General features: G+C 39.5%; 5 protein-coding genes and 2 long non-coding RNA genes across 8 annotated transcripts; 2 read left to right on the top strand and 5 right to left on the bottom strand.

The window, feature by feature from the left end:
- Positions 1 to 10,644: 10,644 nt before the first annotated feature.
- Positions 10,645 to 59,610, bottom strand: LOC129718868 (microsomal glutathione S-transferase 1-like). The gene is made up of 4 exons (XM_055670048.1): positions 59,490 to 59,610; positions 38,695 to 39,059; positions 11,388 to 11,470; positions 10,645 to 11,331 (listed from the first exon to the last, which is right to left on the bottom strand). The coding sequence occupies exons 2-4, from the start codon at positions 38,827 to 38,829 to the stop codon at positions 11,088 to 11,090; spliced, it is 462 nt and encodes a 153-aa protein (XP_055526023.1). The 5' UTR covers positions 38,830 to 39,059; positions 59,490 to 59,610; the 3' UTR covers positions 10,645 to 11,087.
- On the bottom strand, positions 19,021 to 20,122 carry LOC129718872 (uncharacterized). Its single transcript, XR_008727071.1, has 2 exons — positions 19,508 to 20,122; positions 19,021 to 19,449 (listed from the first exon to the last, which is right to left on the bottom strand). It is a non-coding gene; the product is annotated as an uncharacterized LOC129718872 (long non-coding RNA).
- On the top strand, positions 51,998 to 52,991 carry LOC129718871 (uncharacterized). The gene is made up of 3 exons (XR_008727070.1): positions 51,998 to 52,385; positions 52,451 to 52,545; positions 52,698 to 52,991. It is a non-coding gene; the product is annotated as an uncharacterized LOC129718871 (long non-coding RNA).
- A 618-nt stretch (positions 59,611 to 60,228) lies between the features above and the next one.
- LOC129718870 (microsomal glutathione S-transferase 1-like) lies at positions 60,229 to 61,067 on the bottom strand. Its single transcript, XM_055670050.1, has 4 exons — positions 60,933 to 61,067; positions 60,688 to 60,856; positions 60,548 to 60,630; positions 60,229 to 60,480 (listed from the first exon to the last, which is right to left on the bottom strand). The coding sequence occupies exons 2-4, from the start codon at positions 60,811 to 60,813 to the stop codon at positions 60,237 to 60,239; spliced, it is 453 nt and encodes a 150-aa protein (XP_055526025.1). The 5' UTR covers positions 60,814 to 60,856; positions 60,933 to 61,067; the 3' UTR covers positions 60,229 to 60,236.
- Positions 60,990 to 62,062, bottom strand: LOC129718869 (microsomal glutathione S-transferase 1-like). The gene is made up of 3 exons (XM_055670049.1): positions 61,830 to 62,062; positions 61,482 to 61,564; positions 60,990 to 61,425 (listed from the first exon to the last, which is right to left on the bottom strand). Exons 1-3 carry the CDS (start codon positions 61,953 to 61,955, stop codon positions 61,182 to 61,184), a joined length of 453 nt encoding a protein of 150 aa, XP_055526024.1. The 5' UTR covers positions 61,956 to 62,062; the 3' UTR covers positions 60,990 to 61,181.
- A 202-nt stretch (positions 62,063 to 62,264) lies between these two features.
- Positions 62,265 to 102,531, bottom strand: LOC129718867 (uncharacterized). 2 transcript variants are annotated; one of them, XM_055670046.1, is made up of 5 exons: positions 101,653 to 102,531; positions 80,062 to 80,134; positions 79,182 to 79,674; positions 78,960 to 79,106; positions 62,265 to 62,528 (listed from the first exon to the last, which is right to left on the bottom strand). In XM_055670046.1, the coding sequence occupies exons 1-5, from the start codon at positions 102,052 to 102,054 to the stop codon at positions 62,447 to 62,449; spliced, it is 1,197 nt and encodes a 398-aa protein (XP_055526021.1). In that variant the 5' UTR covers positions 102,055 to 102,531; the 3' UTR covers positions 62,265 to 62,446. The 2 variants fall into 2 exon arrangements, with proteins under 2 accessions (XP_055526021.1, XP_055526022.1); XM_055670047.1 differs by having other exon boundaries at positions 79,182 to 79,620.
- A 7,122-nt stretch (positions 102,532 to 109,653) lies between these two features.
- LOC129717911 (uncharacterized) lies at positions 109,654 to 110,985 on the top strand. Its single transcript, XM_055668198.1, has one exon. The coding sequence runs from the start codon at positions 109,654 to 109,656 to the stop codon at positions 110,983 to 110,985; it is 1,332 nt and encodes a 443-aa protein (XP_055524173.1).
- The last annotated feature ends 10,911 nt before the right edge of the window (positions 110,986 to 121,896 follow it).

Genomic DNA, 121,896 nt, shown 5'->3' with positions numbered 1-121,896 from the left:
ATGTTTAATTGGCCATTTTCCAGTAGTTTGTACAAATCGGAACTACTAAAAGTTCCTCCATCACTCTGTTTTCCGTATCCTCCCACTTCTATCACCAAAAATTTCGCATTGGCATCTGTTACTGCTTGTAGAACTATTGAATGGAAACCTTTGTAGTTATAACATAATGATCCAGTTCCTTTGGGCAACAACTGCCGCATCTACAACGGCTGAAACTAAACTGTTTTGATTGTTTGCGTAGTTTTCAACCAGGTGAGTGAATTTTCAAATAATTAATTACATATTTGAATCTTTTACCCACCAACTTACAGTAAAAATGGCTACAAAATGCGCGCTGGAATCGATTTCTGCTTGTGGTAAGCATCTGCCTAAATCTGATGAAAGTTATTATAACGTCCAACAGTTGGATTCTAAAATACTGACCGAAATATTCCCGAAACTTGCAAACGATGCCCATTTTGCCAACTATTCGTTAAAGTGGTTGATTGAACAGCGTTCTAGAGTTCAATTAAAAGATACTGACTCTGTATGCGCGAAACATAGATACAGTTTCGGGGAAAACTGGATGCCTTTGAAAAGGTGCTACCATCTGGAGCATGTGCAAAATTCGGTACCAGCGAAGAAAATAAAAATAAAAGGACTACGACAAGCTTCATTAGATCAGTTCAAATTTATACATAAGGTTGATCCTAGTTTTCCCCTTTTTGCAACACTTTGTCGGCATCATGGATCAACACGAATTTCCGAAGTAATCGAAGTAGCGAACGAAAACAATGATCCTGATTATTCTACCTGCGAAACCAAATCTCAGTTTGAACAATTGAATGCTGTGTTAAATTTACTGAACGTTCCGAATATTCGGACAACTGTTGATTGCCCTGTGGAAGAAATTACGAATATGTTTTTAGATGCCAAACGACAAAAATATATACTTGCCAAAACAAGATTGAAGGAGCTTTTTACATCAATTGCACCTGGACAGGAAGATAAAAAATAAAGATTCGTTTCTTCTCTAATAAAGGCGAAAACCTTGCCAGGAAGAATGAGCTTCAGATTTTTCACAAAATTTATGAATCGGAAGAATCTAATCGTGGAAAAACAAGAATATTATCACTAATCGATGCAGAACGCTTTTCGCGTCGAGAAATTGTAGAGAATATTGGTTGTTCTCAATCAAGAATTACAAAAGCACGAACTTTTGGATTGGAAAATACTTCATGTAGTACACCTACCAAAAGTGGTTCACGGAGAAGCTTGGACGTTGATAAATGCAAACATTTTCTAACATGGTTGTACGAAAGTGGCTCGTTGGGCGATTTGGCGTATGGAACAACAATAGTGCGTTATAGTTCAGGGGCAAAATCCTACACACCTAAACCGATGCTCACGGGACTGAAAAGTCATGCAATTACCAACTATCTTGAATATTGCTTCCAATCAAAAATTGAAACTTTGAGTCGCACCAGCTTGTTCAAAGTTTTGAATCTTTTGAAACCATCTCAAAGACACTGTCTTGCCGGCCTTGATAATCACTTGGTAGCTGGAACTGAGGGCTTAGAAGTTCTAAATCAATTGTGTGTTAAGAAGTCGAAAAAAGATAAGGACATTTCACTGGATATTAAAACCGTTCAAAGATACCTGAAAAGTTGCTTTGTAACAAATTGCAATCAAAGCTCTAAAATTACAAGCCACTGTACAACACTCGGTTTGTCAGATCCAAAAAATGACCATTTTTCAGGAACCTGCGACCATGACCATACCGAAATATGTGGCTCTTGCGCAAAGATATTCCAATTGTTCCAAACAATATGGGCTGAAATAAGCAACGAAGAAGACCCCAATACACAGTCAGAAATGTTATATGATTACGATCATTCGAAAAAGGCTGTATTGAAATGGCAACAACACACACTCAAACACGCTCAGCAAAACCAAGCCAAACTAGATGCATTTTCTGCTATTCAAAGCGATCACAGCAAAGCTGTATGGATTCGAGATTGGGGGCAAAAAATATTGCCGATGAAATACCGTGAGGAGCAATCATCGTATTTTGGAAAAAAAGGGATGAGTATCCATTTCGATGTATTCATTTTCGTCGATGCGGAAATGGAAAAACTCAGCAAGGCAGTTTTTGTAACAGCTCTTGATAATTGCAAACAAAACGCTGTTGAAACATTGGCATTAGTTCCCGGAGTTTTGACAAAATTTCGAAATCTTTACCCTCAAATTCATTCATTATATCTTCGAATGGACAATGCAGGTTGTTATTCAGGTAAACCATTCCAGGTGGTGTTCGTGCTTTTTTCATATTTTTATCAGTTCTCTTATCTATTAGCCAAGGGGATTGCAGAATCAATCTATCAGCTATGTGAAAAATCTAGAATGACTTTGTTGAGAATAGATCACAATGAACCTCAACCTCTGTTTGTTCAACAGAGGATGCGATTTACGATTTTGCCTCGAGTTTGATTGCATCGTATGACATAAATGTTGAGCAGAATATTTTTTTAGAATCTGCAAACGATACGACCATTACGACAGACGAGTTTCGTGAATATTTCAAAAAAGGATGGGCAGTTGGCACAAGAGAATGCATTCGCTTTGATCCTCACTTTAAACAGTTTATGCTAGAACTGTTTTCCTTGGGTGAGAAAACAGGAAAAAAAGCGTTAGTCACCTTTTCGACCGCTAGGTGCGCCACTTCTGATTTTGTTCTACACGACATGCGAAATAGAGTAACTTTTGACAATAATATTACCCTAATGGGTACACTGAAAAAAATGCTCATTTTATTGTGAAGTGGACTCGGCCGAATATTTTATAATAGTAAACTTCGTCAATGTATGAGGCAATCCGTGGGTGGTGTTCCACGGTTTGTACGTTTGTTGACCTCCGACAATATTTTGAGTTGTAAAATAGCGACTTCCGGTGACTGGAAAACTGCCGAAAATGACCAGATACCACCTAATATGGGTATTTTTTTTTTAACCGGAATGACGCACAGAGGCCAGAAATTGTCGCCAAATGCCAGTTTGAAACCCAAGATGGCGACTTCCGGTTTCTGAAAAACAGCGGCGAATGACCAAATATGGGTATTTCCGCGATTGTTATGGTGCACTGAAGCCACAAATCGATGTCAGACAACATTTTGAGTTGTAAAATGGCGACTTTTGGTGACTGGAAAACTGCCGAAAATGACCCAAAAACAATCAAATATGGGTGTTTCTTTAACCAGAATGATGCTCAGAGGCCAGAAATTGTCTCCAAATGCCGTTTTGAAATCCAATATGGCGACTTCCGGTTCCTAAACAACAGTGGCAAAAGACCAAATAACACTCATTATGGGTATTTCCGGGATTGTTATGATGCACTAAAGCTACAAATCGACCTCAGACAACATTATGAATTGTAAAATGATGACTTCCGGTGAATGGGAAACTGCCGATTAAACGATGATTGCATCATATTCGTTTCGTTTCCATCACTGCTTGGGATTAGTTTACATTTACACGTCGTGGCCTGATTATTTGAATATTTCTTCTTCGTGCCTCGATAAGCTACATCTATTATATTATCAATATTTAACTCCCGGAATGGCGTTAGTTTTACACACAAACAATATACGCACGAAATCTACAACATATTTTTTTCTGTGAAAGTATGAAATTGAGTCAACTAAATCTAAAATTGAGTAAACTCAGTTTCGTGTGTGAGAATGTCACACGCTCACAGAAATTCAACAACAATGCACAGTGGTACAGTAAGGCAATGTAGGCGGATATGAGTTTTTCGATGCGATTTTGTGGTTTTAGAGTAAAATTTTTTTTCTAAGAACTTGTTTCTTATATTTAGTCTATTTTTTATGTGCAAATGAAAATTAGGGTGTTCCTGAAATAGACTAAATAAAAAAACTAACTTTTTTATTTGCAGAAATAAATGTATACATTCATCGGCACAGTTGTTGATCAACTAATTTTAAGCAACTTTCGGTGTTTCTTCACAATATTTATACAATATTTGTTCTTTCAAATGATACCAAAATATATTAATAATGTTTGCCCTAAATGGAGACATTAATATTTTAAAAGGGCCTATTTTTAAAATAGAAATAGTGAAAACTCTTCATCTGTACAATATATCGACAATGTTTTTTCGTCAAAATTGGCGTATTTTTGATTAAAGTTACCGAAGAATTTGAATTGAAAAAATAGAGCGAAAAGACTGTTTTTGGAAACCAAAATTAATGTCTACAAAAAAGTTACTTAGAATTAGTTGATCTACAAGTTTGCCAAAGAATGTTTACAATTATTTATGCAAATAAAAACAAGCTAGTTTGTTTTAATTTCGTTGATTTTAGGACCACCCTAATTTTCATTTGCACATAAATAGAGGACTATGTATAAAAAACAGCTTTTTACAAAAACTATGGCTTTAAACCGCAAACCAAAATCGCAACGAAAAGCTTATGTCCGCCTAAAATGCCTTACTGTACCACTGTGCAATGAGTTTAGATACCTTTTTCACCACAAGAGGGGGTGTTCCCTGTCTGTCTTCACGGAAATATATGGAAAATTCGAGAGTGAACTATATTGTTATTTTAAGATATTTGTAAAATCGCTATTCGCCCGATTCTCTACGTTGTATAGGCAAAATAAGCTTGAGCTTATTTACGTAAGTGAAGATGAAGTATTGATGAATGTACAAGAACATCATGAATATAAGTTAGTAATAATAAATTCACCAATTCTAGAACATTAATTTTTATAACGTTATTCATTTGCAGATACAAGATCAACAGGAAAAAAATGCGTTCTTGGGAACTGCATTGAGTGCAATAACTAATGAGCTCGATGAATGGTCAGATGACGATAAATCAAAATAAAAATTAGGATGATGAAATACAGAGTTTATTTGGTTTTAAACTACATCAATTTTTTTGGAAATTTTATTCTTTAAAGAAAGCAAAAAGTATTGCGTGACTTTGTTGGCATTCGTTTATTCTCTTGTTGGCTCCAAAAAAACCTTTCGTTTTATCGTGTTACTTCGAGAGTGAGCCGAAAGTAATTACATATTTTACGATGTGAGCAGTTTTTGAACACCAGATTTTTGAGAGCCTGTTTACCCCACTTACCCCTTTTTCTAAAAACCTCAAATTTCGAAATAACATTGCATAAACAAACATAACCTGAAAATTACAGCCCAATTGAAGAACACTGACACAAAACGGAGTAACGATTCTCGCACAATGGGTACAAAATAATGGTCAAAAACATGTTATAGAAAAATTGGATTCTCTCACGCATCTTTATAACGGCGCATTTTCTTTATGTATCAAATGAAAGCTCTTGAGTTGCACTACAAAACGTATTATTTGGATTTAAATCCTAGATGTGTTGGTGAGAGAAAAAGAGCTCTGAAAATCACCATTTTTTTTAGTAAAATGCGAATTTCTCAGCATGTATTCTCGACAGCAACTTCCAATAGCCTTCTATTTGTTCCTTTTATAGAGTAAAACAAACATGCCAATTTTCATGAAAATCGGTTCAGCTAACTCAAAGTTATAGCAATTTTACGTTTTTAGCAGTTTTTTGACATTAATTTTGGCGGCTTTTTTTACCCCACTTACCCCTTTCCTAAAAATCTGAGAATATGCAAAACATTACTCTACTATATAGATGAACAAACCCTGAAACTTTCAGCTAAATCGGAGAACCTCGATACAACCTCCCTTGTAAAGGTGGTTGCGGTTCTCGCGAACTGGCTCTTAAGTATTTATGATAAATATTAGTAAATAATGAGTATGTGTGTCCAATCACAAATGGTGACTTCTCAACACTGTTAGAAATTTGTAATTTTCATTATTAGGATTTGTTTGCTTTCGCAATTAGGACTTATCGTTCGTAGGGATTTAAACCCACTTGTCATAAAAAGGGAAGTAAACTTACAACTAACTTAATTGGTAACTTTTTGGCTATAAAGAGAGCTTATCGTAGCAATTGAGGATTGCAACGATTTTTGTCGAAAATTGTTAATAATTTTATTTGACATAGCTTCTAATGGTTCAACACCAGTAAGTCTATGTAATTCGAGTGTACTAAACCAAGGAGGACACTTCAAAATCATTTCCAGAATTTTATTCTGAATCCTTTGGAGCGTTTTCTTCCTTGTTGAACAGCAACTTGACCAGATCGGTACAGCATAAAGCATTGCTGGTCTAAAAATTTGTTTGTAGATCAAAAGTTTGTTCTTTAAACAAAGTTTAGAATTCCTGTTAATGAGAGGATATAAACATCTCGTATATTTGATGCACTTGGCTTGTATACTCTCAATGTGCTCTTTGAAAATAAGCTTTTTATCATAAATTAGTCCCAAGTACTTAACCTTGTCAGACCAACTTAAAATAACCCCATTCATCTTGACAACGTGATTATTGTTTGGCTTGAGGAAAAAAGCCCTAGGCTTATGCGGAAAAATGATCATTTGAGTTTTAGAAGCATTGGGAGAGATTTTCCACTTTTGCAAGTAGGAAGAAAAAATATCTAAACTTTTCTGCAATCGACTGCATATGACACGAAGACTTTTTCCTTTTACGGAAATGCTTGTGTCATCGCAGAACAATGACTTTGTGCATCCTGGAGGCAAATCAGGAAGATCTGAAGTGAATATGTTGTACAGGACTGGACCCAAGACTGAACCTTGAGGTACACCTGCTCTGACAGGAAATCTATCAGATTTTGAATTCTGATAGACAACCTGCAGAGTTCGATCAGTAAAATAATTTTTTAAAATTTTGATTAGGAAAATTGGAAAATTTCTATTCTATTCTATTATTCTATATATTCTATTCTTTTTCTATGTCTAAAAGAGCAGCTCCAGTGGAATAACCTTCAGATTTGTTAGCTCGTATCATATTAGTAACTCGGAGCAATTGATGAGTTGCGGAATGCCTATGGCGAAATCCAAACTGTTCATTTGCAAAAATTGAATTTTCGTTGATGTGTGACATCATTCTGTTAAGAATAATTCTCTCAAACAGTTTGCTTATTGAAGAAAGCAAACTGATTGGTCGATAACTTGAAACTTCAGCTGGGTTCTTATCCGGTTTTAAAATTGGAGTAATTTTTGCATTTTTCCATAATTTGGGAAAATATGCAATTTTGAAGCAGCAATTGAAAATTTTCACTAAAAATTCCATTGTGCTCTCAGGGAGATGTTTGATTAGTATATTAAAGATTCCATCGTCAACAGGTGCTTTCATATTTTTGAAATTTTTAATAATTGATTTAATCTCATTCAAGTTAGTTTCAATTATTTCTGCAGGTAAAAATTCTGGGAAGAAATTAAATCAAATTGACGTGTGACTTCATTTTCAATTGGACTCACAAAATTCAAATTTGAGTTATGAACACTTTCAATCTGCTGAGCAAGTCTTTGAGCCTTTTGTTCATTGGATACAAGAAAACGTTCACCATCTTTTAAAACTGGAATAGGCTTTGAAGGTTTCTTAAGAATCTTCGACAGCTTCCAAAATGGTTTTGAATATGGCTTCAATTTTTCAACTTTAGTCTCAAAATTTTGATTTCTCAGAAGAGTAAATCTATGTTCAATCTCTTTCTGTAAATCTTTATAAATAGTTTTAAAAACAGGGTCACGAGAACGTTGATATTGACGTCTGCGGACATTTTTCAAACGAATTAGAAGTTGAAGATTTTCGTCAATTATTGATGAATCAAATTTCACTTGAGCCTTTGGAACAGAATAATTCCTGGCATCAACAATTGCACATTTTAATGCTTCCAAAGCGGAATCAATATTCACTTCGTTTTGCAAATCAAGCTCATTATAGAAATTTCTCTCAATATGAGTTTTGTATCTTTCCCAATTAGCCTTGATATAATTAAAAACAGAGCTCATAGGGTTTAAAACTGATTCATGGGATAAAGAAAAAGTTATTGGAAGATGGTCAGAATCAAAGTCAGCATGTGTGATCAAATCACTACATACATGACTTTGATCTGTTAGCACCAAATCAATTGTTGAAGGGTTTCTTACAGAAGAAAAGCATGTAGGACTATTCGGAGACAAAATAGAATAGTATCATGAAGAACAATCATTGAATAAAATTTTGCCATTGGAATTACTTTGAGAATTATTCCATGAACGATGTTTAGCGTTGAAATCGCCGATTATGAAAAATTTCGAACGATTTCTGGTGAGTTTTTGTAAATCACCTTTAAAATAATTTTTGAGCTCGCGTGTGCATTGAAATGGTAAATATGCTGCGGCAATAAATAAAATCCCAAGTTTAGTTTGAACTTCAATTCCCAAAGTTTCAATAACTTTCGTCTCAAGATGGGGAAGAGCACGATGTTTGATTCGGCGATGAATAACAATTGCAACTCCACCGCCGGAACCCTGAATCCTATCATATCTATGAACCACGTAATTGGGATCATATTTTAATTTTATGTTAGGTTTCAAAAATGTTTCAGTAATAATTGCAATATGCACATTATTTACTGTTAAAAAATTAAAAAGCTCATTCTCATTGGCCTTCAATGAGTGAGCATTCCAATTTAATATTTTAATTGTTTTATTTAAAATCATTGCTAAATTTTAAATTAGAAACATTTTTAATAGTAAAATTTGTGCCTATTTGAATGGCTTCAAACATTGATTTTGCCTGCAACATGGCGTTCATAAGATCGAACATTGCCTGTTGCAAAAAAGAAAGTTTACCTGCCGTAATAGGCCCCAGGCAGTTGACATTAGAAAAAATATTTTCGGCAGCAATATTAGCTGGAGTAATAGGTGTACAATTATTTTCTAGCGTGTTTTGCTTACCCATATTAACGGTCATTTTCGAACTACCAACACTAGGCGGTATAATGTTCGAACTACCTGTAACCTGTATGCAAAGGAGTAGGTAAACTATGCGTCACTGGTACGCTTGGAGAATTTTGTTTCGAAGTTGGTTTTAATTGAGAAATTGAATTTTGTTTACCTTGCCTTGCCTTAACAATTGCTAAACGGGCTAAACGTTTGATCGTTGGTGAGACCTTTCAAGACAACCTTGAACGGCTTGGCGTTCTTGGTGTCATATGTAAAAAATTTGTACATCTTGTCAGTTAAATACTGAACAAGACGATCACGACCCTTTACTGAGTCGGCTAATAAGCGACATTCACCTCTACGGCCAATTTGATAGGTAACTTTAACGTCAGAAACAAACGTTGAAAGTTCCTTTTTGAATATATTAAATTCAGAAGAAATAGTTACCACAATAGGTGGAACTTTCTCCTTTTTTAAAGATTTTAAATTTTGTATAGTTTCATTATTGGTAACTTCCATTTCACCAGCTTCATGCTCAAGCAAAATATCAAAAGGATTGTCACTACAGACACTCGAAGTGTCAGAAAGAGATGCCTCTCTTTTCCTCCCTGCAGCGATGCGAGGTTTCTTTTTCCGTCCAGCCATTTCAGGTGATACGAAAAAAGTTAAAACAAATGTTAAATTCAAAGTAGGTTGTCTTGAGAAAGACTGATGGGAAATAACTTTCAGGTAGTCTTTAAAAGACACACTGACAAAACACAAACTTTGAAGCTATAGGCAGTCAAAGACCAGTCCACAAGCAACCGAAAAAACGTCTGATCTGTAGGACAGTTCAAGACGCACTCGTATGCCGAACCGTTTTTAACAACTGTTGAAGGCCAAAAGGGAGGACACATCAACTACTGAACATTCAACAGGCTCTACACCCTATGTTTAAATAAAATAGATAATAAATCTGACGGTGACTGTAAATAATTTTCTTTGAGATACGAATTCTAGAATAATTCGAGTGTCTACGCAACCCAAAATATAGTTGAGTCGCGTCCAAAAAGGTTATTAGGTAGTTAACTGTTTGAAAACCTGCGAGAACTGCGTTACAAATGTAGCAATTGAGAGAATCTTTTGACAGAAATTTTGGTTTCACTCCGTACAAATGATAGATTGTGATCAACTGAGATTTATAAAAGTAACATTCTCTTCATGTGCGTCAAAAAAGTTGTTTACACCTCTGGCGAGTTTATCAGCAGCCTTTGAAACTCTTGAATTAACCAACCAACGCCGGAGAGGATCTTGTTTGTCAAATTCATCCCGTCGTGGCGGTTTTTTGCCGTTACTGCACGGGTGCATACAGGATTGTATCGCATGCAGTCACGAGACAAGCATGCCACGACCGGTTGAATCTTGTTTGGTTTGCCCAACTGATTCCTCAGCTCGGTCTTTGGTTTCATCACACACACATACAAACTAGCGTACCTTTTCACATCTTATTACGATGTTCTTTTTTTTGTAAGATTCATTCCTTCATTCATTTTCGACCCTCCGCCTCATTCCAAATCGGATCGTGGATGACGTGTTTTGGTGAATGTGTCCGGATTTCCACTTAAGGGGAAAATTGCGTGAATTCTCTTGCATAGCAATAGCGGACGTTAAAAAAGCGGTGACGGGTTGTGGGTAGTGCAGCAGCCGTAGGACTGTTGGCGACACATCAATGGAATGGACGTGAATGAATGAACCCTCAGTGGCAAAGCGCGGAAAGCCGGCTGAGTCGAACGAACTTGTTAGGTCATGAATGAGTAATCGGTTGTTTTGGAGGAATGTGCTCTGGTTTCGAATTTCAGTACAAATCAATTCTTTGTTATGATTGAAGTTTCACTTTTACTTCCACCACGTGTTAGTATTTTGTTTGAAAGACTGGAAGTTATGATGAATTCTCAATTTTCTCGAAGCTCCGTGAGACGACGACAATCGATGGCTAATAACTGCCTGAGTCACCTTTTCTCCCCCGGCAACTGGAATCTGCGATGTGATTCATAGAAAAAAGTATACAAGGCCTGGTGTGTGGGTAGTTCAATTAGTATTATGCTCTGTCGTAGACCGCCGGAAGTGCATTGTTATCTGCTGTAGTTCACGTAATCTTTATGTTCCGAGAAATTCAATCAATCATATAAAAATGTGCTAACTTTATTACCCACTCTGCTGAACGAATTTATACAAACAAACTTTCTTTGGAGGTGTGATTCATAATTCTTTTCGCATCACGAAAAGAACATAAGACACCTGTAGGACATGTACGCCATTACCAGCTGAGTTACCGCATAACTCAGTAGGCGTGCTGGCTGGGGAACCGGGAAACACCCGTAGACGATGCTGTGGATGATACGGCTAATCGATGCCCACCGGATGAGTCTGGTAGCAATTGCCGGTTCTGGTCCGGTTAGGAGATACAGGAATGCTAACAGGAAGAACGGCAGCAGGTTTTCCAGGTCGTTTCGGTGGGCTCTGCCAAAAAAAGGTTATTTATTGATGGCATTTTTGTGACAAAAAAGGAAACAAACCTGCGCACTCGTTCCACGTGGGGATCGAATTGACGTTTCCATTTTGCGTTCATAAACGTTGCATCTTCACGGCTCACATAAACCTGTGAAATAGAAACTTTATCGATTACAATGGTCCATAAAAGCGGAAAAAAGTTGGGTTCGTCGCTTCTACGTTTGCTTACGAGGCAAATCGTCTAAGTCTCTGAAAAAATTATCTTCGCTACACGCTGCTTTATTTTAACTCTAATCTGATTAGGATCTACTCAGTTTGGTATTCTTATGCAAAATGTCAAAAAGTGAGTAATCGAGTACTGGACAATTGAGTAACATTAACCCAAATTTTCATAATTACCATGTTTACTCAGTTTTGAGTTATTATCCATGATGTTTACTCACCCTGAGTATATGTATATGTCAAAAGTTTTCAACAGCAATATTATCGGTTTCCGAAGAACAATTGGTGTCGCTTTTTATTCGTTGGCTAGCAGTAAGTATCTGTTCTGTCATCAAATCAATAATTTCTTAATCAATTAATAATTTCAGTCCAACATCAGTATTGCAGAGGATTTGAAAACACCTAAAAGATCTCTTCAAAATGAACAACCGCATGTTGTATGTTCTACGATGCCGTTTAAAGCCGGACTTTTATTCGTGATAACAAACGGAAACATTTGTATAGATGTACAGTGCTCAACAATCGATGCAATTTAAATCCTTCGCAGTATTAGGTGACGAATGATGACGGATTATCTGGCACAGAAATGTAAGTCACAGTTCACGGGCAACTGTCAACCGGTTGGGTGCCGCATTCAATGAAGACACGGAAATGATTTAGTAAATTTTCTAATGTTTCGATGAAAAATAAATCTGTGTTTTTGATTGTCCTGAATTTATTTTATTTATTGGGTCAGATTTACAAAAACCAGAAATCAATAAATTTCCGTATTTAGGCAAACTGGGTAACTTGTACTCATTTTCGTTAATTTCTGGTTTGCATGAACAGAGTAGATTCTACTCAGTTTTTGACGTATGACGCCCTTACTCAGAAGTGAGTAACCGTGAAAGTACCCTAATTAGGGTACCTCCACTTTTTTCAAAAGTGGGTGATATCTAACTCACTTGAGAGTAACAAAAAATGAGCGTGTAGGGGCACCAAAGTTCACAGGAATGGTAAAAAAGCAGCAATCTACCTTTTTTTCTAATTTGAGCTCCCATCCCCCCATATAAGGGAATTTCGAAGCAGTAGTTCCGACCAAGCGGTGTGGCATTAACTAGGAAATGTACCAGGAAGAGTGTTTGGGTATCACTCTGGTTCTGGACCAGGGCCGGATTTACGTACTAGGGGGCCCGGGACAGATTTTTCGTGGGGCCCTCTTTTTTTAAATTTAGAGGTAAGAAAACTTAAAATTTGACGTGATGAGCAAAAAAAGGTCTCCACTCTGTCTCCACGTCTAGCCCAGGACTAGGGGGTCCCTCTAGTCGGAAGACCCGGGGCATTTGCCCCTCCTCAAACCCGAGTCTGTTCTGGACATATTCAAATTTGATGGTATTTGTCCATTTTTGCCCGAAAACCAAAAGTCAGCATCTTGGAATTCAGAAAGGCATCTGGGATAAATTTCGGGCCTCTGGATATCATCCTTGTTATCAATTATTATCTTAAAAAAATACATCTTTCCGCATTTTGGTGGTTGCTTTCCTAATTTTTTAATCGATTACTGAAATATTAAAGGAAATCCGTTGATAACTGACTGAGTTATAATCATAGGAAATTGGACAATTTTCGTGACGCTTACGATGTTCTCGTTTGTTTTATGTGCATCCCTATTCCAGTATTTTGCCGTAAGACGTGTTCTAGGTCAAAATTCCAAATTAGGATAAGCCAGAATAAAAAACCATCTCAAGTTAAGAAGACAAAATTTGATTTCAAATTAAGCTCAGATATCATTTAAAGAACATTGGCCGGGTTCAGGATGATATCTGTCGCTTTTGTAATACGGAACGCGAGACATCGGAACATCTGCTTTGCAGTTGTGGTGCATTATTTAACCGCAAATCAAGGCTTTTTGGCAGTGGCTTCTTACAGCCCAAAGAGATTTGGTCTTTGAATCCTGGAAAGGTGATTGGCTTATATTACAAAAGTTCACATCAATGGACAACGTAATCCTAATTCCCTAACAAAAAAAAAGCTCAGAATGACGAGAAGCGCTTCCAAAAGCAAGAAATGGAAGAACAAATTTCTGGACTGAGCTCAGAGTGGCTAGAGGATCACATCAGACAAAAAAAGATCACGAAAACATTTTTCTCCAAATCAAGTTTAGCACGGTGAAACCCCATTTCTCAATGCTAGAGAAATAAAAAAGAGTTGAATTCATATTAAGCACAGAATAGCGAAAAGATCTTACCTTGTGCTCAGAACCACGTCTAAAGGCCAGCAAAGGCCAAAGAGCAAATGATTCCGAATTGAACTCAGAATTCTTAATGCAGTTAAAAGCCGAAAAAAATGATCCCGAATAGAAAACACTGCAATAAACTAGAAACTCGCTCCTGAAGGCCTGAAAACGTATAAAATCATTCCCAAGTTTGAGAAGAATATAATCCCTGATTAAACTTAGAATGGCGAAAGAGTGCCTTTGAATGGCAGAAAAGGTAAAAAAGAGCAAAAAACTCTTAACAAATGTTACACGCAAAACTTTTCCTTATTACTTTAGAAGCAATAGCGCAAAATTACTTTTTAGGTAACAAATCCATTACTAAAAAAGCAATAAAATTTTTCCCCAGTCAAGTAACAACACATACTGTCATATATTTAGCACGTGTTATGAGAGTACGACTATCTAATAATGGTCGTTTCAACCACATGCAACGTTTTTTTCTGCCGAAAAATGCTCCCTTTCCACCTCAAGTCAAAAAAAATCACACACCGTCGCATAAATTGCACATGTTACAAGTTTTTTCAATCTCCAATTCATCCTGTGGGCGTGTATTAGTTCGCTCGTTGTATGCATACGGAGTAGCGAAAAAATATGACAAGAGCTGCCAAGCAACATTTTCCCCGTCATAGAGTATGCAAACGTTGATGATTTCAAAGACTTGAAATGCGCCTTAAAATGACATCACGATCTGTAAACTGCGTCAGAGAAAAATAAAAACATTCGCTTTCTTGTAAGCTATTTACAGCACATAACCATTGGTTCATGGAAACTCATTTGCACCTGTTTGAATATACAAAACTCGTGCCCATCCAGAACAATATTCGCAACTTCGGCAACTCTGTTCAGACAGTATAACGTATTTTCATTTCAAGTAAACACTGGGGGACGAAACGAAAGTGTTTCTAATTGGACATTTGAGGTTGACGGTTGAGATTCTGATTATGTGTGGATGAAGGGAGACAAAAATGAACCAGATCGTTGCATCAATACAAATGCAGCGAGTGAAGTCTTGCCAACACATGCATTGCGGTGCTTGGCTGTATGTTCTCCTGCAGAAACACATACAAGCGTCTGGCCGTCATAATTCTTATTACTTTTTGTTTGTTACTTTTTGTGTATAATGCACAGTCATAAGACACAAAAAGTAATAAAAAATTTCCCAAAAGTAATAAAATATTCCCCGTTTGCGTTGGGTGTAGAATAGGTGGAAAGCGAGTCCAAAGTGACTTAGAATAGCACCTTTGAAAGCCAGAGAAAAAACAGAAATTCTATCTCGTGCTGGAAAAATGGTGCGTTGAAAGACCAGCAAGGGCCAATAAAGTTAATGATTCCGAGTTGAACTCAGAATGGGGAAAACACTTCCAAATGCTAGAAAGAAATTGACAACGTCTCTTAAACAATAAACGGGACCTCAAAGAGACCTTAGAAAGGAGGAAAATAGAAATAGAAAATACAGGAATACAATAAAATGTTATATTCACCACAGAATATAACATTTTATTGTATTCATATATTTTATATCATTTTTCTTTCTGTATTTTTTCATTCCATTTAACTCTTATTTATCCCGCATAGTTTCAATTATTTATTTACTAGCTGCCTCGGGAAACTTCGTCCCTTGATATTTAGCTTTTATACATCAACTCGATTCTAGAAATACCCATGATATTTGGTCATTTTTAGCTGATTTCCAGAAATAAGTAGTCATCCACTTGGATTTCAAAATGGTGTAAATTTCTCAATATTGGGTGGTATCCAGTTGTTTTTGGCAGTTCTCCAGAAAACCAGAAGCCTCCACCTTGGACTTCAAAATAACGTGTGGAGTCGATTTCTAGCCCTTCCGGAACATTTCTGGTTCTGGTTCCGGAAATACCCATGTTGGGTTGTAATATCGGTCATTATGGGCTGTTTTCCAAAAACCGGAGGTTGCCATATTAGAATTCAAAATGATATCTGAGGTCTATTTTTGGTTTCAGTGCATGCATCATCACGTTCACGGAAATACCGATATTGAGTTTTGTATTCGCGTCGAGTACCTTAGAGTGCTTTCTGGATCTCGCCAAGGGGACTTTCATGGCTGGCATCAAGTCGCCCCCTCCTGTTTCAGTGACTCCGCGGAGCAGTCGACTGATGGTTTCAACCAAAGGAAGAAGAAGAAGACGATGGACAGCCAAAATTCATCTACTACAGCAACATTCGCCGGTATGAAATATGAACGAAAGTAGGCCTTGCCCTCCGCCTTGCCCTCCGCCTTGTCGAACCCAGTATCAAATCGGCTGCTGCAAAATAACCAGTTGGCACTGCTGCCGGTTGAAAAAGGTAACAACGAGCACATCCCTAAGAAAGAGCAAGTCCTCCCGCTCAGGGCTGCAAAGTATACAGATTTTTCTGTATTATACAGATTTTTTGATCCCGATACAGAAATGATACAGAATACAGAATTTTGATTTTTAATACAGATTTGTACAGAATTTCAGCAATCTATCCGATTGATTTAAGTTTCGGTTTGAATTTGTGATGTTTCACAAAGTGTTCGAACTAAAGAACTGGTAGCTCTACCTCACAAACAATTCATCCGAACAGATCCGAGCATCAGTTTTCAGTTTCTCAAATGCGTTTAGCACATAAACGCCAAATTGTCCAACGACCAATTTTTGTTTTTCACGCTTCTCGATCCGGATTGGCAAGTTGCGATCTCTCGAACATACCTGAGGCTGTCAAAAGTTGAAAACAAACTGAAAACAGTTGATTGATCGCAACTGTCTGGTGGATAGCCTTGTTCAAAGTATGCGGATCATCGTTGCGGATAATTTTGTGTGAGAGAAAAAGAGAGTAATATTTTTGTTTCTCGGTTTTCACAAGCAGTCTGTGTCTGACTGTTCCAAATGGGAATTTGTATAAGTGCGAGCAGGCTTTAAAATCTGATTGTATTTATATTGTATTTGCGTTGACGCAACCAACGCTCTTCTTATGCCCTGTTATTACTTCTAGACTGTGCGTCCGGCATTTAACTAAGCTTGAAATTGCTTTTTTTTTACTTCTGGACATTCGACATTTGGCTAAGTGGGAAAATTTGGAACAAAAATACCTGATTCAATTGCTTTCATAGAAACAAAACACGGTTATAGACCTAAGTTCTCATTCAGGAATTTTACCCAATCTTTTTACGATTTCAGGCGAGGGTTAAGGTCGGATTACAAGCCCAGCTACCCCAAACTTTTGTAGGCACATGAAAAAAATACAGAAAAATACAGATTTTTTTGTGGGTACATACAGATTCTTCAAAATAAAAACCGGCAACTCTGCTCCGCCATTCACCCCGTCCTGCTAAAGCTCCAGGCGGAGCTTTCTAAATTATCACTTAGAGTTTTCCACAAAAAATGTGGCACTAAAATCCTGTGATCCAACATGGAAGAGTACAAAAGTGTGAACGACCTACACGCAACGCATCAGGTGCCCTACTACACACACGACAACCCATCTACGAAGCCTCTAAAAGTGGAACTGTGAGGTTTTTTCGATGAATCTCCGAGCCTAAACCGTCAAGCATGACCACAATCGAGATGAGCTGTTATTAGTACATCTCACTAAGAGAAGCACAACTATCAGTGCACTGCGTAACATCAAGCATCTGTTCCAGACCATCATCCAGTGTGAACCGTATCGTCCTCAACATCGTCACATAACCCAGTGTACCATCTGTTTGTGGTTCGGCCATGGTACGCGATACTGCAAAATGGTACTGCGCTGTGACAAGTGTGCTGAGGAGCATCTCTTATCGGCCTCCCTTCAATTTGCTGATAGGGGAGAATTGTACAAAACGCACCAGTTAAGCATTTACGCAATTTACAGTGCTTCTAATGTTTTTTAAGCACCGTTGAACGTGTAGGATGCTCGAAGGATCTTTATAATTTATGTTTAGGACTAAATTTCATTCTAAAATACTCGATATCAATGTTATTTTTGATAAAAAGTACCATTGCTTCAAAACCTACCATTGGGCAAAATGCCCAAAATCGTTGCCAATACGCACCACAACAAAAGGGTAGAACGAATCAAAACAAATGGGTAAAATGCACCCAATCATAAACAACAACCTTCAAATAAACATTAAGTCTGTTTATGTAAACAATTTTAGGACAAATCGAAGCAAACAGCATTTTTTATGCTAATAGAGACAAAGCAATCCACGCAACCACAGAACTTCAACCATATTTTCCTGAACATCATTATTCCCTAATAAAGATAGTTGGATCAAAATCCAATTCATAATTAATTTTCTCTGGTGACGAGTCAATTTAAAGTGTAAGAATTCATTGGCAATCAAAGATAATGAATCATTATTCGTTATTGAGTTGTACCAAGAGTTAATCCATGTGAGAGTAAAGGCCCGACTACTCAACGCCTTCCTGACGAAAATTGTCAGTACCTTCTTAAAACCTCCCAATGTGCCTTCTAGCTACTGCCTACTTCCACTCGTCTACTCAGAAAGGCACAATCGCACTTTCTTGAGCTCCGCTGTGTGCACACTTTCTTGTTGGCGTGCTTCCTAAATTATGTTTATTCATGTTTATTGGAGGAAAAATCAAAACAACAAACAATATCGCACGCTTAGCCTGGGGGCTAATAGCGGTCTCGATCAACTAGATTAGTTGAGAGAATTCGTTATCAATATTGCTTTCGGCACATTTTGCATGTGTAAGATAAGTACAACGATACACCGTGCCCCAATGCTGAGTCGAGAAAATTTCCAGCTCGAAAAGATCCTAGACTCGATCGGTAATCGAACCCGACGTCACAACCATGCGGGAGGGCTAGCCGACCGACATCGCTAACCACAGAGCCACGGGGACCATTCCAAAATTATACAACATACTTCTTAAAACACCAGCAGGCGGAAAATGATACAACACGGCGTTGCTATCGCCTTCGCCAATTGAAAGCAGAGCAAGGCCGTGTGAAAGCACGTCGCGTTTGCACGGAAGGCAATCAAGTGCGCAGTAGAAGACGGCGGGCAACCATCCAGGCAAGCAAAGCATCCCAACGGAAGCCACGATTACGCTTTCTAATTCGTATGGAGAAGGTGTCATTACGCCGTGTGTCTACTCGGACCTTAAGTGTCTGAATTGAACTTATAGTTTCATCAATTTTTTTTTTTTCAATTTTAGCAAGATGTCTATGATTACGATCAAATTTCAAAACTAAACAAGTATCGAGAGTTATGTCATATCAAAATCAATTTATTCCATGAAAAAAAAAACAATATTTTATTTCTTAGCGAAGTAACATTTCATATTTCAGTAACATGTACTGTGTTTCAAGGTAACCTGATAGAACCAAGAATAGCAACGGAGGCATCTATTCCATCCATTGCCATTTCCAGATGAACTGAACAAATCTCCACAAGTGGAACAAAAAATATCATTAACAGCATCAGCTGTTTGTTTTACCAGAAAGTGCTCAAACTACAAACTACGGGTATTGGAGTTGCTCCAGCCGATGGGATGGCACATAAACAAGGAGTTCTCGGGGGCTCCAATTTAGAAGTATTTGTTCATTCTGGCTCGAGCAAACACAAAACACAGATGAAATTCCCGCTATCTGATGCTTTTGTTCTTTGCGAACACTCTGACGGATTTGTTTTGAACCTAAAAATACAAATTTGATTATGATTTATTTTTCATTTTTTTTTTGTATTAAACATACTGTGCTAAAGCCAGTTTCTTTTATATTACAAATTTTCTCCTAGGAATAATTATATTCCGTATACATCTTTCGTAGGAGCTGATTGAACGAGTCGACCGCTTTTTTATTACACCCTTTAATGCGAGCTAGCGATGTATTTTCCGCCTTTCGTAGGCTGAGACCCGAATGCCTTCCAAGGAAAGGGTGAAAGTATGTGCAATGTGGTGTTTCTCGGCCTTTTGGTATGTTCTTCTTCGGATGTCTATGTGTTAGTCCAAATCCACAATTTGACATATGAACGATGTGAATCACAAAATCCTTTTCCTGGTTTTCGGTAAATACGGTTTTAAACCGGTCCATCTGACAGAGTTCCAGTCTCCCAATTTCGTTTTGTTTGTCCAAATAGCGGAGCAACGTTCTTCTAGGTATAGCATGCAGCTTAGCTGAAGCAGGGATTGATGCACCCAATTTGACTGCATTAATATCCGCTCTTAAGCTTGTTTTTGTCCACGACTGCCACGTAGTCTTCCGCACGTATCTCATTTTCAATTTTAATTAACTTCTTCTCAAACGAAAATAAATATATCACTGAGAAAAACAAAACCAACAGCTAGATGAAAAGAATGGGCAGTACTCGTATCGATACTGATGGTCTCGATACTTTCGTTTGCAGCATCGATATTCGTTACGAGAGACTACCCAACAAACAATTTTGTTGATTTGCAGCTTAGTAAGCGCCTATTTAGTGAATTTCGGTGAACTATAGCCTAACAAGCCGATATCTAACAAAATTTATTTGTTGGGATGCCGTCAACCACCTCATATATTTAATCTAGGAAATAGAAAATTTTATTTCCATGAAAAATATTTCGGTTATATACGATATTTGTTGATATATATTGATCACATTGACATCACATCGACGGAAATGTGATGTCAAGAAGTTTTGATATAGATAGAGAGGTGCCAAAAATGTAACGATATTTATCGTAATATTGAATATTGGAAATATTTCAATTTATACCATCAGTGTCCTGCCCCTAGTATTAAATACTATTTTGCTGCATTTACTCAGTTTTCATGCTATTGTTTTGTACATTATTTACATCTTGAAATGAATATGCACATGAATGCGCATTATTCCGTGTTGAGTTCGTTTTGGCTTTGAATGTTGGTCACGCAATATTGAACATGTCGAATCTCACATCGCGTGGCATTGCACCAGGAACGAGAGCTGCTTTGTTATTTTTTACTAAAATTTGAAAAAAGTGCAAACCGAGTACCAATAGTATAACAAGTATCGAAACTCCATCAGTCGATACTTGGAATCGCTCATCCCTACCAGAGCAAGCTTTTTGGTTTCTGACATTTGCGTTTCTCGATTGTTTTTGTGTCTCGACTATATGACGAAGAGGGCGGAGGCATGAAAATTGAATATATTTTATATTGTATTTTATATTGGTTTATGTCATATTAGGGACCGGTTCATTAATTTGAGTTTAAGTTTTTGATAAACTTGTAATACAATAATTGTATCGTATTCTGACATGGAGATTTACGCGCAATATTGTTTCAAATATCAGATGTGTAGAATTATGAATGCGCCTTTTTGAGTAAGTTGTCAAGCAATCGTTACAGCGCATCATAGTGCATTCTACCCCATTTTTAATTTTGACTAGTTTTAGGTAAATTTTATAAAAAATTAGTGAAATAGATTGAAACATTTATAGTTTTATAAACTCCATAATTGTTAGAGTTAGAGGAACCTCAGTTTCATTATATATTGCAGGTCAGTTAGTGGTAAAAGCTTAAATAAAAATCATGAATAATTACAGGTTAGGCAGTGCCCCACACGTTTCTACAATTTTTCCAGTATTTTAGTCATTATGGTGTACTTTTTCATATGAGAACTTTAGGAGAGCGGGGTTTATATGAAATAAACGAATAAATTCACCTTCTAAAGCCACATTTGTAAGTATGTTAGGGTTTCAATAGCATGGGCCATTTTACCCAACTGGTGCGTTTTGTACAGTTCTCCCCTACCTAGCCTTAATGCGCGAACTGTGGCCAAAATCATTATACCACCACGACTCTCCGAAGCGTGCATTCGCAAGGTAGCGTCAACAGGCAACCATAACGGACGTCATCGAAAGCCTCCCACCGATCCGGACCAGGCATTTGGTCCCCGTGCTGGAAACGCTTCCGCTCCCGAAAGGCAGTCATCTGAATCGCAGCACCCCTGCTGCGATGCTTCGCCACCGCTGCTGCTTAACCAAACCGAGGAACCACCCCAACCCCCGGATGTGGTCTCGATCAACTAGATTAGATCAGAGAATTCGAAAACCACAACAATGGACAATAGGACCTTCGTTATTGCGAATTGGATCGCTTGTTCTCTAAGGAACAAACACATTGAGCTTCTCGATTTCCTTGGCGAGAAGGAGGTCGATATTGCCGTCATTATGGAGACTCAGGTGGTACGACTAGACAGGCAGCGTCATCTGCTGCCGAGTTTTCAGCTTAAGACTATCGAAACCATCGGGGTTGAAGTCGGAACCGGCGCTCGGCCCAATCATCATCATCGCAGCGTACTGTTTCAAGCAATCCACCACCTGTGACGGTACCGCTGCTCTACTACGAAACAATCTGGCCAAGCTAACTCGACGGCGTAAAAATACATAACTGCGGGCGACCTGAACGCTCGGCACGAGGTGTGGAGCAACTGAAGATTAAACCGGAATGGCATCATGCTGCCGGAAGACCTTGTGATCGGACACTACAACATCTTGGCACCAGAGTATCCTACCTGAATGTAAACTCTGTCCTGGACATCTGTCATCATGTCCAATATGGCCATCTCCGAGGTTCCAGTGATGTTCGAGGAGTTATCGTTGTGCTGACCTTGGGTGCCAATGTAGAGACGGTGGCCAATCATCCTAGGCGAGACTACCATCGTATTGTTGACGAAAACACCAATATCGACGATCCCTTGAAAACTCCAGCGCCCAGGCATTGGACACCCTCCAGCAATCTCAAGTGAGTACCGCTCTCCACTGAACACATTATAAGTACCAACGAACTGGTGACCGATCCAGAAAGACCTCGAGCAAACGGCTGACCAAGGTTATCCAGGAACGAAGCCAAGATCTGAGAAAACAAATCCTTCTTGGTCCCTAGCCCAAAATTTTGAAAAAGAGACCCATACCCATCCCTCCGTTTGTTTCGTCTTGGAGGGTAAATTACTCATAGCATCTGTTGAAAAGGCGAACTCGCTGAGACAGCAGTTCGTGTCATCACATCTCACAATTTGGGGTGAAACATCGTCAGCCCTTTTGAGCTGGCTGTTTTTGAGGGAGTTATCATGGTCGACAATTCGAACAGTTTGGTTTCAGAGGAAGCAAGAGTAACGACGAATGAGCATCCGATGAGATTGGTGTCCTCTCTGAGGAACAATTTGGGTTCCGTAAAGACAGGCTTTCGACAATGTCGACAATGTATTTGATTAGGACCATCCAAAACTATCTCTCGGACAGAGCTTTACGGGTTTCCTTGCACAATGTGTGCTCAGAGTAACTCAACATTGATGCTGGAGTGCCCCAAGGTAGTATCTTCAGACCACTCCTGTACAACATCTAGACCTCGGACAGCCATCAAAACTTGTACTGGAGGTGACGGCTAACACAATCCGAAACCGCCCGATTGATTGTAAATCATGTGCTTGTGCTACCAGAGAAAGTTCTTTCGCATCGGAACGAATTCGCAAAACAAAAGACTGGTATTCGCTTAACCTAAAGAATCACAACCACAATAGACCCAGCTATTTCAAAACAGAAGGAATGGAGTGGCGAAACAAAAGTGAATTTACTCTGTGCAGTAAGCTGATATTATATATGACAACTCAGAAATAGCGAAAAGTTTGAGATTCTCCAGATGGTGTTTAGTAGAGATACTTAAAGAAACAGAAATAACCGCTAATTTGGCAACTGGGTTTGTCATGTCCGAGGTGCCAGATCTCTTCCAAAAGCGCAATGTTGACTAACTTTTTATAAAATCCAAGAGAATGATAAAGGGCATTGCAAAAACCTAGTAGGTTAATTTTATGTTTATGTTTAGTTTTATACACTTTCACCACAGTTGATCATTATTTTGCTAACCATACAAAAAGTTTGTGAACCACCGGTTAAAAATCACTGTGACAATGCAATTTTGGAACGCACCTGATTGCAATGTGGTGTTACCTTTTTTGTTCGCATATCTCTCCCTCTGAGTATTGCTACTAGCATTGGGCGATACGACGGAGAGTATCGATACTTCAGTATCGATACCCGAAGAACCAAAAGTATCGAGACACTCAAAATATCGGTCAAAAAGTATCGATACGAGAAGTATCGATACTATAGCTGAGATAATTTTTTTAATTTTTGATAAATAAAAAAAAACGGGAAAAGCGGGAAAAAGCCGAGAATTTTAAATCACCGGGAAAAAAATACGGGAAAACCGGGAAATTAGGCTTCATGCCGGGAAAATCATCCTCCTTCATGTCTGCCGCTTTATTTGTTCAACAGTTTCTGAGGAAATGTCAACATGAGACCCTGTTTTTTTATGTTTACCTAACTGGCATGATTCTGCCGGCTAGGGGAAAGCTGGTTGTTGGTTTCAGTTAAAGTCGACAGCGGCTTCGCAGCAAGATCTGCGTCAAATAAAATCAGGCTTGATCAGGTGGATAAATTAACTGTTCCGTAACATATATTGTCAGATTTTAAAGAAGTCAAAAAGTTATCAGCGTCGCGGGAGGCGTATTGAAACTTCTTGTGAATAGTGTTCGACATCGCATCGGGGAGAATCCGGTCAAAAGTCAAATAGGACGGAAACTTCGAGTCTCGATTTTATTTCGAACCGGACCGGAACGGAGCTATCCGGTTTGTACATCCCGATTTTTTGGTATGATTTTAACCACAAGCAGCAAAAAGCAGCAAAAAAAATTTTTCATTCTGTGTTGGACCTTTTGACTGATTGATTTTGTTGGGGAAAGACGCCACCTTGAAGAGCTATTTGTTAAAGATTTCTCAGATTTTTTCTATATCAAAAACAAACAGTAGCTAAATTATTTTTTTTTCAAATTGTTTATTCAGAGTGTCAGTTGAATTTATTTTACGGACCATGAGAAAATTTCTTATACATTACATTGACCCCAGCTCGAAAATTTTAAAGTCCCAGGATCGAAGTTTTTCGAAAAAAAAAAATTGTTTTGAAATAACAGATCTCAACGTTTCATGCATTTTGCAAAATGCATCTTGACAGTTTCATGTGCATTTTTTTCATTGGTCACTCTGAGGCTCTTCTTCCCAAAGTCCGCTTGAAGTTTTGCCTGAGGACATTTTTCTAGAAGACAAAAACTCTATGCCCCAACTCTTGAATTTATCCCACGCATTTCATTGGCATCCTGATACAGAAGCACTGCAAGCTCGAGAGAAGGTTGACAGAGAAAGATGCAGAAGAAAGCAAAAAAGCGCGAGAAGGCAAAGATTGTCAACGATTTGGAGATAAAGAGGGCGAAAATTGTGCAGCAGATCACCATGAAGGTACTTGCTAAAGTCGACAAACAGCTAAACACGATGAACACACCAAATTTTCATTGCTGGAAACCAGCAAAATTTTGCTGATTTTTGGTGTGCTGTGTTTCCAGCAATCTGTTCAGCAAAATGAAATTTGCTGATTATTCAGTAATGCTCAATTGCATAAAAATGACAGATCGTTTGCTGCATGTTCAGTAAAACAAAATACAAATTGCTGATTGTCAGCTATGACAATTCGCTGTACATTCAGCAAAGCATAAATCAATTTACTGGTTAACCAGTTAGTTCAAGGGAACCATGTTTCCCTCAGGCACCAGCTTCCATCCGCTTATCGGATCATAGCCAAATAACTGTTGAACTAGAGATGTATGATTATCATTTCAACCTTTAAGTTCATCTAGCCCAACAGTGACTTAGCTATGGTCCCATATCCGCTATCAGGAGCTTAGAGATGATCCCATACCAGCTGCACAGCGATTTGGCGCGTTTTACTAATGTCAGCTTGACGTAAAATATTTTGACATATCAATTCTTTCGCTGGATTCCAGCAAACATTCATTTACTGTTTTCTGTTCAGCAAATAGATTTGCTGTATTTTTGCGAATCACTGAATCGATTACTGGTTTTCAGTAAATTTATCAATGAAATACTGGTTTACAGCAAAAATAAAATTACTGAACGAAATTCAGTAAACTGTAGAACTGAATTACAGTAAACTTTTGAAAAAAATGCTGTGATTCAGTAAACAAGTGATTTGCTGATAAACTTTCAGCAATGTACTTTGCTGAACCATAAAGAGAATTTTTGGTGTGAAGGATTCCTCCTGTTGTTTTTCATAGTTTTGTAACACTATTTTTGCAAGGCACAAATAAGCATGTGAAAATTGATTTTTTCTCATATGTTTTAAAAATAAAACACCGGGAAATTTCACTAAATATCATCGGGAAAACCGGAAAAAAACCGGGAAATTGAAAATTGATATTGAGTGGCCACCCTGAATTTACTGAAAACCAGTATTCGATTCAGTGATTCGCGAAAATACAGCAAAACTATTTGCTGAACAGAAAACAGCAAATGAATGTTTGCTGGAATCCAGCAAAAGAATTGATATGTCAAAAAATTTACGTCAAGCTGTCATTAGTAAAACGCGCCAAATCGCTGTGCAGCTGGTACGGGATCATCGCTAAGCTCCTGATAGCGAATATGGGACCATAGCTAAGTCCTTGTTGGGCTAGATGAACTTAAAAGTTGAAATGATAATCATACATCTCTAGTTCAACAGTAATTTGCCTATGATCCGATGGGCGGATGGAATCTGGTGCCTGGCGGAAACATGGTTCCCTCGAATTAACTGGTTAACCAGCAAATTGATTTATGCTTTGCTGAATGAACAGCAAATTGACATAGCTGACAACCAGCAAGTTGTATTTTGTTTTACCAAACATGCAGCAAACGTCCTGTCACTTTTATGCAATTGAGCATTACTGAATAATTAGCAAATTTCATTTTGCTGAACAGATTGCTGGAAGCACAGCACACCAAAAAACAGCAAAATTTTGGTGGTTTCCAGCAATGAAAATTTGATGTGCCGACTTTTTGTTGTTTTTCTGGTATCTATCCGCATTCTCTAGAGCAGCATGAATCAAATGACTTCACAAACAAATACATACAGGTAATGCAGAAATTCTGAGCTTTGGCAAACAAATGAATTAAACAACTTATATCTTCAAGATTTGTATTCACTGGCCCAATGGGTTGTGAAGCTCCCGTCTTATTTGTATAAATTATTGACACACTTCCATATTAATTGATGAGGAGGTTGATGACATAAAAAAGTTAGATATGTCAGCGAAAATAAGATAGTGAAGTCTACCGCTGAATTTTTCTAACTAATAAATATTGCAATTTTTTTTTCACTTGTACTCTAACTTGTGTCGACGGAAAGCATGAGTTAGTTTCCGCTTGCAAATATTCGATCTGAACAGTGTAACAAGAAAACTTATATTTGTTTTTAAAATACAGTCAAATTTCGCTCGTTAGGCTATGTTTAGTTGGGCTACGTTTTAGTTGGGCTCCCGCTCGTTGGGTTATAGCCCAACTAAATCGAAGCCAAACATCATTTCTGATAACGTTGAATTTCGTTTGAGGGGTTTGTGGATGCATTTTAACGCAGAAAGTAGAAATAATTGAAATAAAAACAAATGAAGCTGAGTATAAAAGTAAACAAACAATATTTTAATCAATTGTCAGAGAAACAATATAAGTTTTGTGCCTTAATAATGCAACGTAGAGCTATGCCTATTTTTGAAAGTATTTGAGAACACGTTATTATTGAGCACTCCTTTTTGGCTTTAAATGTGTGGCTTAAGTAAAACAAATTTCGAATTTGGCCCTATGCTGCGTTTGGCTCAGATTTTGACATTTCGTTTGGCTCACAACATTCTCTCTATCTATCTCTCCATCTAAAGCCTGTAGTACACTCTTTGTCTAATGGTCAAATTTTTGACCTTCTGACATAATGGTCAAATTTATTTGACATCATGGTTGTTGTTTGCCCGTGTTTGCCTCATGTTAAAATTGGAGAGTGACAAATAATTATCTTCGACCAAATTTTTATCTGTCAAAAAGTGCCAAATATTTGACGCTTGGTCAAAGAGTGTAATACAGGCTTAAGTTTTGCTAGTGCAAATAGACTTGTGCGATACTTATACTGACAGTGGCAGCTTTTCAGTGGTTCCAGCTCGTATCAACTAGCTGGCATCTCCATCCGATTTGCTTTGCTTTATCGCAGCCAACATCGCAGCGGTTCTACGATGTGTGGGCTCCACTGACGCTGACAGACAGCATAACATAGCGTATCAAAAGTGGCGGTGATCTCGTGTACACATTGAGATGTTAGCCCTTGTAACATGTCAGCTAGCTGGTCCGTATGCATCAGGGGCCTATAAACGTCAACATTTTGCCTACCAATCATAAATTCATCACGGCGGTAATATTTTATTTCAAATGCTTACAAAACTTATTTTATTTATTGAAAGTGCACATTGTACTGAAAACAAATGTTGAGCTCTTGTTATTTTCCATCTAAAACGACATTTACTTGAGAATAAGTCTACCGACAAAATGGGACGTTTACTCTTTTACCCTTGTTTTAGGGCAAATCAACCAAAAAGTGGGTACCAGAAACGCTGGTACCAGAATCAATGAGTGGTAGATAGAAAATGTATGGAGTTTGACAGCCACAAGAGCCCCCTGGTATGCATAAAAGAATATCGATACAAATATCGCGGTTTTCAGTATCGATACGGTCGAGTATCGGACGCTTGTGTATCGATCCAAAAAATCGAAATATCGTCTCAAAAGTATCGATATTTCCGATACCGATACAATATCGCGCATTGCTAATTGCTAGTATTTAGCGAAAATCAGTCATTTTTCCTAATCCTTTCCGATGTGGAAGAAGTTTTTCCGGTTAATTTGTATTGTGCCGTGTCAAATAAATGTGTGAAAAAAAAGTTTTTCCGGTAGCACGAGCACGGTATATACAATCAATCAGATGGTTACGGATTGTTTTAGTTGTCACCTCCAGTTTACGTTCCGTTTTGATGGCTATTGATGTGAGGAACGTATCCTTTTCACCAATTTCAGTATCCAGTGGTCACCCCAGAACTGATTTTCCTTTCCCACCCTAATGTTTCTAATTTTTTTCCGGTATTTCAGGGATATTGTCGCCATATTCTGTGAGCTGATGTTTTCTATATTTTTTTTTGACGTTTTACCTTCACATAGCAGGTTTTCATTCTGCCGTTTTTATAATGTTTACCGTGATCCTTTTTTGGACAGTCACGTCACAATATATAGGTTACTGTACACCTTCGAACTATTTCTATTTTTAACAACGGTTTTACCCGTTTACATTCAAGTTCATTAAGGCAGACAATGTGTGCAGCAGGGGGAGCGAAAAATGAGCGAACTGGAAATATGAAACAGATTTGGAAAAATATACCGCGTCCCGACGGGACTTGAACCCGCAATCTCCCTGTCCCGTCGGGATGCGGTATATTTTTCCAAATCTGTATCATATTTCCAGTTCGCTTATTTTTCGCTTCCCCTGTTGTACACATTGTCTGCCTTACTATGCACCTATTGTTTTTTTTCACTAAAATATTGGTCAATGAAGGCAGACAGACAGATCTGCATTTTTGTATGTTTAGATTATTTACGTGTTCATTTTCTTTTTCCCTAACAACTCGTTCGACTCTATCTGTTTTTGATATGTGCTCTTTCGTTCTCTCAATCTGGATACTAATCCATTTGTTTCGTTTATGGTACTCTCCCTTTTATCCTTATTTAATATTTATTCGCTCTTATATTCCAATATTTTTTTTCATTTGTCTTTCAATTTAAATTGTTTGTTTTGCTTTGCTAATGTTTATTTTTTGCTTCAGTTTCTACTACTGTTGTTTTCTTCATCTTTGCTTTTTTTGTATTGTTTTTCTTTCAAGGTCTTGTTCTTATTTCCACACACATTTATTGGTTCTCCTCTTCGTCTTCCTATTTGGTTCTATTTGTTGTCTTCTTTTGTGTTTAATCTATTTCAAAAGATTAAGAAAAAAGGAAAATCTCTGTTTTCATGGAATGATTTTTTAAAAATATTTTAAATTTTTAGTCTTATAATTTTCAACAATACTGTTTTTTATATCTTCGAAAAAGTGTATATTAGAAACACACATTTTGCGTTTTTAACCTTAAACGAAAGGGGAAAAATGGGGTCCTTTTTACTTCGAACTATAAAAACTTGAAAACATAGTTTTTAGTACTTTTTTTGCAGTCATGCACAAATCAGCCGTTTTTCTTTTGTTGTAAAAATTTGTCCGAATGTCCGATTGCTAAAGCTCTTTATGAAAAAGTTACGATTTTTGGGATCACCAAATTAAAAAAGAATAATGTTGATTCAAACATCAGAAGAGAAATCTGATCTGATTAAAACCATTTATAACCGATGCGATGATTACTTTGATTTTATATCTTTCTATACCATTATACCATATTTATTCTGTTGGTGTAGGTATAACTTTTTGTTGTAGCACCTTTTGCATGTAATCAGTAGGCATTGAAAAAAGTGACACAGCTAGTAATTAAAAGTGTTTAGTCGAAAAGCGCTGTTATTTTAACAATCTTAATCAATCAATCAGTGAAATCGGATTCCGATATGTGAGGAAATAATAAAGGTAAGCGTCGCACAACATTCAAAGCGCCTCGGTAAGATAAATTTGGTTGAATTCGAACTCCATAGCGCCATCCAACAATCGCTAAGCGTAATGTAAATCATACTTCAAAACCCAAGTTATTAAGTTTCAGCTAGGAAAAGAACGTAGAGTGTACAATTAGTTCAGAGAAACTCTATTTGCTTATTTTGTCATTAGAGGAACCTCGATTGTAAAATTGTGCAGTGGGCAATAACTGATAATGATTTCAGTTACATGCGGTGGGTGTGCAACGTATTATTGCCGATTTTGATCGGATCTATAGACATTGCATTGTACTTCTGTTGAAGAAAGCAAACTAGATGAACGCTACTATTGTTAAGTGTTATTCAACAGTACTGAATGATAAACTAATTGGTTCGCTTTTGCCACAAATTCAATCTTCTATTCAAGAAACATTCGCTGCTGAGTTCGGAGTTTTGATTGGAACGATTGGGGATTTTTATTTATTAAGTCGGTGGTTAGAAAGAATAATTTAGAGCACAAATAGACAAAATTAGGTATGACTTGTTTCATTCGCGCATTATCACAAATACATTTATTATCCAGTGCCCGCACATTGTGAATTTGTTGGGTAAAACTTCGCTTTGAGTAAATTTATTTCAAAATGTTGAACTACAATCCAAATTTTACAAGATTCAAATGATCATTCCGAGTTGTGCTCTCGTCGTGCTCGGTCGCAATTTCATTTCGATCTCGATAGTGCCGACCAGTTAATCGCCTTCAAGGTCACCGTGCATTGTATTGCGTGTGCACTGCTGCTCGTTGCCGTCGTCTATTGAAGACAAATGAACGCATCATCGCCTATTGCTACCGTACGCCACAGACTGTACGTTGTGTCGCTACTGCGAGAGATCCAGTACCCGGCGTACTGCTGTTTGGCTGTACTGGTGCTGCTGTGTGGCTGGAGCGGCTGCAGCTTTTGCAACCGGACTCTTGTGTGAAGGACTGGAGATTGGCATCGCCCGTGCGCTGATTGCGGTGGAGAGCGGCTGCAGAAGATAAGTAGTTTTTTTTTCTTGGTTTTTTTCTACAATATTTTTTGTTGATTGGCATTTTGCGTGTGTGGCTTACGCGTCCAATATGGACGACGAACGCGGGGATGAAAACCCGCTCGTTCTACCGCCTAGCCCTCCCGGATACAAAGTTCCAAGGGTTAAGAATGGAACACCGCAGGAAGCTACCCATCGGCTTGAGCAGTATCCGGAGGGCAAAGCTGGTATTGGGGCTGTATTTTCCGGCCGAAAGTGAAAGCATTGAACACAATGCAAATATGTAAAGATCTGGCACGGTTTACAGCCGTGACTGAAATTACCAAAGTACGCCCGAATAAGCTGCGTGTTTTGGTGTCCGACCTCAAGCAAGCAAACGAGATTGCTGTTTGTGAGCTCTTCACGCGGGAGTACCACGTGTACATTCCAGCTCGCGTAGTTGAGATTGACGGTGTGGTCAGCGAATCGAGTCTGACTGTCGAGGACCTGTTGAAGGCTGGAAAAGGCCTTTTCAAGGATTCTAGTCTTGAACCTGCCAAGATACTTGAATGTAAGCAATTACATTCAGTATCGCTCGACAAGGGTGTAAAAACTTACACCCCTTCAGACTCTTTTCGTGTGACTTTCGCCGGGTCTGCTCTGCCGAGCTATGTGCTCGTGGACAAGGTGCGTCTGCCCGTGCGCTTGTTTGTACCGCGGGTAATGAATTGCCTCAAGTGCAAACAGTTGGGCCATACGGCAATAAAGCACGTTGTGGCAAGTGCGGAGAGCAACATGCGGATGACGCCTGTAATAAGGGTGCTGAAAAGTGCCTTTATTGTGGGCAGACTCCGCATGAGCTGTCTGCATGTCCCGCGTACAAACAGCGCCAAGACAAGATCAAGCGGTCTCTGAAAGAGCGCTCTAAGCGCACTTTCGCAGAAATGCTCAAAGAGGCCGCTGCCACCAAACTGGTTTCCCCGAATCTCTTCGAGGTCTTGCCATCCGATGAGTCTGATTCTGACGATTCAGTTGGGGAATCTTCTTTTGTTGAACCCGGGAAATCTAGGAAGAGGAAAAACCTTTCTTTTCCTAGGCTTCCTAGGAAAGGACAGAGAAGGTCTCCATCTGAAATGACTGATACTAAGAAACAAAAAAGTGCTGTAGAAAATCCGAAGCAAACTACTCCGGGATATGCAAAATTGAATTCAAGTAAGGAGTTTCCGGCACTTCCAGGAACATCAAAAAACCCAACTGTTCCTTCTTTTTCGTCCAAGATTCAGCCAGAATCTGGACTGCTGAAGTTTTCAGATATTGTGGACTGGATTTTTGAAAATTTCAACATAACTGATCCTCTTAAAAGTCTTCTGCTGGCATTTCTACCAACAGTTAAAACGTTTTTGAAGCAGTTGACTGCTAAATGGCCCCTCCTTGCAGCGATCGTATCCTTCGATGGCTAATTCATCGGCTGAGATGAAGGATTCTATCTCTATTTTACAGTGGAATTGTAGAAGTATCATCCCCAAAATTGATTCATTTAAAGTTTTGATTAATAAGCATAAATGCGATCAATCAAAGAAATAGTTATCGGTTTCCGTTATACTCTACTAAATTTTTTGGAAATAAATATTGAAATTCAGTCCGCAAATATATATTTCGACTGTGACGTACAGTCTTCCTCAGTGCTTATGTGGACTGGTAAAGAGCACATAAGCACTGAGGAAGACTGTACGTCACAGTCGAAATATATATTTGCGGACTGAATTTAAATATTTATTTCCAAAAAATTTAGTAGAGTATAACGGAAACCGATAACTATTTCTTTGATTGATCTCAATCACTCTGCTAAGACGCTCGTTATAGATTTTCTAGATAAATGCGATGCATTTTCCCTCTGTGAAACTTGGCTCACTTCAAATGTAGATCTTAGCTTCCTTGATTTTAATGTAATTCGCCTCGACCGAGACACCCCTTACGGAGGAGTACTTCTAGGGATTAAGAAGTGCTATTCCTTCTATCGTATTAACCTCCCCACGGTCCCAGGCGTCGAAGCTGTCGCATGTCAAATGACAATACAAGGTAAAGAGCTTTGTATTGCCTCAATATATATTCCTCCCAGAGCACAGGTTGGGCAACGGCTGCTCTTTGATTTAATAGAACTTCTTCCCTCGCCACGTTTGATTTTGGGAGATTTTAACTCTCCCGGCGTGGCTTGGGGTTCCCCTTCTAATGATAACCGTTCCTCTTTGATCTATAACCTCTGCGACGACTTCGACATGACAATATTAAACAACGGGGATATGACACGCGTTCCGAAACCTCCAGCGCGCCCCAGTGCTTTAGATTTATCTTTATGTTCAACATCGCTACGGTTGGATTGCATATGGAAGGTAGTCCTTGATCCCCACGGTAGCGACCATTTGCCTATTCAAATTTCAATTAATAATGGTTCAACTTGCACGCGATCAGTTGATATTCCGTATGACCTCACACGGAATATCGATTGGAAATTATACGAGGAAATGATATCAGAAGCTGTCGAGTCGATTCAACATCACCCACCACTTGAAGAATACAACCTCCTCGCGGGCTTGATTCTCGACGCCGCGTTGCAAGCCCAAACGGAGAAATATCCCGGCGTGACGATCAAAGAACGGCCTCCCACTCCGTGGTGGGACAAAGAGTGCTCCGATGTCTACACGGAAAAATCCGACGCGTTGAGGGCCTTCTTCTGGGTGAAAGGTCAACCCGACGACTTTAAGCGGTATTTGGAGCTTAAGTCCAAGTTCAAAAGCTTGGTCCGAGCAAAGAAACGTGGATATTGGCGCCGGTTCGTAAACGAAACGTCGAGGGAGACATCGATGAGCCCTCTTTGGAACACAGCCCGAAGAATGCGAAATCGTATAACGGTCAACGAAAGCGAGGAGTCTTCAAGTCGTTGGATATTTGATTTTGCCAGGAAAGTATGTCCGGACTCTGTTCCTGCGCAAAACTTTGTTCGCGATACGTCTCCGGGCCACGATGCGATAGAATCACCTTTTACGATGGCAGAATTTGCCAGGAAAGTATGTCCGGACTCTGTTCCTGCGCAAAACTTTGTTCGCGATACGTCTCCGGGCCACGATGCGATAGAATCACCTTTTACGATGGCAGAATTTTCAGTTGCCTTTCTGTCCTGTAACAATAACGCGCCTGGGTTAGATAGAATCAAATTCAACTTGTTGAAGAATCTACCCGGCAATGCCAAGAGGCGCTTGTTGAACTTGTTCAATAAGTTCCTGGAGCAAAACATTGTACCGCAGGATTGGAGGCAAGTGAAGGTGCTCGCCATCCAAAAACCGGGAAAACCAGCTTCTGATCACAACTCTTATAGGCCGATTGCAATGCTATCCTGTATCCGGAAATTGATGGAGAAAATGATACTCCGTCGTTTAGACCATTGGGTCGAATCAAACGGTCTACTATCAGATACTCAATTTGGCTTCCGCCGTGCCAAAGGAACGAATGACTGTCTTGCGTTGCTTTCTACAGATATTCAGCTAGCCTATGCTCGCAAAGAACAAATGGCATCTGTGTTCTTGGACATTAAGGGGGCTTTTGATTCCGTTTCTATTGACATTCTTTCGGGCAAACTTCACCGACAAGGATTTTCACCAATTTTGAACAATTTTTTGCATAATTTGTTGTCCGAAAAGCATATGCATTTTACGCATGGCGATTTGGTAACTTCTCGTATTAGCTACATGGGTCTTCCCCAGGGCTCATGCTTAAGCCCCTTTCTTTACAATTTTTATGTGAATGACATTGACGCATGTCTGGCAAATTTATGCACGATAAGACAACTTGCAGACGACAGCGTGGTCTCTGTTACAGGAGCCAAAGCTGCCGATTTGCAAGGACCATTGCAAGATACCTTGGACAATTTGTCTGCTTGGGCTTTACAGCTTTACAGCGAATTCTCTCCGGAGAAGACTGAGATAGTAGTTTTTTCTAGGAAGCGCGAGCCTGCTCAGCTCCACTTACAGTTAATGGGTGAAACGATTTCTCAGGTTTTGGTATCTAAATATCTTGGTGTCTGGTTCGATTCGAAAGGCACCTGGGGATGTCACGTTCGGTATTTGATGAAAAAATGTCAACAAAGAGTGAATTTTCTCCGGACAATTACTGGATCATGATGGGGCGCCCACCCAGGAGACCTCATAAGGCTTTACCAAACAATGATATTGTCGGTGCTTGAGTACGGGTGTTTCTGCTTCCGCTCCGCTGCAAACACCCATTTTATCAAGCTGGAACGATTGCAGTATCGTTGTTTGCGTATTGCCTTAGGTTGCATGCATTCGACCCATACGATGAGTTTGGAAGTTTTGGCGGGCGTTCTCCCATTAAAAGACCGCTTTTGGGATCTGACTACTCGTATTCTCATCAAATGTGAGGTCTTGAACCTCTTGGTAATTGAAAATTTCGATAGGCTAGTTGAACTTAATTCTCAAACCCGTTTCATGACTGTGTATTTCAATCACATGTCTCAAAGTATAAATCCTTCCTCATACACCTCCAATCGTGTCAACTTATTAGATACTTCTGTTTCTACTGTGTTTTTCGATACATCCATGATGGAAGAAACTCGTGGAATCCCGGATCATTTACGCGTGCAGCAGATCCCTAAAATATTTTATAACAAATATAAAAACATCAACTGCGACAATGCGTTTTATACTGATGGATCACTTCTCAACGGGTCCACTGGCTTCGGTATCTTCAACAATAATTTTACCGCCTCCTACAAGCTCGATAATCCTGCTTCTGTTTACGTCGCAGAATTGGCTGCAATTCAGTATACCTTAGGGATTATTGAAACAATGCCCACGGACCATTACTTCATCTTTACGGACAGTCTCAGTTCTATTGAGGCTCTCCGATCGATGAAGGATGTAAGGCACTCTCCGTATTTCCTGGGGAAAATACGGGAACATCTGAGTGCTTTATCCGAAAAATCTTCTCAGATTACCTTAGTGTGGGTCCCTTCTCATTGTTCCATTCCGGGCAATGAGAAAGCGGACACTTTGGCTGAGGTGGGCGCAACAAACGGTGATATTTATAACAGACCAGTTGCCTACAATGAATTTTTAAAATTTTCACGTCAGAGTACACTTGTCAACTTGCAGGCCTCGTGGGATAAAGGAGAACTGGGGAGGTGGCTACACAGCATCATCCCCAAGGTTTCCACCAAACCTTGGTTTCGGGGGTTGGATGTAGGACGAGATTCTATTCGCATGATGTCTCGGATTATGTCCAACCACTACGGGCTAGATGCACATCTCTTGCGTATTGGGCTGGCGAGCAGTAATCATTGCGTTTGTGGATTGGGGTATCAAGATATTGAACACGTGGTTTGGGTGTGTGCTGAACTCTGCGGCGCCAGATCTCTACTTTTGGATACCCTCAGGGCCCGAGGAATACAGCCCTATGTGCCAGTTCGTGATATTCTCGCTCAGCGAAACTTGCCATACATGCTACATGTTTATAGCTACTTGAAGAGCATCAAGGTGCCAATTTAACAGCGAAACAAAAAAAAACATGTTAGTTTTAGTGTTAGATTTAGTTTCAGCTCGTAGTCGGCAGCGAGGGTAAAGAATTTGCCTTTAGATTATAAGATATTCTAGACCATAAGGCATTAGATTTAATTGGCTCCGTAAAACATTAGTTTGTATTGTGCCGTGTCAAATAAATGTTGTGTGAACAAAAAAAAAAAAGATTCAAATGAAATTATTCACACGACAAAACAACTAGGAAATCATATAGGTATGATTTAAGGCACCCGAGTTGTGCTAACAAACAACGGTAATAAGTTGGGATTGGCGAAATTAACCACAAGCAAAGCTTGCTACGATCGAGTAACTTTTGGAGTGTGCAAAAGTTTCGTCACAAAACAGGGCATATTTAGATTAAACAAATATCGGAAAAACACACCCGAATCAATTGGCTTCCCACTGGTATCCGAAAAGAACTGGTCCCAAAATTAGCACGACAATTAGCACTAACCGGTCTTTCGGTTTGTCCGCACTTAAAACATTTGCCTATTTTTCAACTTGGAAACTGGACAATCAACAACAAGCCAGAGGAGCCGGTCCCGATTTCGCGTTGTTGACAGTGGCGATTCACGCGAGCCTATAAAAACATAGGCGATGTCATCGTAGGCATCATCATCGCGATAAACAATCACTTGCAACAACGCCTATTTTTCGTGAAATTCCGCTATCACGAAAACCAAGTAAACGGGTGCGATAACGAAATTACAGCCACCGTCGTTGTTTGTTTGTGTTGACGCTTCACTTCTGCTGATGCGCGACTCGAATGACATAGAGCTTAGATCCTGTGCATATTCGCATGTAACGTGCGCTGACAGCTCTTGAAGCTGTGACGTTTTTTGAGAGCGATTCGTGTGCTTTGATGGAATAAATTAGTTGAAACGGGAGCACGTGAGTAGATCGTTTTTCGCTTCACAAGATCGTCTGTCGTATCAGCTTAATTCGCTAGGGAAACGATGCGCCTAGTCTAGTGATAGACCATAGACATTGGAATGAAGCTTTAAATCCGGGTTTCAGTGCAATAGTAGGGGCTTGCATCTGAGGCACGACCGCATTACGCAAACTGTTATTCATTAAACTCATTATTGATCTTTGTGGGCCCTGTATAGGACCGTCCCTTTTTTTGGAGCGAAAATGGCAACGTTGACAGTGGTTTTCAAAAGCTTTGATTATTTACAAAAAATAATGATACCGAATTAAAGTTAACGCTTTCGAAAAAGAGTTTTGGAGCGAAATTGATAAGTAATTTCATAATTTCATTAGATTAACATGAAACAGTTCAAAGAAGTCAGAATAGAGAAAAAATGGAACATAATGCCTATATAATTATTTGTAATATGATGTACAAAAACTTGTGAAAAACAAGGATCGTCAAAACAATGCATAGAAAGACACAAATTTTTTTCATATCTTGGGCGCATTAAGTTTTTCTTTCTTATTTTCCGTCATCTTTAGTGCGAATTGATATTAAATTTATTCTTTTACACAATGTAGGTATCGATTAATAGAAATATCAACTACTGAGGTTTATACGAGAAATCAAATCGCGATTTGCAATTTATTGCTAATTCATTTCAACAAATAATAAAGTTTATGTTCGACAAAGCCGATGAAGTAAGCTTTCGTGTAACCCAAACATAAAATTACCATCACAGCTGTTAAGTAAGAACTTCGATCGAAACTTGTAAAACACTGCTTGCATGCTAGTCACTTTCAATTTCACTCCCCCAGGGGGGAAGAAACGATGGCACCTGTAGCTATGCAACCCACGTTGATTGATGTAGAACAAGAAAAAAACCTTCCTACCCGTTTCCTGATTCTGGTGATCGACGTTAGCAGACCCAGTCCGAGCATTTTCAGCGCCAGAAGAGAGCACCAAAAAGCGTACACTTCAAAAGAGCTGGGGTCCAGATTCGCCAGAATACTCTCCATTGTTGCCATTGTCGGGGTCACTACTTTTGGTCACTGGATCCTAGCTAGGAACTACTATCGCTTGGGCGGTTGAACGTAAACTGTTTTACCATTATAAACTGCAGCCTTTTTACCAATGGGCGCGCTTAGGCCCGGCTTTGAGCGAGCGAGAAACGAAAATCCTCCGCTGGGTTCGTCGCTTGATTGTTGGGGCCTCGAGCTGCCTTTACTGGTTGTGATGCAACAAACGGTTTCGAACGCTATGTTAGTAGGGGAAAGTTTGGTTACGTTATCAAAAAAAAAAGTTTTAGTTAATATGTTTAGCCTTGGGTGCAGGGTGGAGGGCTGCCAGTCATGGTCGATGTTTTATGTTCAGAACATTGGTTTTGTTTGCGGTTCATTGAGTCAGATATGTGTGACGGAATGCCTACTAAGTTGTTCTCGGTTCGTTCTGAGAAGTCAATGCTCTCTTAAGTCAGTGGGGGTTATTAGTTTGACAGTTTGGTTTTTGTCTGGTCATAATATACACATAATGTTTTTGATATATGTTAGTTGTTTGTATTTTTCCTTACAAGTCTTCAGCATGATATTCAACATGACGGTTCGCAGTCTTTGGTTGTAAAACTCGGTCTTTTTTATCACGTCTGGACGTCTCGAATGATTAAAGTAATACTCCCATTGTCCAACCAAATTTCAACCCTCTCCCGCTCACAAGGTTTATCATTAAAATTTATAGCTTCACGAGAAAATTTAAGCTGAACACTTCGTAGACTAACTAAAATCACTGTCAACTGTAGTATTTTGAAGAAAATGCCCAGTGATGCTCTGAGGCAGCATATAAAAGTTTATGGAACAATCGTAATCACAACAAACTATTTTATGTCAAGATTTGATGATTATAATTCTTGGTGCTCTAGAGTCACCATGAGCGGGAAAGGGTTAATCAGTGTTTACCCCGTTACTAAAGAGCTTGTAGTGTGGAATTTGTCATTGCGGATGAGAGAACAGTTTTGATATAGCTGTTACGCTAATATGTATTATCGTCATTCTTAGAGCAATTTGGTGTTTTCACGGTTCACGAAACACCATCACCAATTAAAAACAAAAATAATAATCGCAGTTATTCGACCAGTAATTTGACAGCCACGAGCTTTGAGATGATATTATTTCGGCATTTGTTACGACCTCATTTCTGCTGATAACAATCTGTTTATTTTAAGCAAATGATTATTGGGTCTGGGTAGCAGTGAAAGGTATAGTGAATATAATTATAGTAAATATCTTTTCTCATTACATACCCCAACTTTAGGGCTAGTGTTGAACAGTTGGTTCGAAAATTAGTCTAGTCTAGTCTATGTTACGACTTAAAACCGAAAACTTTGTCCGAGCAAGTTTTGCTACAACTCGTTGCGCTTGACTTTATCGTATGCTGTCTTGAAGTCTATAAACATCAGCGCGCTCTTTTTATGCGCTTATGCTAAATGAATCGAAAAGTTCAATTAACTTTTACCTTCTGGAGAGTGAACTAATCGTATTCAACTATGTAGTTTTCTTGTATCTTGTATGTTCAATTTTTTACGCTACAGCTCCTAAAGGAATTGGATTATTCGACGTCTTACAGGAAGGCACTGGCGAATGCAGAAAATCTAGAAATGCAACCATGTGAAAAGCGGCTACAGCTCTGTCTTTTTTCATTAGATTTACAATTTTTAAGATTGGTCGATTTGACCGAATGTGCCTCATCCCACACCTCTGAACTTAATATCTGAACGCGCCTCAGCGCGCGTAAGCCAACTCCGTTCGTTCGTTCTAGATCAGCAACATGTTTCACATGAAAACTTGTCTTAATGTTTATAAGACTTCTCGTATCAGATTACTGTGATATTGGATTATGAGCCTTTGGCTTTAAATTCAATCTGCAATAGCGTCGTTGTCAACGCGGTTGTCAATTAAACAAAAACGAGTGTTTCATTCTGAGTTTGTAATGAATTTCTGTTTATCGTATTTTGACAATAGTTAAAGATTATTAAATTTTTAGAAAGAATTTTAAGTGATTATTGTGCCAACCTCAATTAGTACCTCTGACTTTTCACTTGGGACTTAGATGGTTTAGATGATTTTCTCTGTAATCGTAACGTTTTCAGGACTTCAGGTTGAGGACTTTTTAGGTACCATGGAACGGGGTGAAATTGATAAATTTTTATATTAACTAGCTTCATGTACTTTTTCCCGAGATAGTAAATATCTAAAACAAGTAATGGTGTGTGCTCTAAAAAAAACCTTTATGGCTGATGGTGAAATTTCTATCACCTACTTCATAAAATAAATTCGAGAATTCTATAAGGTACTATGAGGTAAATTGTTGTGACATTGATCACCATTGAAATCCATACATCCTTCTGGCAATGTGCTTTTTTTTTCGATATGCTAAAGATAAATAATGATTTCTGTGCTGAAAAATATCATTTACAGCTAGTTTGGAAACGAAAATAACGATATTTCAGGTTAAAATTTATTCATTTTGGTTCACGAGCTGCAGTTTGCTAAATTTGCTCTTATTTGATCATCGTTAGATCGATTTCAATTCGGTTTGTTGCAATAGCTTAAAAACTAACTCTGAAATTTAAATCTTCGTGGTTTCTTGTAAATTAATCAGTGTTGTTTTAATGGTATGTGTAGAGAACAAGAGAAATAGATGAAACAAATAATAACAATTACTTCAGTGCAGTTTGCATTTCCATAGCATCTTGAAAGAATATTCCCTTTTGCAGCTTCGAGACGGTTTTTGAGCAAACGTGTGTGTGTTTCGCCAAACGAATCTGTGTCGAAAAACGTGTGTCCGTGATAGCCGGCAAGTCACGAGAGTAGCGCACAAGTTACGAGAAACTCAGAAAAATCCATGTCATTCGAGAGAGGAAAGAATTGGAAACGAGTAAATGTACCATATTGACTGTTTATGAAGATTCAAAAAAAAAGAGAAAGGGAGAGTTACATTTTATAGGAGAGATCAAAATGTGAGTCAGTTTTTGGACTATCGCGTTGATGAACGGACGTGTGCGAAGATGTCTGCCAAACACGACAATGGCGCAGTCGCTCCCAAAACGTAAGTATAGTTTTGATTATTTGCGAACGCCTTTGAGAGGGCCAGCATTTTCTTGTAATTATGCTCTTGTTATGTTGTGTGACAAGAGCTGAAAATACGCTTGCGTGCGTAATATAAGCGCCCCCGGGAGGGCTAGAGAAAATAGAAAAAAAAGGTCGCTTGCGAGCGTCATACGAGTGCGCCTCAGGGAGGGCCACAAAAAAAATATTAAATAGTACGCTTGTGTGCGTCACTAGAGCGCCTCCGAGAGGGCGAGCATAACCAAGTAAAAATAAAAAAAATCTTTGTGTGTGTGATATGGCCACAGAGTAGATGAGAAAACAACATTCGTTGCGTGGGACAACAATTTTATGAAACACTCGAATGAATATATCACAAGTAAATATATTTGATGATTTTTTTTCGTATGCATAATTATTTCTAGGAAACACAAGCAACCAACAAAAAAAGAACTGCAGAAAGCTTTGGAAAGCGAGTTGAAGAAAAGCTCTTATTGGTCGAAGAAATTAAAAAAGTACGTGCCGACAACAAACAACTTCGTGAATTCCAATCGCAATTGGGCGACGATAGTGTTGTCATGCCCAGACACTCAACACTGCGAGACGATTCTGCGGGAAATCAAAGTAACTCTTCATTGATGACATCGATGAATACGCTTTCGGTGGCTTCGTTGAATTTATCAGAATGCAAACCGATAGAGAATGGAGACGATATCGACCGAAAATCTTTTGAAACTTGGGAGGATTTATTAGAAGCATAAATGGATTTGATTGGCGTAACTGATGAAGTCACAAAAATGAACGTGTTTAAGGTTAAGGCCGGACTCAAACTTCTCGATATCCTAGATGGAACTCCCCCGCAACCCACACCGAACATATTGATTGCACCTTATTCGAACGCGATGAAGCGATTGAAAGAGTTTTTCGGATCTCGTGAATATAGTTTTGTTCAACGACAAAAATTCAGAACAATGATCCAAATTGAAAACGAATCGGATACAAAATACGTCAAGCGCGTAATTGCTGCGGCTAAATCATGTGATTTCGATTATGATAAACTGGCGGAAACCGTAGCTGAGATTTTACAACTGCACGCACTTAACATCAGGGTACGAGAAGCTAGCAGAAAGCTGTTTCGTAAAGGAGGATCATTAACAGAGCTAATTGATAAGGTCCGCGGTTATGAAATGGATAAAATGAACGAGGAAATTTTTAAAAAACGCATTCCCCCATTGAAGAAGCCATGGTAGCCGTTGTTTCGCATAAACAGACCGGCTCAAACTATCAACAGCGTGTACAGTATCAAGGGGGGTCATCGAAAGGATTACGAGGAAGAAACTTCGGCTACTCAGGTAGAGCAGGGATTTGGCAGAACTACAGAGGTAACAGTAGTAACAGTCGCCCGAACGGTAGAACCGTTGTCGAAAATATCCCATGTTGGAGATGCTCCAGCCGTTTCCACTCACCAATTAACTGCCACGCACTGGAGAAAGTATGCCGCAACTGTAAGGTCGTTGGACACATCGAACGTGCCTGTCGTAATATGCCGGCTGAAACAGCACCCAAACGCCGATTAAGTGAAGAAGGAGAGCGTTCTATGAAATCCAAGAAAATTGCTGTTGTAGAAAAAGAAGACGAAGAGAAGGAGGAATCGAACGCCGTAAGCGCTGTAAGTGACTATATATCTTAAACTTGTGTCAGGCAAAAGTCAGTCAATTTTAAACGTTAATTTTCTCGCTGTATTGATTTTTCATGGTTGATGCAAATAAATTTGAATTCATAACAGGATGTTTCCATTGCCTTGTTTTAAATATAGATTCGAATACTTTCTCATATTTACTCAGTAAACTATTCCTTGATCAATCGATGCTAACAGAGACGTTGTCAGTGATTAACACACTGATAATTTTTTTGCAGATTGTGACACAAGTTTCGGTATCTGTTCACAAGTGTGACGAGTTGAAAATTAAGAAAGGAAGCATCGTCGGTTATATTGCAAATGTACCCGTGGTATTTCTAATTGACTCTGGAGCAGAAGTCAATACTGTATGCGAGGATGTTTTCAAAAAACTAATGAATAACGAGCATACCAGAGAGCAACTGTTTTGCGTTTCAAGCGGTACTGATAAACCTCTGCGTGGATACGCTAGTCATGAGGAGATCGTGGTTGTAGGCACTTTTATCGCTGAGCTGTTTGTATCTGAGGATCGACCTTATTTCTTCGAAAAGTTTTACGTTATTAAGAACGCGAAATCACTGCTTAGTAGGGAAACGGCACTTCGATATAGTGTTTTGCAGCTTGGACTTAGCGTACCTATTTGGAACGCAGTGACTGAGACCAACGGTTATAAAGGTTTTCCGGGAGAAATATTCACTATACGGACGAACGATGAGTTTCCTAGATTTAATGTTCCTCCAGTGGGTTTAAGGTACGATACAAGCAAACCGCCATCTCGAAATATTTTCACAAACATCCCTATTCCGTTTCGAGCGGAAGCACAGCGAAGATTACGGGACCTCTTAGCATCTGGAATCATCGAATATGTCACGGATTCTATGGACAGATCCTTCTGTTCATCATTATTAGTCGTGCCCAAAGGCAAAGATGATATTCGGTTGGTGGTGGATCTCAGGGGGCCCAATAAATGTATCATACGAACCCCTTTCAGAATGCCCACGCTTGAAGAAATTGCTTCTAATCTCCATGGTGCAAAATTGTTCTCCACCATAGATCTAACGAGCGCCTTCTTTCATGTGGAGATCGCTGAACAGTCACGTCATTTGACTAATTTTTTTGCGGGCGATGCGACATATCGCTTCAAACGGCTACCATTTGGACTCTGCAATGCACCTGACATCTTTCAGGAGATACTGCAAACGAAAGTATTGTCGGGATGTCTAGTTCAAAAGTGCTTTTTAGATGACATAATAGTACACGGTGCTACAAAAGAGGAACATGACGCGAATTTGAACGCGGTACTCCGCCGACTGCACGAGCATAATGTGCGAATTAATAAAGACAAATGTGTAATTGGTCAGCAGAGAGTAAAGTTTATTGGTTTTTCGATGTCTGATAAAGGCTTGCGTGTGGAGGATGAAAAATTAAAAGCAATTCAGAACTTCCGTCGACCAGAAACATTACACGAAGTCAAGAGCTTTTTGGGATTCATGAACTTCTCAGAGCGGTTACATGCGAGCTGATACAACAAAATGCTTGAGGGAGTTAGCAAAGTCCGACTCGTTTTACTGGAGCGAAGCAGAGGAGAATGAGTTTATGTTCCTGAAGCATGAAGCTCTAAAATCGATTGCTCAACTGGGTTACTTTAATTACGAGGACGAAACTGAGCTTTATGTAGACGCATCTCCTGTTGGACTGGGTGCTGTCCTGGTTCAGTTCAATCACAACGGAAAACCCCGAATAATTTCGTGCGCATCGAAGTCTTTGACGCAGACAGAAAAAAAGTATCCGCAGACTCAAAGAGAAGCGCTAGCAATCGTGTGGGGAGTCGAACGGTTTGCGTTTTACTTGACTGGAAAATCTTTTTCTATACGGACTGACTCTGAAGCCAACGAATATATATTTGGTGGTGGACATAAAACAAGTAAAAGAGCAATTACTCGAGCTGAATCCTGGGCTTTAAGGCTTCAAACTTTTGATCTTGTCATACAGCGTGTTCCAGGCCATCAGAATGTAGCAGACGCATTGTCACGTTTGATCGCTCGGTCCCGTCAAGATGAGCCGTTCGATGACGACGATGATAGGCACCTTCTTTATACTCTAGATAGTGGACTAATGAACGTAACTTGGAAAGATATAGAACAGGCCACTGAAGACGACCCCGAGCTTTTAGCTGTGAAAATGTCGATTGGATCTGAGTACTGGCCAGACAACCTTCGCCGATATGAGGCCGAATCTAAATCTCTGCGTTCGTTAGGAACAATGATCTTCAAAGATGATAAAATCATACCACCAACGAAGCTCCGAACAAAGATAATGTCGACGGCTCATCAAGGACACATCGGATGCTCAGCAATGAAGCGTATCATGCGGGAATATTTTTGGTGGCCTAATATGAGTAAGGACGTAGAGGTGTTTGTAAAAAGTTGTACCACCTGCCTTGTAATCTCCAGCAAGAACCCTCCAGTGCCTCTTGTTAACCGCACCTTGCCAGATGGACCTTGGCAAGTGCTTCAAATTGATTCAAGGTATATCGCCGTGGTTGAAATGAGGAGCACTGATGCAAAAAGTACTAACTTGGCACTCAATCGAATATTTTTCACCTGGGGATTGCCATTGACTCTTCAGAGCGACAATGGACCCCCGTTTCAAAGCAGTGAGTTCGTCGAGCACTGGGAAGAAAAGGGTGTTGAAGTCAATAAGTCGATTCCCCTGAACCCGCAGTCCAACGGAGCCGTTGAGCGTCAAAACCAAGGCATAATTAAAGCCTTAGCCGGTACAAAGCAAGATGGTTGCAACTGGAAGGAGTCCCTTTAATCTTATGTACATGCGCATAATACTATTAAGCCTCACGCACGCCTTGGCATAACCCCTTTCGAGCTATTAGTGGGTTGGCGATATCGAGGGTTCTTTCCAAGTTTATGGGAGTCTAAGCTTACTAAGAGTTTGGATAGATCCGACGTACGAGATCAGGACGCAGTTGCAAAGTTAATTAGTAAGAAATACGCCGATCATCATCGAGGAGCGAAGGACTCTGATATAGCTGTTGGTGAAAAGGTGGTTCTTTCGATTCCTAAGAGAAACAAGACGGATGCAAATTTTTCAACCGAGCAGTTCACAGTATTATCTCGCCAGGGAGCGAAAGTAGTTTTACAAAATGAACAAGGAGTGCAGTATGCTCGAAATGTAGCTGATGTTAAACGAGCTTTCGACCAGAGAGCCTTAGCAGATGTTATGCCACCGGAAGGTGCAGAGGATTCCTCAGAAGACAAAAGTGAAGTACCTGCTTTTCTTCGAGATGAACCAGTTGATATGCCGGGCAAAAGACCTAAGAGAACTATCAGAGAACCAGAAAGACTTAAGAATATGTTCTTATACTGTATTTATGAGTAGAGTAGGAGAGGGGGCGAATGTAGAGAACAAGAGAAATAGATGAAACAAATAATAACAATTACTTCAGTGCAGTTTGCATTTCCATAGCATCTTGAAAGAATATTCCCTTTTGCAGCTTCGAGACTCGTAACTTGTGCGCTACTCTCATGACTTGCCGGCTATCACGGACACACGTTTTTCGACACAGATTCGTTTGGCGGAACACACACACGTTTGCTCAAAAACCGTCTCGAAGCTGCAAAAGGTAATATTCTTTCAAGATGCTATGGAAATGCAAACTGCACTGAAGTAATTGTTATTATTTGTTTCATCTATTTCTCTTGTTCTCTACAAAAGGGAGAGTTACATTTTATAGGAGAGATCAAAATGTGAGTCAGTTTTTGGACTATCGCGTTGATGAACGGACGTGTGCGAAGATGTCTGCCAAACACGACAGTATGGAATAATCATTGTTGAAAATTATATTTTTTGAGCTTCTAGCAAACTTTACCCACTTCTCTCATTTAACGTAATTAACCCTTAATTAAGATTATTTTAAGTAAATTTAATACTTTTTTTGTTAATTGGAAACTTGTTTGATCAAATTTGGTTGAGTTTGGCTGAGTTGGATTTTTTTTTCGAAAATATGTAAGAATGCACCGGGCAACAAAATGACAAATGTAAAATATCAAATGACTCCAAAAATTTCTTGAAAACATCTCAAAGATGTTTTAGAGATACCACTGCACAGTGGTACAGAACGACAATTTAGGCGGAAATGGTGTTTTCGATACATTTTTGTGATTTTGGAGCCATACTTTATATGGCGCAGTTGCTTATTATAATTTAGTCTACATTTAAACTGAGGTGAAAATTAGGGTGGTCCTAGAACCAACGAAATAAACCAACTAAAATTTTTATTTGTGGAAAAATAAAATTTTATTTTCAGTAAAGTTGTAGATCACTTGATTTTAAGCAGCTTTGTTGAAGACTACTTTCTTGTAGCTCTTAAATTGACTGAATTAGAGCAATTTTGCCTAGGGTGGCTCTTAAAAACCGGTTTTTTCGCTCTACTTTGTTTAATTCAATTTTCTCAGTAAAATTATGTTCAGACGACTTTTAGAGCTTTTGGTGGCTATACTTTAACGATATCTTTTATGGGTGAAAAGCTATTAAGCTTTTAATTTTTAAAATACGCCCTTTTCAACTTTTGATATCTCTGAATGGCGCAGATGAAAAAAATATCTTCTGGTTTCATTTGAAAGAGCAACTTTTGTACTTTATCATAAAAAAAATTGGAGATAAGTTATTTCTTAAAATCGAATAAAATAAGTTTGAATATGATCATTTTCAGTCGAAAAAGTAAGGTTCACATCAGTTTAAATGTAGACCAAATTATAATAAGCAACTTCGCCATATAAAGTATGGCTCTAAAACCACAAAAATGTATCGAAAACTCCATTCCCGCCTAAATTGTCGTTCTGTACCACTGTGCACTGTGTCTCAATTGTTTTCAGAGTGTAGGTACCGAAAAAAAAAACGCAAAATCTTCTAGAAAATATAAAAAACGCTTCTAAAATCTTCAAAAATGTCCTAGAAGGAATCTTGAAAGTATCTCAGGAATGGTAGTAAAATGTGCTTAGAGACTCTGTTGCAAAAATTTTATTCTAAAATGTCTCATAAATATATCAAAAACAGTTTTGAAAAGCATTGTCTAGAAGCTGCTTTGGAAAAAATATCTCAGAAATGTCTGAAAAATATTTCCAAAATTGCCAAAACTGACAGAATTAACTTATTTTTGTACGAGTGTCATCTAACTTTCCTTAGAAAATTTCGAAGATTATCCGCGAAACGATGTCAAAATACCAAAAATGTGCCGAGAATGCCCCTAGAATAAACTTTAAAAAGTTGAAAAATATCTTTAAAGGGTATTAAAAATATTTTCAAAGATGTTTATTATTTTATTTATTTATCAACTTTGACTATTAGTCATTCGCCACTTTTTTCAAAGATGTATCAAACAGGTCTCAAAAGCTTTTTAATGTTAATAAAGTCGGAAATATCTTCAAAAATCCAAAAATGTAACAGGATATGGTAGAAAAATGTGCAAAAATTGGAGAAAGTATCCAAAAACTTTCACAGAAAAATCTTGTATATGATATTGGTTTTGAAAAATTTTCGAAAGAAAATCCTATTTTGCTATCAAAATGTTTTAAAAATGTCACTCACACGTTCATAGTTATGGAATGTTTAGAAAACTCACGAAAAAGTATTGAACTAATCTCAAAAAGCTTCTGGTATTTCAAGAGTTGCATGACATTGATAACACGTCCAACAATGTTGAAATATTCATCAATATTCTCAATGTGCCCTGTTACCTTCGGGATGTTTTAGGTCTGTAACTATATTTCGAATCGAAATATTTTTTCCGAAACTATTTTAGTAACAATTGAAGGGTGTACTGATTCAACTCCGCACACACTCAAATTGTTCTAACTTTTGATCCGTTGGGTAGAGTTAATTGCAATTCTGAGCGGCGATAGTTTGGCGTACATTTCAGGTGCGCAACTGTCAACAAAATATTGTCGAAACAGCGTGTTTGCGAAAAAGTTCTGCAAACTGTTCCAAAACTGTACTGAAAATCTTAAAAAGGGAACCAAATAGTTTGAAATCTCCGAAAATGTCTTGAAAATAACAGAAAAAATTATTCTGAAGGGTTAAATAAAACGGACAGTCTCGAATATTGTTTCAAAAATATCTCTAAATAGTTTTGCAGCTTGAAATCTGACTGGTAAAATCTCTCAAGTAGTTCTTCGTCAACCTTGCGGCGTAACCTAAAAATACGTGCTAAAAACACTGCTGATCGCCAAACACTGTTGGGGCTGAGAATACTGCAATTCTACTATCTGCTGCCATTCGACACGAATTTGATCGTCCTTTTTCCAAGCAGCAACACGAAACAACATGTAATTTTTTTGTCAACACTGCATGAGATTTATTTTTCGTTCAATGAAACGTAAAATCCTTTTTCAAATATGCGCATCAAGAAACAATAATGAAAATCAACTTTGTGACAATTAAAAAAAGTTACTCTTTGTTCCATCAAATTATGGTATTCAAAGGTGGGAAAAAATCGTGATATTGATTTTCGATCGGCAGTATTTTGGCAGTGGTGTTGATCATTCATCGACAGTGTTGCAATATTATCTGTTTAGAACCATTCAAAGGACTTTGCTCTGGACAATCTGGCGTTTAAGATGATGGGGTTTGGTGCATCCCTCCCAGACAAAGCGTGCTCTATGGCCGGTAAAATTATTTGCTTATTGACAGCAAGCTTTGGGTCCATGGACCAGACCGAGGTAGACAACCTCACCTGACCATTCGACGGAAGTCGAGTTGATTTTGAATGTGAGAATATAACGGCTTGTGTCTTATCTGCACTGAAGCAAATCTAACAGCTTTTGAAATAGTCAGACAGAATATACAGGCCCTCCTGTAATCTACGCGTCAGAGCATAGATAGGATGTCACAGGATGTGGAAGCATCTGAAGTAAAGATGTTGACCTGCTCTGTGGAACTCCTCCAGCATCTACGTTAAGCGTATCAGAGGGAGTGTTATTGAGGAGAACCTGGAATGATATGCCCGACAGATAATTTTCAATGATCTTCACGAGGAAGATCGAGAAGTTGATGTCTCGACTCAAGTCTTCCAACTCAAGGTTGTGGGCGGCCTTCATGTTCTTGGTGCGCTTGATGGCAGCTATCACCTCATCAGCAAATGTTTCAGATTCATCTGGGATGTTAGATGGAAGATCGGCAACTCTGGTCACTACTTCCTGGAAGGCAAGGTCATGCATGCCCCAGATTGTGAGAGTTGATGAAACGTTGACCAAGTGCATTGGATTTTTCAGATGGCGTTAGAAAGGAATGGGTCTCGGCTTGTTTTTCCAAATTTTGGTGAGTTTCAAGAATGACTTTGCTCGGACTGGGAGGAAGCGAAGATGTAGAGGAAAGTTTTTGTTTCTGATATCCATCAAGCTAGCTGGCTTTGGAAAAAGTCGAAGCAAGCGTGGGCACGAGTAGACGTCTTTCTGTTTTTCGCATTTTTTAAGAAAAATAAAATCTGGAAGACAAAGCGACTAAATATTGACAGTGAACAGATTGATTTGTTTAGTCTTTTGTGCCAAAAGTGATTTTATATCGGAGTGATCCAGATTTATTGTGAAAATGAGCCAGGAAGATTTTGACTGCTCTGACGATGTGAAGGGAATAAGATTGTGGAAAGGAGAGGTTTCGAATTGATGTTCGAGATAAGACCCTAGAGGGCAGATTTGATTTTAAGTGAAAGCTAGGTATTCTTACTTTAATTGTTTTTCTCGCACTGGTTTGCGTCGACAAGTGATGGAGCTGTGTGTGAAATGCCCAGCCGCTCAGTGGGGCTGGAGGGGAGTTTTTTTTTGCAATATTTTTGATGATCTGAGATTTCTTGCACTCTAAACATCCTTCTCGATTTTTAGCTGCACTTTTAATGTTGCTGTGACAGTTTTTTCTTTTTCAATAACAAGAAACATCACCTTCATTCTTGTTTACGTTCGTATCCAACATTCGTACGAAAGTATGGATTCGAATGAGTTCGAAAATGCCATTCTTGTTTACGTACAAAGGCCATTCGAATCCATTCGTATCGCATACGAATGCGATACGTATACGAAAAAGGTGGATGTCTATGCAAAAATGGTTGATGTCTAGACTTAAGGGTTAGAAAAGGTTTAAACATAAGGAGGAAGATGTCAAGTGTGTCGAGTGTGTCAAGCCGATAGAGCGAGGCTCCTGACGGCAAACATTTTTTTTTCTGGAAATATTTTTTTATAATGATTTGCATAATAAAGAGGTCTTATTTTGAAAAACATTGACATAACGTATACGTAAAACACAAGTTAAACGCGGCTATTAAAATTTTTATTTTCGGAATGAAATTCATTTGGCGAAATATGAAATTGGAACCAAGTTTACAAACTCCGTTACAAAAACATAAGCGCGTCACGGGCCTGCATGATGCAATAAAACTTGTATGTTTACATTTTGTAATCATCTCGAACAGTATTTTTTAGCAAGCTTCTTCGCGTTTTTTGAAGATTTGTGATAAGTAAGTAAACGTGTGGTTATGTGCGATTCGGCGGACATGGATTCTGATGCGGCTGGAGTAATTACATGCTATCTAGATGTGACTGTTTTCGTTAATGGTTTCGAGTGCTTGTTGCTGTAGAAAATCATCATCAAAAAGCACGGCAAATTTAAAAAAGAAGATTGATCTGCTTGCCGTACGTGAATTTATTCGATAGGAAAAGTGTCAATTCACCAGAAGAAGCTTGTTTTAGAATCGGTGTCAACTTTGGCCCTGCTTTTTTGGCCACTTCATGTTTGTAGGAATGCGGTAACTGTGCCATCAAACTCAGAAATTGTTCGTGAAAAACTAAATTTGTTGTTTTCTTGTTGCAGAATTGTCGAAATTTGAATTTGTCCTCATTTTAAAAGACGCTCAGTGTTGTTCCGATAAGTCAATCAGCCTGGTCTACAAGCTGTCTAAACAGCAGGTGAGTTCATGTGTTATTTCATCTAATTTTTCATGAGGAAATAGCTAACAGTTACAGGATATTCAACAATTGATTAAATCCTCTAGCCAAAACCAATACCACTTTCGTACTTGCGTGCGGTGGTTTTTTATAGTTTTTTTTTTTTTTTTGAGTGGTCAATTGCAGAACACACCGGTTAAAGTTAAGCTGAATCATTGTACAATAAAGGAGTTGAAGAAGACCATCAAGGGCAAGCGACACAAACGGGACTTCCGTCAGATTACCCTGCGTGGTGCTAGTGATATTAGGCGACCCTAGCGACCGGCCATCGTCGAATTTTTATTATGGGCGCTATTGGAGAATTGGCATCAAACCGACTCGCTTATGTAATACAAATAGGACGTAGCTTCCGTAATAAAGCTCTATAAGTTGGAATGCACTTTGTGAGTAGACTATGAAAAATAAATGGTCGATAAAATCTACTATTGGAAGCTTACTGCTTTTTTGAAGTTAATTCCTGCTATTTATTCGCGAATTTTATTAAGTTTATATGCAACTTTTTAAACAAACAGGTTTTAAATGAATGGAACTTTGCCAGCTTTTTGCCTTTCTCCTAGAAAGGTATAGCAATCACTTACAAAACCGAATATATAAAAGTGCTCCAAATATGATTTTCATGTAAAATTTCCTGATAAAACCAAAAAAAAAATCAAGCGATAGAGTTTCTTGGGTCTGGAACCCTCCTAAACAACAAAATACGGTTTAGATCATGATTTAGGCATAGTTAATTGTTTGAAATTGAAAGACCAAAAAATCGAAACATATAAGAATGGAGTTCTGGCTGTCCATCTGATCCATATAGACTTGGAAACTACTGAATCAATCAAAACGGAAATTTGTATGTAAGGGTTTATGGAACCGAGGAACCGAGGATGGCCTCCATACAAAATGAAACACAAATTTCTGCATGACTCATAAACTTATCAGGTAATGGAACTAAATTTGGCATGTGGAAGTTTTTGGGGGTAAGAAATGTCTATATGGTGGTTTGAGGACCTTTCCTCCTTTGGAAAAGGGGACTTTAATTAATAGAATTAATCAGTGGAACCAAATTTTGGTATGTGAAAATATCTAAGGGCAAAAAAATGTTCATAGTGGTTCGACACCCCTCCCTTTTCTGGAAGGGATGGGTCCCATATGAATAAAACACAAATTTCATGAACTAATCAAGCAAATGGAACCAAATTTGGCATGAGAAGATTTTTGGAGACAAAAAATACTTTCATGATAGATCGAAACCTCTTCCTCTTCTGAAAGGGCGAGTGACCATACATATGAAACACAAATTTCTGCACAACTCGAGAACTAATTGAGCAAATGGAACCAAGTTTGACATGGTGTTTGGGGGTAAAAAATGTTTCTATGATGGTTTGACACCACTCCCAATTTTACACAATATGGCTATTTCCGTAATCGTGATGGTACACAGAAAACCAAAAATCGACCTCAGACATCATTTTGAATTCTAAGATGGTGACTTACAATTTCTGAATAACAGCCCAAAAAGACTACCTAAAATGGTTATTTTCGAAACCAGAATGATGCTCAGAGGCTAGTATTGAACTCCACGTGCTTTTTTGAAATCCAAAATAGCGACTTCCGGATTCTGGAAAACAGCCAAAAATGATTGAATACCAACCTATATGATTTTTTCCGGTGGTTCTCTTCTTAAAGGGAGGGGTCCCATACAAATAAAACACAAATTTAAGCACATCTCGACCAAGCAAATGTAACCCAATTTGGCATGTGGATGTTTTAGGGATAATAAATATATCCATAATGGTTTGACACCCCTCCCTCTTCTGTAAGGGAGGGGTCCCATACAAATGAAACAAAAATTTCGCACAGCTCGAGAACCAATCAACCAAATACAACCAAATTTGGCAGGTGAATGTTTTTAGGTGTAACAAACATGTGCATAATGTTTCGACAACCCTCCTTCTCCTGGCATATCTCCAAATAACATACTGAAATCCAAGATGGCAACTTCCGGTTTCTAAAAAACAGCGGCAAATGACCAAATACCACCCATTATGGGTGTTTCTTTAACCATAATGACGCTCAGAGGCCAGAAATGGTCTCCAAATGCCATTTTAAAATCCAAAATGGCGACTTACGGTTTCTGAAAAATATCCTAAAGTGACCAAATACCACCCAAAATGCATCCAATATATTTCCGGAATACAGGTGATGTTCAAAAGCCAAAGGTCGAGGATGTTGTCATTCCGATAAAACCAATCATTTCAAACGATATAAACAGATCGCAAGGAATCAATGAATTTGAAATGTTTAAAATTATTAAATTAAATATATATATAGTTTTAATTGTTGTATGATGTTATGTTACGTTAGTTATGTTAGTTTTAATTGTTGTATGATGTTATGTTACGTCACTATGGTCCGCAGACACTCTTTTTAAAAGAGGCACGGAGAAACGACTGGAGAAATTTCCTTGTCGGTGATTCCGAAATTTTTTTGCGTGAGTTAGTGTTTTTAAAGTGGTGACAAAAATAAATACACTATTGAAATATATAGATACAAAACAATCCAAATTAGCTTTATTTCTCTACATATCATTACCAAAGTGACGTTTAACGTTACAAAATTCACTTTCAAAATTTTGTGGCTTGTCCTTTGTTTTGTAAAGCCATATTCAATCTTCCGGGTATGTTTACCACCAGGTTGTCACGAGTAGAAGCTGAACTAGCATTTCACGCTGCCTGTCCGACGTTTCATAAGTCTGTTTTATTCTTTGGATGATGCTTTGCAGCCTAGACTTTCCCAATCTTCCATAGAATTTCTAAAGGATTTAAATTGAAAGTCTACGCTGGTCAAACTAATAATTTTATATTTTCGTTTAAAAATCATCTTCGTGTTTTCAATGCTGTATGTTTAGGATCGTTACTCTCCAACAAAGAAGCATGTTTTCTTTGGCAGACGGAAGCATTGCGCTACTTAAAATATCTACACAGTCGTTAGTATTCATAGTCTATGTTATAAAATCAATGGGTTCCATACCAGCATCAGAAAACAGTATTACACCGTTTTGTGGTTAATTGTGCGTTGAAGGCAGTATTCACCGGTCTTCTCACCAGCTGCTGACCGTTTGGAACAAAAAGGTTAAATTTCGACTCATCCGACCAAAACACGATATGCCATTTAGTTGCACCCTAGTCTAAAAACTTTTTAGAAACTTCAGTACTTGCCCAAATGTGTCGCTTTTGAAGTAGAATGAAGTTTCCTGTGTACCATATGCTTCCATATGCCAAAAAAAACATGCCACTTTGCTGGATCTTTATGCAGTATAACGATCCTAAACATACAGTATTGAAAACACGAAGATGATTTTCAAACAAAAATATGAAATTATTAGTTTGACCAGCGCAGACTCCTAATTTAAATCCATTAGAAATTCTATGGAAGATTGGGAAAGTCTAGGTTGCAAAGCATCATCCAAAGAATTAAACAAACTTATGGAACGTCGGACAGTCGCTTGTTCAGCTTCTACTCGTGAAAACCTGTGGGTAAACATTCCACGAAGATTGAATATGGTTTTACAAAACAAAAAACAGGCCACAAAATTTTGAAAGTGAGGTTTGTAACGTAAAAAATCACTTTGCTAACAATATGTAGAGAAATAAAGCTAATTTGGATTGTTTTGTATATATATTTCAATAGTGTATTTATTTTTGTCGCCACTTTAAAAACACTAACTCACGCAAAAAATTTTCGGGATCACCGACAAAGAAATTTCTCGAGTTATTTCTCCGTTCTTCTTTCAAAAAGAGTGTCTGCAGATCTTAATGACATAACATAACATCATACAACAATTAAAATCACTGCGCAAATACGAAAAATCATCCAACACTATATATATATATATATATATATATATATATATATATATATATATATATATATATATATATATATATATATATATATATATATATATATATATATATATATATATATATAACTTACTTTATTAACTTACTTTATGCTACGGATACGTTTTTAAAAAATTACTACACGACTTCACTGCTAAAACTGACTGACTTTATTGAGGATGATTCTAATTGTTCTGGCCCTACACACTTGGCTAATCTGCTGACCTCGCATTCCTGGTAGTGTCTCCATGTGGCGATGGTTCGGTGGTCGAAGTCTGACACCTTTGCTGATGAAACCAGTACAGGTGCCGGCCACGTTATCGGGTTGTTGCCAATCGACATTATATTTATATGGATATATATATATATATATATATATATATATATATATATATATATATATATATATATATATATATATATATATATATATATATATATATATATATATATATATATATATATATATATATATATATATATATATATATATATATGCTCCAAATTAAAAATTACTTATCTATAAAAGCTCATTTTTTAAAATCTAACTTGTTTTTTATAAAAACTACAAAAAATTACCTAAACATTAAGAACTGCCCGATAATGGAGAAATCAGAGAAAAAAAATTATAATTTTTGTTAAACAAATATTTATTTTTTTATTTTTTCGCAGGGTAATTTTTTTTTGGAAGAACAAAATTACTATCTGCAACTTTGCCAAAGAAACAATGCCAGGCAAAAAAAACCGTTTTGGCTGTGAAAATATTTTTGATCTCCAATAGAGCCCTCTTTGCGTAATTGAAAATATTTTTACAGGCAAAATGGTTTGTTTAATTGACGTAATTTCTATGGCAAAATTGTACTTTATAATTTTATCCTTCCAAAAAAATTATGCTCTGGAAAAAAAAAGGGGAGTTACCATTGGAATGCAATTTTTCTCAAAATTGCTCGGAAACTCGAACTTTTCTTTTGTTTCATTTCTCTTCCGGACTTTTTGACAAAAGTTTTTTTTACTATTCTAAGTTTCTAAAAAATAACAACACTTTTTTGTAAATTAGAACTTTGTATTTATTTATTATTACGTCAAAAATATCTCTTTACAATGCATTAGTTTTCACAAAATTTTTTCAGACAGTTTTTCAATATAATTAAAGGGTTCTGAGCTTCGTTGCTTTGAAAAAGTCTATACCAAAATGCACAAGGCATCTTTAAGGAAATAACTCTCAAATAAAAAAAAATCCCCGCTTACAGAAAGTACTTTGCTAAGTCGATTTTTTTAGTAAACTAACACAAAACAGCAACCACACGAAAAAAACCTATCGGCGCCGGTGATTCGTAAAAAAATGTACAGCGATTCACAACTTTTGACTAACGTTGCTACTCTGTTTGCAAGACTGGAAACTTTTAAAAATCCATTGTCACAAACGTTTCTCCTGAAAATATTGCACACACTTCGCTTAACTAGGAATCTTCTTCGGCCTGTATGATTTTTCAAAAAAAAAAACCTTGCTCAAAACGATAAAACGAGGCGATTCATACAGCCATTCACAACTTTCGACTGACGGTGTTCCGTTCCTAAAACTTGAATTGTTTTCAAATCGATTACCGCAAATGTTTTTTAAAATGTTGCTCTCACTCTACAAAACAATTAATTTTCTTCGACTTATTCGATTAAAAAAAATAATTTAAAACAGCAGAAAAAGGCCAAAGAACTTCCGGCGCCGGCGATTCGTGCAGCCATTCGCCAGATTCGACTGAGGTTGCTGTTTTCTTCTGTTTTCAAAACTGGACATTTTCAGCAACGATTGTCCCAAAAGTTTTTTTCAGAATGTTGCAAACACGTCACTAAGTGAGAAATTTTTTAGGTTTATTTCATTTTCCTAGCGAAGTAACACAGAACAGCAGAAAAACGAGAAAAAACTACCGGCGCCGGCAATTCGTAAACAGATACGTATAGCGATTTATCCAGATTTTAAAAAATCCGTTGTCACAAATGTTTTTTCTGAAAATTTTGCACACACTTCCCTAAACTAGAATTTTTCTTCGGCCTATTTCATTTTTCCAAAAAACCTTACACAAAACAGCAGAAAAGCGAGAAAAAACACCCGCGGCAACGGCGATTCGTTAAGTCATCCGCAATTTTCCACTAACGGTGTTCTGTTTCTAAAACTGGAGATTTTACAAAATCGATTGTCACAAATGTTTTTCTGAATGTTGCACACACTTCACGGAACAATAAATTTTCTTCATCTTATTAAATTTTTTCAAAAAACTAACACCAAGCAGCAGAAAAACTACCGGCGCCGGCGATTCTTACACCGATTCGCAACTTTCGACTGACGTTGCTGTGTTCTAAATTGAAGATTTTCAGCAACGTTTGTCCCAAATGTCTTTTCAGAATGTTGCACACACTTCACTAAGTGAGAAATTTTCTTCGGTTTATTCGATTTTCCTAGTAAAGTAACACAAAACAGCAGAAAAACAAGAAAAAACTACCGGCGCCGGCGATACGTAAAGCGATACGTACAGCGATTCGCAACTTTTGACTGATGTTTGCGAACGAGAGCAAAAAGAATACGGATACGCATACGTACGTAAACAAGAATGGCACGTTCGTACGAAAGCAACGATGTTCGAAAGCTCGAATTGGTTAGAACGAATCGGATTCGTATGTGTTCGTATCGCATTCGTACGCCGCTGCTGCTTTCGTACGAAAGCGATACGGCCGTAAACAAGAATAAGGGTGATATTGTATTATATTGCGCTACACAGTAGGCCTGGCCGTTGACAAGAAAAATATATAGAAATCATTTTTTAAAAAAATGGTGGATATCATTTTCCAGGATCCTTTCAAGTACTGGCTGTGTTAGTGTAGACTAGACTAGACTGAGATCCATCAAGCTGGCTTTGATGGTTTTGTTGAGACGATTGATGTTGGTCTTCAGGTGAGGCAGACCAGAACGCTGAAAGTGCCGTCTTATGGTGTTGTGTAGTCTAGGTTCAGAAAGTTTCTCACCCGTCTGGAAGCCGGCGCGTGTTAATCCCGGGCCTGTGATATCGCTTCATCGATGGATTTTAGACACTGGTCGATATTCCCTGTAAACTGCCAGCTGGACGCCGTAGTCGATCCCGTTGTCCACGCATCGCTGCGAGCGAAAATAAACGACTGTACTGTTCAACGCGCTAACAGAGAATGGTCATGAAGATTAAATTTCGACATTAGCATGCTTTTCTACGGTTACTGAGAGTTAAACTTTCGGTAGGCGTGTCTTTGTGGACTAAAGCTAGTAAAACAAATACCACAATAAGTCGGTTATTAAGTCAACAAAGGCTCTAATTGGTCCGAAACATTCTTCAATTCTACATTCTTCAATAGTACAATAGTTAGCATCACATAATCGTAATTCTCCTCTTTTCGTTGAACGCAGAGCTTTCCAATCGATTGCTGTAAGAAAGAAGTAAATTCGTTGGAAACTGGCTGAGTTCTAAACATTTTAAAGTGGACAATTTTCGTGACACTTGATGTTTCCGGTTTTTCCAATTCGTACCCCTGTTGCTGTAAGACGTAATTACACGTCAATAAACAATAAATCCCTCGTAGTTAATAAACTCTCAATAAGGATTGAGCTTTTTCATGAACCTTTAGACATTCCATCAGTGTCATCATAACAACGATGTTTGAACTACAACTCATTTAACTTTATTTCTCCTCTAAATACCGAGTCACTCACCACTCCTGGAAGTTAATTACCCCCCTCCCCCCTCACATAACATATAGCAACGTTTGGGCGGTCATATACAAACAGGCAGCATATGGAACAAGCCACGCCAGCAGCCGCGTCGGCTGCGGAACAATAACCAGAGCGTACACGACCGTATGCACAATCCGTCCGGCGGCAACCAGCCGAAAGATCGTCCCGGCAAGCCAAGGATCCGGATTTGTTAGCATGTAGCAAAAGCCTATCGCCAAGAAGGTAAAAATGTTCTCCAAATCGTTTCGGTGGGCTCTATGTTAAGATTAGATTGAACCAGATTAAACTGTTTGTTATCAGCTGAAGGTGTTTTGCACCTTACCTACGGACACGCTCTACATCAGGATCGTCAAATTTGAGCTTCAATTTTTTATCAGTGACGATGTCTTCCTCGTTTACGAAGGCCTACAAAAAAGAATGGAAATGTTACTTCATGGAAATGGCAATACCGTAATAACGTACCTTTTTACGAAATCGCTGCATTATGGTTAAAACCGACATTAGTAGCATTTTACCAACTAGAACCATTGCCCAGAAGATGTAAGTGCGTAGCACTTGCTCATTGATGTTGTCGAAAAGGCGAACCATTTTGGCAGGAGTACGTCCTCTGTGCTGATCTGATGGTTAAGAACTGAAAACGAAGAAAAGCACTGTAACGGTCGATTCCCCCCTCATTCGCTCTGATGATGACGCAGGAAGAAAAACACCTTGAAAATTCTGTTTTCTTATGGATGCTTTGGGTAGCAAAAAATAAAGCTTCAACGTTAGCTTAATCAATTTATTCAACACCACATTCAGCATTGATGGACGTTTCTTCGATTTTGTGTAAAAACATGAAGCCTACGAAATGGAATTGAAAATAAAAAACACAATCTTCCTGAGTGACATGTGTGTGTTTGTGCGTGCATTATAAGAAATGGCACCTTAACCCTGCACCCTAAAATTCCAACACGCGCCTACAGGAAGTACAGCACGGTCTTGAAGGTCATGTAAAAACTGGCAGCGTACGGCACCAGCCAGGCAATGGCCCGAGCTGGCTGCGGGATGACCATCACGGTGTACACCAGGGTATGCATAATCCGGGCCACAGCGACCGCACGGAAAATGTTTACCGCGATGAAAGCGTCCGGATTGGTTAGAATGTAGAAGAAAGCAATCACGAAGTACGGAAGGATGTTTTCCAAGTCGTTGCGGTGAGCCCTAAAAACGATTCGAAGGTTAGACGCCTGAGAAGTGGGTAATGTTTTGGTACAAACCTGCGGACACGTTCCACGTCGGGGTCGTCAAATTTAAGCTTCAGCTTCGGGTTGGAAGCGATGTCCTCTGGATTTACAAAAGCCTACAAAAAAGTAGATGAATTCATCTGTTTTAATTACGAGAGAAAAGTTGCAGCGTCATTCCGCTTCCATCAGTTATAAGCAGCAGGCGCGTACCACTACACGCAAAGCGGGCCGACCGCATCAGTTCAAGGCCATCTTTATGTATGTATACCTAATGGACCTCGACTGTTGCGTAATAACACGTCAGCGCTCGGTATCATTCCGTACCATTAACCAATCAATACTTCCTGGTTCAGATGTGAACAGTAATCAATTCGACCTTACCTTCTTTCGGAAACGTTGCAATCCGGTCAGGACTGACATCACCAGCATTTTGCCCACCAAAATCGCCGACCAGAAAACGTACGCCCGGTAGACATCTTCGTTGATGTTGTCGAAAAGCTTCATCATTTTCTGTTTTAATTGTGAACTGTTGTGATAAAATGACAAAACTGTATTCGAAATCTCCCAAGCGACTGTCCGTTTCACACTGACTGACTGATTGGATTGACTAAAGCAAGCCGGTACAGGAATTAACTAGCTCCCTTTTTTAAAGAGAAATAACGCACACTCTGCCTCTGGTAGAAGATAGAGAGAGAGAGAGCGAGCGTATAAATCTCGTCGCATAACGGTTAACTGCATGCCAACCACCCGCAGAGTCGAGCAGTTCGCTTGAAATGGCGGCAAAAGTGCACGAGATAAAAACGTTTAAACTGTTGGTAAGGTATTCCACTATCTATTTTGTTTCGCAAACACGTTCAGCTGTTGGCTTAGAGCTAAATTAAAGTTACAAAAATAAATAAATTGGAAAACAGTATAATGCATGATTTGGTGTGTTTTGTCGTAAGTCGTCACGTTCGCTTTTTTTTCGGATAGTGTTCCGCTGCCACAGGCCACTGCTGCTAGTAGATCAGATTGTCGAACCACTGCCACAGTTTGTCCTTTGTTTCGTCCACCACGTAGGTTAGACATTTTCCTTTTGATCTGGGAAATGGAAAAAAATATTCAGAATGTTTTGTCAGTTGCTGGAATAATGGAAGGGGGCCTGGCTGACCGTAGTTTTTTTTTTAAATCAGACTAGATATGAACTGTGGTAAAAATGCTTCAAAATTCAACTGAAAATGATGACAAATTGCTAATGAGTAATATAACCCAGAATGTTGAAAAAATGCTTCAAATGACCACCTTAATTTGAAAACGATTCTTGATTCAACTTGAAATGCCGAAAAAATTTAAAATTGAAGAATTGCAAAAAAATATTTTTGAATATTAGGAATACCAGATTGCTTTCCGAAAAACAAATAATTTTCAGAGACAACAAAAGAATCTTAAATAGATTTCAGAACAAATTGAAAAACAAACCAAAATGTTCTTAAATTGAGTTCAGAATTTCGGAAAAAAACAGGAAGTAGATAGAAAAGAAAACAATTTCAATCTATGACCGCAAAAGCGCAAAATCACTCCAGAAGACCAGAAAGGTGTAAAAACTAAAATGATCCCAAGTTGAGCTCTCAATAGCAAAAAAGTGTTTTGCGAAACAGAAGAAGTCAAATATTTCTCTAAGTGAGCTCAGAATAACAAAAATAAAAACACGAAAAACACTTCTGAAGACCAGTAAAGAACTAATAATGATTCCACATTGAACTCAGAATACTGGAGAAACGGCGTAAAAACCGGTCCGAAACTGAGTTCAGGATAACGAAGAGATATTTCTGCGGGTCGTGAAGGGTTAAAAATGTTACTAAATAAGCTGAGAATTTTCCTCCTAAATGCAAAAACATGTCAAGAAAGAAAACAGTCCCATACTTAACGACAAAAACTCTCCTAATAAAATTTTTATTAGTAGAACAACGAAAAAATTGTTTCAAAAAAACTGTCTTAAAAAATATTCTGAGTGTCGTAAAAACGTAACGAAAAAATCACATTGGAAGGTCAGAAAGGGCAAAAAAAATGATATTAAGTTAATAAGGCTATCTCAAATTGAAACTCGAATGTCTAGATGCTCCGGAAATGGCTATAATGATAAGAATTTATCTCAGAATGGTGAAAAAATGCTTGTTGGAACTATAAAACATGACCTTAGATTGAGCTCAGAATGGAACAAAACCCCTCTTGAAGGTCAGTAACGCCCAAAAAAGGAAACTATCTCAAATTAAGATACGAATATTGAAAACATGTTCCTATAAGTCACAACAGGCTAGAAAAAAAGATTATAAAAGTGCGTCATCTGTGAAAACGCTATTTTATGCTTGCTTGTGCTGTCTTATGCTTTTGAAAATTTGAAGTTTTGGGTCGATGTCGACTATTTTTGGCTTCAACACAGTTTCACTTTAAGGTTAAAAACAAATATAATCTCACATCGAATAACAAAAAAATACTTCTCATAGTCTGAATAGCTCAAAATTCACAAAAAATCCAGAGTTATACTGCCGTGAGATGACATTGTGACGTAGATCCAAGTGATCAGTTTTTCAGTACGGCCCAAAAACGAAAGAATTCTTCGTCACTTTTGTATGGAAATGTGTGCCAACGTCACTTTGTTTTTTATTTTATTTTATGTAACGTACGAATAAGTAACAACGAGAAGGAAGATATCAAAAGATAGGTCTTCGAATAATGAACAAATTGGCATGAAAAACTCATATTCGAGAAAGTGGCACTTACGTCACTTTGTCATCTCACGGCAGTATAGGTGGATGCGCTTTTATAGCTCATTTAAAATATGCCAAAAAGACAAAAAAAAGACGTTACAACCCCAGGCCCGTAGGTACCGGGGGGGCTAGGGGGGCTTAGCGCCCCCACGCGTTTGTGTTGCCCCACCACGCAATTTTCTCATGTATGATACTAGGTGAAATATTAGCAATAAGCATTATTGAATAGTCACCAGTTTTTTAATGTTAACGGTATCAGTCAATTTTTTGGTTGAGCAAATATGCCAAAAAGGATAAGTTCTTCAATCTTTTGGTGAGCCAGTATCCTAACTTCCTGCAATATGATCTTGTGACTCATGTTCATGTTCAGTTCAATATATTTTGGCCAGACTTTTCCACATCTCGGAAGCATAACCCAGACCTGGTCCGAACAACTCTGTTCCGGTTCGGTCCAAAATAAAATCAGACTATAAAAATTGTAGTCTGACCGGACTTTGGACTAGGCATTCCACACTCTACCTGGTCTGATGGTAAACACTGATCAAACAAAGCCTATCGTAAAATTCAGAATTTGGGCTGACGGTTGAACCGCTTCATTCTCTCAGTATTTTTTCGCTAATAGATTCTTTCATGAAAACTACGTTCATGAAACTTTGATCAATTGTTTTCACAACTGTTGCATGCCTGAAGTAGCAATTTGAGTGCTGTTTATTTAGTGAAAGCCGAATTTTTTACGATCAAAATACAGAAGTTAAAATAACTCTAACCTCAAAATTGTATAGGAAGAGGCCACAATCCCGTTTCTCCTTAAACTGCTAACTCCACAAAAATAACTTTTTATTAAATAAAAATTCTTTGCCCCCCCCTACGCGAAACGGAGTAGCTACGGCTCTGTACAACTCGTATAACTTGCCTATTATATGGACATACTAGACCCAAACAGGTTCAATGAAAATGGAACGTTTTAAAATTTAAAGATTTTTCTCTCAAAACTATCGATTTTGAGATTGTGCCAATAATATAATAATCCGTATTGAAGTGATTTTTCTACTGTTACGACACTATTTTATGGGTTATTAAATAAGCGCGTATTATCTCTTTTTTCTCTTTTTTAAAATAAAATGTATGAAAACTAGACCCCCCCCCCCCCCAAGAAATTTTCCTTAGTTGCGCCCATGTTGATGCAATTAATAACCTTTACACCAGCGAAAAATTCAGAATTTAAAGGGTCTTTATAGTTCAGAAAGAAATATACAAATAATTAAAAACACTTTTAAACCGCGAGAAAAACAACACAATAACGTTTGCCTTAACAAAAATGGACTAAAATTGTCGATTTTCCATGGGTTTACTTTCTCACGCATTGTCGAAACTACTCATGCAACATCAATCATAGTAACCCATGAATCAGCAGAGAAAACTTGACAGCTCTATCAGTCGAACAATAACCATTATGGCGAAAACAGTGAAGCTACTTCGATCAGAAGTGTGCGCGTTTAAAGAACGGTACCCCGCCGCATCGAAAACAAACATAGTGCGGCATTTTGTGGACGATGGATACACACTAGGGCGCCAATCATCGTATGGAAAAAAAGTGACCAGAAAATTAAAAAAAAAAAACCCTATACAAAATGTTCACCTGCTCGAAAAAACACCCTGTGCAAAATTTCAGCTCAATCGGACTTAAAATGGGGTTGCGCAAAGCGATTGAAGTTTGGCTTTTTTGAAAATCGAAAAATCACCCAAGGGTACGTGAAATTTCGATTTTCGAAATTTTTTTTTGATGCCAAATGACTTAATAACGCATGAAACGTCTAGAATTGGTGTCATCTGAAAAAATTTTTTTTTGCAAAAATTTACTCTCTGGGACTTAGTCGTTTTTCAATTGTGGAAGGCGGAGTTCAAAATGTTTAGAATTTTTTTTTTGAAATTGATCACTAGTCTCTCGAAATAGCTTGTTTAATGATATACACTATAACTAGCATTGAATACATTATGTTTCATTAGGGTGGTTCATAATATTGTGTAAAATGAGTATAAAATGAAAAAAATCACTTTTCACTGAATACCAATAGAAAAATTCCTGAAAATATAATATTTGTTATATCATTGTCGTTAGGGTGGCAATGTTGAATTGGAAAAATTATAAGTAAAATGGAAAAATATTACAAAACAAATTTACAAAATGTATTAAACTACTCTGTGCAAAAAAAAAATTATCTCAACCAAAATTAAGATTGTGTCTCGTGGAAAATGTTGAATGCTTTCATGTCATTTGCAAAATCACTCACGGGAGGTACATGGATGGAATATTTGAAAAATGTTTTCGATTCCAAGTGTCTTAAACTTTTAAATGAAACGGTGGAAACTGATGGAATATGTTATATTACTTTGTTTGAAAAATCTACTCTCTAAGACACTTGCACTCGTCTTTCGAATGTTGTACCAGACAATTTATTCGTTTTATTTACCACAATAATGTCCTTTGCCAACACTTGATTGAACACACAGTGCTCTGGCTTATATAATCGGACAAAAGACTGTATCGATGTTATTCAGTTTCTGGGTTTGCGTCGTTTTGACAGTTCGACCATATATTTTCTGTCAAGTTCACATCATCAGAACGTGAACGTGTCCATTGGTTGAAGCTTTGCATAGACGTTTTCATAGGCAAAAGATGCCATTTTGTGCTATTGGTTTAATTTTTTGAAACACAACTCATTTTGGAAAAGCTATTGAAAAATGCTATTTCGGATAGGTATTGATGATTACAAATAGTTTTAGAGCCAGTACGGTTCGTTTGAGCGGTGTGACGTCTTCCGCAAAGTTGTAAATAGTATTGACTTTCAAAAAAAAATATACACTCTAAAAACAAATTATTAATTTTTTGAAAAAAAAATTTAAAGAAAGTTAAAAATTAATTATCTAAAACAGCTCATTTAAAAAGAACTGATTTTTTTCATAAAAACTACGAAAGATTACCTGAACAACGAAACCGGCCATGAAGAAATCAGAAAAAAAGTTATATTTTAAATTTTTTTTTTCACAGGGTACATTTTTTTTTGAAGGAACCAAGTTATTATTCACAACTTTGCCAGATACACTATGCCAATCAAATTAACCGTTTTGACTGTAGAAATATTCTTGATTCCTCATAGAGTGCTCTATTGAAAATTAAGAATAAGTCTACCGTCGAAATTGCATAGTGTCTTCGGCAAAGTTGTAGATAATATTTTGTCCTTCCAAAAAAAATATGCCTTTAAAAAAAAAATTGAAAATAATTTTTTTTTTTCAAAAAACGGAGGTAAGAAAGGTATAGCAATCACTGGAAAAACCAAAGGTATAAAAGTGCTCCAAAGGGTCGAATCTCGTATATCAATCGACTTAGTTTGACGAGCTGAGCATTTTCTGTATGTGTGTGTGTATGTGTGTGTGTATGTGTGTGTGTATGTGTGTGTGTGTATATGTGTGTGTATGTAACGCTCTCCTAATCTCACTCGATTTTCTCAGAGATGGCTTGACCGATCTTCATGAAATTAATCGCAAATGAGAGGTCTAGTTGCCCCATAAAACCCTATTGAATTTCATTGCAATCGGATTTTTGGTTTAGAGGTTATGTTTAAAAATGTGAAAATCACGAAACATCATTATCTCAGAAACTACTAAACCGATTTTAACAAAATTGGTTTTAAATGAACAAGCTACTTAAAAAAACCTTAACTTTTGAGTTTCATGAAGATTGAACGTGTGGTTCAGAAGTTATTTAAAGAAACGTGTTCTAGAGAGTGTTCAATCTCACTCATGTTTCTCAGAGATGGCTGAAACGATTTCCACGAAATTAGTGTCAAATGAAAGGTCTAGCTGCCTCATAACACCCTATTGAATTTCAATGTAATCGGTCTGTTACTTTGTTTGTTTAGAGGTTATGTTTAAAAATGTGAAAATCACGAAACATCATTATCTCAGAAACTACTAAACCGATTTTAACAAAATTGGTTTTAAATGAATAAGCTACTTAAAAAAACCTTAACTTTTGAGTTTCATGAAGATTGAACGTGTGGTTCAGAAGTTATTTAAAGAAACGTGTTCTAGAGAGTGTTCAATCTCACTCATGTTTCTCAGAGATGGCTGAAACGATTTCCACGAAATTAGTGTCAAATGAAAGGTCTAGCTGCCTCATAACACCCTATTGAATTTCAATGTAATCGGTCTGTTACTTTGTTTGTAATGTATCAAAATATGAAAATCACGCAACTTCATTATCTCAGAAAGTACACAACCGATTTGAACAATATTGGTATCAAATGAACGGGCTAATTAAAGGTTAATTGATGAATTTTATAGTGATTAAACACGTGGTTCAAAAATTGTGAAAAGAAACATGTTCCGGTGACTTTTCAAATTCACTCGTTTTCCCAAAAATTGCTGGACTAAATTCAACAATCTTAGTGTCAAATGAAAAGTTTGGCTTTCCTATAGGTTCCCATTTTATTTGACTTTAATCGTATTTTTATTCCAACCGTTATGTATTAAATTATAAAAACAACGAAAGTCTATTATCTCAAAGATCACACGACTTATTTGATCATACCTAGTGTCATTTGAACGGGTTGTCTCTCAAACTCACAAGTAAGAAATTTCATAGCAATTTGATATGTGGTTCAAAAGTTATGAGAAGAAACGAAATTCAAAGACTATTTAAAACTGTAACTGCTTTGATGAAAACATATGGCCTCAACAAAATTTAAAATTGGTATTGTGCTATTCGTACGTTCCCGGTATTGCTCGTGATTGAAGTGTACGAAATTCAAAGTCATTTCTTTTATTTCGCTATTTCTTCAGCACGAATATTTTACTCCTAATCAATAATTTTTTTAACTTTTTGCCTTTCTCCTAGAAAGGTTTGGCCAATCATTTGCAAAACCGAAGATATGGAAGTGCTCCAAAGGGCCGAATGGCATATATCGCTCGACTCAGTTCGACGAGCTGAGCATTTTTTGTATGTATGTATGTGTGTGTGTGTGTGTGTGTGTGTGTGTGTGTGTGTGTGTGCAGATTTTTATTTTCACTCACTTTTCTCAGAGATGGCTGGACCGATTTTAATGAAATTATATGCAAATGAAAGTTCTAGTTGTCTCATAAGACCCTATTAAATTTTATTGTAGGGTAGGAGCGCCAGTTATAGCAATAGCACCAGTTATGGCTATACTGCTCATAAAAATTAAAATTAAAAGACATTGAATATTTAATATCGAAAAAAATTACTAAACATGATAAATGCTATTTGCTTTATGATAATCAATCATTAAACATAAATGTTCATAATTATTTTGCTAAAAAATTAAAGTTTTTTATACCCTACCTCCATTTCATACGAGTTCTTATCATTTTATTAGTGGACATGCTATTTTGAAATCGCTGGTAGGAATAAGTTAATAACAATATAAGTTTGAAAATAACGTGCTTGGCATTGAAATTGAATTATCCATTCATATAAACTGTTAAATTGTGGTGTTTTTATCGAACTAAACATTTTATCAGTATTGCCACAATCGGTACAAAATAATTTGAAGTTCCCCATTTGGCAACATGCGAATGGATCATAGCACGCGTGGGAAACACCAGTTATCGCCATATCGAAACGAAAATAAACAAACCATCGGTAAACGTTTTTTCGGAGTATTTAGTGCTTTCGTAGTGATTTCTGTTTAATTTAGGGACAGCATTATCATTTCAGGTTGGTAACTAGCTAAAATTTTAGTTGTAAAAGCTGCAATAAGCGTTTGATTTTAGCTATAACATCAGCTAGCGCGCGAGTGTCCGAGAAGGATCTTCGTGGTTGGTTTGGTTTTACCAGAAGCATTCTTACGAAAAATGACTTGCTCCATAGATAGAGCATTCCTAACAAAGTATGAAATGGGGATGGGACATCATTTTACCTACGTCCCAAGTCCAAGGAGGTCATAGCACAGACCGGGTCTCGCAACGTCTACGAGGTTGAACAAGCACCAGAAAAGCAAACGGCGACAAAATTAAAAATGTTACAAATTCGAGAACAAAAACTTCTTCAAGGATTGTACATGAAATTCAACCAATCTGCGAGCTCACCGCTTCCCGTCCTTGAAAGTTTGCTTTTGAATTCTGCATTCTAATAGAAGCAGTCAGCAAGCCAAAGCTGGAGCATACTCGACGGTTGTCATTTATTTTTTAAAAGGCGCTAGCTCCGCCGCGTCGCAAAGCCCCGTAATTGTTCAAAGTGATTTTTCCCTGTTCTTACAGATTTACAGCGAAGAAAAGATTTGATGAAATACGTGAAAAGGATAAGTAAAGGTTATAGAAGCTCGAAGAAACAAAAAGCTCAAGAACGCGTGGCGATGAAATTAAAACGCGAGGAAATGAAAGAGGCCAAAGCAGAGGAGTCTGATAGTAAAAAAGCCGAAAAAGCAAGCTCCAAAACTAAAACGAAAAACTAAGCCGTAGTTTAGATGTGATTACTTCTTGTTAGCAGATTTTGTATAACTTGTGATATATACCCCGATGAATTTTATTCCTTGAGTGTCAGTTTCTTGTTTGGGACCAAATTGATTAGCTGCTTAATATAAACATTATTGTTAGGGGGAATTCTAATGAGATAAGAGGTCAGACCACAGTTCATGTTTCACTGTTCTAATTTAGTATAGAAATACATCTTGCATAGGAGAGGTCGTCTGTGCGTATTTACTTTAAACAATCTAACGTGGTCTGTAAGCCATCCCTTTGAGCATAACATGTTTTTGCTGATCATTATCTGGTAAAATTGTACGTGACGGATATAAAAACTCAATTCAATGTTTTTTTTTTTCGATATGACTATAACTGGTACAGTTCTATGGCGAACAAAAGAACTTTATAGCCATAACTGGGGCTCGGTGGAAGAGTTTTTTCTGCGGCGTTTTTTCATTAAAGAATATAGAAAATTTCAGTTTCTTAATATATGATGAATTATAATTGTTGTTAACTTAAAATGAACACCATGAACATAAAAATATCCGTATTTTTACAACCAAAATATTCAAAAGACTGATACATCCTTCAAACTATTGCCATAACTGGTGCACTTCCCCTAATTGGATTTTTATTTCAGAGGTTATGTTTAAAAATGTAATAATCACGAAACATCAATATCTCAGAAACCACACAACCGATTTTAACAAATTTGGTATCAAATGAACGGGCTATCTCAAAAATTCTTAACTTTTGAAATTTATATAGATTGAACATGTGGTTCAAAAGTTATGAAAAGAAACTTCTTCTGAAGACTGTTTAATTTCACTCATGTTTCCCAGAGATGGCTGGACCTATTTCCACAAAATCAGTGTCATATGAAAGGTCTAGTTACCCCATAAGACCCTCTTTATTTTTTTTTGCAATCGGACTTTTAGTTTGCCTGTTATGTTTAAAAATGTGAAATCTAGCTATGAAAAGAAACATATTCCGAAGAATACATAAACTCACTCACTTTTCTTAGAGATGGCTGAACCGATTTTCACGAAATTAGTGTCAAATGAAAGGTCTAGCTAACTCATAACACCCTATTGAATTTTACTGTAATCGAACTGTAACTTCGTGTGTAATGTACCGAATTGTGAAAATCGCGAAACTTCATTATCTCAGAAAGTACACAACCGTTGATCAATAGTATTATCTGATGAACGGGCTAGTTAAGGGTTAACTGATGAATTATGACTTAACACGTGGTTTCAAAGTTTAGCTGCCTTATACGTTCCCATTTAAATTGATTATAATCGAACTAAGCAACCGTTATGTATTAAATTGTTAATAAAACAACGAAATTCTATTATCTCAAAGATTACACGACTTATTTGAACATAACTAGTGTCATACGAACGAGTCATCTCTCAAACTTACAAATAACAAACTTCATAACAATTTGATATGTGGTTCAAAAGTTATGGAAAGAAAAGAAATTCAAAGGCTATTCAAAACTATACCTGCTTTGATCAATGTATGTATAATATATAATTTAAATGTGGTATTGTACCATTTGAATGTAATAATATATAATTTAAATGTGGTATCGTACCATTTGAATGTTCCCGGTATCGCTCGTGATTGAATTGTTCGAAATTAAGAGTCATTTCTTTTATTTCGCTATTTCTTGAGCACTTACATAACGTCAAATTTCATATTTTATACTTCTATTAGAACATCATTATTTAAGAACCCAAAAAGTGAATACACATTTATTGGATTGAAGCGTTCATAAAAATCTATTTTTACAAATAATAAGTTTGAATGAGAAAGGCTGGGTCCGACCGCTAGGTGGATTAATTCAGGTTTTTTTTTAAAAAAACGATAATTTATTTTTCTTGATTTCTATATGATCGGACTGGTTTCATTGTTTTGGTAATCTTTCGTAGGTTTTATTAAAAAAAACAAGTTTTTAACAAATGAGCCCTTTTGAATAACTAATTTTTAATCTTTCTTCTAACTTTTGAATGAATAATTTTTTGAATGTAATTTTTTTGGAAATGCAGAATTATTATCTACAACTTTGTCGAAGACGTCACACCAATCAAACGAACCGAAGTGCTTTTTTTATTTTATACTCATTTTTCACAATATTATGAACCACCCTATGCCGAATAAATGAACCAACCGAATGAAACATAATGTATTCGATGCTAGTTATAGTGTATATCATTAAACAAGGTATTTCGAGAGACTAGTGATCAATTTAAAAAAAAAAAAATTCTAAACATTTTGAACTCCGCCTTCCACAATTGAAAAAACGACTAAGTCCCAGAGAGTAAATTTTAGCAAAAAATTTTTTTTTCAGATGACACCAATTCTTGACGTTTCGTGCGTTTTTAAGTAATTTGGCATCAAAAAAAAAATTTCGAAAATCGAAATTTCACGTACCCCCCCCCCCCCCCTCTTGGGTGATTTTTCGATTTTCAAAAAAGCCAAACTTCAATCGCTTTGCGCCACCCCATTTTAAGTCCGATTGAGCTGAAATTTTGCACAGGGTGTTTTTTCGAGCAGGTGAACATTTTGTATAGGGTTTTTTTTTTTTGAAATTCGAGATGACCATTTTGGCTGGCACCCTAATACACACGCTGCGGCATCTACAACATCTTGGTACTATTCACAACAATCAGAGTATCGAAAGCTTGACAGTGAGCTTCGAGGTGAAGTTTATTTAACAACACACTAAGTGCACAGCGAGAAGGGGATGTCAAAGCCGCTCTTCTTTCGCTCCGAACTGCCCGTAAACGGGGAGATTTCTAGTATGAAGTGCCTGCCGGACGTTGCGTCGTTCATCAAGAAATACCACAAGGGTGAAGACACGGTGTTCTGGCCGGTAGAGATTTCGGATTTGAAAGCCCGAAACCCGAACCCGAACCCGACCTGTATTCGTAAGCAAAATTAAAAGATTATGATGTCTATTGTCCCCAGAAAAAATCTCGGGTTCAGGTTTGCAAACATAAAATGTTCGGGATCGGGTTGGGTTTGAGTTTCAAATATTCGAAAAATCGGGCTCGGGTCGGATACGGGTTTCAAAAACATCAAACCCGACCCGATCTCTATTGGCCAGTTCTGGCATCGGCCCACTACACTACTCGAAGCGATCGTTGGTGGAGATGGAGAGCCTGAATATCGATGTGGTACCCAAGTCGATGAGCGCGTGACCAAGATTTTCAATGAAATCCAAAGTTAGATTTCTTATTTTTGCGGTCAATTTTGCTCAACTTTGTAGGTGAAAGTTTTCCTCTATCTTTCAAACGGACCGAGTTATAGCCGTCCCCTAGCTGCATCCTGTCGTAAATTTCTGGGCAAAGCTGAAGCGTAGAATCTACTCAGACAATTTTGTCGCAAAAACTGAGAATCCGCCATGGTGAATGCTCTGGTTAACTGCTAGAAGGTCGCTCTTAAGGGTGTCGAATATTTTTTGCACGTAAGGTAATATAGTTACTTCCCATGGAAAATTAATCAAACTTAATTATCACCCTCCGAAAATAGTCCGATTTTTTGATGCAAACATTATAAACTGAAAGAGCAAAAAAAGAATGATCTCAGACAAAAAATACCGCAGAATAATTTCAGAATGGTGAAATAACGATACTAGGAACTGAAAAAAATATTCGAATTATGTTGAGATAGCAAAAAACTTCATGAAGGCAAGAAACACATAAAAAACTAATCCCGGATAAAGCTCAGAATATCGAAAAAATGTTTCTGTAGTCTATGAAATAATACAAGGTATACAGCCCTAGGGTTGTATGAAATGGTGACATGGGACTAAATACTGTAATAATGGGATTTTTTGTTCCAAAATATACAAAGTTCGCAAACAGAATCAATGTGTTTGCTCGGTGACTTACGTACTTTTATTTTCCGTCTTAGAAATATAATCAACAACACTTGAAAAAATAACGTTTATATTTGGCGATATAAATGTATATTGTAGAATTTTTTGTACATTTGACAAAACACAAGCTTATCGTTCTTGTTGAAGAAGCACCAAGAATTTCTCGCAATGCGTCAAAGTCAGAATTAACTCTATATCCTCAAAAACCAAACCCGCTGATACTAACGTTATCATAATGAATGGTTTTGTCTTATTTAACTTCGATTAAATCATATTTATAATATGGATCTTACCTTCAAAATAATATGGGAGCCCTTACGAAAGTTCATCAATTGGCAAACATAAGAAGATATGTAAAAAAATTTTCAACAAGTTTCAGCAAAAAAATTGTTTTTTGCTTGACAATTTTTTTCATTTGCCTACAATTACATTCGCTGTATTACGAAAACAGCTAATAAACGTTTATCATGGAATAGTTTAGAATAATGAAATATCATCTAACAATTCTGAAATGTAAGAAAAAATTCGGAATGAATCTTAGTAAATGGATCAAAAATTCACAAGCATTATCCGGCTCTTACTCTTCTATAAATTTATATATTTGGGAATTCAGTTTTGCGATACTATCCGGTCACGATTATTTAGTGAATATCGAATATAAAATATAATAAATATAACTTATAACCGTTGCAAAAATGTACAATTCTTGTTGAGTAATTTATGGTAATCATATATATGAAATAAACTGTCAATCACTTCAGCAGCAGCATTGCAGTTTTTCCTCGATTGCACACGAATAGAAATGTACGAAGGTACGAACAGAAGTGTACCACTGCAATACGAATAGTACCGCGCGCTGTAGTACGAACGGAAGTGTACCGCTGCAGTACGAATAGAAGAGAACCGTTGCAACCATAGACGCCGAGAGACCTGCGGTTTTCTGCTCCACTGTTACTAGTGCTTATACCAGCATGTTTTCTTTCAGGACATCAGTTTTTATTACGTTCTGACAGCAGGTTTAGGAATTGTTCAAGTATGAGGATTGTTTCAAACTTTCGGAAAACTTTTACCTTCGAGACATCACATTAGTCTAAGCTCATGGAAGCAAAAATAAATTGACCTATTGGGACGGGGAGACTCTGTCAATTTTTTTTTTCGATTTTGAAACAGAGAATATCACAGGGAACGGTTGGTGTCCATTCACGTCGTCTGTGCTAGGAATGCTTGCATGTAATTGGTTCATTGTTCGCGTAAATTTATCATTGAAACTTTTTATAAATTTTACCGCTTAGCAATGAAATTAGAGTGATAACTAGCATATTACAAAATTGATATACATTTTATCTATTCAACAACATATTGGTTATTGTTATCCGTCATGTGTTTTTACTGTTATTAACGTTTCAAATCTGACGCAACATTTGCCAGTTTCATTTCCAGTTTTACAGAATGCATCTCAGTATAGTAAACAAAGACGTAGTCCCACGTCAAAAAAAATTCAAATCGTTTTGGGATCTTAAGAATAAAAAAAATTTAAAAATATAAAAAATAATTCCGAATTTTGCGGCAATAAATCGGACTGGATTGAACAGCCCATAGTTCACTCTGCTCGGCTCGAGGTACAGGATGTCCCTTGTGCAGGGTGGTCTCTCAGGTGTGTAAAGGTTCATCTGCTGTAGATAAGATTTTAGCAACGAAAACGGCTTGAGCTGTAGTTCGACCCTGCTCAAGCGTTGCAAGTACCAGTAGCTAACATCGAGCTTCATATGAAGGCAAGTCTAACGGGCTATTCAGGGAAGCATGCGAAGCATTTTTTTCTCGACAGATTCGATTCTAGTGATCCAGTTTACAATCAAGGTTTAGGACACGTTGATACGTTGATCAAACGTTCTAGACAGTCGAACAAGGCTTCGATTACCGCGAATATTTTCACATCATCTGTCTAAAGTAAGCGACAGTCAGCTGGCAGTAAAGTAGCGACTTCGTTGATGAAAAGAATGAAGAGTAGGGGACCTAAATCGCTAAGATAAGATTGGTGAAATATTCCGACTCTTCCGAACCAATTTTATCCACTTTGTGAGATCGCCAGTAATCCCAAGTTTCTCGATTCTACTCAGTAGTATTCCGTGGTCGACTCGATCGAAAGCAGCTGTCAGGCCTGTCTATTTGTTCCCCATCTCCCAGACGGCTCAAGTTTCATGACAAAGTCGGGGCAAATTCGTTGCTACAGATCTTTCGGGAAAAAGCCATACTGATTCACGAAAAAGTATTGGGAGCTACGAGCAAACAACGCTTCAGAGACGATAATTTGGAATACCTTCGAATGAGCTGACGTTATTCCGCGACAGTTCTAAATGTTTCGTTTGTCTAATTCCTCGAATAGGCGCAGCCATGGGATGGTCAGCATCAAGTGGAGTGAATGGTTTAGCAGCTTCCCGAACGCAGCAAACCGGGACCACACATTTATTGACCTAGACTAAGTCGAGGAGGCGCAAATTTCTGTTTACAACAGGATTAGTTTGCACGAGGCCCTGCTCATCAAAATCATCTAGCAGAGATAAGCAGGCAACTGAAATATGATAACTCAGAGTGTCACCTGTTGGTAGCGAGTTAATCGGAAAGCTCCACACTAAACCTGATTAATTATAATCACCAATAACATTACCAGATCACATAGACTAAGGTTGAAGGTAATTGCTTCTACTGAACGTATGCAGTTATGGATGCTAATTTGGGCTCCTCTGCGGTTGGGAGGCATATAAACTTCAATCTGATCAAAACCTGTTCGAACGTGTTACATATAATGGATAGTAACACCGATGAGCCCTTCGTCGATTTTAGAGCGTGATCCACGAGCGTTTTGATAATAAATCGAGACACCATCCTTCAGCAGACCATGAGCAGGTGGCGCGAGTGGTGGAAGAGTAACGCAACTGAAAGATGAAGCCTCCTCAAAGCGTAAATCAATATCAACGGTAGAATATTGGATCCCAGCACTCATTCATAAAACAGAAAATATTAATTTTAATGAACAAAAATGAGGGTCACGAGTCGTGAGTGACGACTTCATTCGAAAATGGTTCGCCGGATGTGAATTAATTTTTGCGTTCGTTTTGTTCTGCGTCAGGTACTCGGTAAACTTAATCCCGCCCATTTTCATTAAATTTTAACCCTCTAGCGCCCAAATTAATTTTTAGACGGACTTAAAAAAAATCACTATGAAGCTTTATAAACATTTTTTAAGTTCTTATTGAAGCTTTTTAAAAGTTCATATGAAGACCGTCTAAAGGCGGCACTGGGCATTAGAGGGTTAATTGGTTCCACGCGCATCCAAAGATTGAAACACCCAAATGGGTTGGAAAAGGTAATTTTTGGCAGTTTTTCAAAAACCAGAAATTGCTGAAAAAAATATAAATAACCTCTCAGGTCGAGTTCTGGCTTCTAAAATCAATTAAAAATGTGAAAAAGCTTGAACGTCTTTCGTTACAAAAACAGTGTCATCAGGTTAGCATTAGATACGTAGCGCTAAAAATCTAGATTTCAGCCCTCTTCTGTCCTATGTAATAAGAAGCAATATTTAGTATGTTTACCGCCTTCCCCCATTTCCTTGAATTACTTAACACAAACAACCTAAAGGTCAAAAAAAGTTTCTGAAGTCAAAGAGACAAAGAATCCTAAGGGAACGTCATTTATGCATGCTCCCTAAAATAAGCTGACAATGGCAAAAAAGTTTCTAACAGGTATAAAGGTTCAAAAACTTTCAAAGGACAGAGAAGATAATTATCCTACGAGCGCTTAAAATGATGAGAAAATGTTTTAAAGGACAAAATAAAAACAAAAAATAATATGATCACAAAGAATGGCGAAAAACACTTCCAAGTCTGAAGGTAAAAAAAAAAATAGAATAATCTTGAATTGCAGAAAACAGGCTTCTAAGGGTTAAAGAAAAATTAACAAATTAAAAAAACAAACAAATTAAAAAAACAAAACAAAGTGTCTGAAGGGTTTGCCAAATTCGAAAAAATAACCAAAACCAAATAATACCGACATGTCTTCGTCCATTGGCTGAAAATGTTTCTATTTAATAGGCAGAAGTGGTCAAAAAAGGAGAAAAAAAAATCAGAACGGCGAATATAAATGCTTGTTAGAAGTAAGAAGGCAAGATACATTTTTAGGTTGTTGAAAATATGAATACTCAATAAAAAGTAATTGAAAAAAAAACGGAAATTGAGTCGAAATAACAAAATAAAACTTGAATGTTCATGCTTTTCCAGTCGAAAATAAATAACAAAAGACTGCTCATACAAAATTTTAGATCAATATGATCCGAATTGAAAACTCAACTTGATCATTTTCATTGACTCTCCCAATCGAGGGTGCGTTTGAACTTACTTCTTAGAGCAGACAACCTTGGGATGCTCGTGCCGGAAGCACTGAGGCTTCAGCAGATTGAAGTACGTGTAGCCGATCTGATTCGCGACCAGCGAATTGGCGTTCTTCAGGCAGTTGTAGAACTGCTTATCACAGTCACAATGGGATCTGAAAAACAAGCAAAAAATTGTCATCACGTGCACCAATTTCTGGTTATAATATCACATTAAACCGTGCACCGACCTGGTAAAGTACCCATTATTACGCAGTCGATTAAACTGCTCCCCGGCGGCAATCGACATTGGGCAAAGGTCGTGCGCCCGGCAGCACACATCGGTTTGGTAGAAAAACCCTATGTCATTTTCGCTCTTGGCCTGATTGCCATCCCCGCACCAGACCGTGCCCGGATAGATGGCTTTGATGCGTTGTTTGAACTGATCAAACAGACTTCCGATCGAGGACTTTGTCGGCCCTGGTGGTCTCTGCTTTCCTCCAGCTGTGGTCGCACTTGCCGAAGTCGTCACCTGATCCCCCTCGACTGATGACACCAAGTGACGCAGTCCTTTCGGATGAAAGCGGTGGGGAAGTTTCGAAACCAGTCCAGCTCCATCCTTCTGTCGGTTTCGATAGTTCACGATGTACTTGTAAACGCCTAACCGTTGGAGAACGTCCCGAAAGAAGCCTGAAAGCCGCGATGAAATTGTTGAGGTTGGCACGGTTTCATTGACGGCGGGATCTGGGGGTGGGTAGGAAACCGCAACCCGCGAACATAGGAAAGAGTCGGAAAATAGTGCCTTATTTACATGTAATATTGCAGCAATATGCAGCGTGGGTGGATTGTAAGTGACAAAGAGAAAAAGTGAGTGCGAAAGTGCTTTTATTTTTTCTTCTTTCTCTGAATTTGGTGAATATGTACAGCAAGTGCAACATACTTTTCCACGCCTCTGTATGTCAGCGTGTTACGTGAGCCGATTTGATTTGTTTAAACTTGGTGAAGCGTGGCTTCACCGCGTTTGCAAGTCCACCTTGTTAACAGCTGTTTTTTGTTGTTGTTGGTGTTGAATTTACTACAGGGGGCAATTGTTGGAACAAAAAAAAAACAAAAACTTGTCTACACACTTACCTTCAGAATATGGCGATGAATGCAGAAAGTAGCTCTTGGTGTTGCCTTCGTCGTCATAGTCCTCAATCTGAAGCTGTCGGAATGTTCGATCGGGTTTGATTTGAAATAAAAAAATACAAGCAAATGTTTTGTTTTTTATTCAGAAGAGAAAAAAACCTTCAAGAACATGTAACAACTTGTATCAGATTTCAAATATTGACGGTCAATTTCATTAACTTGATTTCATTAATAAGTAGGTAATAAAGTCTGCTAGCATTCACTTTACTTCCAGCACTCTATTCGGGATTTCATGGCCTATAATTGTTAATTCACTAGCTCGTCACCTTATGATGAAAATGTTTGATGCACATGCAAATGATGCAAACTTGCTCGCTTCTATAACAAGAAGAAGTTTGGTTCAATTTAACTAGAACTCAGAACAGTTAAACTGGGATTTGCATGAAAAGTATTTTTTTGGATTTCAGGAGAGAAAAGTGATTTTCCCAAAATAAATTTAGAATCGAAAAACCAAACATTTATAAAGAACAGAAACGGCCGAATAAAAGTATAAATCAAGTTAAGATCAAAACCACTGTACACTATCTGAGAAGAACGCGAAATCCTGGAAAACTCGAAAAAGGTAGTGCACTAAAATTAGGTTTAAATTCACTGTAATACGCTTCCCAAGGTCTGAAAAACTCATCCTGAACTGGTCGGCGTGCGACCAGACCGAACCAAGCGCCTTTTTTTTGAAAATTGAGTTTCAACACTAGTGGATGTTATAACTGATAATCTATCTTTTATGAAAAGAACGAAATCATTTGAACAGTTTATAATGGTATTATTGTCGGCCAATCCCTGGCCAATGCAGAGAAATATAATCGCAGGGAATTGTAATCCGCGTTAGAAAACGTGAAAAATAATTTGCTGTGAAAACGTGTTTTATTCGTATTGTTGTACAAAAGGAAGAAAAAAAAAAATGACAGGTCGACACGGGACCTTCTTTGTTCACTAGTAAAGAGTATGTGGTTATAGATGGGCGAAAAGTTCATCAGCGCACCGATACTGGAAATTTACCGACACTCCTCCTCGCTGATTCCTTTTCTTCTCTCTTCTGACGTAGCCCAAGCATTTGCCTGAAATGCTGCATCTTCACTGATCCTAGTGGCTTGGTAAAAATATCAGCCACCATATTTTCCGTCGAGCAATAGCACAGTTGAATCGTCTTACTAGAAACTAGGCTCTTGGCATGATGGTATTTCGTATCGATATGCTTACTTCTTTTATTCTGCCTCTCAAGCGACACAAAATCGATACAGCTACGATTGTCTTCATTGACCACTGTAGGAGATTGTTGTTTGTGTCCCAACTCCAATAATAGTCTTCGCATCCCAACCGCTTCCTGTGCAGCTTCCGAGAGAGCTACATACTCAGCTTCCATGGTAGATGTTGTTACACATCCCTGTTTGCGGCTTGCCCAACTTACGCTTGCTTTACCAATCTGATACACAAAGCCGCTGGTGGACTTCCTATCGGTTGTGTCCCCAGCCCAGTCCGCATCACTGTACCCGATCAGTTCCAAGTTCTTCGTTGCATCACTGCTAAATTTCAGCTGGCAATCCTGCGTAGCCATTAAATAACGTACTACTCGCTTTAGTTCCACCCAGTCTCGCTGCATTGGTTGTTTAGTTTTTCTGCTGAGGATTGACACGGATGCTGCTTTGTCTGGTCTTGAGTTAGTCGCTACGTACAACAGCGCACCAACCAGACTATGATACTGAACGTTATCTTCTTGCTGTCTGAAATATCCGGGGTCTAGCGGATATCTAGATGTTTTCGCACCGATAAGCCCAAACCGATCCGCAATCTCTCGTATAAAACACTGTTGATTGATTGCGTAGAACTCATCCGAATCTTTTGTCACTTCGATGCCAAGAAAATGGCTCACCTCACCGAGAGATGAAATGTCAAAACTCTGTTGTAGTTGCCTCTCCAGTCGCTTAATTTGGTCTAAATTAATAAATAGATCCACACGCCATCAGCTAGTTGCTTGGTAAACAAACAAGCGTCTGACTCCGATTGACGAAAACCGAGGCCGACCAACACTTCCTTAACGGTTGAGTTCCAGACTCTTGCGGCTTGCTTGAGTCCGTAGAGGCTTCTGTTCAATTTGCACACTAGTTCTTCTTTGCCCGTTACCGAATAACCCGGAGGTTGACGCATGAAAATTTCTTCTTGCAACACTCCGTTTAAGTACGCGTTTTTAACGTCAACATGCCGCACTTTAAGGCCTTGGTGTCCTGCAACAGTTAACAATACCCTGAATGTCTGTTGCAGTGCTACCGGTGCATGCACTTCACTGAATTCTTCACCAAATCGTTGCGCATAACCTTGAGCAACCATGCGTGCCTTAAAACGAATTGTTTGCCCCGTTGGATCCTTCTTTTCTTTATATACCCACTTCGATCCAATCGCGTGACGACCGGGTGGTAATGGAACGAGAGTCCACGTGCCATTCGATATTAACGACTGGTATTCTTCGTTCATTGCCTTTACCCACTCTTCTTTATTCACGCTTTTCATTGCATCCTTAAAATTCTTTGGTTCACACTCCTGAATCTTCGCAACACCTACCACGTAATCATCAAACCGTTTCGGTATAGCTCCGGCATTCGCCCGTTGTGATCTTCTCCCTTGCAGTTCATCACTAGCACTACCAGCCTCGTTATATGTGTCATCAATATCATGGTATTCTTCATCTGACGAATTCATGTCCGAGGAAGAGTCACTCACTAAATCATGATTATCGCCATTTTCTCCACATTGCACATCACCAATTTCCCGATTCTTCATTGAATCTCCATCACTCACTTCAGCTTTCTGCCTTGAGCTATTGCTTGGCTCCTCCTGCACCTTCACGCCGAGCGCGAGAAACCTCGCATCACGACTTATGGTAATTTTTCCCGTACGCTTGTTGAGAAATCTGTACGCTTTCGATCCACAAGCATACCCTACGAAGGTCAACTTTTCGGCTCTGCTCTGCAACTTGCTACGTTTAACATCAGGCACATAAACGAACGCCTCACACCCGAAGACCTTTAGCTCACTCAAGTTAGGCTTCTCTCCACACCATAACTCCATTGGCGTTTTCTGTACAACCCGCGAAGGCAAGCGATTTTGAATGTAAGCTGTCGCCGCAATTGCTTCACCCCAGTACTGCTTTCCCAGTCCTGCATCCAGCAGCATACATACTGCCATTTCCTGCAAGTATCTATTCCGACGTTCAGCGACGCCATTCTGCTGCGGGGGAATAGCCAGCAGTCAGCTGCATTTGAATACCCTCTTCGCGATAAAATTGTTGTAGCTCCTTGTTAACAAATTCTGCACCACGATCAGAACGAATTATTCGTGGTTTCTGCTGGAATTTATTTTCAACAAACCTGACAAAGCTTTTAATACATTCCTTTGCTTCCGCCTTATCTTTCAACAAATACAAAACAAGATAGCGACTGAAATCATCTATGAGCACCATAAAATACTTGTTTCCCCCAGGTGTAACGTTACTCATTGGCCCGCAGAGGTCTGTATGAATGAGCTCTAGTGGTTGACTCGCTCTATGTTCTGCTTGCTGTGGGAACGGCAAGCGCGCCATCTTCCCTTCCAAGCAATGTTCACACACGACTTTCATATCGCAGTTCACTAATTTCATACCTGTAGCTGAGTTTTCCTTCTGTATTCGGTCTATAATCGTTGGATCCCGATGACCGAATCGTCTATGCCACGTATGCTGGCAATGCATAGTGTGACTACCACCTGCAGCTACTGCAACATGCTCCGAATTTTTCAACACATATAATCCACCATTACGTTCACCCATAGCGACAATCTTGTCGGACTCATCATGGATCTCAACGCAATTTTGCTTAAATATAACATTAAAGCCTTTATCGGCAATTTTACCTACCGACAGGAGTCCACTATCGAGTTCCGGTACGTACAGGACATTATCGAGACGGATATTCACCTGCTTTCCCGAACCATTGAAACCTGACACGGTACCAGCGCCATGCCCACCGGATTTAGTACACTTCCCGTTCGCCAACATAACCTGCACACTCGACGAATCGTCCAGGGTTTCGAAAAAACTGTCGCAGCTAGTCATGTGGCACGAAGCACCACTATCCATCGTCCAGAAATGATTTTGCTTCACTGCCGAACGAATAACATGAGTCTCCTCCTGCGCGGAAAAACTCACGGCTTCTGTGTTCGAGTTAGCCTGTTTCGCTTTCACTGGCTGATTATTGCTCCGACCCGAGCTACCTGCGTTGTTTCCAGAAGGCCCTGGTACCGGTTGCTTATCTTTTGCCGCTTGCCACTTCCGACAATTCTTCTTGAAATGACCGGGCTTTTTGCAAAAGAAGCAAACAATGTCTCTGTTTACCTTTTGCGTTTTCAGTACCTGTTCGCCAACAACTTGTTTCCCTTCTCTTTGCAATCGCTTCTGATACTGATCCACCAGCTTTGACCGGACAAATTCCAACTTTATTTCTTCATCGGGTCGTGCCTCTAACGCCGATGCAAAACTATGGTACGAATCGGGCATACTGCGCAACATCATCGCAATTTTTAATTTTTCATCCAGATTCAGTCCGCAATTCTGAAGCCGCTCAAACACTGAGTCCATCTCAAGCAAGTGTTTTTCGACGTCACCGCCCTCCGGAAGCTTGGTGTCACACAGCCGGTTCAATAGTGACAACTGTGAAGTTGTCGACGACTTCTCATGGTATGCTTTCAAAGCATTCCATACCGCAACAGCACTAGCACAATCTTTTATTATGGTGTACTGAGTCTGCTCAAGACACAAGCCGATCGTAGCGCGAGCTTTTCTATCAGCTTTTTGCCATACCGATGTCTCCGGTTCCGGTTTTGGTTGTGCAACGACATGCCAAAGGTCCTCTCGCACAAGAAACATTTCCATTTGAAATTTCCATGTAGCGTAGTTCGTGTTGTTAAGTTTAACTAACGAAAACTTTCCTAGGTCCGCCATTTTGCCACCACACAACACGCACGAACCGAACAAAACACCTAACGCCGTCGACCGAAAAAACTTTTCCGAATTTCGCGACAAAAACGCTACAATTCTCACGGTCTGATACTGGGACCAAAACCTGTCGGCCAATGCAGAGAAATATAGTCGCAGGGAATTGTAATCCGCGTTAGAAAACGTGAAAAATATACTTTGCTGTGAAAACGTGTTTTATTCGTATTGTTGTACAAAAAAAAGAGAAAAAATATGACAGGTCGACACGGGACCTTTTTTGTTCACTAGTAAAGAGTATGTGGTTATAGATGGGCGAAAAGTTCATCAGCGCACCGATACTGGAAATTTACCAACAATTACGTCGAAACCAATTTAATTGTGCCATTTCCATGGGTGAATTGCTTTTGTCGAATAATCAAGGTAGTGTAAGCTCCGTTGGACCAGAGTTCTTGGGATACCCTATGCAAAGACACCTACCACTCAATACGAAGCGTTTTCCGATGGGGAATTATCTGCAGAGATGAGGAAAAAGTACGAAAGCTGTTGGAATAAGTCTACATCGACATCCTACGGATAACTTGAGGAGCCTTCCAGACCGGTCCGGAGCTAACCTTGTGTGCTGAATCTGAAGAGCTTCCCTTCGTGCTTAAGCGTGCCAGAGACTCGTTGTAAAGTCATCCAAGCTGGAAGAGAATAGGGTGCTATCCAACTTTAATTATAAATGGTGCCACGAATACGAAACTATCAGAAGAAAAATAGATTTAGAATTCATTACAAACATTTAGAAGATAGAGAAATGTATTGAATGGTTTTTTATCACCAATTTCTTGGAATATTATCCACAGTATTAGCATGTTGCGATGAAAATTACTGTTGCGCATCTGTAGCGGAATATGATTGAAGTTTCGATTTGATAAACCATTCTCTTTGCATTTCTGTTCGGTATATAATACGAATAATTCACTCTGATCCATGTTTAATCCGGTTACGTATAACCATTTTTAGTAAACCTCCGTGTGTATGTTCATAAACTAACCCTCATACTGTCTTTCAAGGCGTTACATCCTTTTTGATGAAGTGTTGTGAATTTTGTATGCCAGGATCAGCTGGCTTTCCGAATTTGCTTCCGGCGTAAACATATCATTTGCCTGGTTGGCAGCAGCGCAATCGTTTTCAGTGTGTGTTGTCAGAATACCTTTATTTCCCTACTGTCGGGGCAGCACAAAGGTTGTGATCAGTATATACGATTTTGAACAGCAGACGGCTCTACTCAAGGTAACTAAACAACTGAATGATCATTTTTTCGAAAGGTCTCGAGCGCTAGATTTCGAAAGTAAATGCTTTCATATTCTGTTTAGTCAGTGATATCGTATTTTTATGTGCAAGTTAAAAGCCGATAGCACTCCAATACGTTAGAAGCACGAGGAATGATAGATAGATATTGATTTTTTCTCAACCACGTAAAGGTTCCCGATCACAGCCATATATTTCGTACTCCACCACAGCCCGAAACGTGCAACATATTGTATTACACTAAGGTCGATTTTTGCACGGTTTTTACGTGGGTTTTTACACGAATTTACCCGAAGCAAGCGCCCAAAAACGCCAACAGCGTGGGAGTCACGACTCAAGGATCATTTGGAAGCGGGACGGACAAGGGGGTCTTGCCGCAGGACAATGTGGAGTGCAAGAATTTTGATAAGACCTCCGGTAATCTGGTGCGGTATCTATACCTCCTTTGTAATCCTTCGGCACCTAGTAGCAAACTCTACCTTCGATAAAACTGCTTTAGCCAACGTCCGCAGATCAGATCGACTGACCAGGCGAAATATCATTCCATCAGAATGCATCATTGTCTAGCATCCGGACAATACGACCTATGAAGAGCAAAAAATCGACGACACTACACCGTCATTTTCCCTGCAATTTTGTCACCTATACCGGCAGTAGCGGATTCGCAAACTACTTCCACTGTGGAGCTCTGACGAGGATCGTCAATCCACCAAACCACATCGTCAGTCGAACTTCTTCGGTGTGGTTTTCCAATCCAAGCAGGTTCGAAAGCTTTATACCGAAAAATCCTTCTCCAAACCCGTCATTCTCTATTAACTCCCGAAGAAACATCACTCCAACCTTCTATATCAAGGCAACACTAGCTTTGCGATGGAACGTCAACGATTTCTACAATTATCTCGTTATGTGGAGATGATCATCGTTCGAAACTACGTACCGACGGCTTTGGCGCTTCAAGAGATACGCAAGGTTGACCGGCGGACAATATAAGTGGACCCTATAAACTCGTCAAAATATCTACCATTCAGAGACCATCGGTATTCGACAGCCGTATGATTCCGCTGACCTTAACATTGATATAGATCTACCACTAATTTTTAGTAAAATCACTTACACTTTTTGGGTGACGATAACCGTCGTTTACCTTCCCAACGAGAGGATCCATAACCTCAAAAAGTCTTTAATCGATGCCTCGCGAAGCATTGAGATCCTATTTTTCTTTTGGGAAATTTAAAAAGTCATAATCAAGCACGGGGAAGCCCGAAACAGAACCGACGCGGGATCGACTAGATGTTGAAGCAGGTTGAAGTAGCGGTTAACGCAAGGCGAATAGCTCTGCAGGCTAAGAAAAAGGACTGCTTGTAGATCACCCGGGGAAGGAAAAAGTTGCAGAGACATATCAAAAACTGCGAACTGAAAGCAAGCGCTTAATCCATGATGCCAAACCTGACACTTGGCAAGAGTTTATTGATGGAGGCAGTAGTGACAACACATCGGTGGAGCTCTGGAAGAGGGAATGCAATTGCTGGGAAGCGTAAATACTCAGATATAGCGCATATTTATAACAAAATTTATAACATTTTAACTAATTCTGATCTTTTGAAGTAGAATACTTCTCTCAGGAAGTTCAGCTACATAGGGATGTGAAATGAAAATCTAAAACTGAAAAAAGTGAAAAATATGTCCAATTTCAAATGCTAATAAATCGGTTAGTATTCGATGGATTTCCTTCGTTCTTGCAGCAATAGATTGGAAAACCTTCTAAGATTCTTCCCAAAATAAGATAATTGTAATTTTATTATTCACACTATTGTACTATTGAAAATAGTCAAGCCTTGTCAAAACGAAAAATTCGACCTCTGATTGGTCGTTATATGCTTGCTTCCCAAGCACGGTCGACAGGATCATATACCTTGCAATTGAAAACATGCTATTTGGCCTATATAAGGGCCTGTTTCAGCCGGAGCTGCTCATTCATCATCATCATTCGCTCTCAGACTGTTGAGAAGTACAGTTCTATTTCTGAAAAGCCGGGTTAGTTAAAAATTTTATTCCGTTTTGTGCGACAGTTCGTCGCTTGCATCGCTGTGTGATGTCAAAGAAAAAGAGAAGAGCAGGCTCGAGTCCTGCGAAACAAAACTCTGCTGCTGAAAAAGGCAGTAAAAAGAAGAAACCAGGCGGAAGCAGTTGCACTTCGAAAAGTGTGGCTGACTGCGACACGGTGACAAACGTTAGCGACGTTGGAGATTTTGGCGGGCCGACTGATGTTCCGGATTCTGCCAGCCCCAATACGGTGAAAGTGAAGCTTCCCCCGCTGGTAGTGAAAAACGTTCCTCTCAACAAGCTCATTAGCGACTTTGCATCGCTGGGCGTAGCAGCTGAATATAAGTTATGCGGCATCGGTACGAAGGTTATGCTCCACACGAAGGTGGATTTTGAGAAGGCCACGAAGTTTTTGAAAAATTCTAAATCTGAGTTCTTCACCCATGACATTCCTGGGGAAAAGCCTTTCAAGGTGGTCATCAGAGGCTTGCCAGGTTTCGACCCCAAGCTGATCGGTGCCGAAATCAAGGATCGGTACAAATTGGCCCCAATTGCTGTCTATCCGATCAAACGCAGGAATGGAAATGAAAGGAAATACCCGGACTGCCTCTTTCTGGTTCATTTCCCAAAAGGGACAGTTACACTGAGCGCTTTGCGAGCCATCCGCTCTTTGTTCTCCATTATCATCCGTTGGGAGCCCTATCGAGGAGGCCGTCGAGACGTTACGCAGTGTCAGAGGTGCCTCAACTTCGGTCACGGTACCCGGAACTGCAACATCAAACCGCGTTGCAACATCTGCGCCAAGGACCACTCTACGTCGGATTGCCCGGTGGACGATGCTGGTGCGGTACAGTTTAAGTGTGCTAACTGTAGCAGTGATCACCAGAGCTCTGATCGACAGTGCCCGAAAAGGGAGAGCTTCAAACATATCCGCAAGCAGGCGTCGTCAACCAACCAGCCGAGCAGGAAGAAAGACAGGGCGGAAGATTTTCCTCCTCTGCGTTCATCCCAGCAAGCAGGGCAACCAAGTACGCGTACGCAACTTGACCTTCCACACTCACCAACCGGCGGGTCAGCCGGTCAACGGTCGCCTCCCCCCCCCCTGGCTACTGGCGTCCACCCACAACAACACCACCGAGCGCTGAGTCCGAGAAGTACTCTGCGGATGAGCTGCTAGAAATTTTTAGCAGCATGACCAATGCCCTTCGTGCGTGTCGCAACAAGCCCGAGCAAATCCATATGCTCGGTAAATTTATTATCCAATATGGATCCTAAACCCATCTCCATCGTCACCTGGAACGCTTGCTCTGTTAGAGCAAAAAACATTGAGCTTGCTGACTTTCTCCGCAAGTACAACATCGACGTGGGTCTACTCACAGAGACCCACCTGAAGTCCGGCGACAGTTTTTGGCTGCCGGATCACAACATCATCCGTCTCGATCGCACCAACTCCAGGGGGGGTGGTATATCGTTAGAAAAGGGATGAAATACAACATCTTGCCGCACATACACACCGCCACCATCGAAGCCCTTAGTGTGGAAGTCAAATCAGCTACCGGGTTCATCCGGTTCATCGTCGTCTACTGTCCTCGCCAGTGTAGTATCAGCAACGGTACAGCAATGCAGTTCAAGAACGACCTGGCAACCATCACCAGGACCAACTCCCGCTTCGTCGTTGGGGGAGACCTAAATGCTCGGCACGAGGCTTGGCGGAATTATCGGCAGAATCAGAACGGTCGTCAACTCTTCGAACACTCGCAGCATGGGTTTTATACGGTGCAGTTTCCGGATGAGCCGACTTTCATCTCCCCAGCGGGGAACCCTTCAACCCTGGACTTCTTCCTGGCCAACACCGAGCTCTCCAAACCAGTGGCCCACAACGATCTGAGCTCAGACCACCAACCTGTCGTTGCTGAGGTGGGGATCGGTGTTGCTCCTGCCAGCTGTCTGCGGAAAGATTACCATCATGTCGACTGGGAGCGCTTTGCTCGAATGGTGGACAACAACATCGATGAGGCGCCGCCGCTCGACAGCGTGGAAAACATCGACCAGGCGTTGGAGGGTCTCCAACGAGCCATAAACGTGGCCGACGAGGCGTGTGTGCGACGTGTTCCTGTGAGGGGTAAGTTCCTTGCTATTGATTCCCATACCCGGCTGCTAATTAGACTGCGGAATGTGCGTAGACGCCAGTTCCAGAGGACCAGGGATCTGGACATTAGGCTCGAGGTGACCGATCTGAATAGGCCAATAGCTTCCAGGATGGTCTCACTCCGGAATGAAAATTTCGGACGCTTAGTCCAAAGTTTGGACGACCGCTCCAGGCCATTCTGGAAAGTAGCCAAAGTGCTGAAATCGCACCCCAAACCAGTTCCTCCCCTCAGGGTCGGAGAGAGGCTTCTTGTTGCACCGGTCGAGAGAGCAAATGCGGCAGGCAATCACATTGCCTCATCGCATTTGCTTGGCTCGACCATGGCTAGTCCAATGGAAGACCAGGTCGAGCAGTGCGTCCGCGACCTCGAAAACTTCCCCTGTACCGTTCCTCAAGAACATAAAATCACAGCAGAACAGGTTTGCTCAGCGCTGATGAGTACTAAGAACATGAAGGCTCCTGGGTTTGACGGGGTCTTCAATATGGTCTTAAAAAAGCTCAGCAACAGGGTTCACCTGTTGTTGAGCTCTATCTTCAACAGATGCTTGGAATTGCACTACTATCCAAGCATTTGGAAGATAGCCAAGATCATACCGATCCGCAAACCCGGGAATAATCCGACGTTAGCACCAAGCTACCGTCCGATCAGCCTACTCTCATCGCTGGGCAAACTGTTTGAAAAACTGATCCTCAACCGCATGATGAAGGTGGCTGAGGATAACAACATCTTACTCCCTGAACAGTTTGGGTTTAGGAAGGGTCACTCCACCACGCACCAGCTGGTGCGGGTGATGAACAACATCAGAAGAGACAGGGCTGTATCCAAGTCCACAGCCATTGCATTGTTGGACGTCGAAAAGGCGTTTGACAATGTCTGGCATGACGGTCTGGTATACAAGCTCTGTGCCTTCAACTTTCCATCATATTTGACGAAAATCATCTGCAGCTACCTTCGGCAGAGGTCGTTCAGGGTATCGCTGAATGGTTGTTTATCAAATACTTTTTCCATCCCAGCAGGGGTCCCGCAGGGCAGTCTGCTGGGCCCTTTGCTATACAACATTTACACCTCCGACATTCCTTCCCTGGGAGATGGCTGCGTGCTCTTTCTGTTCGCAGATGACACTGCAATTGCCGTCAAGGGAAGAATGCCTCGTGCGATCACCAACAAACTTCAGCGATGCTTAGACGCCTTTGTCGAGTATGCTAACACCTGGAAAATTAAGATCAACGCTTCCAAAACCCAAACAATAATGTTCCTTCATCGACAATCCCCTAAACTGAAGCCCCCTCCATCATGCGTTATGGTCATGAACGGTATCGGGGTTGAGTGGTCTTCCGAAGTTACCTATCTTGGGCTGCTATTCGACGAGAAGCTTCTTTTCCGATCGCATGTGGAGAGGACATTGGTTAAGTGCTCAGCTTTGGTTCGGTCACTATACCCGCTAATTTGTCGCAGATCTCGCCTCTCAAGAACAAACAAACTGGCAGTCTACAAACAAATAATTGCCCCCGCAGTCTTTTACGCGGCTCCGGTGTGGGAGTCATGTGCACAAACTCACAGGAATAAAATACAGATTGCGCAAAACCGAATCTTACGGATGATCCTCGATTGTCCCTATGATACCAGGATCACAGACCTCCACCAAGAAGCAGCTACTCCAAGAGTAGATGCCAAAATTACAGAAACCAAAACTAAATTTGTACATAAATGTCAGCACTCAGAATACGCTCTATAAGCGGCTTGTATATAGTAGGTTAAGTTAGATTTAAGCTGTAAATAGTAGTCTTAAGTAGTTTCCTTTTCAAACAAACGCCACCAAAGTGGTCAACTTTGGACTAAAATTCTCTGTAATTAAAAAAGGATAGCAAAACAGTAACCAAAACTCACGCACCAAAGATGTAAACAGTAATGTAAATCACTTGAACTTTGTAATAACATGTAAGATACCCAACAAATGCATAAGAATACAGATAAACTTAAACAACAACAACGGAGCCGCTCATAATAGTTCTAGACAGCGACAACAGCAGTCGTCCTTCCTTAGCAGCAGCACTAGCCCTGTGGTTGGTCATCACGTCTCAGGAGCAGCGCGGTTTTTCTCAGCGTGTGTCGCCAGACAGCCATTATTCCCCCCGTGTTGGGGCAGCATGAAGATTGTCATCAGGAAATCCAATTTTGAACATCAAAATGCCTTTTTCAAGGCAAATAAACAAGTCATTGAAAGTTAATAACTTTTGTCAACGCAAGCAAGCATTCTGTGTTGCATCCTAGCAATTCAAATTTGTCGCACCCGTCTAATTTACTGAATGTGAAATAGCTTCCACAGTGCATGTTGTCCGTGTATCTTAATTCCCCCAATGTTAGGGCAGCTCAAAGGTTGTAATTAGCAACCGATTTTGAACAGCAAAATGCTTTTTCGAAGGCAAAGAAAAAAATAATTGAAGGTTAATAATTTTCTGGCATCAACACAAGCAGACATTCTGTGCGGGATGCAATCAAATTCTGTTGTAGTTGTCTAATTTTTACTTTATTTAGTAAACTCCCCACTGTAGGGGCCGCGCAAAGGCTGCGATCAGCATGACCAACTTTGAATAACAAACGGTTAACGTTTATTCACTAAAAAATCATCCAATTCAAAACAGGTTTTTGTCTGAGTACAATAATTTTCACAAAAAGACATTAAAAATTTTACCGCATTATTAGACGCGTTTCTCCAGTCATGCCTCGTGAACGTGAAGGTTCCCTATCACAGACATAGATTTCGTGCTCCAGCACGTTACAACACGTGGAAATTGTCTTTTTTCTAGTGCAACATTTCTTGGAAGTGTTTTATTATTCTCGGGTAAGAGACTACGAGTGCATTTATTGCATTTATTGAGAAATCCATCGGAAGTGTATTCAGTGCTATGTCTAAATATATGAACGCCAAATACAAGCGTGATGCTCGGAAACGCGCGAAGGACCAGCATGGGGGAAGTGCATCGAAGAAACCAAGTACCAGTACGGAGGGCAATGTAAAAGCAGCCAGAGGTAACACGTGTCCAACCTCTGGTTGGGACGCTGGAGAAGGGCCTTCTACTAGAGGTAGGAGAAATCGAACCATTTATTTATTCCGTATGCTCTCATGTCTAATTTACCTTGGATATAATACTGCGAAAATGATGAAATTTATATATTGTCGTGCATGCAATATAAGCATAACTTTTGAACTCTCCTAAGGGATGTAATAAAAGGCAAAATAATTCTAACTTTTAATTCTCATCATTTTCGTTGCATAAACAAAAATTTACAAAAGGTACAACAGTTTACTGAAACAAAAGGTCTGAACTGTGCCTAAAAGGTTCCGCACATAATATACCATAAGTCCTCATCTAAATGTCATATCTGCATAAAAGAGCACGAAAAGTTCTGATTGCATTTTTTAAGTAGAATACTTCTCTCAGGAAGTTCGGCTACATAGGAATGTGAAATGAAAATCTAAAACCGAAAAAAGTGAAAAATATGTCCAATTTCAAATGCTAAGAAATCGGTTAGTTTTCGATGGATTTCCTTCGTTTTTGCAGCAATCGATTAGAAAATCTTCTAAGATTCCTACCAAATGCAGGAAATTGCAATTTTTTTTATTCGAACTTTTGTACTATTGAAAATTCTTAAGCCTCGTTAAAACACAAATTTCGACCTCTGATTGGTTGTTATACGATTGCTTTCCCAAGCACGGTCGACAGAGTTATGGACCTAGTAAATTGAATAATGCATTATTTGGCCTAAATAAGAGCCTTCATCAGATATTAAACAGATATTTCATCAGATATTAAACTGAACAACTGAAATTTGAAGAACACAAATGAATATTTGAAGAGTTAATATTTTCGCTATAATCCAAAGTTAATTATCTTCATCTACATGCATACTCTGCCCATTATTATGTATTTGCGTCACTTAGTGTTTGGCTACGGTGATGCAGAACGCAAATGACGGCGCGATGCGATTCGGCAAGACGAAATGTGTTGAAATGTATAGCTCTACTTCGCCGTAAAAAGAGCTGTACATTTCACCACGGTAAGACGAATCGCATCGCGCCGTCATTCGCGTTCTGCATAACTGTAGCCTTTGTTCCGTTTCCGTTCAATGATGTCGTATTTAATGTGCATATTACAATTCGGCAGCACTTCAACTGCTCGTTTGCGCAAAATTTTAAAAATATTCAATACACTTAATTCAAAATATCAGTCAAAATGAAATGAAATTAGAAAAATGACTGACACGCAAGCAGCCGGGTTATCTTTCTTTCAAAAGTATTCTACTTCAACCTTGCGGTCGTGGCTTTGCATACAACCTTCCTGTGATTTTTGTACAACAATACGAATAAAACACGTTTTCACAGCAAAGTATATTTTGCACGTTTTCTAACGCGGATTACAATTCCCTGCGATTATATTTCTCTGCATTGGCCAGGGATTGGCCGGCAGTAATCAGGTTCCTCAGAAGATAGCTCATCCTAGTTCGAGAGTTGATACATTTGTTGTAAATGTTTTGCATTTGTGTCAAGTGGGAGTAGGCGTAGGGAGAAGAGTGGGAGTAGAGTCCGAAGATATGTCGCTCAGTTTGGTGACATTTCGCCCGATTAGATTGATTGGTGTACTAGGATTGAACGATTGAACCAACTTCTCCCACGTGCTTCGCTTTGCCTCCGGGATGGTTTTCCTGGAGGCTTTCCAAGCCAACTGGAACACTTTTAATGCCTCAACCTTTTCTGGATGGTCGACCGTTAATTTTTCCATTTTCTTTAGCAGTGTTCTTCGCTACTTAACCGCTTTCTTCACTTCAGTATTCCACCAGCTAACCGATTTTCTACCCACCCTTTGTTCGTGGAATGAAATTCAATTGCACTAGACTTCCCCCCTCCCGTAAGTTTGTTCATGTCGGAAATTTTATCCATTCTAAATGAGGTATACTTAGCTAACTAACAGAATAGTATTCTGTCGACCTTTTAGGGGAAAGCTCGCATGCAACAATCCAGAGGACGTAATTTTCGTTTCAACAAGTCTTTACCAATTTTCAATAGTACGATAGTTCGCATAATCAAACAACATTTTTCTGAATTTGGGCGGATGCGCGTATAATTTTCCAAGCGATTGCTGCAAAAATGAAGTTCCGTTAATGGATTTTCAATTCACAATCCTATGTGGTAGGCTAAAGAAAAACGTAGTTCTACGTAAAAAAAAATTGACTGGAAGTTACGCAAATTCGAAAAAAAAAAATTCAATCCAGCCATTCTTAAACTATTTTCCGTGGTAAGTATTAGTGACATTTATAACTTCCAAGTTTAATAAAAACGCGGTGACAGAGAAAAAATGTAGTTTTTTGTTCGACTGGCATAATTGTTGCATTCTTTTAATTGCAATGTAGATCCTCAGAACTGCTTTTGTTAATCAGACATTGTCTCAGAAATAAAGGAGTCCCGGAAGGCTAAAAAATAATAAAATAATCTAAGTTAGGTAATATCATAATTATAAAAAAACCCTCTCGATAAAATCCAAAACAGGAAAAGAAGATAAAATAAACTCAACTTTGTTCCTCAAATGAAGCTCAGGTTTGCATGAAAACGTACCTAAAACCAGAAAAGGTTTAGAAAGGGAAATGGAAAGTGGTCCCAATCATAATCAGGATCTAAGAAAAATATTTCTGCAGACAAGAATAATCAATTCAAACCAAGAAGAACCGAGAGAAATCTAATAAAATTACCTGAAAGATCGAAATAGAAATCCATATGATGAACCCTAGCATGACCGGAAGTTCGAGAAAAGACCTATGTTACATCGAACTCAGAATCGCTAAATTCAAAAACAGTGTTTCTAAATTAGGGATAGAATCGCCAAAAACGTTTGCGTAATCTTTTTTTTTTTTTTTAAGGGGGGATTTGTTAGTAGCTTAAGTATTTATGATAAATATTAGTAAATAATGAGTATGTGTGTCCAATCACAAATGGTGACTTCTCAACACTGTTAGAAATTTGTAATTTTCATTATTAGGATTTGTTTGCTTTCGCAATTAGGACTTATCGTTCGTAGGGATTTAAACCTACTTGTCAGAAAAGGGGAAGTAAACTTACAACTAACTTAATTGCTAACTTATTGGCTATAAAGAGAGCTTATCGTAGCAATTGAGGATTGCAACGATTTTTGTCGAAAATTGTTAATAATTTTATTTGACATAGCTTCTAATGGTTCAACACCAGTAAGTCTATGTAATTCGAGTGTACCAAACCAAGGAGGACGCTTCAAAATCATTTTCAGAATTTTATTCTGAATCCTTTGGAGCGTTTTCTTCCTTGTTGAACAGCAACTTGACGGTATCGGTACAGCATAAAGCATTGCTGGTCTAAAAATTTGTTTGTAAATCAAAAGTTTGTTCTTTAAACAAAGTTTAGAATTCCTGTTAATGAGAGGATATAAACATCTCGTATATTTGATGCACTTGGCTTGTATATTCTCTATGTGCTCTTTGAAAATAAGTTTTTTATCGTAAATTAGTCCCAAGTACTTAACCTTGTCAGACCAACTTAAAATAACCCCATTCACCTTGACAACGTGATTATTGTTTGGCTTGAGGAAAGAAGCCCTAGGCTTATGCGGAAAAATTATCATTTGAGTTTTAGAAGCATTTGGAGAGATTTTCCACTTTTGCAAGTAGGAAGAAAGAAGATCTCAACTTTTCTGCAATCGACTGCATATGACACGAAGACTTTTTCCTTTTACGGAAATGCTTGTGTCATCGCAGAACAATGACTTTGTGCATCCTGGAGGCAAATCAGGAAGATCTGAAGTGAATATGTTGTACAGGACTGGACCCAAGACTGAACCTTGAGGTACACTTGCTCTGACAGGAAATCTATCAGATTTTGAATTCTGATAGACAACCTGCAGAGTTCGATCAGTAAGATAATTTTTTAAAATTTTGATTAGGAAAATTGGAAAATTAAAAGTTTGCAATTTCGCAATCAAACCTTTATGCCAAACACTGTCGAATGCTTTTTCTATGTCTAAAAGAGCAGCTCCAGTGGAATAACCTTCAGATTTGTTAGCTCGTATTATATTAGTAACTCGGAGCAATTGATGAGTTGTGGAATGCCCATGGCGAAATCCAAACTGTTCATTTGCGAAAATTGAATTTTCATTGATGTGTGACATCATTCTGTTAAGAATAATTCTCTCAAACAGTTTACTTATTGAAGAAAGCAAACTGATTGGTCGATAACTTGAAACTTCAGCTGGGTTCTTATCCGGTTTTAAAATTGGAGTAATTTTTGCATTTTTCCATAATTTGGGGAAATATGCAATTTTGAGGCAGCAATTGAAAATTTTCACTAAAAATTCCATTGTGCTCTCAGGGAGATGTTTGATTAGTATATTAAAGATTCCATCGTCAACAGGTGCTTTCATATTTTTGAAATTTTTAATAATTGATTTAATCTCATTCAAGTTAGTTTCAATTATTTCTGCAGGTAAAAAATTCTGGGAAGAAATTAAATCAAATTGACGTGTGACTTCATTTTCAATTGGACTCACAAAGTTCAAATTTGAGTTATGAACATTCTCAAACTGCTGAGCAAGTCTTTGAGCCTTTTGTTCATTGGATACAAAAAAACGTTCACCATCTTTTAAAACTGGAATAGGCTTTGAAGGTTTCTTAAGAATCTTCGACAGCTTCCAAAATGGTTTTGAATATGGTTTCAATTTTTCAACTTAAGTCTCAAAATTTTGATTTCTCAGAAGAGTAAATCTATGTTTAATCTCTTTCTGTAAATCTTTATAAATAGTTTTAAAAACAGGGTCACGAGAACGTTGATATTGACGTCTGCGGACATTTTTCAAACGAATTAGAAGTTGAAGATTTTCGTCAATGATTGCTGAATCAAATTTCACTTGAGCCTTTTAAACAGAATAATTCCTGGCATCAACAATTGCACATTTTAATGCTTTAATGTTTTGCAAATCAAGCTCATCATTATTGAAATTTCTCTCAATATGAGTTTTGTATCTTTCCCAATTAGCCTTGTTATAATTAAAAACAGAGCTTATAGGGTTTAAAACTGATTCATGTGATAAAGAAAAAGTTATTGGAAGATGGTCAGAATCAAAGTCAGCATGTGTGATCAAATCACTACATACATGACTTTGATCTGTTAGCACCAAATCAATTGTTGAAGGGTTTCTTACAGAAGAAAAGCATGTAGGACTATTCGGAGACAAAATAGAATAGTATCCTGAACAACAATCATTGAATAAAATTTTGCCATTGGAATTACTTTGAGAATTATTCCATGAACGATGTTTAGCGTTAAAATCGCCGATTATGAAAAATTTCGAACGATTTCTGGTGAGTTTTTGTAAATCACCTTTAAAATAATTTTTGAGCTCGCGTGTGCATTGAAATGGTAAATATGCTGCGGCAATAAATAAAATCCCAAGTTCAGTTTGAACTTCAATTCCCAAAGTTTCAATAACTTTCGTCTCAAGATGGGGAAGAGCACGATGTTTGATTCGGCGATGAATAACAATTGCAACTCCACCGCCGGAACCCTGAATCCTATCATATCTATGAACCACGTAATTGGGATCATATTTTAATTTTATGTTAGGTTTCAAAAATGTTTCTGTAATAATTGCAATATGCACATTATTTACTGTTAAAAAATTAAAAAGCTCATTCTCATTGGCCTTCAATGAGCGAGCATTCCAATTTAATATTTTAATTGTTTTATTTAAAATCATTGCTAAATTTTAAATTAGAAACAATTTTAATAGTAAAATTTGTGCCTATTTGAATGGCTTCAAACATTGAATTTGCCTGCAACATGGCGTTCATAAGATCGAACATTGCCTGTTGCAAAAAAGAAAGTTTACCTGCCGTAATCAACTGCCAGGCAGTTGACATTAGAAAAAATATTTTCGGTAGCAATATTAGCTGGGGTAATAGGTGTACAATTATTTTCTAGCGTGTTTTGCTTACCCATATTAACGGTCATTTTCGAACTACCAACACTAGGCGGTATAATGTTCGAACTACCTGTAACCTGTGCATAAGTTAAACGGGTATGCAAAGGAGTAGGTAAACTATGCGTCACTGGTACGCTTGGAGAATTTTGTTTTGAAGTTGGTTTTAATTGAGAAATTGAATTTTGTTTACCTTGCCTTGCCTTAACAATTGCTAAACGGACTGGGCATTGATAAAAATTAGACGTATGGTTGCCGCTACAATTCGCACAGCGAAAATTTTTACTCTCTTTCACAGGACATGTGTCCTTTTTGTGAGAAGAGTCTCCACAATTAAGACATTTTTGGTCCATGTTACAGAATTTGGAACCATGGCAACGTTGGCAAGTACGGCATTGGGTAATGTGCTTTTCACCTCCGCTATACTTCCTATAAATTTCCCACTTTACACGCACATTATACAAAGCATGTGCCTTTTCAAAAAATTTTAAGTTGTTAACCTCATTGCGGTTAAGATGAATTAAATAATTAACAAGGGAAATTCCAGTTCTCTGACTGTTTTCGCCTCGCGATTTTTGTTTCATTAGAATTACTTGGGTAGGGGCTATGCCAAGTAATTCTGTTAAAGTAAGTTTGATCTCATCAACGGTTTGATCGTTGGTGAGACCTTTCAAGACAACCTTGAACGGCTTGGCGTTCTTGTGTCGTATGTAAAAAATTTGTACATCTTGTCAGTTAAATACTGAACAAGACGATCACGACCCTTTACTGAGTCGGCTAATAAGCGGCATTCACCTCTACGGCCAATTTGATAGGTAACTTTAACGTCAGAAACAAACGTTGAAAGTTCCTTTTTGAATATATTAAATTCAGAAGAAATAGTTACCACAATAGGTGGAACTTTCTCCTTTTTTAAAGATTTTAAATTTTGTATAGTTTCATTATTGGTAACTTCCATTTCACCAGCTTCATGCTCAAGCAAAATATCAAAAGGATTGTCACTACAGACACTCGAAGTGTCAGAAAGAGATGCCTCTCTTTTCCTCCCCGCAGCGATGCGAGGTTTCTTTTTCCGTCCAGCCATTTCAGGTGATACGAAAAAAGTTAAAACAAATGTTAAATTCAAAAGTAGGTAGTCTTGAGAAAGACTGATGGGAAATAACTTTCAGGTAGTCTTTAAAAGACACACTGACAAAACACAAACTTTGAAGCTATAGGCAGTCAAAGACCAGTCCACAAGCAACCGAAAAAACGTCTGATCTGTAGGACAGTTCAAGACGCACTGATTGCGTAATCTTTAAAAAAACAGTTAAGCTCAGTTAAACATCACTGGAGTTTTCCATTATAGTCCAAACAAAAAAAAATCCAAATATCAAAATTCAAAGAGTTTGTCCACATAATAACAAACAAATCTTATATAGGACAAAAACTGACCTCAAAACGGCGATTCTACGAAACAGTACAGTTCAATACTGAAATAGGTTTATCTCGATGTAAGGTTACCTTATTCTAAATCTGTTTAATGTAATATCTCTATAATACTCAAAGATACAGTAACAATTTAACATGATCCTCCCTGTTTCGCGGGGAGAGGGTCGTATTCTTGGTCAAAAGTGGTTGAAACATAAAAATCTCGCTTCAGCTATCGGCCAAACCTGAGCGTCTTCGATAAAGTTGATTCATTCAAAATGTTGAATGCTTTTGACATTCCATTCGTGACACCCAGTCACACTACGCCACTTGATACGAGCCGTAGATAGCTAATCAGAAGGAGCGTCGTTGTCAAAGCCGTTGTCAAGTAAACAAAAACGTACTCATAAGGCATGTTTTCAAAACGTTACTATTAACTATTAACTATTACTATTAACTATTAACGGTGAATTTCTGTTTTTGTGGTTAGCTCTCAGTTTTCAGTCAGTGTTCAAATCTTAACGTATTTTTTCAAAAGAATTCAAACAATTTTTGTGTTGATTTCAGGTGGTTCCGTTGAATTTTTGCTGTCTGTGGTCGGAATATTTTCAAAAGTAGTTTCCCCTGCTGGTCCGTAATTCTGATTTTTTTTAAATAAATTTCAGATGATTTAACTTACTACAATATTGTCCGCCGGATTGTTATCCTGGCTCATGTTGGCCTGAACATGTTCGGTAAACAGCAGCTCCAAGTCAACATTCTCATCCAAATCCAGAAAATTGGTAATCGGGATATGATCCGGCTCCAAAAAGGTAAAATTTCTCGTTCCATAATGCTTCAACTCCACAATCACCGTACTGAGACCGATGTTATCGGCTTCATCCGACACCTCCTCTGTAGCGGTCGGAACGCTGCCATTCGAGCTATCCACCGTAGTTGGTTTCGTTTCATTGTTCGCAGCACTAGTAACTTCACTTCTCCTTCTCGGTACATCGGCGGCAAGCACGGACAAAAACAAAAAACAACTTCCTACGAGGACAACCGTAACAAACAAACACTCCGGCACTAGGGTCGAGCCCATTCTGGCAACACTACAAGCTCAACTAAATCCCACTGTTCGCAGCCGAGAAGTTTAAAAACTTTCATGCTGGGCACTGAATTCTGAGAGTCGAAGGCAATTAAAATTGCCTTTTTGCTTGGCCTTTAACAAGCGCGCGCAATTTTTCACGGAAGCTGTAGGCTTCCGATCGCGATCACTGACCAGAGGCGATTGGCGCCGATAGTTTAGATTTTTCTTGTGCTCACTAGTCAACACCTTTCCACGTTGTACTGTCCCTGACACATGGTACGATGGGTTTTTGACTTGACAAGTCTCATCTTTGGCAATTGATCTCGAACCGCGAACCGCGGTTTAGACAAAGAAAGTCCGAAAAAAAAACAAACTTTCAAGGACATCAACGAGCCACGCGACTTAGACACAAGGCTACCACTTCCGCGTGTGTTTTTGTTAGCTCGAAACAAAACAACAATCGGCGTGTGTGCAACAGAAGCCCGATTTGGTTCGCGGTCAAGAGTGGACTGAAAAGCGCACTGCCTCGGATATTGCTGGTGGGCTTTTTACTGGCGCTGCCTGGTAGGAGGACGCGAAATGGTTGGCTGAAGTGGAAAAAAGTGGCTTTCGTGTCCTATGCGATTGAGCCCCCGTTTTGGAGGGTTTTTCGCGCATCAGAAGGTGGCTAATGAAATGAACGAAACCTATCAAGTAGATTATTAGGCTGAGCGGTAAAACGCATATATTTTCGAGGAAGGTGTCAAAATGTTCGGATTTGAGGGTTGTCGTGATGGTTGGCCGGTTCGATGCTGAAACCAATTTTTTTTTTTCGGATGTTCTTTGGGATTGACTTTCTATAACAAAACTGTCATAAAACTAAAACAATAAACATTGTGAAATGCAAAGTCATTACCTTTCAACAGTAACAAGTTATGCGTGTCCTTCGAAGTGGTCACGACAAGCTGTCTGTCTGGGCGCGCGCTTTCTATTCTAAGCGTGCAGGAATTAGCTAAGACCCAGACGCGTCGTCAGTGTTGCAACCTCCCGCTTAGCCGGGTGGGTTTTTGATGTTTATCTGCGCACTTTACGCTTACGCGAAGGAGAAGGTTCGAAGTTTTCCATTTTCCCCTTCGCGCTTTTCTAGACCAATTGTTTGCGAGCGAACGCGTGCCGTAAAATCTTCTTACGACAGCAATAGTACCTATAGTAACATTTATGACAGCAATTACTTTCCTCGCGCTTTTGATGCTGATTTAATTGGTTACCGGCAAGCTGCGCTTGCGTCTCAGACTAAGCAGAACAGCACGTGCTAAAAGGGTGGAATTGTTGTGTGCGCTATGAGAGATGCATAATTATTCGAATTTTTCTAGCGAAACGTCACATTCCGATAAAGTAGATGTCTTCGTTATTACTGGCTGTAGTTGTCATGTTGCATTGCACACGTTTACTCTTGATCTTAATGACAGAACATCACTTACTTATTGTCTGAAGCTTAGGTTGAATAACAAATATGATTGAGTTGGTTAAATTATAATTTGCCCAACAAATTTCCGAAAACTGAGCGGGGGCCTAGTGTGGTTGGTAACGTCTCCGCCAACCACGCTCGACGCCTGGGTTCGAATCCCACCGCCGACATAGGTGTCGATGGTTGTGAGGTGGCGTGATCCACTCACAACCAACCCAACTGGTCTAGATTCAATCCTAGCCGACACCGGGAGATTTTCTGAGGCGAAAAATCTCTGGGATCACGCCTTCCATCGCATGAGGAAGTAAAGCCGTTGGCGCCGGTCCGTTAATAAACGGGTCGTGAGTTAGGGTCCTGGGTGTGGAGTCGCCTCCCTGGGCGTCGGTGATTGGCCACAACAGTGGCGGAACTAGACCGACGGAAAATAAGCGAGAATAAAAAAAAAAAATTTTTCGAAAACAAAAAATTGAAAATGTCTCAGATCCGACAAAATAATCAAAATTACGTAAAAAAGAGTGAAATGCCATAAGAATTAGGAAGAAAAGTCGAAAAAATGTCAAGAAATAAATAGATAAGTGTAGTAAACCATAGAAACTGAAATAAGATCTTTTGTACACAGTTTTTTCGACGGTTGACGGTTTGTTATGTCGTTTTTTACACGTTTTTTTGCACGGTACGTATTCTCCGTGTAACAAAATTTTTTACTGTAAATCAAAAACGTAAAAGATATCAAGTTTATAATTTATAAAAAAAAGAGTCGAAAGAAAGCCATCAAAAATGTTGAAAAAAAATGTAAATGTAAATGTTTCCATAAATCAAAAATTTGTTTTTATTACAAGAATTTATTTACATCAAAAGTGTTGAAACTATTTGAAAAATGGTTGAAATTATCAAGAATGGTAAATATATCAAACATTTCAATAAAACTTCGAATAAAATGTCGCTTAATAACGAAAACAATAACGAACAATAATGAAAATAGGTCAAAAAATTTAAATAGGTCATAAAATTGTTAAAAAAAATGTAAATAAACTACAATATGGGTCAATATGGGAGCATTTATACTACTAGGAAAACATTGAAAATCGCAAGTTTAACGCAATCAAAGCAACCCGTTTTAGCAAGACGCACTGACGGTAGTCAAAAGTTGAAAACCGGTGCGACAAAATTTAGGACCAGTTCCTCGTTGCGGCTGTTTCGAGTGTTGTTTTGACCGATTTCCAAAAAAAAAAAACTGTTTCTCGGTGATTGTCACGACGGGTCCCTGGTCGCAACGCAACGCTTCATTATGCAGCGCGGCATTCGCCGCTGACAAAGTGACGTGAAGACCAACTGTCATAACCCGTCGGAACGTCAAGACATAAGGGAATAGGAGAAATCAAAACAGAATAATTCTTCATGCAGTGACAACGTGCAATTCATTTCTCTACGCAATTCAATTTATTATTCTAGTTAAAATCTAAACCTAAAGTACCACAGCTCTTAAAACTAAATTTCCTATATACAATTTTCGGGAGTGATAGTTTCTAAAATATATTTTCTGCACATGTAAGTACGGATCATTTGAGGGTTAGAAATTATTAACCTATTGCTTAAATAGAATTATATATCTACAGTTACAAGTAAGGCATAGTGGGACAGGAAAGCCAATACCACTTCCAGAATAATCACACCAAATTTGTAAGTAATCCTAAGCGAATCAGTTTGTAAAACTAACCTAAATAAAACTTTTTCTGTAGCTTAAAGCTAACACAATATAACACACGTGTTTGCTACCATAGAGTTGGTGATTCCAGCCCAACATTTCTTTAAGAAATTTGTTCGGGTATCGGAAGTATGGCAGAGAATTCCCCCCGAAACTGCCAAACCTGTGACCGAACGGCCCTACCGGCGGACGACAACATACAGTGCGGCCTCTGCAAGTTGTGGGAGCACGCGGAATGCGCTGGCATCGACATGCATACCCGACAGCCGGGTGTTTTATATGTGTGCGGTAAATGCTCGTTGCAGGGGAAGTCCGACCACTTGAAAGTACCCGAGATTGGTGGCCGCACGACTCGATCAAGTTCCAAACCAGGATCTAAGGCAAGTTCTAAGGTAGGATCGAAAAGAAGTTGTAAGAAGGGAAAATCGAATCCTGGTGGCAGTGTAACGTCGAGTGTACGTGCTGCAATATTGACGGAGCAGCTGAAACTCGTCGAGGAAGAGCAGAAGATGCAGGAACTAGCCCTCCAAGAAGAGCAGGATGTTCGGAACCGACTGTTGGACGAAGAAGAACGCCAATTGGAGGAGAAAAAGCGTCTTCGAGAGCGAAGATTAAAGGAGGAGTTAGAATTGAAGCGAAAAGAGCAGCAGATTATGAAGGAATCTTTAGAAAAGCGGCAAGTGCTCATCCGGCAGATAGCAGAGGCTAGTAGCAGAGGTGGTTCCATCGTCAACTCAAACCAGATGGTGGAAGATTGGTTAAACAGACAGGACGCTGGACAATCAAACGGAATTCTACTGGGGAATCCAAACAACCCCAACGTGACCCCGATACCCGATGTCCCAGCGGATCTCCCCTTTCCTCCGTTGACACCAACACCGCTACCACACCGAGGTCTGCCCACAGTTTCAGGGGCCCCCGGACAATCCAATCCACCGGCTCCCCCGCCGTTGTCACCGATTCCATCGGCCTTTCCCGGTACACCAGCTGTGCCACAGCCATCAAGTCCACCGGCTCTGTTGCCGCTGCCATCGAATCCGCCTGTTCCCGTACCGCAGACTCCGATTCCATCCGGAATTCCCGGTACGCCAGGGGATCCGCAGCCAACGTATCTGCCCTCTCCGTCGCTTCAGCTACCACAGCCCGTTGACCCGACTCAACCTTCTTCGGCCAGCCCCGTTCCCCTCGTTCGTGTATTAACACAAGCACAAATAGCGGCGAGGCAAGTTTTAGCCAAAGATCTGCCCTTGTTTAGCGGGAGCCCGGAGGACTGGCCCTTATTTATAAGTAATTTCGAACAGTCTACGACCACCTGCGGTTATTCAGATGCGGAAAACCTAGTACGCCTTCAGCGTTGTTTGAAAGGACACGCACTAGAGTCCGTACGAAGTCGCTTACTCCTGCCGGTGAGCGTACCGCACGTCGTTCAGACTCTGCGTACGTTATTTGGAAGACCTGATCTCCTGATTAGGTCGCAATTGGGCAAGATTAATCAAATTCCCTCGCCGCGACACGACCGACTGGAAACGGTCATTCACTTTGGCCTAGCAGTGCAGAAACTTGTTGATCACCTCACAGCGGGACAACAACTCAATCATCTCGCGAATCCTGTGCTTTTACAGGAACTGGTGGAGAAATTGCCCGGTTCAATGCGTCTTGACTGGGCAGTTTACAAAAACAATCATCCGCCTGCAACGTTGGACACCTTTGGCATCTTCATGTCTGGTTTGGTCACAGCGGCAAGCGAAGTTAGTTTCAGTATTCCAGGAGGGAGCTCTCAGAAATACATCACGTACACTGAAGTCAAAAACAGTAAGCCTAAGGGTAACACGGGCGTCGTTCAGGCACATTCTGCAGAGCAGCCGACAGCTCCAACCACTAACAAAACCTCCACCGGCGCGAAACCGGACAAGCAGTGCCAAGCGTGCGGTCGAACCGGCCATCGAGTTGCAGAGTGTCTTCAATTCAAGGGAGCCAGTTTAGACGAACGGTGGAAGCTAGTCCAGCAGAAAGAACTTTGTAGAACGTGCCTCAATAGTCACGGCAAGTGGCCATGCCGATCCTGGAAAGGCTGTGGTGTCCAGGAATGTCGCCAGAAACACCATACACTTTTACACTCCGACACGTCCTGCGATCGATCCGTTTCAGCTAGTCACGTAACCTCCGGTAATTTTTAGTGGCCACTTTTCCGCATTCTTCCCGTGGTTCTGTATGGCAACCATTCCTCCCAAGTTGTCTACGCCTTCATCGATGAAGGATCGTCCTACACTCTCCTGGATGAATCAGTTGCGAAAGGTCTGGGAGTCGCGGGGAAAACAGATCCGCTCACCTTGAAGTGGACCGGAAACGTGACACGGGTCGAACCGACCTCGCAATGTGTCCAGCTTGATATCTCCGGCAAAAATATAAATTCCCGATACTCTCTTTTCAATGTCCGGACGGTTAGTCGACTAGTTCTTCCTACCCAAAGCATGAAGTACCAGGAGCTAGCTAAGCGCTTTCCCCATCTGCGTGGTCTCCCCATCGACGACTATGAGTCGATCGAACCCAAGCTTCTCATCGGCTTGGATAATTTGAAACTGGGAGTTCCGCTCAAGCTGCGAGAAGGAGGGCAAACTCATCCGATTGGGGCAAAGTGCCGTCTAGGTCGGAGTGTCTACGGTTACGTCCCAAATCAGTCGTCGCATTCAGCAATCGTTGGATTTCACGTCGGAGCGGTCTCAGATCGCGACCGCGAACTCAACGAACAGCTCCATGACTATTTCACGCTTGAAGACAACGGAGTCACCATTCCAAGTCCTGAATTGGAATCCGAAGATGAGAAACGAGCGATACGGTTACTACAGGAGACTACACGACGCACGCCCGAGGGAGCACATTTCGAAACCGGATTACTGTTTAAAACGGACGATCCAAACTTTCCTGACAGTTATCCCATGGCTGTCCGAAGTCTGGAGGCACTAGAGCGTAGACTTCAACGAGATCCAGCGCTGAAAGAACGTGTGCACCAGCAAGTATTAGACTACGAACGGAAAGGATACACACACCGTGCAACTCTTGCCGAATTGACTTCCGTTGAGACAAATCGTGTATGGTACCTTCCCCTAGGTGTCGTTACAAACCCCAAAAAACCAGACAAAATCCGGCTGATCTGGGATGCGGCGGTCAAGGTGGGGGAAGTCTCCTTTAACTCCCGTATCCTAAAAGGACCCGACCTGATAGTCGCGCTCCCGACGGTCCTCAGCCAGTTTCGCCAATTTCCAGTGGCGCTTACTGGTGACGTCATGGAAATGTTTCATCAGCTGCGAATGCGTTTCCCTGACTGTCAATCGCAACGTTTCCCTTTCCGGTTTTGTTCCTCGGATAACCCCCAAGTTTACGTCATGGACGTCGCTACATTTGGGGCGTGCTGTTCCCCAGCGTCGGCACAGTACGTAAAGAACCTTAACGCCGATGAGTTCGCTAGCGATTATCCAAGAGCAGCAGACGCCATCAAGAAAAAGCATTACGTCGACGACTACTTGGACAGCTTCAAGACGATCGAGGAGGCGATTACAGTCGTGAACGAGGTCAGGCTTGTGCAGTCCAAGGGAGGCTTCACTCTACGGCGATTCCTTCCCAATGAACCCGAAGTGCTGCGAGGAATAGGTGAAGTAGCTGAAGAGGAATCTAAAAGCCTTCATATGGAACGAGAGGGCAAGTCCGAATCGGTACTTGGGATGCAATGGATCCCGAAAGAAGATGTGTTCATCTACTCCTTCGGAACACGCGATGATTTACAGGCCATCCTGCATCCAGATCATATGCCCACCAAGCGTGAAGTGGCCAAGGTGGTCATGAGCCTTTTCGATCCGCTCGGTCTAATCGCGTATTTCCTGGTTCACGGTAAAATCTTTATCCAGGAGCTCTAGGCGCGTGGAGTCGGCTGGGATCAAGAAATCCCCCAAGAACTAAATGGACGTTGGCGACAATGGGTGTGCTTACTCCAGCAACTGGGTCAACTTCGCATTCCTCGAAGCTACTTCCAACCGACACATGACTATTCTCGTCTGCAAATCCACGTCTTGGCTGATGCTAGCGAAACCGCTTACGCCTGTGCAGTGTACTTCCGCTTGGAGACGTCCCGCGGCATAGAAGTGACACTTGCTGAAGCCAAAACTAAAGTTGCCCCGTTGAAAACACTATCTATTCCTCGTCTCGAACTGAAAGCGGCAGTTTTGGGCGTACGCTTGATGAACACGGTCCTGAAACGTCATACCTTCGTGGTTTGTCAACGCTACTGTTGGAGTGATGCAACCACTGGGTGCGCTCCACCGATCATCAGCGTTATCATAAATATGTAGCCGTTAGGGTCGGCGAGATCTTGTCATCCACGCAACAATCCGAGTGGCGCTGGGTCCCAACCAAGCTCAATGTTGCGGATCTCGCTACAAAGTGGGACAACGGTCCGCAAATTACCATGGACAGTCCCTGGTTTCAAGGCCCGGCCTTTCTCTACGAGCTCGAAGAGGGCTGGCCCAAGCAGCGAACGATTGTCTCAACCGAGCAAGAGCTTCGTCCGTCCCATTTTCATGCCGCACACTTCTCTTCGGATATGGCATTCAACCGATTTAATCGATGGACCAAGATGCAGCGTGTAGCTGCATATGTTCTTCGCGGGTTGCACAACTTCCCCAAGCGCCGATCGAGGGAAAACCTGCAACTCGGAAACCTAACAAGCGACGAACTTCGACGAGCAGAAGAAATCCTCCTGAAAACGGCACAAAGCGATTTCTACGTGGAGGAAATTGCAGTTTTGGCTAAGACTCAAGGTCCACCCGAGCAGCGTCATGCAATCGTGGACAAATCCAGCTCTTTCTACAAGCGGTGGCCATACCTGGACGAGAGCGGAGTTCTGCGAAGTCGGGGACGAATTGGCGCGGCACCATACGTACCGGCCGAAGCTAAGTTCCCAATCATCCTCCCCAAACAATACCTAATCACCTTCCTTATTGTAGACTGGTACCACCGCCGTTTCCGTCATGCCAACCGAGAAACCATTTTCAACGAAATTCGCCAACGGTTCGAGATTTCAAACCTGAGACGACTACTGGAGAAAGTTCAGAAAGCGTGCGCTTTCTGTCGCGTAGCGAAGGCGATGCCAACACCACCACCAATGGCTCCGCACCCTGAGATGCGCTTGACGGCTTTCGTTCAGCCCTTCACGTTTACCGGATTAGACTATTTCGGGCCGATACTGGCGAAGGTGGGTAGGGGCAACGTGAAGCGCTGGGTGGCACTATTCACGTGCCTCACGACTAGAGCAATACACATGGAGGTGGTACACTCGTTAAGCACGGAGTCCTGTATCATGGCAGTACAACGTTTTGTGGCACGCAGAGGCATCCCAAGGGAATTCTGGACCGATAATGCTACCTGCTTCCAAGGCACCAGCAACGAGATGAGGGCGCTAAAAGAAGCTAGAGACAAGGCTTTATCCACAAAGTTCACGACCTCCCAAACTACCTGGAAGTTTATACCCCCAGCGGCACCACACATGGGCGGTGCGTGGGAGAGATTAGTTCGGTCGGTCAAGGTAGCGATTGGAGCGGTTATGGATGGCCCACGGAAACCCGATGACGAGACACTGGAGACGATTCTCGTAAAGCTGGACAGTCGTTCAACACTCCAAAGCAGTTGGAAGTTGGCCAGGTACATCACCGTTCAGGCGCAGGTGGCTAAAGGAGTACCTCCCCGTAATCACACGAAGATGCAAATGGTTCAAGGACGTGAAAGATCTGGAGGTAGGTGACCTAGTTTTGGTGGCTGACGGAGCGGCACGGAACCAGTGGGCTAGGGGGAGGATCGAGAGGGTGATTCCAGGACGAGACGGCAGAGTACGACAAGCGTTGGTTCGGACATCGTCAGGAACTCTACGTAGACCAGCGGTGAAGTTAGCTGTTTTGGACGTCGAGGTGAACAGTAAACCTGGCATCGGTGACCCCGGATCTTGAGACCCTCACCAAGGTTTACGGGCGGGGGTATGTCACGACGGGTCCCTGGTCGCAACGCAACGCTTCATATTGCAGCGCGGCATTCGCCGCTGACAAAGTGACGTGAAGACCAACTGTCAACCCGTCGGAACGTCAAGACATAAGGGAATAGGAGAAATCAAAACAGAATAATTCTTCATGCAGTGACAACGTGCAATTCATTTCTCTACGCAATTCAATTTATTATTCTAGTTAAAATCTATAAAATACTATATTAAATACTAAACCTAAAGTACCACAGCTCTTAAAACTAAATTTCCTATATACAATTTTCGGGAGTGATAGATTCTAAAATATATTTTCTGCACATGTAAGTACGGATCATTTGAGGGTTAGAAATTATTAACCTATTGCTTAAATAGAATTATATATCTACAGTTACAAGTAAGGCATAGTGGGACAGGAAAGCCAATACCACTTCCAGAATAATCACACCAAATTTGTAAGTAATCCTAAGCGAATCAGTTTGTAAAACTAACCTAAATAAAACTTTTTCTGTAGCTTAAAGCTAACACAATATAACACACGTGTTTGCTACCATAGAGTTGGTGATTCCAGCCCAACAGTGATATTTTGTGTTTTTCGGATCCTGGTAATAACCTGGTAATATCATGTAAACAAGCAGTATGTAAGGTTTTAATTCACGAATTCTAGTTGCAGTTAACGAAAAATGAGTCGCCCACATAATTGCACAGAAACACAGTGAAACACAGTTTCGGCCAACGCGAAACCGCAGAGTACTTGGGCTGATTTAAAACCTTCAGCACAACGGGACACCAAGCCTTAAAGATAGATTCCTTCAAAGCCTTGTAAAAGATCCTGGACGACCTGAATTGTCCTTGGCGGCTTGTGAAGCAGGGGCTAGGCGGTAAAAGCCCCCGGAACGTCCCGATACTGACGTCGACGCATCTGAAGGGGCACGGACGGACAGTCTGGGTAAGACGGACATGTGAGTTGTTCTAAAGATTAGCAACTTTTTTTAAACAAATTTGCCTCGGTCTCTCTATCATTAAGTTAGTTTATGGTTTTCGAACCGCCATGGTTACATCTGTTAAATGTGCAAAAAATAAACGAACTTTAAAACAAAGCTACAAGTTCGAGTGCGGATGTAATTTTTGCGTGTCAGAAAATAGGATAAGAAGTGGAGAAAGTCGAAGGTTTTCAATATCTTGGTAGCCAAATATCGTCAGACGATGGCACCAAGATCGACATAGGTGCATGAATTAAGAAGGCTGGGGCTGCCCTTGCAGGCTCAAGAAATATTTGAAGATTTAACCAGATTAGCAAACGCACCAAAATCCGAAATTTCAATTCCAATGTGAAATCTGTGCTATTATACACTAGTGAGACGTGGTGCGTATCAGCGGAGAACACACAAAAGTTGCAGGTGTTCATCAACCGATGCTTGCGGTATATAATTCGCGCCTAGTGGCCTCATAATTGGATCTCGAATGCTGACCGCCATCGTCGTTGTCATAAGAAGCCGATATCTACAGAAATTTAAGAAAGGAAGTGGAGGTGGGTCTGCTACAGGCTTGTTAATACGATAGATTATCGTCGATAATCGTCATCGCCGATACCGATAACGTCTGCTATCGTTATTTTCGATGACGATTGCGTCTTGAAACATTCACGTAATCGACGATAACGATATTTACCTGACGTTATCAGATCACTAACGTCTAACAGAGCAAGTGCACTAGTGCCTATATTTTGGTTGCTAAAGCTGGCTTGATAACCAACAAAATAACCGCACCGAGCGTTGCTATTTACTCTTGGAAAATAACAACTCGAGGAAGGAAAAATTCTCGAGTAGCAACGAATTCATAAGTTTGGCAATGCAATAGCAACGAACCGATCCGCTGCTATTCGACCAAATTCTGCGTTGTTTGTGTTGATATCCAAGATAGCAGCCAAAGTGAAAACAAACTGCGAATTTGTTTATCTGACGTTATCGATTCGTTACCGTCCATCGTCGTTAGCGTCATCGTCAATAACGATAGCAGACAGCTTCGTTATCGGCGTTTACGATAAGTTATCGATTAACAACCTTGGTCTGTCACATGCTTCGAAAGGGTAGAAGCGAAATCTGCAAACAGGCGCTGGACTGGAACCCGTTGGGACATCAGTAAATATTCTTTTCAATTCCTGCAAAGAAGTGCAAAAATTCTATGTTATGTCCCAGGTCAAGGCGAAAGCAGGGAATCGTCTCCAGTGGAAATCTTCCACGTCGGCCCTATGCACCACTGCAGGTGTTCAGGATACATGAGTGAGTGAGTTTGTAACTAATTTCATGATGATCGGTCCAGCCATCTCTGAGAAAATTGAGTGAGATTTTGAGAGTGTTACATGTGACATAGAGTGGCATCGAGAAGGGTCATGTCGAATTTCGAAAACCGACCATGTAAATTTTGTTTATTGGCCCAATAAAATTTCCTGTGCAAAATTTCAGCCAAATCGGACATGATTTAGCGGCGCCTCAAAGCGCTCGAAGTTGTGATTTTTCGACCCTCGAAAATCTACCATGAAAGTGGGAAAATCAAATTTTTTTTTCGATGCAAAATGTCTTAAAAATGCATGAAACGTCGAGATCTGGTGTTATCTAAAAAAAATTGACCGAAAATCGCCCTTCTTGGACTTAGCCGTTTTCTGGGCAACCGAAGGTTTAATATGAAATATTTAAGAACTGGCTTCTAAAATGACTCACAACTCGTTCTAAACCAGATGAAAATTATTTTAATGTTCATTACGTATCTCAAACTTGGTTTCCATTAGGATGATTCATTCATTTTCTACTAGGGTGAGTCCAAACACGATTAAAACTTAATTTGAAGTGGTTTACGAAAAATTCTCATATTCTTTTGCCTATTTGACATCTTATACTTGATGTACCACAAAGATGGCACAAGGTTGGTTTTTGAAATTCGATGATGAAATATTTCTTACACATACATACACAAATACACACACATCGAACATTGGGAGACCTTTTATACCTGTGGTTTTACCGGTGATTGCTAGGAGAAAGACAAAACGGTTCTTGATGCCAATAAATTTTCAAACAAGCGAAAAATTGTCCCAAATTAAATTTTAAACGACGAAAAATCCTTCTAAAGCAAAACAAAGGTCAAACACAAGAAAATAAAGATTCCTAATTGAGATTAGAATGACGAGAAAACGAATCTAAAGGCCGGAAAAGGTCCAGCAACAAAATTATATTACAAAAGATTCTTTAATTATACCACATACGACATGTTTCAAAAATGTTCCTAAAAGGTTTTCATGTGTTTGAAATATTTTTCATAAGTGTCCCAAAAATATCTCCAAACTGTCTAAAAAATTATAAAAATATTTTGATCCCAATATTTTTTACTATTGTTTTCGAACTGTTTCTACAATTGTTCCGAAGAAAGTCATTAAAGATCTCTAAAATGTGAAAAACTAGCTGAAAACGTTCCACAAATATCCTAGAAAAGTTCCAAATACATCCAGAATGATTAAAAAAAAGTCTTCGAATCGTTTTCAAAGGTTTAGAATGTTGAAAACGATATCGACGTTTCGTAGCAACCAAACAAAGTCCATAGTTACCATCGAGCAAAGGAGTAAAAGGTGAGTCGATAATTATTGCGATATTTAAAAAATTTGCGTATTTTGTTTCATGCTTGTTAAAAAAAAAATGATTTAATATTATTTTTTATTTGGCATTCCATCATAATATGCCATGGCCTGATTCACAAAGTTTCTCTAATTCACTCGGTGATTGGCTGCCACTCTCCAAACACTGGGACACCGTGTACTCTTCGCCAGATCCCGTCTCAGCTGGTCTACCATCTTTTCCGCTGGCCGTCTTCTTCTTACCGGATTCGAGGCAAACACCATCTTCGCAAGGTAGTTGTCCGGCGTTCTTGCAACATGCCCTACCCCTCGTATCCTCACACCATCAAAGATCGTCCTTAGTACTTGTCGTTTAAAAACTCCGAGCACTCGCTGGTCCTCCTCGAGCATTGTCCTCGTCCTCGTACAGGCGTGTTGATGTCCGCTTGGTTCATTACACCCTGTAGCGCAATGTTGAATAGCAGGAAGGAAAGACCATCACCCTGTCGAAGCTTCCTGCGGGATTGAAATGGACCCGACAACCCACCTTAAATCCGGACACAGCACTACGTCTCATCCACCGTGGCCTTTAGTAGTCTAGTCAGCTTCCTCGGAAAGCCGTTTTCGTCCATGAGCATCCATAGCTCTCTTCGGTTGATAGTATCATACGCGGCTTTGAAGTCGATGAGTAGGTGGTGCGTGGGGGTTCTGAAATCACGGCATTTCAGGCGGATCTGCCGTATGGTAAAGATTTGGTCGTCGTAGACCGTCCTTCCACAAAGCCGTCCTGATAACTTCCCACAAATGTGTTGGCTAGCGGCGAGAGCTGGCGGAAAATGATTTGGGAAAGCACTTTGAAGGCGGCATTCAGGGCGGTGATCGTACGATAGTTCCCACGGTCCAATTTGCCGCCTTTCTTATAGATAGAACAAATAACCCCATTCTTCCACACCTGTTGTAGATGTTCTGTATCCCAAATTCTTGCAATCTAGCGGCACAAACAAGAGGTCAGCTCTCCCGGGCCCATCTTTACTAACTCCGCTCCGAGGCCATGGCTGGCACGTCTTCTACGTTTGTCGCACCGATCGCTTTCTCCGCCGCCATGGTCCTCTGCTTGGGTGCCATTTAGGTGTTCGTCGAAGTGCTGCCTCTACATCTCAGTCACTTGTACATTCTAACGAGTGGCACTGCGCATCTAAGCCGCCCGCACAGCTTTCTTGAAGTACCTTCTTGAAATCTTCCAATGTGCCTTCCAGCATCTTCCACCTTTCACTCGTCTACACGGAAGGAGCAATCGCGCCGTCTTGTGCTCCGCCGTATGCAGACCTTCTTGTCGTCATGGCTTCCAATTCATGTTTGTTTATGTTTGTTGGAGGAAAAAAATAAAACAACATACTGCTCGGTCAAAACTCGCATCACCAGCAGGCGAAAAATGACACAACACGCGTTGCGGAGAGTTTTGGGCGCATCCTAACCATCATCAGGTAGTGGTCCGAGTCTCCTTGAGCGCTCCTATAGGCTCTGACGTCGATGATGTATAAAAGTGCCGACATTCAATCAGATCGTGGTCGATCAGTGTTTCTGTCTGATTTGGTAACCTCCAGTACTTGTGTGGGAGGTACTTGTGAGGCAGCAAAGTTGATAAGTCTTAGGCCCATTTCGTTAATCAGCTGATGTGCGCTGAAATTTCCAATCACCGGTTTGTATTCCACTTTCTGGCCTTTTGGCAAGCCAGAGCGTTGAGTTCCTCGATGATGATCTTGATATCATGTTTTGGGCAGTGGTCATACTCACGCTCTAACCGCGTGTAGAATTAATCTTTCTTATCTTCGGTGTTATCGAACGACAACCGGGAATAACGCGCAGAAAATGAGAGAGTACTGATTGTTCCTTGTGAGTTTAATTCCTGAATTAGATCTCTTCGACGTGGAACTTGGCCAGAAAACCTGTTGTTTCATCCAGGGGGCAAACAAAAGATCCGAATTGAAAACGTACAAGGCGTATAATTTCCCAAACCGCTACGGAAGCCAGCAAAGTGTTGCCAGCAAAGACACGCAGCTGCTTACGACATACCGGTACTGCGTCATTGATAATGAGATCTACTGCAAAGCGGATTTTAAGCAGTTTCCCTCACAGACATAATTCACGGGTAAAGACAAATTTGATGAGTATCATCGTGTTAAATGGAAGGAGTTGTCGAAATTCGTTTGAAAAAATTGATTTTGCACTTGTGGCAAAAGGAATGAACTAAGCTCAAGCTGAGTGCCTTTAAAAACCGATTTTTGTTGTTTTTCGGCAAATTTGTTGTTTTTGCGCTACATACTACGAATCCAAAAATTCAAAGGAGAGGTATGCGACTAATTCAGTGAGTTTTGGGCAAAAGCAGGCCCGGATCAGAGTTTTGAGGGCCCGGGGCCAAGTAATATGTCGAGGCTCTTTTCATTTGTCAAGATTTCAATTAAGGAGCATGTTTTACAAAAATCAAAATTACGGAAAGGTTATAGAAGCATTGTGTTGTTTCGTTTAAATTCCAGTTTTTTTTTAAAGTGTCACTAATTTTTTTGTTGAAAGTGAAATTTTGTGGGAGCCCTAAATAAGTGGGGCCCGGGGGGCCATGGCCCCTCTCTAGATCCGGCTATTGGCAAAAGACATGAATCCACCAAACTGTCCAGAGCTCCGTCCGAGTAGAACCTGCAGGACCATAATAAAGCACAAATTTTGAATGACCAAAGGAGAGGTAAAAGACGGAATGGAGATAATAAGAAAGCGGAAGAGAACTCAAACAATGTACCGGAAATGACTGTACTAACTCAGAAATGAATTTCAGTAGGGGAGGATTGTACAAAACGCGCCAGTTAAGCATTTGCGTGATTTACAGCGCTTCAAATCGATTCAAAGCGACATTGAACGTGATGATTGTAGGATCTATTTATTGTATGTTTATGACGAAGTTTATTATAAAATACTCGATTTCAATGTCTTTTTTGGTAAAAATTACCATTGCCGCCAAACAAGCCCGTGACCAAAACGCACCACAACAAAGGTCAGTATGCTCCAAAGTAGAAGGCTAATATGCCACTAGCAGAAATCAGCACGCGAAGTGAGAAGCGTTTGAAGTCTCGAAAGTAAAATAAAAAATAATGGAACATGCTCTAAGTTGTCAAGTAATCTCCTGCAAGCTCTTCATAGTGCATTCTGCCCAATTTTAATTTTGCTTGTTTTGAGGTAAAAGTTGACGAAAGTCAGTGAAATAATTTGAAATACTCATAGAATAATTTAGTCATATAAAGCCACATGTGTAAGTATTTTGGAGCACTAATAGCATGGGCCATATTACCCAACTGGTGCGTCTTGTACGGTTCTCCCCTATGTTATTCATAACATTTGTCGGAAATATGCCAAAATTTTTTGAAGTAGAATACTTCTCTAAGGAAGTTCGGCTACATAGGGATGTGAAATGAAAATTTAAAACCGAAAAAAAGTGAAAAATATGTCCAATTTCAAATGCTAATAAATCGATTATTATCCGATGGATTTCCTTCGTTCTTGCAGCAATAGATTGGAAAATCTTCTAAAATTCTTCCCAAAAGAAAATAATTGTAATTTTATTATTCACACTGTTCTACTACTGAAAATAGTCAAGCCTTGTCAAAACGAAAAATTCGACCTCTGATTAGTCGTTATATGATTGCTTCCCAAGCACGGTCGACAGAATCATATACACTAAAGTCGCTTTTTACGCGGGGGATACATGCCGCGTAAAAAAAACCACGTAAGTTCCGGAATCCGCGTAAAAATGCCGCGTAAAAAGAAACCCGCGTAAAAAAACCGCGTAGTGAAATGCAGTCTCTGTGCGATAGTGGGCACTAGTAAATGCATTCAATGAAAAGTTGACTCATTTTGACAACACGTGAGCAATCTAGTTTTGAGTGTCATATCAGCATTTCACTGTTTACTTTGTCACAACGAATACTTTGTTCGCACTGTCAGTGATAACGCAAAGATGTGATCGGCATCTTATCCGATACTAAAATGAACAACAAATTGTCCTTTTCAGGATGAAATAAAAACTTGATTGAAGAGTTAATGCTTTCTAATGAGTTAATTCACATTTTTAAATTTGTAAAGTTATAAATTTTACTTCATCTCCGTGTCTAAAAACTTACTGAATTATCTTTTCCTTCAGTCATGAGCACAACATCCGAAAAAATTTCATCTCAAAATTTAGAAATCCCCAACCATGACAAGCAACTTACTATATTATAGAAAATGGTCAATCCTTGTTGAAGCGCAAAATTCGAATGATCTGATTAGTCAACGTTTTTTTGTTTTTAAGTAGTTTATTTGACACGGCACGATACAATTTATGTTTAACTGAGCCAAGTACATTTTTTTTAAATTCTAAATTAGCAGGGAAAAGAGGGAGGCCTTTTCTTTATTCTCGCGGCCGACAACGAGCTAGTGGGGATTTAAGGTGAGAGGAGGGGAGTTACAATTTTGATTTTAACTATATTGAGTTATACGATTTATTTATTTGTACATGGCTAAGCAGTGATGTTCTATTTGAGCAGTTTGGACTGAGGTGTCTGCGTGAACATAAAGATGCCGAGTCTTCGTTTGAGTGTCTCCAGCTTAGTGTATCATCTTCTTTCAGCGTGTAGCGGGAATGGTAATCTAACAAATAGATAGAAGAGTTTCATATTTTAATACCAGCGTGTTTTATGAACACGTATAGCTGTATCATGTACTGGAGATCACCGCTTCCCAGAATGTCTCTAACGGGTACGTTCGGTTGTTTTCCTCGGGCCCGAAGGGAATCTATAAGCTCAGAACTAACACCACAGTATTCGGTACACGAACAAACAACATGCTCGATGTCATGGTAGCCATCGCCACAAACGCAGTGATTACTGTCTACAAGCCCTATACGAAAGAGATGCGTGTTTAACGTATAGTGATTGGACTTAAGTCTGGACATCACGCGAATGAAGTTCCGACCTACATCCAACCCCTTGAACCATGCTTTCGTCGATACCTTAGGAAAAATGGAATGTAGCCACCTGGGACGGTGGTTCATCTGAGTTCCATGATGATTGCCAACTGTTGAGTGTTCTCTGACGCAAAATGCTATAAAATTCATCATAAGCAATTGGTCTTTCATAAATATCGCCGTCAATAGCACCCACCTTAGCTAAAGAGTCAGCCTTTTCGTTACCCGGAATCGAGCAATGAGAAGGGACCCACGCTAAGGTAACCCGGTAGTTTTTATCTGTTAAAGCACTTAAAAACTGCCGTATTTTCCCCAGGAAATACGGGGTGTGCTTCACAGGCTTCATTGATCGCAGAGCCTCAATGGCACTGAGACTATCTGTGAAGATGAAGTAGTGGTCTATGGGTAGGGTTTCGATGATCCCAAGAGAGTACTGAATGGCAGCAAGTTCTGCGACGTACACGGAAGCAGGAGCAGCGAGTTTGTAGGAGGCGGTAAAATTTTCGTGGAAAACACCGAAGCCAGTGGACTCATCTAGATTAGATCCGTCAGTGAAAAACCTGTTATCATAACTAACATGTTTAAACTTATTGGAAAAAATCTTAGGGATCTCTTGGGGTCGCAATTGATCCGGGATACCAGAAATGTCTTGTTTCATGGTGGTGTCGAAGAATATAGCATTATTAGAAGTAGCTAAAAGTGCGACATTGGAGGAATCGTATGAAGAAGGATTAATATCTTGAGCCATATAGTCAAAATATAAAGTCATAAATCTGGATTGAGATTGAAGGTCGACCAACCTCTCGAAATTTTCAATTACTAATGGGTTCATAACTGTGCATCGAATTAGCAACCGGTAAGAGAGATTCCAAAAACGATGTTTCAACGAAAGAATACCCGCTAACACTTCAAGACTCATCGTATGGGTCGACTGCATGCAACCCAAGGCAATACGCAAACAACGATATTGTATTCTCTCTAATTTTATAATGTGCGAGTTCGCGGCGGAGCGAAAGCAGAAACAGCCGTACTCAAGAACTGACAATATCGTTGTTTGGTATAACCTTAGAAGGTCTCCTGGGTGAGCACCCCACCAAGTTCCGGTAATCGTACGAAGAAAAATAATCCTCTGTTGGCATTTTTGTGTCAGATACCTAATATGACAAGCCCAGGTGCCTTTAGAGTCGAACCAGACCCCGAGATATTTAGCGACTAAAACCTGAGAGATCGTTTTACCCGTTAGTAGGAGCTGCAGCTGAGCTGGGTTATGCTTCCTAGAAAAAACGACCAGCTCAGTTTTCTCCGGAGAGAATTCGATACCCAGCTTAAGAGCCCATTCAGACAAATTGTCTAAGGTATCTTGCAATGGTCCTTGCAGATCGCTAGCCTTGCCACCAGTAATGGATACAACGCTATCGTCTGCAAGTTGCCTTAGCGTGCATGAGTTTGCAAGACATTCATCGATGTCATTGACGTAAAAATTATATAAGAGAGAACTTAAACATGAGCCCTGGGGGAGGCCCATGTAACTAATTCGGGAAGTTGTCGAATCGCCATGTGAGAAATACATATGCTTTTCTGACAACAAATTGAGCAAAAAGTTATTCAAATTTGGTGAAAGTCCCTGCGAATGAAGTTTCGCGCTTAAAACTTCTACAGAGACAGAGTCAAAAGCCCCCTTAATATCCATAAACGCAGAAGCCATTTGCTCTTTTCGAGCAAAGGCTAGTTGAATTTCAGTAGAAAGCAACGCTAGGCAATCGTTTGTCCCTTTACCCCGGCGAAAGCCAAATTGAGTATCTGAAAGTAAACCGTTTGTTTCGACCCATTTGTCTAATCGTAAGAGGATCATTTTCTCCATCAATTTCCGGAGGCAAGAGAGCATCGCAATCGGCCTATATGAATTGTGATCAGAGGCAGGTTTCCCGGGTTTCCGAATAGCAATGACTTTTACCTCCCTCCAGTCATGCGGAACAATATTTAGCTCAAGAAACTTGTTGAACAAATTCAACAAGCGTCTTTTTGCAGAGTCGGGTAGATTCTTCAACAGGTTGAATTTTATTCTATCTAACCCTGGAGCCTTATT

The sequence above is a fragment of the Wyeomyia smithii genome, chromosome 1, assembly GCF_029784165.1.
Source record: "Wyeomyia smithii strain HCP4-BCI-WySm-NY-G18 chromosome 1, ASM2978416v1, whole genome shotgun sequence".
NCBI lineage: Eukaryota > Metazoa > Arthropoda > Insecta > Diptera > Culicidae > Wyeomyia > Wyeomyia smithii.
The sequence above is the reverse complement of the archived record's forward strand: the minus strand, read 5'-3'. Positions and strand labels throughout refer to the sequence as shown.

Coding starts and splice junctions, on each gene's coding strand:
- LOC129717911 (XM_055668198.1), top strand. CDS start 109,654: ATGGACAGTCCCTGGTTTCAAGGCCCGGCCTTTCTCTACGAGCTCGAA.
- LOC129718869 (XM_055670049.1), bottom strand. CDS start 61,955: ATGATGAAGCTTTTCGACAACATCAACGAAGATGTCTACCGGGCGTAC. Junction 61,565..61,829: donor TGCAACGTTTCCGAAAGAAG/GTAAGGTCGAAT, acceptor ACTTTTTTGTAG/GCTTTTGTAAATCCAGAGGA. Junction 61,426..61,481: donor GACGTGGAACGTGTCCGCAG/GTTTGTACCAAA, acceptor AATCGTTTTTAG/GGCTCACCGCAACGACTTGG.
- LOC129718870 (XM_055670050.1), bottom strand. CDS start 60,813: ATGGTTCGCCTTTTCGACAACATCAATGAGCAAGTGCTACGCACTTAC. Junction 60,631..60,687: donor TGCAGCGATTTCGTAAAAAG/GTACGTTATTAC, acceptor TCTTTTTTGTAG/GCCTTCGTAAACGAGGAAGA. Junction 60,481..60,547: donor GATGTAGAGCGTGTCCGTAG/GTAAGGTGCAAA, acceptor ATCTTAACATAG/AGCCCACCGAAACGATTTGG.
- LOC129718868 (XM_055670048.1), bottom strand. CDS start 38,829: ATGGCAACAATGGAGAGTATTCTGGCGAATCTGGACCCCAGCTCTTTT. Junction 11,471..38,694: donor TCACCAGAATCAGGAAACGG/GTAGGAAGGTTT, acceptor TCTATTTCACAG/GTTTATGTGAGCCGTGAAGA. Junction 11,332..11,387: donor CACGTGGAACGAGTGCGCAG/GTTTGTTTCCTT, acceptor TTTTTTTGGCAG/AGCCCACCGAAACGACCTGG.
- LOC129718867 (XM_055670046.1), bottom strand. CDS start 102,054: ATGGGCTCGACCCTAGTGCCGGAGTGTTTGTTTGTTACGGTTGTCCTC. Junction 80,135..101,652: donor ATCCGGCGGACAATATTGTA/GTAAGTTAAATC, acceptor ACATTCCGACAG/CTTCAGATTGAGGACTATGA. Junction 79,107..79,181: donor AATAATGGGTACTTTACCAG/GTCGGTGCACGG, acceptor CTTGTTTTTCAG/ATCCCATTGTGACTGTGATA.